At 38.4% G+C, this 106295-nt stretch overlaps 2 protein-coding genes across 2 annotated transcripts in view; both read left to right on the top strand.

Moving 5' to 3' along the window:
- The first annotated feature begins 8990 nt into the window (after window positions 1–8990).
- Window positions 8991–96864, top strand: nlk2 (nemo-like kinase, type 2). Its single transcript, XM_067450489.1, has 11 exons — window positions 8991–10703; window positions 46576–46705; window positions 46930–46985; window positions 63260–63366; window positions 63881–63966; window positions 67923–68132; window positions 70546–70647; window positions 88976–89062; window positions 89496–89694; window positions 91392–91485; window positions 93959–96864. Exons 1-11 carry the CDS (start codon window positions 10228–10230, stop codon window positions 94011–94013), a joined length of 1602 nt encoding a protein of 533 aa, XP_067306590.1. The 5' UTR covers window positions 8991–10227; the 3' UTR covers window positions 94014–96864.
- An 8948-nt stretch (window positions 96865–105812) lies between these two features.
- The window catches only part of lyrm9 (LYR motif containing 9), a 1097-nt gene continuing 614 nt past the window's right edge, over window positions 105813–106295 (top strand). The window contains exons 1-2 of the mRNA XM_067451707.1: window positions 105813–106138; window positions 106263–106295. The exon at window positions 106263–106295 is cut by the window's right edge and continues 60 nt beyond it. Of these exons, the coding sequence (XP_067307808.1) occupies window positions 106010–106138; window positions 106263–106295 (162 nt within the window). The 5' untranslated portion in view covers window positions 105813–106009. The remainder of the gene's footprint in view (window positions 106139–106262) is intronic.

The following is a 106295-nucleotide window of genomic DNA, read 5'->3' as shown; positions in this document are numbered from 1 at the left end:
AAATACATTTGCTAATTAACAGATGTGTTTTATTAACGCCTACACTTACCCCAACCCTAAACCTACCGTTACAAAAATGAAAAAATATCGGATTCATGCTTCCAAAACGCCGGATCTGTGTGGACAAAACGCTGATATGGTACAATATGTATACGTATACTAAACGCGCCAGCAGGCCCCGTCCATACAGAGACGTGTTTAGCTGTATATGTATAGATTTTGTACCGTATCAGCTTTTCATCCACACGGATCCGGCGTTTTGGAAGCATGAATCCGATATTTTCTGAAACAGTGATGTCATCACACTACATCCAGCATGGTGAAACAGTTAAGGGATACAACTATGGGCACTGGACTTGCGCACATCAATATAGCGTAATTCAATTACCGTATTTGCATTATTGTAAGGGTAGGTTTAGAGTTGGGGTAGGTGTAGACATTAATAAACACATCTGTTAAGTAGCAAATGTATTGTAAAACTACATCGTTTTTATTCGGTTTAGGTGATCTCGTATGGACGCAGATATTTCTTGAAACAAGAGTTTCAAGAAAGAAAGAAAATCGGATTGGGAAAGCTCTGGCTTCGTGGACCAGTGTGGACTTCATGGACTTCCACTGATTTTATAGCAGGTTAATGCTATTTTCTATTAGCCTGCCTAAGGCCTGGTCCACACGAAGCCAGCACTTTCCCAATCCGATCTTTTTTTTTCCTCGTTTCAAGAAATATCTGCATCCACACGAGATTACAAAAACGGACTGAAAACGATGTAGTTTGCATGCCAGGCCAGTGTTTGGCGCTGTAATTCTGCCACAGAAATACACTAAAAACCAGGAGAAGAAGAGTTGTGGCTATAAGGGGTATAGCAGTGGTCGGAGGTGAGGCAAAATCTCACAATAAAATAACAATAAATACATTTGCTACTTAACAGATGTGTTTTATTAATGTCTACACCTACCCTAACCCAAAACATACCCTTACAACAATGCAGATACGTTAATTAAATGACGCGATATTGATGTGCGCAAGTCCAGTGCCCGTAGTTGTATCCCTTACCTCTTTCACCGTGCTGGATGTCGTGTGATGACATCACCGTTTCAGAAAATATACGGATTCGCTTTACACACGAAAACGGAAGATGATCGTTTTCAGATTTATCCGCTTTGGGACCCGGTTCCAGAAAATATCGGATTCATGCTTCTAAAATGCCGGATCCGTGTGGACGAAACGCTGATACGGTACAAAATGTATACGTATACAGCTAAACGCGTCTCCGTGTGGACGGGGCCTAAATCAACCTCTATCCCAAACCTACCCATTACAGAAAAAAAAAAAAAGATTTAAATAAGAACATGGTTTGGCTGGTTTGTAAGCTATTTTATCTATAGTGAGGTAAAATAGTAAAATATCCGTGTTGGTCGTCATAATATTTCACTATATAAATGAGGGCATTTGGCTCTCACACACACATTCTTTAATATGTGGTTTTCGAAGACTCCATAATGGTTTTATAATGTATAAACTGCATACTCTATCCCACTACACTAACTCTATACCCTTAAAACTACCCATCACACAAAACCTTCTGCAAAGTTTAGTATGTTTTTAAGCCATTTGGTTTACAAGAACACAGGAAGTGTCCTCATAAACCATGTTAATGTTGTAATACGGATACCCATGTCATTATATACATTGGTGTCCTCATAAACCATTCACAGCTTACAACTAACCATGAGACATAAATTAGTAGCTGGTTGTTATTTATGACAACATGTAGTTAAAGATGCGCATTATGAGATTTGAATGAATGAAATATGTTACTACATATTTAGTTTGTTTTGTTGATAGTTAAAGGGATCCCCTGGTGTTGAGACTTGTATGGCTTAATATAACATAAATGATGTCTCTTACTGAATTATGTAGTAGAAAACCCATGAAAGATCTACGTTATTTTAAAAATCGATTTTATATTTGGACCATGGGCGGCGCCATTTTGTTTGCGTTCTAGGTTGATGACGTAGAGTGGTTGAACTCCTCAATCAGCTGGCATTACCCGTAGCTATTTTTACCACAACGCAACTCGAAAATTGTTTCAGAGTTAAACAAAACCAATGAATTCCTTTGTAATTATACTTAAAACACACTCAAACATACATGTGCACACAAACTCACCTACACAAGTCACAAACAGATCGGCGGGCGCGCACACGACAGGCTCTGTCTCAATCGAGATGTTGGGCTGCTCAGTCTCCACGACAGGGGCTGAATCTGAAATCGACCCTATACCCTTAAATAGGGCATTATTTGAAGGGACGGACATTTGTAGTGTTGTCCGACACCATAGTGGACATGTTCGAGTGCAGTCATTCAGTCTCACGTTCCACCGCAATAACGAGTGTAAAGCCGATTTACAAACAGCTGTCCGACTTCACGCACTCAAACATACATGTGCACACAAACTCTCTCTCTCAGACTCACACACACCCCAACAGATCGGCGCGAACACACACACACACACCCCAACAGATCGGCGCGAACACACACACACACCCCAACAGATCGGCGCGAACACACACACTACATAACCCTCAATCTATTCCCGTGTTGATATCCTGTTCAACACATCCTGTTCCCTAGATAGACTGTTGATAGTAGATTAACTATAATGCCTAATGTGACCAGCAGAGGGAAATATCTAGGTAGGACGATGGGATAAAGTAACGTGAGGAAGAGAGGCAGGATGTTTTGGTGATGATGCATGCGATTGAGACAGAGCAGTCTGTCAGAGGTGTTTGTGTGCGCGCCCGCCGATCTGTTTGTGACTTGTGTAGGTGAGTTTGTGTGCACATGTATGTTTGAGTGTGTTTTAAGTACAATTACAAAGCAATTCATTTGTTTTGTTTAACTCTGAAACAATTTTCGAGTTGCGTTGTGGTAAAAATAGCTACGGGTAACGCCAGCTGATTGAGGAGTTCAACCACTCTACGTCATCAACCTAGAACGCAAACAAAATGGCGCCGCCCATGGTCCAAATATAAAATCGATTTTTTAAATAACTTTCATGGGTTTTCTACCACATAATTCAGTAAGAGACATCATTTATGTTATATTAAGCCATACAAGTCTCAACACCATGGGATCCCTTTAAAATCGATTATTAGATTGCATTCATGCTACCTGACAGGATGTGGTTCCAATGCTGTATTCACATGGTTTTAAGGTTAGTAGTATAGGGTAGGTTTGTGGCTTAATAAAGACTGATGGGTTATTATTTCCCTGACAAGATGTGCTATCTTTGTGATATGTGCTATTTCACACAGCGATAGTTCTGTTTTAACTGCACAAGACTGTAAAAAAGCCAGTTTAAACCAATTTCGCAAGAACTCAATGTTATTAAAATAAAGAAATTGACAAACAAATCACCCTCCCAAAATAGTTATTCTTTACAAGTAGGCCTACTAAAAATAATGATCATGGAATTGTGAAAGGAACTAGAACTGTTAAGAGGAAATGGAAAACCAAAACCATTATTTTCTTTGCGATTTCCATCTTTAATAACGATGCACCATCGCTACAGACGGTTATATCTACTTGGTTTCTCTGTGTTTTCTTTTGCAAGCTCAGGACCATCTGTTTTCTGCTCCACTTACATACTATGGTCTGCCTGGAGTTAATTCAGCACTACATTTTTGCAGCTTCCCCTCCGCAGTGCCCCAAGCAGTGCTCACTGTCAATGCCAGGGCCTAATTAGGACACAGATTCTCTGTGCAGATCGCCACGTCTGGGTTATCCTCAACCATTCAGTAAATCCTGGTAGCAAGAGAATAATTCTAGATCAGTGTCCACCACTAGATTTATGGGTACAAGTCTAATACAGCATATGGTCAAACATGCAGTGATGTTTTTACTTTATATCCTGTGTTCTTTCATCAGTGATTTGAAAGCCTCTTTGTGTCTGAGAAGCTGGTCAAACAGAACGAACAATGAAATGTTATTGAGTTATTGATCATGCATGGTGTAGCAAATTATGGGCCAGATTGATGACATCCTCAGCCAATGTTTTGCACTCTTGTGGTATATCTCAGTCAATATTTCAAACCTTGCACTCAGTTACTACATTTTTTAAAAATGTTATTATGCAGATTAAAGGATTCATGCACCCAAAAATATGCCTATCAACTAAATATCTCAACAATGGCATCGGAAAACTTTGCATCCATGCCAGTAGATGTCAGTAATGTCCTCAGATGTACCAGTAAAACATAAGCTGAACTGATAAGCATACTCATCTTTGAATTGATAGTATATAATTACAAAATGCATACACCTTATACATGTTTGTTTTTTGGACAAAATGTAAAAAATAAAATTTAAATCATAACAATGAAAAAGCTTATCTATATGGGTGATTCTGTTTGTTCCATTGACTTGCAAAGTGCAAACACACGCTCAAGTGTGCTTGAAGACATTTTCTTGGCATGTGCAAACATCAAACAGATATCTTATGCATACAGAATGTCCAAAATGCGTTGTGAACCTCTTATCAAAATGACACGAAAGCCTGCTTTTTGCAGTTTAATTTAGGCAGTTTAATGCATGTTTTAAACATGGTGCGTACATAATGAGGTTTATTTAAACCACAATAAATACCAAATGAAAAGCATAATACAAGATGTCTGTTAGTGCATCATTATAAAGCAAATTCACATATCATAAATGTCTTAAAGGCATCCGCTGAATGTCCTTACAAGAACGTTTTACAAACATTGCAGAAAAACGTTTAAATAATGTATCCGTCAGCATATTTCTGCTATCAGCAAATGCCATGTTAAACTATTGTCTCAATACATTATATTTTGTAATACATTCCAATACAAGAACACTTTACACATTAATATTTGAAATCACTCATATTGAAATGATTCAGAATTTATATTTGGTTTGAGCTACTTTTGAATTTTACAGCACCATATATGGATGCTGGGTAATATCACTCCTGCTGATGTGACAAAACGCTTCTTACCTCCCTCCTTCATTACTTCATTAATAACCTGCCAGCCTAAAAGTTATTTCAGGCTGAGATGCGTTCACTTAGGAACAACCATGCCTTGATCTCCAAGTTTATACTCATGAAGTTTATTACATTTGATAAAGGACAAAAGAACTCTATCAGGAAAAGCTTTTTTTTTTGCTGTGAAAGCTTAATAAGGGGAGGCTGGACGCGTCTCATTTATCAATGTAGCCGATAACTGAGTTGACTTGATGTTAGTAGCAGCATGCAGCCTAAGAAATTGCTGTATCTTCATCTATACATTAATAATCAGCAGGGTTCCATATGTCCTTTAATTCAGTTAATCAGCGCTCAGATGCTGCACTCTCAACCATAAATATTCACCACAATCCAATGGTTAAGACTGGGTTATTTAAAACCACCTAGTTTCAGGAAGCTAAGAACAGACTCTTTCTTTTGTTAGCAGCATGTGATATTATGAAATGTATTTCAGTTTCTTGCTCAGCCCTGTGTTTGCATTGACAATAAAGTCTGATTTTACAGCGATAAAAGGGTACAAATAAATTTATTTGAAAATGAGTTGAATTCATGCAGTTAATTAACAAGTATATTGTACTATAAAACTTTTGGGGTCATGGATGAATTGTTAAACAGACAAAGAGTTAATTAATTCCTGCACGTTGTGGGCGAGAATGATCGGAATCTCTGGAAGATTTCATGTGCCAGATGCTGCCTGATGGAAAGATGAAGAGCTGAGAAGTGACAAAGATAAGATGCAGAATATGGGCATCCTCATAATAGATTATAATTTAACTCTTGCATTAATTAAATTCAAATCTCCATTAAATTTGAACAACTCTGCTACGTTTTCAGGATTCGAGACCAATGCCAATTGGGTGATTTATTTTTGTAGATTACATGTGTGTGCAAGTGCAAATTCAGCAGAGTAATTTCAAATGAAAAGATGTGAAGTCATTGTAGATGATGCCTTGCCATTATTGATTAAGGCATTGCAGCTGCTACATTCGATTTTCAGAGAGGAAAATGTCCAAATCAATGGGGCCTGATTCAGTCCTGGGAATGTTAGCATCCTTCCTCTGGTGATATACGTACAGGCGGACTCGATGTAGAGCACGTCCCACTCATCCATAAGAACTAGGCCTACACTTAAAGGAGGCCACCAGTTTATTTTGGACCTGGGCAGGAGATGAATTATTCGGTTTAAATATTTCCAGTGGTTAATTAGACACGTAGCACTACTGCATTCACTCTGGAATATTCTACAGCTGATCACTTTGGTTAAGTTTCAGACGTTAATGTCCTGGTGGTTCAATTCCAGGAAATTGCAACAACATACACTGATCAGGCAGGCATAACATTATGACCTGTCAGTACACCTGTCAGTACATGGGCGGCCAAGGCTCTTTGATGCATGTGGAGAGTGACGGCTGACCTGTGTGGCCCGATCAAACAGATGAGCTACTATAGCTCAAATTGCTCAAGAAGTTAATTCTGGTTCTGAATACACAGTACATTAGAGTTTGTTGTGCATGAGGACCAGTAGGGTACCCATACTGACCCCTGTACCCAGGCAAACCCGCCAACAGTAGCATCAGAACTGAACCACGGAGCAAAGAAGGCCTGGTCTTATGAATCACGTCGTCTTTTACATCTCATGGATGGCCGGGTGCATGTGTGTCACTTACCTGGGGATAACATGGCACCATGATACACTATGGGAAGAAGGCATGCCGGGGGAAGCAGTGTAATGCTTTAGGCAATGTTCTGCTGGGAAACCTTGGGTCTTGCCATCCATGTAGATGTTACGCTGTGTTCCAGGCAACCAGTAACCAGTTTTTTCAACCTTCTACCCGTGAAAGTGCAATGGAACTGCAGGCAAACCTGTGACTTCCCACCGGGAACTCGCACCAGATCGATGTACTCCCAGTTACGAGCTCTGACGTCACATAGCCCGCAAAACAACAATGGCAGGCTCTACAGATGCGGTGTTTATGAAAGTCATTCATTAAAAACCAAATTGTTTATTAAAACAAGGTATTGCTCTAACGTTATTTATCCACAAATGTTATGCATTATTAGCAGCTTTTCTAGTGTTATCTAGTTCCCAGTTCATTGAATGCAAGAATTAATACCAAATACATTTCCAAATATACAAATAATGTAAAATAAAAGGTATAACAGCTTCTCTTGCCTTATGCGCCATTTTCGCCAAAATTTCCCTCAAATGATTGTAAATGAACATAGATTCAGGTACGGTTCCCTATGCTTTGTTTACATCTAGCTACCACAATTCCTTGCGCTCAGGCAGTTGGGCGTGACTTTGCCTGGAACGCTACAAAGTCGTGAGATGGATTGAAGTCGTAACTTAAGGGCTCAAAAACCTGCCTGAAACGCAGCATTACTTTGACACATACCAACTACCTAAGCATTGTTGCAGACCATACAACCTTTCATGGAAACGGTATTCTCTACTGTCTGTTGCTTCTTTCAGCAGAGTACACCCTGCAACAAAGCAAAAAATTGTTCAGGAATGGTTTGAGGAGCACAACAAGTTTGAGGTGTTGACTTGGCCTCCAAATTCCCCACCTCGCACTTAAAGGATCTGCTTCTAACATCTTGGTGCCAGATAACAAAGTGACAGCACACCTTCAGGGGTCTAGTTGAGTCCATGCCTCAATTGGTCAGGGCTGTTTTGGCAGCAAAAAAGGGACCAATATAATATTATGATATAATGTTATGCCTCATCGGTGTGCATCACAGTGTAACATTAAATTAACAAAACATTTTAAAAGGCCATAAAAGCAGATTAAACAAGGTCTATACCTTATTTCACCACCATGTTATCAAATAATTGTTGAAAATGAGTTTCAGGGGACCCATGCAGTTAATGCTTAAACAGAGCATATATCACTAATAAACACATAACCCTCACGCTTCAGTACACACTGCCAGTGCTGTGAGTGTGAGAGCCTGCTGAGATGAAGCATTATCCTTATGCAAACACATAAGACTGGAGGTCAAAGGTGTGGAATGTACAGCTGTAGACTCTAAACTGCTCGAGTTAACTTGATTAAGTTTTCCAGTCTCACAAACAAATTTACTCCAAAAAAATAGAAAGGAAAAATGCATGTAAAATGTACATGTGTGCTGTATATTAATTATTTTGAGCACATTAAATTATGTTACCTAATGTTTTAATAATAGAGGAGATCGGGGCTAGATGTCAAACGTGACCATGAATATTTTGCAGAATGTTAATTCTATTAATACCTTTACATCTGCAAAATAATCTGTTGGCTATAAAAAAGAAAGAAAGAAAAAAGAACACATTGAAATGTTTGGCCAACAGAAACTGAAATGAATAAATTATAACATTTTAAACACATGACCTCACCTGCTCTAACATTTAGGTTAAATACAATTGTTCTTAAAACAAACAAAAAAACATTCCTACAGATTTATTGCTAGGTGTTGAACTTAATGGTGATCGATTTCGTGACAGAGAATTCAAAACAAAAACTAAAAATAACACAGAAATTAATAAAATAGCAAAGCATTCTGAATCATTATGGGAAAAATATTTCTATATTACTATGCTTCTTCTCATTATAGGTTAAACGAATGCAAAATTAAACTTTACACTGTATCTTTCAAAGTAAAACTTATTTTAATGCACTGTAACAACAAACTATGAACTGTGTAAACTGTATAATATATTTCTATACTATACTGTATAATGTTTGACCGTCCTTGTTACTGTGCATTTTTCTTCGATTTGAAAAACGATTGGACAGCGAATCATGGCTCTCCTTTCAGGCAAGGGACTCACTTCAATGGCAGGTGCTAATTGGATGGCATGTCTCGCGTAATGGCTCTGGGTAAGTGGGGCCCCTCGCTCTCCATTTCGGCTCAAGAGCTCCGTAGACTGTCACTGTCTTTTACAGTACCGCGTAGCCGTAATGGCGCTAGCTTCCACATGCAACAAGGGCCTGTTTATTATGGTTGGACCTCCGTCTCTTCCTCTCGTCCGCTGATTGGCCGCGCTACTTCAGAAGCGCAACGCGATTGGTTCAGAGACCTGTCATCGGACGAGGAATAGACGGGTACCCAAGACGGCAGGGTTGCGCGTGTGCCTTCCCAGGTCCTGGCAGCACCATCCGGCGAGGGGGTGAGGACGCTGGCCGCCTGTTTTGTGACTGCAAGAAACACTGGATGTTTTATTTTGATTTCTCTTCACTGGATATACATGCCCGCGATACCGAGAGCAAGACAGCGGAACGCCGGTGAACGAGCACATCGTTATCGATGGGGAAAATAAGTTGAAAGCTTCGGAAGAATGTTTTCCTTGTTCCAGGAAAACGGATTGCTCTGTTGATCAGCGTGATGGGTGCTTCGAGGGGATTTTGACATTTGGAGAGGATCTGGAGCTATCCATCTACAGCTTAGAGCTCGAGCGCAACAGAAAGCGGCAACAGAGCGCCATACTGCAAAACAAGCTTTCCGGATCGATACAGTAGAGCAACCTTTTCACGCGGGGGGAATTGTGCGTTTTAATGCAAATGTAAACAAGTAAGCTGGCGAGCAAGTACCAAGTCAGCAACGGTGGCCTGATTGAGATCCACGTAACTTCTGCAAACTGCATGCAGCCCTGGCGGTGGAAACAGGGCTGGATGAGCCCAAAAATGGCAAATATGAGGAAATCTAAAAGATGAATGTTGCATTCCCCACTTAACTTGTACTATTCACCTAATTTCCCTTTTCCATACAAGCCCGAGTTTAGAGCAAAGCAAGGTGCTCCTCGTGCCTCCAACATGAGGGAGATTTAAGGCCGTGCGGAATTGATTTATTATGGGGGGAGCGCATTATTTTGATTTAATCCCTCTCTCCTTTTTTAGTTTTCTTTTGTTTATCCTCCGAGATAGGATTCTTGGATGTCCGCGACTGTCATTTTGCTAGTCTAGAACGTATAACGCAAAAGATCCTCCGAAGTAGGTCAGATCAAAGCTGGAGAGTTGTTAGTATGACACCTTTTCACACTCATCTTAATGTATGCCGGACATTTATGCTTTGATTTTACCCGTCGTTTGGCTCTATGACAGCCAAATGAGAGTTTGACATCTCGGCAGCCTCCCTCTCCATCTCGTTCGCCTCTTTGTTTTGTTTTTCCACCTCTCATTTCGGGCTGTTGAGTGAGTGAATGGCTCTGTGCGGAACGACGGCTTCCAATGCCGCGAAAATGATGGCTGCGTACAACGGCGGAACCGCGGCAGTGGCAGCGCATCACCCGCACCATCACCACCAGCTGCCCCATCTCCCGCCACCCGCCCACCTCCACCACCATCACCACCCGGGCCAGCATCACCTCCAGCACCCCGGCTCGGCCGCTGCTGTGCACCCCGTACAGCAGCACGCTTCCACGGCCGCAGCCGCTGCTGCTGCCGCCGCGGCGGCGGTGATGCTGAACCCGAGCCAGCAGCAGCCGTACTTCCCCTCGCCCGCTCCTGGTCAAGCTCCGGGGCCGGCGGCCGCTGCAGCCCCAGCGCAAGTGCAAGCCGCCGCCGCGGCCGCTGTGAAGGCGCATCACCATCACCACCACCACTCGCATCACTTACAACAACAGCTGGATATAGAGCCGGACAGACCCATCGGATACGGAGCTTTCGGTGTTGTTTGGTAAGTGATCAAATAACCTTGTAACAACTTCTGTAAGTGAACATTGTAAATGCTGCTGACGACTTCAAAAGTGCACTTTAAAAAGTAGGCTAAGTGTGCAAATGAAAAGTTACACACAAAGGATGCATCTTTGGGAGTATAATTAAAAAGATGTACGTTCATGAGATGAAGACTCGAGATAACCCAGTCTAATAGAAAATAAGCCATGTTATTAAACAAAAAAAACTGGTCTCCCCCACATGGGTGCCGCCATGTTGCTGTCACATGACCCAGCTGTGGGATGCAATCAGCCAATTTACACTAATACTCCACTATTGACATTATTTAAATGTTTAGACAACTTAATCCCATGAGAAAAATAGCTATTTTACGAAATTACGATTTCATATGAAATTTGTATGGAAATTGGTGATTTTTAGACAAAACGGGTAGCATAACGATCCACCCATACCCCTAAAAAATGTGAATATAGGCTATGAAAATGTATGAATTATTCACCAATTTGCGAAAACATAAAATAGTTGCCATGAAAGTGTGTTGGTTTACTTTATGAAGTGCTTTACGACAAATAATAATAAAAACCAAACAATATAAAAGCAAAAAAGGGGTGGTAAGAATCTAAATGTTTACAATCCATCAAACAGAATGAGTGGACAAATAGCATATCAACGGGCAAAATGGCCATTTATATGCTATTTGTCCACTCATTCTGTTTGACAAGAATTGACTAAACCTAAACCATCACTTACAGAGTGCACCTTTAAAGTGTTTTATATGTCAGGTTTGTTGGGAATGGGATGGAGAGGTACTGTATTTTTAGATTCCTGTGTGACAGTTCAAGGGGAATGAGGAACAGCTTTTGGCAAAGAATTTAAGATGTACACTAAGGGAACATTGCTCTGCTTAAGGGATAAGCTGACTTAAATGCTCAAGATTTAATTCATGTCAGTTTGAGTGTCTTGTTGAGAATAGTGCCTAACCCAGGTGTTTACTTCATTCCATGTATAAACCTATAGGCACATAAACCTATATAATGCAAAGTAAAGTAATAGTTCACACAAAATTAGTAATTCTGTCAGCCTTTACTCCCCCTCAAGTTTTTCTCAACCTATGAGTTTCTTTGTTCTGTTAAACACAAGATAAAATATTTTGAAGACTGTGGGTAACTAAACAGTTGCTTGTCCCCATTGACTTGAAACCATGAAAAGAAATGCAGAGGAAGTCAATGGGGGCCAAAAACTGTTTGGTGCCAATTGAACTTATGAATTTCTTCCAGTCACAACAAAATCGTTTCACATGGATATACAGACCAAAGATGAAAAGTTGAGTAATATGAGTAATGCTTAAAGGAAGGAGAGTGCAGGTTCTCAGAATGAGTAACTACAAGGAAATGCAATATCCTTTTTAAGCACACACCCTTCTGTCTTGTAGAAGATTTAGCCACAGCTTCTGTTCGGAAGTTAATTTTAGAGTTAATTCCTGGGACGAGCAATGTATAAGCACAAAAAGACCAAATTAAATTAATGCATTCGACTATTTCTGTTACATATAGGCTCTCCGTGTGTTTATCCAAAGGAATCACCTGTAACTGGTGCCTGCAGAGGGGCCTCAAAACTAGGGAAGCTCTCACCAGCAGCCTCCCTCCCTGCCTCCACCCATGCAATCTTAGCCTGACCTTTCCTCAAAATCGCTTCCTGTTGCTCATTGTCTGCTTTTAATCTGCACTGTTGCCTGCTGGTATATTTATAGCTGTCCTCCAGAGGCATGGCCATAGAGGAAAAGCATTTAGGGTTTTGCACCCTCTGAAAGGGGGTGGCCAGAACCATGAGATATTTTTTTTTTTTTTTTTTTGGTTGTTTGTTTGTAGTATTCTATATGTTTACATGTTATTCATTTTTTGTTATTCCCCCCCCACCCCTTTGTTGCACTTTGAGATTCTTCGGAATGAAAAGTGCATTATAAATAAAATCTATTATTATTATTATTAATTAAAGGTATAATTCACCCAAAAAGTTAAATATTGACAATTCTCTCATCATTTAATACCCCTCATATCGTTTCAAACATACATGATGTACTTACTTCTTTGGAATGCAACAAGATATTTTGAAGAAATTGCGCTGATTGCTCTTAATTACAATCAGTGGAAACTGAAGCTTCATGCATTAAAAATGATGCAAAAGCACGAATTTCAGAGCATAATAACTTTAGTTTCAGTTTTTTTTTTTCACACAAAGCTATTGTTCTGCTTCAGAAGGGTAAAAATAATGTCATATGCTCTTATTTGTTGACAATTAAAATGCAACTACTATGATTACGGTTATTTAAACGTTTCAATTCATATTTCAGTTATAGCTAAGGTCAGGGCTCCAGACTTACTAACAGTGTCTCTGTGTGAAGGAATGCTCTGAGAGTCACTTCATGAGAATTTTACCATTTCATTTGAGAGAAAAAACTATTCCCATGTCATATGTCATACACCACAGAATCTCAAAGGTCTTCATTGCAATCCGTCAAAATTGTTCGGTTTAACTTCAAGAATTTGACAGAAATATATTAGGCTACTGTTGTAGAGTGGATTTGGCTACGCCTCAGTGTAATACTAATATAAACACTAATAATAATTATTCATTTTATTATTATTACTATTATTATTATTATTATTAGGTGCAGAGGTGGACAGTACCAAGTATTTTTACTTTCCAAGTATTTTTATTTTTCAAGTATATGTACTTCATCAGTGTTCTTCTTTGGAAAAATACTCCACTTCTGCCAGCCTCTGATTAGGTGTGATCTTTTTTATATAAAAAAAAGGTAGCCTTTAAATGTTTATATGATTTAATCATAATGATTACCATCATAAATAATAAACTCATTGAACTGAATTAAATATTTTTATAAAATAGGTAAATAAAGTAGTTCCAAATGATTTAGCTGTGGTACCGAAATTGGTACCGTAACTGGTTCCGAGAGTGTATGGAAGTGTATGCATTGCACACTTTACTGTCCATGTCCAGAAAGGGAATAAAAACATCATCAAAGTAGTCCATATGTGACATCAGTTAGTTAATTAGAATCTATAAATTAGAAACAGTTATGAATCAGCGTATTGAGTCATGATTCGGATAGAACTGCTGAAATCACGTGACACTGGCGATCTGAATCATTGATCGATTCACTGATTCATAACCGTTTGAATCTTTATTTGAGGATTGAACACAAAGAAGGAAGAGAAGACAATGCTGAATAAAGTCATAGTTTTTGTGATATTTGGACCGAAATGTATTTTCGATGCTTCAAGAGATTCTAACTAACTAACTGATGTCACATATGGACTACTTTGATGATGTTTTTATTCCCTTTCTGGACATGGACAGTATAGTGTGCATACACTTAGATACGCTTTCGGACTAAATATAAAATATCTTAAACTGTGTTCTGAAGATGAATAGAGGTCTTATGGTGGGGAACGACATTAGGGTGAGTCATTAATTACATACATTTCATTTTTAGGTGAACTAACCCTTGTGGGGTCTAAAATGTTTTGAGTTTGTCCACTTCCAGAGATAGTCGAAAACTCATTTGACCGGATTGCCTTCGTAGTGTAAACCCTCATGTGGTTTAATGTGTTCGAACGACCACAAAAAACGCCAACTGACTCAATGCGTAAACACTATGGGAAGCATGCTAGCTAGGCGAAGCCTTGCTTTTTAGATGAAAAACGCACCAAACACAATGTTCTCTCACCATTCCTAATTTCTAACACACATTCACAGCGTTCAGCGAGGTCTTACAGCTATTAGAGCAGAAACGAAAGCTGATGCTCTCCGTATTCGTATTTTCTGTAATCTCCGGGTGCATTCTTAAGTAAATTGCGTGAGCTTATTTATTACAATATATTGAATAATAAAAAATAAAACATGTAGAATAACAATAAAACGATAGAACAACGATAGCCCTCGAAGAAATCAGGACGGAAGTGGTTGAATGTGGACAAAAATCAGGTGTAAACAAGGATGTATACCTCATATACAGGGCCAAAGACTTTGTAAGGATCCTGTCAATTAGAACTTAGATCCTATGCTGGAATAAATGAGTTAAAACAGAAAAAGGAAAGCATGAGCTTGGTCCTTGTGTTATCTGTAGAGGGCTGTTTTGGGTGGTGTTATATGTTGTAGTTAGTGTCCTTTCATTCGGGCAGCTGCAAAAGTTTAGATAAATTGGTTTTGGCCGTGCCACAAAGTGTGTGCGTCACATACTGGTTCTCATGCAGATGCGGTTGGATTTAATTCTCTTATATTCTAACTATACATAATCTTTTTGCATCTGCTTAATTGCAGGAAATAATGCTTTATTAAAGTGAGCATATTGTGCAGTGAATGTGCAAAAAGGTTTAGATTACATCCTGTCTTCAGAATGAAAATGAAAGCAAATTGAAATGGAATATAATTGATAGTTTATGCTAAAGGGACTTGGTGTGTGCTAACCGTTACTCGATCATATTCTAGTCTGCAGGAAATGAAGTGCAAACTGCTGGGTCTGATGCTTTCTGGGGAAAAAACATATCGGTCATTAATAATATCCTTAAAATAGTCACTCTAGTATGATTTTAATAGTGTGGAGTGCTTATGTGGAGGACATAACGGCATAACTCTCTCTTGATGCTCAGTCAAAACGTTTATTTTAAAACCCCTTGACCTGCATTTACTGTTTACGCTTGTAGTTTGAGATTGACTCATAGTGTACATGAACAAAGTTACGGGAAACAGGAGCGCTAAATGCTAAACTGTTGTAATTTTAGAAGGCTTCAGTTGACTGTGATGCCTCATTTGTGGCTTATGGGAATTCCATGTGTCCTGTATTATGTTTTGTGTGCCTTAATGTGACATGTTGTAAACCAGCCAGGTTTAGGATGCCTCTAATGACTTTACATTACATTTACATACTCTTTAAATTTACATATATGAAGTTGCCTGACAATTTTAACCAAAGTGACTCGCTTTGCTTTCAAGGTCATTTTATTTGTTTTCCATAGTCATGACCTTGGTGTTTTTAGTGCCATGATCTACTGTTTTGATCTAATTTAATTTTACATTATAGTGGTAACAGTCACATGTATTTTGTGCATACATTTTTGTCTTAGTATTCTTAGTAGTGGTGGGAATCTTTTGGTACCTCACTATTCGATTCAAATCAATTCTTGAGGTCACAACTCAAAAATATAAAAATATAAAAAATATATTCTCGATCTGAAATACAATTTCGATTTGATATACAGTATGCATAGATTTGATACTAATTTACTGACGTTTTAAAAAACCCACTGAATTAAATGTGAACGTTCCCAATATTATTAAGCTTACTGCAATTATTACACACATGACTGACAGTTTTCTGTAATAAAGCAAGACTGGCTATTTTTTATTTTTATATTAAAAATAGGAAATGACAAACAAAAGGAGAAAATAAAATGATCAACTTTTTTAGGGACAGTAGCCTAGTTTTGTTTAACATGTAGTTAGTAATAAATACTTAAGAAATTAAATAATTAAATGTAAAAAATAAAACACTGTATAGTTTTCACTATCTGAATTAAATATGAATTGATTCATATTAAAGATACAAAAGTAATTCAGTCAAAAGCATTGAGTAATTAAAAAAAGAAATTAATGAAACCGATGGCAATAGTTTATGAATGCACGGATCTAATTATACTATAATACACATCAGTTTTTCTCTTTATAAATGTTCATGTTTGTGTAGAAAAAAGACTTACAGACTAATGGATGAGTACTAGAGTGCGGATCGGGCTGCATTTTTCTGTCCGAGCCCGACCCGCGTCCGACAGAGCAGTAGGCCTAACCGAACCCGACCCGAGCCCGACAGGCATTCAAATATTTATGTCCGAGCCCGACAGTTAAAATCAATTTTTTCCCCTCATATACTAATGACACGCACTTTTGTTTGTGTGGAAATCCCGCTTTTATTAAGCAACTGTAAGGAAGCCATTCTGAAATGTTTACAGACGAGCGCATCAGCGCGCACACGGGGCATCAAACGTTACACAGAGCCCAATCAAATAGCCAACTGAAATTAAATGAACAAAGGTCTGCTAAAAATGGCCCAAGCTAACAGAACAAAACATTAACGTAACACAATTTAAATGCTTATTGAAATGAAAGTCATCTTACCAATTTTCTCAAACTGTGGTTCCTAAACGGCAACATGGGATCTATTTACATAATCTATCCATCAAAGTTTAGGCTAATCGAGGTTTTATGTAGAAAAAGGATTGCATCAACTGCGGATGGCTTCAAGGCTGTCCTGCTGCCAGCAGCGCTGAAGTTGCGCTCACTGGAATGACAGGGATGCCGCGGGCAATATGCACGCACGTGTTGCGAGTTGTTGTCACGGCGACATAAACAAATTTCCGCATGCAGGAAGACGGATGTTAGGGTAATATTATGCATGTATTTTAATCACAAAAACAAACCATTGCATCAAGTTAAACAGGCCCATTGGCTACTTGCATAATAAGCAGTTTTAAATTTAAAAGGTTCAATGCCTTTTCGCGCTGACGTGACCGAGCCCGACCCGAACCCGAACGTCATTTCTAAATATCTGTCCGAACCCGGCCCGACCCGTCGGGTACCGTCGGAACCCGTCGGGCTCGGGTCGGGTATCCATCCACTAATGAGTACTCCACATAATAGCCATTTTGACATAACTGTGTGTGTATTTGACCACTCAAGAGCAATAAGCTGTGAAAGAGAACGATTTGGGAATTGCATACGGGCTTGCACTTTGCTTATGTGTTTGTCATCACGAGCACCACATTGAGTCTTTTTTTGTTGCGACTTATTGTGATTAATAAAATGTGTCAATAACTTTAAGAACCCGATTTTAATTATCTGTGTGCAGGGTCTGAAGCGCATGGTGCAGGTACACCTAGGGCATGTCCAAAATCCACTTTTCATAGTTTAACGATGGAAAAATAATAAATGATAAAATGATCATGCGTTTCTCAGTTGTTTACAAGTTATCAGAGGATATAATTGTTTTAGTGTGTGTATATATAATATAATAATATATATATAGTGTGTAGATGGTTCACACCGGTGAACCGGCGACAGGGTCATGGGATCCGATCAAACAGACGAGCTACTGTAGCTCAAATTGCTCAAGAAGTTAATGCTGGTTCTGATGAAAAGGTGTCACAATACACAGTGCATCACAGTTTAATGGCATCTTTTTATGAATGTAAGCCGGTATCAGTGATATTTTAGCCATTAATTATAGCCATTCAACATGTAACCATTATTTTCCTGTTTATTTCCTAATACCTGTTTTGCTAAGTAAAATGCAGGGAAGTACATTTTTCATATTGACATACTTGTTAACAAATACATTGAATATTTGCCATTTATACACCAATGTAGTTGATATACCAGCTATATGAATGACCTTGCAGTTGTGTTGCAGGTAATTGTGTCATCAGTGTCTTAATGTTTTGTGAATCAAGGCCCTTGCTAGTGCCTAAAAGATGTACTGTTTCATGACAAGGACAACTTGGGAGGTGAGCGGAATGACACAGACAGCAAGTCTGTTGCCAACAGTTTGCTCATATTTATATTAACAATGCAAAATCATAAAAACAGATTTGGCCTGTTCAACCTGCATCCCACAGGCCTCCTGCTGCTCAAACCAGATCCAAAAACAGAGACCTACTAGATAACAATATCTCTGTCTCCATCTTAATCACAGCCCTCATGACTTGCTTGTATTTACACGTGCAGCCTCCATCCGTGAGCTGTTAGAGCCAGTGCTGATAAAGATGAAATGCCAGACACATGCATTTGAATGTCATGTGTCCCGTATAATAGGCTGTTGTTTATTTGCCACTGGGTTCAGTTGATTTTCAAAATGTATAGTTTTGCAAAAAGAAAATCTTTAATATTTAATACAGCTATAGCTAGGGGCATTGGGTTGAACTGTGCTTCTCCCCTATGTCCCCATTGACCCCTGTCTCTCAGGGAAGAGGCTTGCCTCTGCACAGGAATGTATTGGAGTCTTCACTGTCCATTAAAACGTCAGCCGGTCTCTGTTGCGCTCATGGTTTGATCTGTGCAGGGAATACTAGCATGGTCACGGCCAGCTTGAATTAGCCCTAATGTTCTCGTCTGGCAGATTGATGCACCAAAAATAAGTCTCGTTCTTGTCGTGGCTTGGTGAAACTTCTCTGGATCCTTCTTTGTTGATCAGTATCACTTAACATGAGACTTGTCCAGTAATTATCTAAACAGTTAGTCAAATACAGTACATATACACAGATACACACAGATCAGGCATAACATTATGACCTCTGACAGGTCAAGTGGATAACACTGATTATCTTTTCATCACGGCACCTGTTAGTGGGTGGGATATATTAAGCAGCAAGTGAACATGGTGTTCTCAAAGTTAATGTGTTAGAAGCAGGAAAAATAGGCAAGTGTAAAGATTTGAGAGAGTTTGACAAGGGCCAAATTGTGATTGCTAGATGACTGGTTCAGTACATCTGCAAAACTGCAGCTCTTGTGGGATTTTCCTGGTCTGCAGTGGTGAACCGGCGACGGGGTCGTGTGTGGCCAAGGCTCATTGATGCACGTGGGGAGTGAAGGCTGGCCTGTGTGGTCCTATTAAACAGACATACTACTGTAGCTCAAATTGCTCAAGAAGTTAATGCTGGTTCTGACAGAAAGGTGTCACAATACACAGTGATTCGCAATTTGTTGCGTAGCGTATGGGGCTGCATAGCCGTAGACCAGTCAGGGTGCTCATGCTGACCCCTGTCCACTGTCCACTTTACACAGGATAATATGCCCTGCCACAAACAGAATGGTTCTGGAATAGTTTGAGGAGGTCCAAATTTCCCAGATCTCAACCCAGTCGAGCATCTGCGGGATGTGCTGAAACAAACAAAACTGTTGGCAGCAAAGGGGGGACCAATATTACAATACTATGATGGTGGTCATAATGTTATACCTGATCGGTGTATAATACACACACACACACACACACGTAGTGTTTTCATGTTTTATGGGGACTTTCCATAGGCGTAATGGTTTTTATACTGTACAAACCGTATTTTCTATCCCCCTACACTGCCCCTGCCCCTAAACCTACCCATCACAGGAAACACCCCCCCCCCCTCCACACACACACAACACACACACACACACACTCTCTCTCTCTCTCTCTCTCTCTCTCTCTCTCTCTCTCTCTCTCTCTCTCTCTTTTCTATTTTCTATAGATAGAAAACAATACATTTATTTGAACTATAAATCTTTTGTAACATTATACATGTTTTTACAATTCATTTAATGCATACTTGTGGAATAAAAGTAACTGAATGGTAGTATATGTAGAGTAAGGCTTAGAAATAAAAGATTATGCAATTTAAGGCTTGAGTTTTAAAGTATGGCCAGTTTGCCTAGAGTCCAAATCTCTGAAGATCACTGAATTTTTTTTTTTAGAAGTACATATGAAGTTGAGTTTTGGGAGAACTACAGGAAAATGAGCACTAGCCGTAGCTGATATTGATGTAATGATTAATTTATTCCCTTCTCCATTGTAAATGTACAATTTAAATGAAATGTGAATGATTAAAGTTTGATGTGTTTTCTTTTTTTTTAGAGAGGAACTGCATATCCTCCTCGAATGTCTCCCTTAGATGAACCAAGTCATTTAGTTGCTGATCAAACATGCTTAAACAACATTAGAATATTAAATATGATTTGTCATGCAGTGTGTGTTTTTTCTCGGTGAGATGAACAGCACGATTGAACCCGAAACTCTCTGAGTGTTCCTCGTCATCTATTATCTAAAATCTAATAATGTCTTAGTTAGTCAGATGTGATCATTTATCAATATGACTGCCGTAATTGAAAGAGTCATTAAATGATTGTAGAGTAGATTTTAACTTTCTCTTTCCAACCCGTGGTTTGCTGCAGCTTTGTGTGTGTGTGTGTGTGTGTGTGTGTGTGTGTGTGTGTGTGTGTGTGTGTGTGTGTGTTTAGGTGAATTATAATGGCAGGCGGCCTGGTGCTTTTATACTCTGAACTTGAAAGGCTCACAGACGGGACAAGTTTTTTTTTTTTACAACCACAACAGTAAGAAGCAGCTCTTAAGAGGCTCTGGGTTTGGCAGATGCACAGACTGAGCAGAGAAACAGCTTACCTTTGAAGTGTTGGGGGTGAAAGAGTGCAGGAGTGTGTACGTTAACCCTTCACTCACCTGCATCTGTCAACCTATTCTGGGCTTCACTCATGTAGGGATCTTGACAGCACTGCTAAGAATGAGTCTGTTATTTCCCCTTGTTGTTTGGATGAATGCCACAAAGAAATCGGGTAATTTTACCCCTAAATCAAGAGAAAAAGTAAGAAATTCCATTTTCATTCATTCATTTGTTCGTTCCTCTGTTCATTCATTCTCAGAACAAGTTCTGTCATCATGATTCATGATACATGCAATTATATGCAAATGTATTTTCCAGTTTGACCTGCTTAAAAAATCAAAGCAAATATTTATCCAAGGTGTGTTCCAAATTTGATATCACAAACATTGAGCCCACTAAAAGCATTTAAAGGGTTAGTTCACCCCAAAATGAAAATTCTGTCATTAATTACTCACCCTCATGCTATTCGACACCCATAAGATCTGCGTTCATCTTCAGAGCCCAAATGAAGATATTTTTGTTGAAATCCGATGGCTCAGACAGGCCTTCATTGACACCAATGTCATTTCCTCTCTCCATAAAAGGCACTAAAGACGTCATTACAAAGCCCATCTTACTACACTATCTTACTTACTTACATGATTCTACAATCATTTTATGAAGCAACGAGAATAATTTTTGTGTGCAAAAAAAACCCTAAATAGTGACTTTATTTGACAAGTTCTTGTCTTCCGTCTGGCGTGAATTCACGAAGCAGCTTCTTCTTCTTTTCCTTTCGGCTGTTCCCTTCAGGGGTCGCCACAGCGAATCATCTGCCTACATCTAACCTTATCACCTGCATCCTTTTCGTCCACCGGAGGCGCTAAGTGGTAATATTTTTTAGACTGCTCTCATGAAATGGCGTATGTATGACACGCCAATTCGTATGCCATTTTGGCGTGCTATCAAGACGCATGATCGCTTTTTAGCGTGTTTATCAACGCCGTTACATTCTATCCCCCTACACTGCCCCTACCCCTAAACCTACCCATCACACACACAGCCCCTAAACCTACCCATCACACACACAGCCCCTAAACCTACCCATCACACACACAGCCCCTAAACCTACCCATCACACACACAGCCCCTAAACCTACCCATCACACACACAGCCGCTAAACCTACCCATCACACACACAGCCCCTAAACCTACCCATCACACACACAGCCCCTAAACCTACCCATCACACACACAGCCCCTAAACCTACCCATCACACACACAGCCCCTAAACCTACCCATCACACACACAGCCCCTAAACCTACCCATCACACACACAGCCCCTAAACCTACCCATCACACACACAGCCGCTAAACCTACCCATCACACACACAGCCCCTAAACCTACCCATCACACACACAGCCCCTAAACCTACCCATCACACACACAGCCCCTAAACCTACCCATCACACACACAGCCCCTAAACCTACCCATCACACACACAGCCCCTAAACCTACCCATCACACACACAGCCCCTAAAACTACCCATCACACACACAGCCGCTAAACCTACCCATCACACACACAGCCCCTAAACCTACCCATCACAAGAAACATTCTGCATTTTTACATTTTCAAAAAAACAATTTAGTATGTTTATAAATCCATTTACCTTGTGGACACACACATATATTCAGACACATTTTGAAAACGTTACTCAAACTCTTCCCTAAACCTAACCTACCCATTTGTGTATTATAAAAAACAGGATATAACAGGCAGATACGACTGCATGCATAATTTATTCAGAGAGTACAAATATCCCAAGTGTTCCGAGGCCAAACGATTGATTTCAGTGAAGAAAATCCCCAAAAGCGATCAGTAACATCGAGTCCATCTGTCAAAGATTAATAATACATTTCAAATATTGCCGCCGGAAGAAACGTCACGTCAGCTTTGACAGCATTGGCTGTCATGTGTCTCGTGACCGATCGCGTCATTACGTCAGCTTTGATTGTAAAATGCCATTGGCTATCGTGTCACTTGCCGTGTGTATCATTTGAATTAGAAATATGAATGAACGAGTGCGTGTGTGTGTGTTCTATTCGCAAAGGAGCGCGATCATCATTTCAACGACTAAAACATTAAGATCAACTCTTATTATTATTCAACTCTTATTAACTCTTAGTATGACTTCAGAAGACTTGGAATGCAACATGAGTTAATACTTTTATACAGTTTTTTGTTCAGTTTTTGCAATAAATACATGTGACTGTACATTCATTTGCCTGTTAAGTTTTTTATATTGTTGAGAGTTGGTAGGTTTAGGGTAGGAGTGGAGTTAGTTGCTCCAAAATATAAAATTAGACTATACATATATTCAATCTGTGAGATCAGGTTGGCGCGTGTATGTTTACACGAATCATGATGTCATGTTGTGCATCTGGAATGGAGAAAAAGTATTACCACTTAGCGCCTCCGGGGGACGTTTCACCCAAAAAGTGGAGGTAAACCTGGAGGTACATATTTCGGGTGTTGCAAAAATGTAGGCAGAGTCACGTATTTCCAATGAGCCTGGGTTGGATGTATATTTACTCTCCCTCCTCTGAACATGTCCAAACCATCTCAACCTGGCCTCTCTAACTTTGTCTCCAAAACATCTCACATGTGCTGTCCCTCTGATGTACTCATCCCTGATCCCATCCATCCTCATCACTCCCAAAGAAAACCTCAACATCTTCAGCTCTGCTACCTCTAGCTCTTCCTCCTGTCTTTCCCTCAGTGCATCTGTCTTCAAACCATAGAAACATCGCAAAGAAGACGCGCCTTATCTAAGCTGTTGAATTCTACGTTGGGCTTTAGGTCTTGGCGTAGTGCTTAAAATGGTGCTAAAACATGCTTTTCCTGGATGCCCGAACCGTGTGAAACGAATAAGTGCACATAAAAGTGCCTAATGAAAGCTAATCAATATCAATAATTTGCAGTTCATCTTTTGTATTTTTGTAAATGATGTAGTAGTAACACTTTATGTGATTATGGTACAATTTAAGTTGCATGAATATTTTTTGCAAAATGTCATACTTTTCACTATACAAAGAGTGCAAATGACTTTAATTTAACTAAACATCCCATTTGGGTGTGATATAGATAAATTGTGACAAAACTGTCACATTCGTTCAGGTCTTGTGTAAATTTATGGTACTTTAGTGCTATTATATACATGAAAATATTGTCAGTGCATAAAATAAATAATACAGATATGGTGCAAAACAAACTTAATGGTCTAAATATAGTCTTGATTTATTTGAAGCCTACTTGAAGCTATTGTTTCTTTTGATCTCGGGTGAATATGAATATTTCTTAATTGGTTTGTGAGATTCTGCCATTTCCGTTTCGTCCTCTATTGGTCCTCTTTGACTCATTTTCGGTTCCCACCTCTGTTTCTCTATGCTTATTAAAGTGCAAGTGTTGTTGTATTTGAATAATGATGGATATTTCACCACTAGTGTTCCATAGTCAAAACAGGGGAAATGCATGAGAATTTCAGAGAGGATGTGGCTGTGTATTGTGTCTGGTGTGGAGCAGAGGTCCAAATGCTTTAGCTTTAATACTGTGAAGACCATCTCTTCACCCAGAGAGCAGAACTGTTAATTAAAAAGCCCTCTGCTCAGACTGAACCGTTCCATTTAGAGCTCTGACACCTCCTTGTGCTTATTTATAGCTGTCCTATTAGCTGCCCGATCTCAATTCTGCCTAAAAGCTACCTGGATTTCTTCTGAAATGTACTATGGACAAGTGTTATAGATGCGGTTTGGATCTCCCTCTGTCAGATTTGAATATAGAAACAATGTCCACAGACAGGATGTCTTTAAAACAGAAATTTGAATATATCCCTGGCCATCTGTCTGGCTTGTTCGCCATCCATTCAAAACAGACTTGTGAAACACACCCTGAGCAAAACCAACCCTGTTAATGTACCCTTCAAAATGTGCTTTTTTGGTTTGAAAGGAATTTTTTAAATACTAGGCAGTAAGGCTGCACAATATTGGAAACAACTAACATTACGATATATTGTTTTTCTTTAAAACATATTGCAATATAAATATATATATATATATATATATATATATATATACTTAGAGCTATAGTTGTAAAGAATTAATCATTTGTTTGGGAGTGCATCTGCATACACCATTAAAAACAAATCTTGCCTTTTTAAATGTTAGATTGATAGATTGATACTTTATTGATCCTTTACAGGAAATTATATATTTCTTATTTTGCTTATTTTTAAACAATAATTACAATAGAAATATTTTATTGTCATACTGAATAGGTCAACATATTTTTTCTAGCTACTATGTTTTTTGCTACTACTACTTAAAAAATGTTGCCTACATTTTTAAGGACAATCAACTTAAATTACATGAAACAATTACAATTAATACAATTATTTAAATTAGTTGAATCTTGTATAACTTATAAAAATACTTTAAATTTAAATTTAAGTTATTTTGATGAGTTAAAGCAATGTAAAACATATGAAATGTATATCTCTACACGGATGGTTTGCTTTTCAGCTTTTTTAAAAATTATTATTATTTTCTACACGTAATAATATGATCTATATATATATATATATAGTCATAACTTATTGATCATATTATTTTTTTAAAGTATCCTTGTACCATCCTTTTATGAGTTTTTACCATCCTTGTAGAGTTGAGTGATTTTGGAGAAAATGTCGTTGTTTGCACTTGGGTTTACTCGTTATAAAAAGCAACAAGTAGTTAAAAAAACTTTTGACCTATTCATAGACCTATGACTATAAGGTCAATTTTTTTTATTGTAATTATTGTTTAAAAAATAAGCAAAATAAGAAATATATTGAAGTCATACTATTTCTATAGAATAAAAAAGCTGAGGATCAATTAAATAATATTAATTTAATTTAGTAATGCTTTTTTTGTTTGTTTTTTTCTAGAGTGTGCAGATTTAACAAAACTACAAACAGGGCTCTTTTATTATGAATTGAGAAGGTAATAACAGTAAACATGATAGTGCATCATCTAGATCCCTGTGGATCATTAATAGAAAGGTTAGTAGATCTCTCTCAAATACTATTAAAATATGCTCTTTTCAAGTATGGGTGGGTTGGTACACTTTTCATGTCAGGTGGTACATCTTAACTATTTGGTTGTACTGCCTGACATTAAAACTGTAAAAAAAAAAAAAAGAAAAAACGAAAAAGCACATTACATCAGTTTTGAAAAGATAAAAAAATATATTTAGAAAAAACTTTTTTGAAGGTGTTTTTTTCATAAGTACACACGCACACACACACACACACACACACACACACACACACACACACACACACAATTATGTAAGGAAATAGCTCAGGGCGTATAATGCGTTCTTTTATTAGGAAGACATCGTTGCGCATATCAATTTATTGGTAAAAGGCCAATTAAATGGAAACTGGTTGAAGACACTTTTTATATGAATATTTATTTTGTCAATAACAAAACGGCACAAAAACTGGATGGACACTTGGCTAATGATAGTAAAATAACACCGCTGCATATGTGTAAATGAACATAGTGTCATTCTTCACTGTGAAACTGGCAGCACATATATTTATTTAAATTGCAGTCTTTGTGATCATATGAAGCAATATTCCGATGTTTCATGCACCCCTTCCAAGGAGTTTGGAAGCAACAGTGGCTGATTTACATAAGGGTCATCCCAGTAAGGTTTTAGGTTACAGGCTCTCACCTGTAAACTAGCTTTTAGCTTGCTACTCTGAGGTCCGCTGATGACATGGAGCGCAGGCAAACGGTTGCATGACTCAGACTTGAGTAAGTCAGTGTTTGCCTTAACACTCTTTCTGAGTGTGGTGGCGAGAGGCCAGGGATGCCCCACGCTGTGTGTAGTGGGCCGCTCAAGCATGACTGTCCTCAGGGCATCACCAACGTGTTTTTCGTGATCCTCAGGCTTGTTCTAGAGTCCTCCTAACAGAGAAAAAACGAATATCCGGGAGTGTGATTGCTGATGGGGAGTGATGAGGGACTGTAGGAAGTCGGGGAATGTATGGGTGGGAGTGGCTCTTTTGTCGTAATTATCTCTTCAGCCATTTCCTCAGCACAACAAACACCACCCTGTTTTTGGCTCTGACAGTATACAGTTTGATTAGGAGCTTTTCTCAAGCTGCTTCTAGCTGGACTGAGCGTGATGGGTTTTTGGCGAAAGTGGGAGGAAGTGGCCGCGGCATCTGCCATTACTGGAACCGTCCTCAATAGGAGAGCTCCCTGGATAATAGCATCCATTTGTCTAGAGCATGTTTTGGCCTTCCTAAGTGGCTTTAAAGGGTGATTGAGAGGATTGTTGTTATCTGGACTGATTTGTTTTTTTCTTCATCTCCTAAAATTAAATTAACCAAACCTCACTTCCACACATTACTGCATTTTTAGACTAAATCTAGAACTGGTATGTGACGTTATATACGGTAGAGATTTTTTTTTTATTATACCGCAGTGTTCAATTGACTGTCAGTGTGTTTGTGGTTGCCAAGGTGTGGTTGCATGTACAGAATTTGAGATTGGAATTTTTACTGTTGGTGTTTTATTTGTTTTGGATGTTATATAATGTGATAATTACTTTTTGAAACCACTAATAATAATAATAATAATCTATTACAAATCAAACCTCAAAATTAATATCTATTTAAAAAGCCATATTCACTTAGCATTTAAAGGATTAAACAATTGATTTGAATTTATGTAGACAAAATAATGTTGCTTTTTAATGTCTGCTTTTTATTGGTTATCAGGCATAACAAGAAATAATTATTGGTTTATAGTGTCAGCAAAATGTTTCATATTGGTACATATTTATATACACTTTTACCTGTCATACGGTACTCTGTGGTTCAAAGGTTGGGGGTCAGTACTTTTTTTAATGTTTTTGAATAAAACCTGTAATGCTCACTAAGCCTGCATTTAGTCGATTATAAATACAGTAAAAAAGTAATATTGCTAAATAAATTGGCTGAATTTTCAACTTCTTTTCCAACAGTTAGCTTTCACAGCTAAATGGTTTGGGTAACAGATACGTATGCACAAGTTTTAGCCAGATCCTGCTGTGAATCCTGTTTTTAGGATTGCCATGTAATCTAACCCAGTTAAATACTGTTTTATCAGTTTATAATTGTCTCTGACTGTCCTTGAACTATGTCCTTTTAGTGGGATCTGGGTTTCTCTCACAGAGTGACCCTCAACGTTGTGATCATGAAAGAGTGTGAGCGAGCTAAAGTGCCCGGGACTCTCCACCTTAGGGCGTGAGCCTGTGCTAGCTTTGCCACAGATATCAGTGTTCAACACATTCTCCTTCTTCGTCATTCACAGGCAAACACACACCCACTCCAGAGCGTGGACAGATCTAGTAGCAGAGCCCAAGTCTTTGCTGGCACTGGGTCTAACGAGTGCTTGGGGGCCTCTGTGAGGAAATTAACCATGCAGTTTCACAGCCAAAAAAGCCACAATCAGCCTCCAATGATAACTCATCTTTTAGTCTCCTTGCTTTCCCATGATGCACTAAAATATCCCAGCAGTGCAGACTGTGCCTGGTCCCTGTATGCGTTCTCTTTTCTTTCCCAAGCATCATTGGCAATTTGGCACAGCATGGTGCCAAATTCTTCTTCTTTTCTTCTTCTTCTTCTTCTTCTTCTTCTTCTTCTTCTTTTCTTCTTCTTCTTCTTCTTCTTCTTCTCTTCTTCTTCTTCTTCTTCTTCTTCTTCTTCTTCTTCTTCTTCTTCTTCTTCTTCTTCTTCTTCTTCTTCTCCTTCTTCTTCTTCTTCTCCTCCTCCTCCTCCTCCTCCTCCTCCTCCTCCTCCTCCTCCTCCTCCTCCTCCTCCTTCTCCTTCTTCATTAAAGGGTTAGTTCACCCACAAATTAAATTGATGTCATTAATGACTCACCCTAATGTCGTTCCACACCGTAAGACCTCCGTTCATCTTCAGAACACAGTTTAAGATATTTTATATTTAGTCCGAGAGTTTTTCTGTTCCTTCATGAAACTGTATGCACACTATACTAGGTCTTACGGGTGTGGAACGACATTAGGGTGAGTCATTAATTACATTAATTTAATTTTTGGGTCAACTAACCCTTTAATAACAATATAATAATAATGATAATAATAATAATAGCATTTTGTCTTACTGTTAAATAAAAATACTAATAATTACAGAAACATATAAAGTCTGTTATTACTATTAATTAACTTTATATTAATTTCTTTATATACCTAATTTTTATTATTATTAGTAGTAGTTGTAGTAGTATTTATTAGAAGCACCCTTTTGATCTAATACAGCCATGAGTCTTTTTGGGAAAGATGCAGTAAGTTTTTCACACCTGGATTTGGGGATCCTCTGCCATTCCTCCTGCAGATCCTCTCCAGTTCTGTCAGTTTGAATGGTAAACGTTAGTGGACAGCCATTTTCAGGTCTCTCCAGAGATGCTCAATGGGGTTTAAGTCAAGGCTCTGGCTGGGCCATTTAAGAACAGTCACTGAGTTGTTGTGAAGCCACTCCTTCGTTATTTTTGCTGTGTGCTTAGGGTCATTGTCTTGTTGGAATGTGAACCTTCGGCCCAGTCTGAGGTCTTGAGCACTCTGGAGAAGATTTTTGTCCGGGATATCCCTGTACTTGGCCACATTGATCTTTCCCTCGATCGAACCAGCCATTCTGTTGCTGCAGCTGAAAAACACCCCACAGCATGATGCTGCCACCACCATGCTTCACTGTTGGGACCATATTGGGCGTGATGAGCAGTGCCTGGTTTTCTCCACAAATACCGCTTAGAATTAAGGGCAAAAAGTTATATCTTGGTCTCATCAGACCAGAGAATCTTATTTTTCACCATCCTGTTTTTTTTTATCAAACTCCATGCAGGTTTTCATGTGTCTTGCGCTGAGGAAAGGCTTATGTCAGCCACTGTGCCAAATCTGTTCCTTGCCACAATTCTGTCTCCGAGCTCTTCAGGCAGTTCCTTCGACCTCATGATTCTCATTTGCTCTGACATGTAATTTAAGGTCTTATATAGACAGGTGTGTGGCTTTCCTAATAGAAGTCCAGTCAGTATACCAAATATATCAAACACAGCGGGACTCAAATGAAGGTGTAGAACCATCTCAAGGATGATCAGAAGAAATGGACAGCACCCGAGTTAAATATATGAGTGCCACAGCAAAGGGACTGAATATTTAGGACCATGTGATATTTCAGTTTTTCTTTTTCTTTTTTAAATCTGCAAAAATGTCAACAATTCTGTGTTTTTCTGTCAATATGTGTGTACATTAATAAAAGAAAAAATGAACTTAAATGATTTTAGCAAATGGCTGCATGAGTGAAACATGTAAGGGGGTCTGAATACTTTCCGTGCACACTGTATTAATATTATATATTTATTATTAGTAGTAGTAGTAGTAGTAATAGTAGTAGTAGTAGTAGTGTTAAAGGGATTTTGAAAAGAATTAGCCAAATATATTTGATATATTTAAAAATGTGCTTTTAATTTTTTTTTTTTTTTATAAGCCTAAAGTAAAATTAATTTGAAATAAAATTAAAATGATTTTGATTTGATTTCAGTGTAGATAAAGGTTTTCTGTTTGAGACTTGTTAAATTAACACTTGAAGTGACATGAACAAAATAGGCCTCATACTCCAGCGTGTACTTTTCTCTGCTAGTGTAGTCTATGCTTTGCTTCGCCTCCCCCCGCCACCTTCTTTCAGCCCGAAAATCCTTCGATCCAAATTACTGCTGTTGTTAGGCTACCATATGTTTGTCTCGCTGATCCTATTTGAATGGGTTTACCTGAGGGCTTGAGTGGGGTTGGGGGCAGGGTGGTGTGTGGAATGTAAGCTGCAGGAGGGACACATGCAGGACTTGCCCTGGGCCTGGCACGCTGGTGTCCCTCCCATCGTAGGCATGTGAGTCCCGCAGCACACAACACATCACAGCAGAGCCGCTGGTTACTGCAGCTTGACCGTGGCCCATTGGATGATCTTCTACACACACACACACACACACACACACACACACATACACAGGCACACTTAATGTATGTAGTATAGCCAGAGGGGCCTGTTATTCAGAATCTGTCTAGTTCCACTAATGGGCTCGTGGAGGTTTCAAGCTTCCGGCTGACTGGAGGAAATGTCTAGATTGCTGGAGAACATTTTCTGATGATAAAAATAGAATAATAAGTCCATTATTATGGCAAACCATTTAGGAGTCAGTTAAAGTGATAATTCACCTGAAATTGACAAATGAAAAACCCTTCAAACTCTCTTTTGTAGGAGAAAGGAGATGTTAGGTGTAATGTTCATGCCACTGCTTTTCTTTAATTGAACAGGAATCAGGACGAACGCTGTCCAAATGACAAGCCCTCTTAAGCCATACAACCTTTCATTTTCTTTCATTGTATTGAATAAAGTGTGCATTTGTTTAAGGGGTCAGTTTAAAAAATATTTTTAAATTCAATTAGTACAGCAATGAGGCATTGAATTGATCAAACTAGACAGTAAAGACATTTGTTGTTACAGATTTTTTAATCAAATAAATGCTTTAAAACTTTATGGAAAAAAAATCATTATGGTTTCCACAAAAAATATTAAGAAGCACAACTGTTTTCATCATGGATAAAAATAATAAATTCTTCTTTAGCAGCAAATCAGCATATTAGAATGATTTCTGAAGGACCATGTGACACTGAAGACTGGAGTAATAATTTGCCATTACATTTAAAAATATGTTAAAAGTTATTTTAAATTGTGATTATCAACATAATGTTGGTCATCAGCCATGCTGAGCATTTGAGACTTCTTTCAAAAGCATTTCAAAAATCTTCCCCCAAAATAAACCTCACCCTTTTGGAACGGAAGTAGATTCCTGTAAGTTTTCTGCAGATGTAAACATTTGTGTGAAGACATAGGCCTATTTTTAGGCTAAATGTTTTGTCAATGTGCACAGCAGTACAACATATCAAACAGGCTGTACTTTTCACGTGGAATTAAATACAACCTCAATTCGATTCAAGTTTATGAGCAAACTAAGATTGCACGATGGGGAAAATTTCATTTCCTAGTCATGTTTTGCTAGTTTGTTGTGCTGTAGCGAACAGCACATGCTATAAGCTCAGCCATTGCGCATTAAGAGCTTTGAGAGATGATGGGAAGATGGTTAAGTCGTTCAATGTAAAACGGCACCAGTCATACTACAGGGAGAGCCTAACATGTAAGACTTTGTATTTAGTGTATTTAATATGCTCACTCACTCTGCCTCCCTCCACATGAGCTTTGTTTTCTCATCCTCTGGAGTGCTTTGAAGAGAGATGAAATAAAATATTTGATTCTGGTTGGAAGGAACAAAACAAATAACGAGTATGGATTAGAGAAGCACTTTCATGTCTCCCTTACTGTTAATGGCCCCCCTTAAATGAATACTTCCCCAAAAAAATTGAATGGCAGCGAGCCCTCCCATTGTCTTGCTGTGTATTTCAGCTGCCAAGCCGGAGGGAACACAAAAGAGTTGGACTATAATTCATTATCTGCCATCTTCCCCTTGGGCCTCCACCGTCTCCCTCTGATCGATTCTGACAGTGCCACTGTCATGTGGACGTGTGTGTGTGGCTGTGTGTTTGTCTGGGTGTTTTGTGTGTTCTGTCACTATACGTTCGTTTACTGTTCATCCTCCTTGTAAAAGTTTTAGCGTTAAATATAAGTGATACACCAGTTGGGGATGCATGCATACCAGTACCATATCAATTACTGGCTTTAATTTGATTAATTCGTAATATTACAAAAAGTTAATTTATTAGTACCAGACAATTTTGGATGTTCTGTAAATCTATATTGGACATTTAATTGTGCATGCTTAGCCTATTTTTACGTTAGCTTGACTTTGCCATTATCTAATACTCACTAAAAGGTGCACTGTGTATATTTGAGCTGCATGTTGCGGTGAGGTTGGGAATTGTAACTGCTTGCTCCTCTCTTTCAACTCACATAGAGAATCTACTGTGGCCGACACAAAGATGTCGTCGTCTTAGACAGCATAGAGTAGCTAGAGCAGTTTGTCCATTTAGGGCTACTGTTGAAACATGCCTATGCAAAATGGTGACTTCACTGTAAGGGGACCCGCAGTGTATGTGTACAGAAATGGCTAAAACATAACGGTTCATTATGTAAGGTCTTTATACATAGTTATGTATATTATATTGCATTTCTCTCAGTGTTTATTAAAAGTGGTTCTTGGCTTGTAATCATTGGGCAATCTCTTTTGGTGCAATTTAGCACCATATCTTTAAAGGTGTTCTACAGCACCTTTGTCAAATGGTGCTATGTAGAACCCATAAGGGGCCATATCACATTTTATTTCTTTAACCAAAAATGGTAGCCTAGAAATCTAGACGCACCCTAGCGGCAGCAAATCTAATCTGCCTGCGAATGTCGTCTAGCAACTCTCAATAACCTTTTGAGCTGTAAACGGCAAACTCTTGACTCTTGACCAAACTCTTTCACGGGTAGAAGGCTGTAAAAACATGGGTTGCCTGGAACACTGCATAAGACTCATAGAAGACATAAGCCACGTTTACATGCACACTTTTTTGTCATTCCGATTAAAATTTAAGATTTAGTGGACTGTTTACATGAGACGTTATCTAAACCGATCTGGTGTTTACATGTGTTGACTTTCAATCGCAATCATTTTGTGACATGCAGTTTGCCTGCCGTATCAAGGGGGTCGCACACCGGACGCGAAGCGGAGCGCTGCGCCACGTCTCTAAAATTCAAACATTCGCTGCGTCCCAATTCACCTACTTATACTACATCCTAAAAGTATGTACTCTTTTTGTGAAGAAAAAGTATACTTTTGAGTGTGTAGCAGAAAAGTATGCAAGCTTCGGGACATACTACTCCGCCATCTTTAACGGACTCTGTCGCTTAGTTGCGTGCATCCCGTCACCGTTTAACTGCCCTGTCAATCATCGTCAAATTCGTCACAACTTAATTCCTCCACATACAGATTAATCTCCTACCGTATCAGAGAGAAACGTTGATCTGCCATTTGTGGGTCTTTAATGCAGAGACTCTCCTCATGTGTTTCTCCTTATGTCAATGCACTTAAAAGTTAATGGCCAAATGTGTTATTACAAAAGTTCACAATGCTGCTGCAGGTGAAATATAATGTGGACAACACTGAATAAATATATTTTTGTCAGGTTAAATATTGATAGTTGGTCACTCAAACCCCGTTATCTAAACTTGCACATCCGTCATGTTTGTAGTTTTTTAACGCTTTTTATCCGTGTTTGTAGTTCTAATCGAATCCCCGTACACCTCATAGTGGGTTGTGGGCAATATCTGCCGTTTGAGTGCCCATTGGTTCATACTTCGAATTTGGACAGGAAATAGTAAACCATCCGGGTATCTTTGGAATACTCTTTTCAACATACTACGATTTGGGATATACTAATTCTGTTTTCGAGTACTATTTAGTATGGATAGTACGCGAATTGGGACGCAGGGATTGTTTTCAACTGAGTGTAAGCACACCGGCGGCGGCATTCGGTGCCTGTCCGCGGCGACTCAGGAAGTTGTTCAAAATCCTGCCACGCCACAGAGCGCCATTTCAAGATTTTATATTCAATTTATATTATATTTCCCTCAAATATTATTTAATCTGATCAAATCTGATCAAGACGGTTTTGACCCTGTGCGTTTCCGGATGCAATAGCAACTCTCAACAACCACCAGGACTTATACGGTTTTATAAAAGCTATTTTTTTGTTGTAAATTGTAATAATCATCTCAGAAAAATAAATTCTTCTGTCAGGCGCAGTTGAAGTAAAAAGTGCCTGGGACAAACGTTAAGATGAGAGGGTGTAGCCAGGCTATGTCTGTGTCATTATGCCAACATTATCTTCATAACTTATATATAACTTAATAAATAGTTTAACATTACCCCTCAAAAAAGTGAACTTTCCTCTCTTGTCAGCATTATAGCCTGCGTGTGAGCGCGGCACGCGGTCTTCAGTGGTGAAGGCGTGCTGTGTATCACGTCATATAGGGACGCACACTCAAAACTAATCGGGTCAGGTCAAACATTTTCTTTTGATTGGTTCATGAAAAGGTTTATCCCACCCCTCTCAAACCGATTAAAATTTAATTCGGGTTGGGCATTTTTAGACATAGAAGTTAGACATAGAAGTTAGACATAGAAGTTAGACATAGAAGTTAGACATAGAAGTTAGACATAGACGTCGAAGACATAAACGTAGAAGACAGATGTTTTTAAGCTAAATTAGGAGCTTTCTGAGATGATTCTTAGACTTTTTAAAGAGAGTACGGGCCCAGATGTTGAGTAACTAAAATTGTCATTTAGCAGGTGGCATGGTTGAAGCCTTATATCATTTTAAAACATTTTCCCTTGCAACTTCCAATTCATTTAAACATATTCTGAAGAGAACGAGAATGAGACAAGAAAGACAGTCAATGGTATCATTTAGCTGATTGCAGTTTACAAATGAACAAAAACAATAGAACAAAGATGCAAATTAATTGAACATTGCTTGAAGTTTTTCATGTGTCTAACAACGGAATCATGTAAATTTTCTGAAAAGTTTTTCAAAAAACACAACAAAAGTAATTAAATGTACAATAAAACCACCTAAATAACTGCTGTAGTTTCCACTGCATGATTATTTCGTATAATGCTTTGCTGATTTGAAACTCTTTGATTGTGAAGCAGGTCTATAATTAACATTACCAGTTTCTTGTTTTGTCGTCGTCGTGCAACCCCCCCCCCCCTTTTTTTTTCTTCTTTTTTTTCTTTCTTTCTTTCTTTGGGCCTAACTTTGTTATTAAATCTATAAATCTACAGCAGTAGAGCAGTGAGCAGTTTTTTTTTTTTTTTTTTGGGGGGGGGGGGGGGGTCAGTACTGTTGTTTTGATTAATACATCAAAATTCAAAATATATACACTCTAAAAAATGCTGGGTTAAAAACAACCCAAGTTGGGTTGAAACTGCACCGACCCAACAATTGGGTTGTTTTAACCCAATGGTTGAGTTGTTCTTACCCAGCAATTGGGTTGTCTTAAGCAACATTTAACCCAACCACTGGGTTAAAACAACTCAACCATTGGGTTAAAACAACCCAATTGTTGGGTCGGTGCAGTTTCAACCCAACTTGGGTTGTTTTTAACCCAGCATTTTTTAGAGTGTAGTGACAGTATATAGTGTATATCTATTAGGCTGCATTAACACCAAATGTACAGATCCAATCATTAACACGTGTTTTTGTCCCATCTGTTTACATTCACTTAAGACTGACTGCATTTACACGGTTTTTCCTGGGTCGAAAATTGTCCTTAGTGGTGGTAGACAAATATGGCCACCCACACACACACAGTACAAAACACTCTAGCCATGTGAATTGCGAGCCCATTATTGACAATAAAAGCAAATAAAATGAACAACAAAGTAACACATTACATGAAGTAAAACATCTGATCTTGCGTATTTAAATACTGTTGTCAATCCAAAATGTAGTTAGCAACATTAAAAATATAATAATATATAGCAAGCAAAGATTGCTGGCTGCTATCATAATCAATAAAGCTCTCTACGCTCTGCAATAAATCTCTCTTGACGTTGTGTTTGTATTTTGTTGGTTAAAATAAAAATATTTACAGGCTTTCTGAGCTCATGCTGAACAAAAACTCTGAGCAACTTGAAGGCATCTGATTGGCCATTGATACAACAGATACAATATGTCGGTGATTGGCTACATACTGTAGCTCAACGCGGCAGAAACGCATTGTAAATAGAATAGATGCATGTTTTAAAGCAGCCGCTTTCAGCGGATACCGATACCGCAGAATGGCAGGTATCGTTGCATTAAATTATCAAATAAATATTTGGTGGGACAAAGATTCATTTTGGCAGCCACCAAAATATTTTAAATGCAGGAAAAACCCTGATTTACATTAATATTTTTGATTACATTTGTTTTGTGATTAACTTTAACTGTAGGGCAAAAACACTCTTGGGGCCAGATTTACTAACAGCTTGTGCCAGCGCAAACCTAGTTAAATAACTAACTAGTTATTTGTACAGCTGACCTTATTGCATACATTTTAAGGAATTTCCCTTTCAGAACACAACATTTATAGGAGGAAAGTATTTAAGTCAATTAAGGTGATTTACTAAGGTTTGTGCAAGTCAGTGTACTGGTATTTGTGGCATTATTTACTGCCCAAACAAAGGCATGTCTTAAACCAGCCGCTAATTTGCACTGCTCTTGGTCGTTGGTCATTATGGAAATGATCCAGCGGTGTCTGTGCCCTTTAATTTGTGTGTCATCAGCAGATCACTTGTTCTCTTGCAGAACCTTTCATTTCTATCTGTGCTTTTTTGAAAAGCTTATCTTATTTTTTTTCACATTATTTTCACACATATACAATCGTGGTATTGTTTCATTAATACACTGTATCTCTTATTTCTCTCCAAAGAAAGTATGGAAGTGAAATGGGACAACATGCCCCATAGGTGGGGCGAATTGTAACTTCACCATATGACTGATCTAATCAAAAAATGTACAAGACAAGAATTTTATAAGAAATTCTACACACTTTAATCTTTAATAAGAATTAAAAGAATCATTAAGAATAAACTTTTTTGAGTTTGACAATGAACACGCCACAAAACAGCTATACAGCATGGTTCAAAACAATGGCTGCAAATAGATGAAAAAACACAATCGGACATTCAGAAATCCACAGAGCTGACCACAACACCCCACCCCACCCCACCCCCATACACAGCTTTCACATAACAGGAAACAAATAGATGAGTCAGAATGCTCTACATTTCTTGAAATAATACTTTCTGAAAATTGAACATTGACCCTGAGTCTTTATTCACTTATGTTCTCTAATGTCATAGAACCACGCAGTTTTAATGGCGGGGCATATTTGTCTCTTTTTAACACTAAACACTGAGATGAAAACTTGCATAAGAAATTTACTTGTCAGCGATATCTACCAATGATTTTTTTTTTCGATGCATTTTTTTATTTTTATAAATAGTATTCATGTGGCAACTAAATACATAGTTTGCTAGCATGTGTGGAAATGTTTAAAGCAGTTGTGTTACAACTAGCCCCAGTCACCCCTACGTCATGTTTGACTCCAAGCAGGTGAGGAGGCTTTTTTAATGGAAAGGCAGCTCTAGAAGTGGGATGGGGCGGCTGGCAGTGTCTCATTCTGTGAGAGGGGCTGGTGGACTACATGCGAGGCTAAAGTACCTACAATTCTCCCTGGGTGAAAACATCTGCTTTAAATTTCTTTATTTTAATTGTAAAATCTAGACCAAAGCCATCGCAAACCACCAGTTCCTCGCAAAATAGACAGCGTTAATCAGAATACATCCATCCTTCAACCCACTTGACATTTTGTCGCTCTGTGGTGAAATTAAAGCTGAAAAGGGTAAATGTACTGAGCATGGCTTGTGAATGAGTGCGATGTGAGTCTGTCATGGCCTAGCGGTTAGTTCACAAGCTGCAATGTTGAGCAGTAGTTCTCATGTAGGAAACACAGGCTTGAATCATTTTTTCTACTGTAAAGTAAAAAATGAACATAAAGGTGAATTAGGATGTAATATTGGAAAGCTGTTACCTACAAATAATTTATACTTATTTTTAGCGCATTTGATTTGAGTTTGTTTCAGAAGCCTGCGAGAGAGAATAAATTATGTGACTCTTCAATAATCCCTTCTTCTCATTTCTGCTTTGATATCACTCGGTTCTTTTTAATATTCTTTATCTGTCAGCTAAATTACCTCTTTAATCTGATTTATGGCCAGATTAGATTTGAGAAAGTGAGTCTGTGAGCACGGATGAATGTTTTTTTTTTTCATTCCTCCACCCTCGCCCCCCGTTCTGTTCTATTGGGCATGCTCAAATCGTTACTTCTCTAACACTTTTAATTTCCCAAATAACTAGGTCATTGACCTAAATCTACTGCCAGCCAGCAAACGATTTGTCAAAGCCACTATCTGCATTCTAAACCCCATATTTAAATAGTGGAGGATTGTGGGACAGATGCACTGATGTGTGTGCGCGATTTGGTTATCACACATCTGTGTGTGGGTCCTCGGCTCATTCAGATCCTCAGCAATTCTGTTTCTCTTAGAGTCGAAATGACATTTGGAAGTCTGGTATTATATAAAGATTTTGGTTTATTCAGATTGTGTAATTGGGTAGTTAGTGACAGTGACATCCTATGCTTCTAAAAGTATTTTAAACAGTTTTTATTTTCTTTTAATAATTATTGGTCATGCAGTTTCCAAATTTCAAATGTATGTCTGAAATTTTGCAAGATTACAAGACATGTAGACTTGTCCCACTATTCACCTTAGATTTTTTTGTTTTGTGAATAAAGACGTTTGTGTATATTACACACAATAAACGTAATATTATAAAATATATATTTATCTTGTGTACATTTTTGAAAGAGGCCACAGTCACCAGGGAATACCATTTCTATGAAGGGTATACTGCAACTGCTTAGGTTGGTGGTACATATCAAAGTAAAATTCACATGGATGGCAGGATGCAAGGTTTCCCAGCAGAAAATTGCCGGCTTGCCTTCTTCCCATAGCGCATCCTGGTGCCATGCGTTCCCCATGTAAGCAATGCACACGCACCCGGCCATCCATGTGATGTAAAAGAAAACATGATTCATCAGACCAGGCCATCTTCTTTGACTGCTCTGCGGTTCAGTTCTGATGTTAACATACCCATTGTTGCCGCTTTCGGAGGTGGACAGGGGTTAGCATGGGCACCCTGACTGCCCTGCAGCTGTGCAGCCCCATTCGCAACAAACTGCGATGCACTGTGTATTGTGACACCTTTCTGTCAGAACCAGCATTAACTTCTTGAGCAATTTGAGCTACAGTAGCTCGTCTGTTTGATCGGATCACACAGGCCAGCCTTCTCTCCCCACGTGCATCAGTGAGCCTTGGCCGCCCATGACCATGTCGCCGGTTCACCACTGTTTCTTCCTTGGACCGCTTTTAGGATAAATACTGACCACTGCAGACCGGAAACACCCCACATGAGCTGCAGAGATGGACATATAATTTGTCAAACTTCACATTCTGTATTCATTTCAGTATACAAATATACATTTGAGCTCTGTAACGTTTCGTCTCATCAGATTGCAACTCTCCCCATGGGAGTTTGACAATACGGGTCTTTATGTACTCACATTTAGAGCTAAAAGAAAGTTTTACCTCCTTTTTTTCAGTAAAACCAAAAGTTGCTTTTGTTGCAGTGTGAGGAAGGTGATGTTTCACACTGCCTCCTTCTCATTCTGAGCACTGGTGTAAGTGTGTCACTTGAATTGTGCGAGGGACTTCAGATCGTCTGACACGATGTGCTGCCTTTTTGATTCATTATGCAGGCATATGCTAATCCTTGCTAGGCTAATTTAAACATAACCTTCAGACCCAACACACACACACACACACACCTCCAGGGGACTGGCGTGTTAAACAGTCAGCGTGCGTAACGACTCTGACGCAAACACTGACTGACGTGCTGGTTTGAGCTCAGGCCCTCCGCTCCCCTCGTCACCCCCTCTGACAGGAAGTGTACATCAGTGGATCAGACACTGTGTTATTTGAGTTTGAGGGGGAAGAATCTGCGCAGAGGGCTGGAAAAGAGGCCGGGCTCTGTAGATTAATTAGGAAAATCAAAGTGGCTGGGGACGGAGAGCTGTGTGGCCCTGCCAAAAACCCTACAATCACTCTATCCTCCCAGGGCTCAAAATGAAAAAGCCAGATTCTCTTAGCGCTTTTCCTCTGTGACTGCAAAAAAGCCAATGTATCATAAATCAACAATGTCTAGTTCCTCATCAAAATGTTGCCCATAAAGTATTCAGTCTGTGATTTCCTGAGTGTGTGCAGAGCGCCTGCCATCTCTCGACATGTAAAGAAGCAATTATTTATTAACGCAGTTAAGTAGTTAATTGTCAAGCGTCTCTGTATATGTTTTATCCCTGCCTGCTTTTAGCCCTAAGGCACAACATCCTGGTCCTATTTTGACGAATTGGTCCTATGCCTTATGACCACTGTGAGAGGATTTCAGACCAGCAGATTGAAAGGTCGCTATCCATCCAGTGCTAGTCATCCTGTCTTGCATTTGTTGATCATGTACATGTTTTAACTTGGATCATCTTAATTATTTGGTTTTCATTTGGTCTTGAGAAATTCAGTGAAGTTAAAGCTGTGGAACGTGAAAGTTTGTGCAGTGATCCATTAAATCTTTTTGTAACGCTTTCATTTTGGTGCTTAAAAGTATGTACTTTCTGTTCATACATGTTTATGTATTTTTTATGTAAACTCTTTTTTTTATTGAGTTTTGGGATTGGTAAGATTTTTTTTATATTTTTGAAAAAACTCTCTTTTCCTCACCAATGCTTCAGTTATTTGATAAAAAATATTGTAACATTTTTTTCTCTGTAAAATTTAATTTATTCCACTGATTTTTCAGTGGAAAGTTGAATTTTCAGCATCATTACTCCAGTCTTCAATGGCATATAATCCTTCAGAAATCAGTCTAATATGCTGATTTGATGCATTTTATTAATGAAACATTTATTATTACTAGCAATATTGAAAACAGTTGTGCTTTTTAAAGGTTTTTTAACGTTTTTTTTCAGGGCCTCAACATTATATTCCCATAAAACAAGGGAATATAAAAAAGTTAATCAATTCCCCTTCCTATACTACTTTGAGTTATCATGACTCTTGGGTAACAACATTTCAAGTGTTTGTTTAAAATAAGACTAGATTTATGAATATAGACCACAGGGTTTAAGAGCTGCAGACATTTTTATTTGGGTATGTTGTTTACAGAAAATTCTCAAAAATAGGGGCACAGGTTAAGAGGTAAAATAAATCTTACTGACCACAAAGTTTTGTTTGACATAGTACTATACTCTTTTGTCTGTTGACAGGCCTATTTGGACCTATTTTCACATTCGAGAGATTTGTTGCCCAAGCTTTTGATTAAAGGAAGTGTATGTAAAATTGTGGCCAAAACTGGTACTGCAACCACTATCCCCCCTCCCCCTGACTCAAGGTCACCAGATTGGCTGCAGGATCAGTAGGAACGTTTGTATCTGCAGCTGTGGTAACTAGAGCAGATCTGGTAACTCGGATGCAGAAACACTACTGACTTCATGATTGGTCGATAGGTAGAGGGTGGAGCTTCAGGCCAAAACACAGCATGGGCTGCAACAACAACTTTTAAATGACAATATCCTGGCCGGACTACTGTTGTCAGTGATATAAGTATTTGAAATGAACATGATTTCTTAATGTCTAGTGACATATCAGGGCCATTTTATGATTAATTGAAATACATTTCTTACATACAGTTCCTTTAAGTACGGAAACCGAAATCCAGATGGTATTATACCAAAACCAAAATTTTGGTTTCGGCGATCAATTCAGCGTCACAGTCATCCCTCCTTCATCCTAAGGAAGGTGTTTTAAGATCCACGGCTGACTTCAATCAATGCCGATTTCTGCCATAGCCAGAACAACAATTTCAGTTCTGCATGGTTTGTGGCTTGAAATGAGATTTTACTGTTGATGACTTCTGTAAAGTTATTAGGAAGTGAATGCACAGAACATACAGCTTTATTTTTCTCAAGAGTTATGTTTTGTGAGCAATTTCTGTGACTGTTTGCAGTGTGAGCTTTTATTCTTACCAAGCACTGTGCAATTTACCAAACACTTAAGGATAGTTCCTTTAGTGACAGTATAAACAAAGTTTTCTCGTCTGGTCTGTATTTGTTGTGTGTTAAATAAGCCTTTTGGGGAAAAATACATCCTCTCGCCAGCAGCCTGGAATCTTGTTGGGTTTCTAAAAATACAGATGTGTTTTTATTTTTATTTTTTATAAACATGCCATTGTCCCTCAGTACTTGATGTGAATGGGAATATGGTAATAGAACAAACCTTCGAGGAGTGAGACTCTGCTACGGCTACGCAAAGTGGATTCGGCTCTTGTAGTATTCATGAGATGATCTGCTTTTTTTGTCTCATGGATTTTTCTCTGGCTTTGAGGAAATGCAGAATTCACCTTGAGTTGGGCTCTGCACCAAAAAAAAAAATCTTCTAGATTTCTTAGACCATCTTTGCAAGGCTTTCTTATCTCTATGTAAACCACATAATTGTTTAATTAATTACAGAGTACAACGAGATTACATGTTATTATGTTTGTCAATGGAAGTGTTGAAAGTTGACTTCTACCTGTATTCTGTTTATATTAAGTTTATATTCAGGTCAGGTTTGTACAATGAATAGTTCTAGCATAAGGGCTGTACCTAGGCTGAGTTTAGTTTAAATCTGAATTTAAATCTACCGGCAATTTAATTTCACCCTGCATCTCAGGCTGGAAACCTGTACATTTTTTTCTCCTGCTTCCGTTACAAATCTGGGGACCAATCACAAATTGTCTCATCCACCTGGCACGCTATTGGCGGGTTTAAACCCGATGATGGATAGAGAAGCAATAGATTGTTGGTCTGAATGGTTGTAGGACTATCAAATTTTGTACAGAGTCATTTGAACTATGCTCATTGATCACACCTCTTGTGCAGTAGAATATCCAGAGGAGACTCCCCAGATCAATATTAAAAGATTGAGCTTGATCTGGTGATAGCCAGACAACTTTAATGTGTCAATTTAAAAGCATTACACTCACAGCAAAAAAATAAATAAATAAATAAATTGAATAGACTGTGAAGGAGAACCATTTTGTAGTTCCAAATTGATCTAACTACAACTTTAGTCCCAAAGGGTTTGTTCACTTGTAGACAGCTTGACCTTAAATCGACCTCTAGCTTACTTTTTAGAACGTCAAACAAGATGTTAAAGGACATGTTCATGTGCTCTTAGAGAGAGAAAAACCGTGTTTAAAGTACTTGGATAATATTTTTCCCTTTCAGAAAGGCTTTTCATCTTTGAATAGCCAGTGATTAAAAGTGGATGGGGAGAGAGAGTTTGAAAGAGATGAAGCGATAGACGGAGAGTGAGAGTGCGGCATATCTTTCTATTTTAAACGTTTCGCTCCGTTATCTCCAGGAAGTAGGTCCTGTGTGTGAGTCCTGAAGAGCGTTCGGGGAGCTTGAGTCCAGGCGTCAGTCGGGCTCACGTGGCCTTGTGTTGTCGTTTTCTTTGGCACCTGGAGACGGAAAGGCTGCTGACATGGCTTTAATGACTTAAATTAGACAACTCCCCCTCGTGCACGTCTGTGAAATTAAGCCTAGAAAGAAAACAGAACTAACAGTCAGGTTTTATGATAGCCAGGCCAGCAATTTACGTCACAAATATTCATATTTATTTTTAGCAATATACTTTTAAATGCAAAAAGCTGAAAGTGTTTCCACTAGCACCATCAAACTGAATAGCAAAAATGATTATTTTCAAACAGGTTTGAAACACTTCCCGATCTGCCATTCATTGGTCAGACATACAGATAGTCCCGCCCCTAAACCCACACTATAGGTCAAGTCAGTGTTGCTGTGACGAGCTGGTCCGGATGTGCAAAAAAACTCCATCCTTGTTAGCCCTGATAACTTCCTGTGCAAATCTATTGTTCTGCCTGTTCCATGTCCATTCAATGTGTATATCTATACTAAGTCTGTCTTTCTTTATTGCTCTAATTTACATAAAACTTGTCTTCATTTTCTTGCTGTAGTGTTTGTTTTGATACTGAGGAGAGATGGCAGTGCTGTAGCGATTGCCTTTTTATCAAAGAAACGTCTTTCCCTTTCTCTCTCAATCTCCTCCCCCTCTCCCTCATGCTGTTGTCTAATCCAGCTTGTGAATCACATGCCGTGACCAGGAACGTGTGTGTGCGGAAAAGTGTTTGTGCGTGTCATTGTGCCGACCTAAGAGACTCTTTTCTCTGTTAATCATTCATTTTACAGATCAATGTTCCCTCATACCCTGAGTAAACATTTGTTTTTTAATCCCTAAAATATCTGTCATAAATCTGTTCCAGTTTGTTCTACTTTCCTCCCATATATACAGTACATTGTTTTAATAAACTTAACAAGCACATTGTGTGATATTGTTTGAACGTATTGTGATTTATATATGCAATCGGGGAATATTTCTGGTTCCTGCTAATGCCAAATATTAATTTCCATCCCCATCAGCAGTGCATTTTTTGTTAACCTTTTACCATATGTCTTGGAGTATCGCATATATAGCGATAATATCGTATCGTGAGTTCAGTACCGGGATTTGTATGGAATCGTGAGGGTATCTAGTAATTATATTTCACAGCATTACAATTTTTACTTTGTTTTTGATTAAGTAAATACAATCTTGGCTATAAGAGAATCTAATCAAAATCATTAAAAACATCCAACCCTGAACTTTAGAACTATTTGTATGATTGGTACTTTAATAGCACCTTTAAATGGACTGCTTCCCTGAAAATGACAGATCTGTGAGACTTTTCTCTCCCTTTATTCATCCAAACTTTCCCTCTTATGGAACACCAAAGAATATATTTTGAAGAATGCTTCCCACCCATAAAAGTCAATGACTTTGTATGGACAAAATGTAAATCAAATAACTTATTTTGTGTTGCTCTATCAGGGCTACATGTTGTGTGAATGTTTCCGTGAGAATGAATTGTTTTTCAGTCAGATTGTTCCATTCTGTTTCAGGTGAGGTGTACAGGGACACACTTGCTTGTGCACAGTGATTACACCTCTGAGGTTTACGAGCTGCATTTGAGACAATTATAATAAGACAAAAACAGCTATATATATGATGTCCCTTAACATTTTGTGTTGTAAAAAGCCTTTACTGTACATACATTTTATGACACATCTGTGTATTGGGTTGGGACTTATTGTGCACTGTAGTTTGCATAAATATACACAAGATGCCTTTCAGAATCATTAACATAATAGAAGACATTTTCCCTCTTGAATTGATATAGTCAATACATAAAAATGAACAGGCAAACAAGCATAGTGTTGCACAGCGGCAAGTTGAAATGACACTGTATGACGAGAAAATGATAGTTGCATTTGTGTAATGTGTTTAACATTGCTGTAGAAATTGTGTTACTGTTCAGGAAAGAAGGAGAGACACTTATACCAATTGGCATCACTCAGTAAGGTCACGTAGAGCTGCTCATAGCAGAGTGACGACAAAAGATGTTCACAAACCGGCAAACGTTCAAGGCCATTACTGAGGACCCTTTTTAAAAGAGCATGCCTTTTTAGCAACAAATCATCTCTTGCTTGCCCTTGTCTTCTTTTTGTCAAAATTCAACTAAATATATCATTAAATTGCAGATTAGTTTTAGGAGATATATTAAATATTCACACCGTGATCTTTCCATATCATGAAACTAATTTTGCAGTCCCTTCTTGTATGAGTTGATAGATTCATTTTCATGAATCACTTCATTTCAGTGAACTGATTTAAAACAGGCATTTAATGATGTTTAAAAAAATAACGTAATAAAAAATCACTTATTGTTATCTTTACTTTTCTCCTCAGGTCAGTGACAGACCCCAGAGATGGCAAACGTGTGGCCCTTAAAAAGATGCCCAATGTCTTCCAAAACCTCGTCTCCTGCAAGAGGGTTTTCCGTGAACTGAAGATGCTTTGTTTCTTCAAACACGACAATGTAAGCTCCCCACCATCCTCTTTTTTTTTTATCACTTAGTGTTACCTAACTTCGCTATCTATGTGCCATCCCCATGGTGCCATTAGCGAGAGCCTGGCTAGCTCTCGCTGTCCCTGGGCTGCTGGTGCCTGGGAAACGAATGTCATGTGAAGGCTGGTGTCAGTGCCCACGTTCTCTGGCGTCAAAGCTGACCTCTGGCGCGCTCTGTCTTTGTTTCTCCACAGGTGCTGTCAGCTCTGGATATTCTACAGCCTCCACACATCGACTACTTTGAAGAAATGTATCCTAAACAGAAAGCTTCTCTACCAGCTGCTGTCTAAACAAGTGATTATGATCCAAAATGTTTGGATTCCAAAGAAATGAATCAGATTCCAAAGAATCAAATCAAAAAAAAAATCTCTCTCTCTCTCTCTCTCTCTCTCTCTCTCTCTCTCTCTCTCTCTCTCTCTCTCTCTCTCTCTCTCTCTCTCTCTCTCTCTCTCTCTCTCATCAATTGTAAATGTATCTTTAATTTAGATTAGGTTTTTAATACTCTAATCAAGGGTATATGGACAAATATGCATTCTTTATGCAAATGTACGTTTATTATTAGTGAAGGAATGTGAGCAGAGAATGTGCTCAGTGTACAAATGCACTTTTCTTTCGACCTGGAGTCTAATAAAATTTAAACAGAAAATATAGTAGCTTGTAGGTAATAACTGCACTTTTGGTTTAGAATAGTAATATTAATGTTAACCCTTTTCTTTCCCTATCAATGTTTGCTCCTGCGTCCATGGCTGCTCTTAATTTCTCCAAATACGGGCTATGCCACGAATCAAACAGAAAATGCACGTTGCGTTAATCACGCATTAATAAAATGAGTGCCGTTAAAATGAATTTGCGTTAATGCGTTATTAACATGTTCATTTTGACAGCCCTAATATTGTAATATTTCTCTGAAAAATAATTACAATCTTATAATTATAATACAACTGTACAAGTACAATAATATTTATGGCAGCCTTATTTTTTTCTTTTTTAAACATTAAACCATCAAACTTTTATTTTGACGGAATATACCAGGGAGATATTAAAGTGATAGTTCTGCCAAAAATTACATTTCTGTCATCATTTACTCATGAGCCCCATTGACTTCCACTGTTTTTTTTTCCTCCATACTATGGAAGTCAATGGGGCCCTTCAACTCTTTGGTTACACATATTCTGATAAAATATCATCTTTTGTATCGAGGGTGAGTAAATTATGACAGAATTCAAATTTATCTCTTTAAGCTTCTCTTTTGTTGACAACATTCGTATTATAAGTGCTTCTCATTACAAGAAGATGTTGCCGTATGGTTGTGTTCCCAAATGCGTGTTATAAAAGACCCAAACTCACAGCACTTGCAGAGATGAGTTCATGTCGAGGGGCATTTGCTGAGAACCAATCCGCTCTAAGGCTGCTTGTATGTAAAAGAACACGATGCTATGATTCACTCAGAAACACAAAGTTGCATTTATTTATTTAACTAAATCGCAGCATTTGCTATTTGGCAATCACACACTAAGCCATATCACATTTTTATTTCGATGAATCATGCAGCCCTATTTCTTTCTTTTTTCCAGAATCATCAAGCTTTCTGTTTATTTACGGATTTAAATGACGTTTTAAATCCCAGATTTTCTTTGTGGTTTTTAGACCTTGAAAGTGTGGAGCTTGAAAACAATTTTAAAATTGTGAGCAGCTGAATGAAACAATAGCTTGTAGATTACAGAGCTCTGGTGTGGAAAGGGCATCTGAGGTCTTGTTTTAAAGTCTTAAATTGGGCATATGCTTTTTTTGCCTTTTGTGGTTGCTAAAGTGGGTTCAAGTTGAACATTATGTTTAGAGAGGTGATGGCTTGTCTCACTCTGTGCTTGTGTGTTTTTGATGGAAAGAGATCCAGTGTACTTGTGAGAATTAGTATGCCATTTACATTATAGGCAAAACAGGTCTGATTATCGCAGGTTTAGTGCTCTTTTTTCCTCCTCATTCCTTTGCATAATGGTTTTGTTTCAATGGAATGTGGATGGCGTTTCATATGGATTTCAGAAAAGGCTGACATGTTATTTTTAAGGGATTTTTCCCCCCTTGAACTACACAATGATATTTCCTAGATGTGGTCTGCAGGACGCTAAAGGCAACCCCCAGGTTCTTAATTTGGTATATAATTTAATAAGAGGAATTACACGCTTTCCCCGTTTACCGCTCTTGCCCCGTCACCCGATATGCACTCTGTAAGCCACTTTTCTAAGAGTATTTTTTTCTTTCAAATACCAAGAGGCTTTCTATGATTCCAGCTGGAGAGTCTTCCTCTTAAATTAGCTGGAATTTTAGCTTTTCAAAATCAGAACAAAAAAGGCTTTTGTGTTAATTTGCCGGCAGATTTATCCTGTGCTTTTGTATTTTTAGACGTTTCTCATACAGCGTGACGCTGTGACCGATGGCTGTGGTTTGGATTGGGCTTCGTTTCAGAGTGTTTGGGACCATAAAAGATAAATAACATGAGTAAATAATGTTGTGTGTGTGTACATCCACTAAAGAATGGGTGAAAATGCCAAGCAACATACATTTTGAGCTCTCTACAATGATTGATTTTTTTTGGATTTGAGAGTGCTTCGAGATGTAATGCACACTCAATCATATTGCATGCATTTCTTCATTTCGGTACCAAGATTAATAGAAAACTGAATTTATTTTTTAAATAAAAGAGTTTAATGTTATAGAAAAATAGCATGAAGTAGCCAAAACTAAGCTTCAAAACTGGTGTATATGTAATCATGGATATGACATCTCAGCCATGAACATATTAACATATGGTTAGCAAAATGAATGTTAATGTAAACTACACCATACACAGAGGTTAGCCAATCATAATAAGGGGTCATTTACAAATAGAAATGCAAATGATGTTTAATTTTAAGGCTCAGGGAAGGAGTACAATTATGAATATTTGGTATATAGATAATATAAAATAAAACCTATAACCAGGCCCACAGTGAGTCTACAAATCTACTTTAACATTTTTTAATGTATTCTTCTCGTTTTAAATCTATTTGACAGAATTCCATACATTTTCACTGGGGGGAAAAACAGTGTAGAAAATATGAAAAAGATGTCTTGTGACTCTTTAATATTGGCTGTTGTACACAAAATAACATGATTACAAAAGTGCAATATGTCCTATATAAAGTAATAAAGAGGAGATACCGTGTTTCTGAAAATGTTTTGGTTTGTAAAATGATCGTCATCCTTTACGGTTTGGTGAAGGCTGCAGCGTTCATGTTTTCCATTATGGACTTCTACAGAAGCAGCATAATAAGATATTGAAAACGCGTATAAACACACACGCACGCACGCACACACACGCGCGCACACATACACGCACAGGTGCAGAGGAACATTCATATTCTGTGATAATGTTCCCCCTCAGTGCCGCTATCTTTGTTCTGCTTAATGTATTTATTTACTCAACGAATTAAACAAAGCCTCGTATCCTTCTGCTTTCGTTCAGCACTGTAGAACCTTTGTGCGCTCGTTTGAATGGATTAAGAAACAAAAACATCAATGCGGTCGGCTCCTTAGCGTCTTGAGCCGTATATATGGGAAACCGCTTGGTTAGACATGGAAAAATGTGTGATCCTTAACATGTACATGTACCATTCACGTCACATCCAAAGTTAATAATAAAACATTTTTCTTGAGCCTGGCAATCTCGCTGGCCCTCGGAAGACCTGTTTGGAAAGGTTATTTCAAACAACACTGCCACTGTGTATTCCAGGCTAATTATGTCTTTTGCTGAATAGCGTCTTTCTGAGTGACTGATGTGTGAATTGTGCTCTGCTCCTGGTCATAATGGCTGTTATTTCTTCATCTGACTGCTCAACTGCCGCTTCATATACGTTGCAGTTTTACCAGACGCCTGTGGTGAAAGCGTTTCGGTTAATCAGTCAATGTTTGTGCTATAAACATTTCCTTTCGTTGCTGGAAAGTGCTTTTGCCTGTTGTTCTTTTTCAAAATCTAGTGTGCTGCCTGCGTAGGGAGGAATCATTGGTGCACTTTAGTCAAAATTTGCTGTTTGGCCGAGTCAGTGCTAGTTGCTGAAAGTCTGCAGATTTTCTACTGTCCAAGTTGACAGCTTTTTTTTAGCTTCAAACTATTTGTTTCTGCTATAATTCATTGTGTTATGAACAAGGCGAAAGTCTGGTAGTGTATGAACCTCGTTTAGTCCATGAAGCGCAGTTTTTCTTTAACAAACAAAAAGTGAATGATGCCTAGTGTTTTAAAACCTGCTCAGATTTGAAAGGTCATGGAGTGTATTCCAGCCTTAAGGAAACAATATATTTCTCCTTTGTAAAGAAGAAAATCCATAATGCTCATTTGGACAAGATGAGAGGAATGTCAAATCTAAATGAGCTTGTGTCAGTGAATGCTTAAAATATCCAAAAAAAGCTTGGTGTAATAAAAATAGCTATTTTACTCAATATTTGTGAGTGCACTATTGAAATCAGTTGGGATTAGTAGATCACTAGATTTGGGAAATGCACCGCTCATGTTTATGGGGTTTTATGATGCTTTCTGAAGGTTGTTTTTATTTATTTTTATTTGTGGTACTTCTTACAGTTAAACTCTGTCAGTGGTTTAGCTACATAAACAGGGTTTCACACTCTAATGTGCTTCGTATGTATATGAGAGTATAGTTTCCTATATTTCATTTTTTGTATGCAGTATGCTTTATAAGTAGGCGCTTTTTTGCCACAGTTCATGTGTGGGTACACGTGTTCTCATGTTCTTGTGTCATAACAGAATCCCCAGGGATGGGATGTGCTGGCTCTCCTCCATTGGAGCCTGCGCTCGCTTTTCTGGAACACAGTCCTGCAGGACGCGGTTTAACACACACACAAATGCATTAGGGATGCGCAATTTGGACGACTCCAGAACTAAACGGATAAATCAGCAGAGTACTCTGGGCGGGACTGGCGGGGGGTGTGTGGAGAGAGTTCCATCTGCGCTTATTTTAATTGTTCATGTGTTAGACAAACATCTTTTGTTTTTGCATCGTGACTTTTTTTCAGAATCTCACACCAAGAGAATCACTATTTAGAGTCTATTGTTGAGGAAACCCGTTGCCTTAAAATAAATTACTGTATTGTTCCGAATATAAGACAATGTTTTTTCTTAAAAAGAAATCTGAAAAAATGGGTTTGTGTTATGTTCAGGGTCTAGACATTTACGTCAATAGTACACACGCAACAATCGGTGGCGGCAAATATGAGTGTGCCAAGAAATATGGTGAAAATACGGAGAGTAATGTTAGAATATGGGGCGGCAGTGGCTCAGTGGTTCATGTAGATTGTCTACAAACCAGAAGGTTGGTGGTTCAATCCCCGGTTCCACCTGACCAAGTGTCGAAGTGTCCATGAGCAAGACACCTAACCCCAGCTGCTCCCGACGAGCTGGATGGTGCCTTACATGGCTGACATCGCCGTCGGTGTATGAATGGGTAAATGTGAGGCAAAAATGTAAAGCGCTTTGGGTAAAAGCGCTATATAAATGCAGTCCATTTACAGAATATAAAGACCTTAAAAACAGTAAAAGTCAAAGACAAGCTTACTGTCTAAGAGACATGTGACTGTCATGTTTGCATGCCTCACTGACAGGACCAAAATTCCCCTGTGCTTTGAAGGTAGGTTTCAGGGTTTTCACTATGAGATGGATAGCCTAATTGTTATATAATTCAGATGGACTACAGGTCATTTTTTAATATGCCAAAAATAGCCTAGATTAAATGTGATCGTTGTTGCATTTTACCAGTATTTACCATACTTTCAATATAAAAATAAAAAATATGCAGTAGGAAAATTATTTTCTAAAAAGTACATCTTGAAAAAGGGAATTTGTCAAGTTCACATAACAACATTTTTTCAATTACGCATTAAGTTTATTACTCAATAAATTTAAGGCAACAGGTTTCCTCACTTTTTTAAGTCGTCAACTGATCACCGTTGAACCCTGGTATTTTAGGAACACTATATATATATATATATATATATATATATATATATATATATATATATATATATATATATATATATATATATATATAGTGTACTATGTATATATAGATTCCTCATTAGTGTATGCACGGATTGGTCGAATGAGACATCTATGTACACATTTCTATGATCGTGTCAGTTTTTGATTTTGCATTATACACTCATTATAGTTTGAACCCAGTAAATGGACCCATTCAAACCACCCAATTTCTGGGTTTGTTCATTTTCAACCCAACTTGGGTTGTTTTTAACCCAGCACTTTTTAGGGTGTATGGCAACGGTTGGAGGTAAAAATCTTCATTTCTGTTCTACTGAAGAAAAAAAGACGCCTACATGTTGGATGCACTGGGGCTAAGCAGATAATTTTTGGGTGAACTAACCCTTTAACAGTTAAAAAATATATATGTATTTTTCTCCCACATATGAAAATGGTGCTAAACATAAAATGTAACTTTTTGTGGTAAAGCCAGTGGTAGTGTTGGCTGGACAGGTAGTCTTCTCAGTTTGATGCTATGATCTGCAAAATATCCAGACTTCAAGCAGTGTTCCGCACAACCTCTTTAATGCTGAGGGCGAGTGGACCCCAATGCTGTCTTTGCAGGCTATTTATAGCAAGAACAGTTACGCCAGGCTTCTGTCAGTACCTGCCAAGCTACTCGTTGCCCTATCTTGCATCTATTATTGAATATATTGAGAATGTCAAGAGAAGCAACCTTCCAAGTTGTGTGCTGAACACAAAGCAAGCTTTTTTTAATCTGCAACGTTCTAGTTTCATCTTCCACGTCTTTGATACAGTTGTCACAAAGTTGCTAGTTTAAGAGGATGTGGATTCTCTGTGGTATGTAATAGTGTTTTAACCAGTGTCAATGCCACACAAGGCTGTTTCTAATTTTTATCACCCCATAAACTCTAAAAAATTGGGTTGAAAATGGACAAACACAGAAATTGGGTTGTTTGAATGGGTCCATTCACTCAACCCAGTTTCTGGGTATGTCCATTTTCAACCAAACCTGGGTTGTTTTTAACCCAGCATTTTTTAGAGTGTAGTCTTCACTTGTGTGACAGCAGTTAGATAAGGGCATTCGGAGTTCTGTAGTTTTGGTGCAGGTGAGACAGGTATGTTATTAAAGGATTATTTCACCCCAAATGAGGTTTCAGTATTTATTTTTTTGCGTTTGTGTGGTATGATCTGAAATTGTTTGGCTGGGCATGCTGCGGGTGTTTTTTTCTGGGCACACGTGCAGAAGGTGTGAGAAGTCTCAAAAAATACAGATTGCTTTCATGATTACAGAATGAGTCATGTGTGCTTTAAGGACAAAGACATCAATGATTTATTTTTACTGCCAGCGACTGAACTCGCATGGCTGCTTGTTATACACCTTTAAAGTGCATTTCGCATGTGTCTGCTTTGTCGCTATACAGGTATTCTCTTTTGACGTCTTTATAGTCCTCTATGTTTTGTTCTGCCGTTCTGCAATGACTCTTTAGAAGCTTAAAATGTGACTTCACCTGCAGAACCAGTCCTGTTTCTCTGTGACTGTTGCTGAGGCAGGAAGTTCAGGATGTGGAAGATAAAAGGCTACAATGGCCAATGGGCTGACAGAAGCAAGGTGCGCTGGGTTTAATTACCGAAAAGACTGTAGCAGCAGAATTAGCAGATTCCCCCCTCCAGGTCTCCGAGCAGGTCAATTAACACCCAGCAAAGCTGTGAAATACGCCTCCCTCCATCTGCATCTGGCAACGATTACACCTTGCTATTATGCGAGAGGACTTTGTGAAAGCCGTGTTCTGTCTCACACTTTCTGTGTGTGCGTTGTGTGTTTGTACGAATTCACAAAGCTAAGAGTGTGTAGGCTAAGTGTGAGCTGTGTTTGTGAGTGTGTGTGGATGTGCAGCATGTTTGTGGGTGGGCTTGTGTGTGTGTGTGTGTGTGTGTGTGTGTGTGTGTGTGTGTGTGTGTGTGTGTGTGTGTGTGTGTGTGTGTGTGTGTGTGTGTGTGTGTGTGTGTGTGTGTGTGTGTGTGTGTGTGTGTGTGTGTACTTGTTTATATTATAATATAAACCTTAGATCACATACATTGTGTAACCTACAATGTGAATGGATTTATAAACATACTAAATGAAAGTTTTTGGGGTTTTTTGTTTTGTTTTGTTTTTTTTATGTAAAATATGCAGAATGTTTCCTGTGATGGGTAGGTTTAGGGGCAGGGGCAGTGTAGGGGGATAGAAAATACAGTTTGTAGAGTATAAAAACCATTGCGCCTATGGAATGTCCCCACAATTTACAAAACAACAACAACAACAAAAAAAGTGTGTGAGAGAGAGAGAGAGAGAGAGAGAGAGAGAGAGAGAGAGAGAGAGAGAGAGAGAGAGAGAGAGAGAGAGAGAGAGAGAGAGAGATTGTAAACTTTTATCTTGTTTTCCTCCAAGTTCACTGACCTGCAGAACTGGCTGTTTGCCTTAAGACATCTTAGTGTAAATTATTTAAAACACAAGACAATATTTGTAGCTATAGTTACGGTTCAATACAAGTTCTTTACAACAGGAAAAAGCAACAAATCCCAATGCTAGGTTTCTTTTTATATTTATTTTGAACAGACAGTAGTGCAAATTACAGTTTGTTCCACCTAGCGCCATTTAGTCCCCCCTGAGGAAGTCGTGCTTTGTACATTTGACTGAATTGTTTGCTTGTCTTTATTTCTTATTGTATAGCTTCTTATACTTTTGTAATGGATCATTAAAACTGAGAATGATACTGAAACAAAACATATTTTAAAAATAAAAACAAAAAGAGACAGGGTTGTGTTTTATATTTAGCGTTGTTATAAATATAAATGCAGTGAAGATAATCAATGTATGCTGGGGGTGTGAGTCATCAATGGTCTCACGATTCAATTCAATTATGATTATCATGTTAACGATTTGATTTTGATTGATTGATTGGCTGTGTTTTCGTCAGTGAATACAAACAGTCAGATATATGCTTTTTACTTTATCTGCTCTAAGAAAGTACACTTCCTCAATGTAGCAAACATTAACACAATTTAAGTCTGAACACACTGAACGAGTGGAGCATTTGGAACTAATAAAAACTAGTTAATATGCTACTAAAAAGCGCATGAAACTGTCAAGTAGTGTACTTGAGTTACAATAACGCTTACTCACACAAGCACGCACGCTGTGCAATGAGCCAGGAGGGTGTACATATTTAGTTTTATTGTAAATAGACAGATAACCGGAGTAGCCAAGGTGAGTTTAGTGACGATACAAGAACACTGCTGCAACATTTACAGAATCAAAACTGTTTGTATACCCGAGTTGAATTTGGCAAGTCAGAACTATACCAAGGACGCAAGACCGAACTTTGCATAGCCTACTTGGTATTGCGAAACGCCCTTTTTTTGGATTGGTGCATAGAGCGTCTCTTCTTCTTCTGCTCTTTTTCCTGTTGTGGTGGTTAGTAAAACAGCATTGCATTGCTGTGTGTGCCTCCTTTGGATTGGAGTGTGGATCGCCAGTGCCTGACTGTAATCGTCATCAGACTGTAGCACTGAACAGCGACGTCCGTACTGCGACGGTTTGGGATAAATATGTACCGTTACATCCCTATTGCACATATCGCATAGTGACAACTTGGGAATTGTGTTATTGTGCATTCATTTTGTATGATTTCAGGTGTTTATATGTTACTCTACAGACCTTAGGTAGCAACCCCTTTTGAGCGCTGCGCTCTGTGTTCTGTCTTTCCACAGCATGAAGGTAAGATGTTGGGGATTTATGAATAAACCGCTGGATTTAAAATCTTCCCTGCCTAGCTGACATTTGTCATTACATCCGCTTCAAGCACCACGATGCTCATGATAACTTTTGTTAACTCTACAATATGTAATTCCACTTCGCCAGCTAATTGCACGCTTGTTTCTCTGGTGCATAAGGTCTATAAATGCAGGTGTATTCTTGTTTTCTGCTGCTTGTCAAAATGGAAGTCATTTAGTAGAATCCCTCCACTTTCTTCTGTAACTCTCAACTGTCAGTTAGTCATTCTGGAGGGAAGCTCCAGACCACAGGTGCCTCTCCACCTCTACCCACAGTCAAGCTGTGCTAGCTGGCATAGTGATCCTGGATCAGTGCTAATTTAGTGGGGGAGAGAGAAAACGTCACGGGCCACAGAGAACCGGCGAAGTGCCACAGACTTCACTCCCAGTAGTCCCCATTCAGCTCTTCAGTATGTGTGTGTTTTTTGTGTCAGCGCTAACGCTCTGTGGAGAACCGAGCTCGGAGGATGTGTAATTTGCATTTCAGCGAAGCAATCAAGCATAGCCGTCATTTGCATGAGGCTAATTAGGCACGTGACAAAAGCCCTCTGTTCTCAGGCGATTATCGAAAAATCGTGTGGAGGTCTGCCTGGAGCGCTCCACTAGTCTGCTTTTGGAACACCCTGCATGGTTAAACTCTTAAAGGTATTGTTCACCCAAACATGAACAGTTGGGCGTTCATTTTCTAAAACTTGTGTCGTTTTAAACCTGTATGACTTCGTTTTGCATGTATTCCTCTGGGAAAACTGTCAGGGTTCGTATAAACTTGACACTTTTTTGGCTGTTGTCCTTTTTAAAGGGGGGGTGAAATGCTGTTTCATGCATACTGAGCTTTTTACACTGTTAAAGACTTGGATTCCCATCCTAAACATAGACAAAGTTTCAAAAACTAATGTTGGATGTTTGATGGAGTATTTCTGTGTCAAAAATACTCCTTCCGGTTTCTCACAAGTTTCGGAGAGTTTTTTTCGAATATGGGTCGGCTTGACGTCGATAGAGCGGAAGGTCCTTGTATGGGCCGTACAGTCTCTTCTCCCGGTAGGGTGCGCACGTGCACGCGTCGACCAGAGCGAGAGAGCAAATGCACGCCCATAAACTCTGCTCTCAGGTGCAGATCCACTCGTCTAAGCAACACTTCTGTGGCGCCGCACTCCACTTTATTACTATGGGTGACATCAAGCGACTTCAACGCTTCAGCACAGCATTCCGGGAAGGCAGCGCTGCATTTGAACCGATTTGAATGCAGAAATGACGGGAAGTGTCACAACATCACGCTTCAGTCGCGTCGAAAAAATGGATCTCCACGGTCACTGCTGTCACAGAACTTCACGAAATCAACAGTTACCAACAGTAAGCGGTCCCAACGATAAAGGTTCACGGTCGTGTGCGGTGAGTAAAACTGCTTCAAATGTCTGTGTTGTTGGCTATCATCGCATAAGTAAACATCAGTAAACAACACGATCGTGTATAACGTTAGTTAATTTATCAATGGAGCATGCGATCTATGGTGTGTGTTTAAATACATTTGTTTAGCTGACCACTATAGGTGTCAGTTTGTTTATTGTAAAACCACCCAAACATAAACCTAGGTGAGGTTCTTACCAAGCGTGCTTCGTCATTCAAATGCGCTAACGGTTACTCCATTGTTGTTCTATGTATAACGTTACACTAGTCTGACGTGCAAAACCGTTTTGCTTGCTACTTCTAAGGTCTAGTCGCATACAATAGTCCATAAACCGAATCATGTCCTCATAAACTGCGAGTAAACACACACAAATGTTGATAGGCCACTAAATACAGTACATACCACAGAGACGGACGTCCTGCTGTTGCTGCTTCTCCTGATTCTGGATCATATCTGTATTAGTTGAATCTGGGTAGTGTTTTCTTCTCCACGCTTGAGGACGCCACTGATTTGTGTGCGCTCGTGATTCTTTAGCTCCGCCCACACGAAACGCCTCCAGCCGCTCGTTTTTTTTCCGGAAAGACTCGGTACAGCCTATATTTCTTTTATAAATATAATAAAACTAAAGACTTTTCGGAGATATGAAGGATGCAATACTACTCTATAGGTACTCAAGATTGACATGAGATTGACTGAAACTGAGTGTTTCAACCCCCCCCTTTTAAGCCCAGTCCTCATTCACTGTTTTCATAATATTGAAAAGAGCAGCTAATATATTCTTTTAAAAAAATCACCTTTTGTGAAACCACCACAAAAGTAATATATATTTAATTTTCGACATTGAATTCTATTTTACCCTGCTGTAGAAAAAGTAACTAATTTTGAGCATGATATTACTGAGTTGTTAACCTTTAGTAAATGTTGTGGTTGATAAGTTACACCAGGTCTAGCGAGTTACTAAATAAGTTACTAAATTCTCCAGCAATCCAGTTTGTGTAGCATTAACAGCAAAGCTCTATTGCCCTTTTGCATTGTAGTAATGTTTTATAACCCCACAAAGAGCTATAAAACAAATACTGCTTTTGTTTCAAAATCCCAGATAGGAAAAGGGGAGAGAATTGGCTATTTATAGTCTGTAAGCATCGAATTGTAGGGCCAAAAGAGATTTTGCAAGATTCTCTGCCGAAAAGGTGCCTTTACAATGCAAGTGTTCTAGGGGGTTTTCTGGGACTTGCTATATGGTTGCTTAAGTATTCTATTGATTTTAGGGGGTCTGGGTGGTCACATTAGTGAAATGTTGGCACAATTTCATGAGCAAAAAAGTTTAATTGTCCAGTGTTAATAGTGTACACTGTAAAAAAAATTAAAAAAATCAGGTCTCCAATTGAAAATGTTCTACTGACTGATGACATCTACATTTTTTAGTTGGCCAAATTGATTTTTCTAGAAAATTCCTGAAAATGTTAAATTGGAGACCTGATTTTTTCTTTTACAGTGTAGTGATGTATAAAGCACAGCTCCCAAAGAAGTCACTTTCAAGTTTTAGTGAATTTTGTCATACAAGAATTCCATGTTTTTAAGCTTAGTTTCTGTTTTTCCAAGTTATGTGGTTAAAAGTTATGTGCTTTAAAACACTACGACCTGGTTTCACAAACAAGGTTTAGATTAAGCTAGGATTGGGCCTTAGTTAAATTAGGATATTTAAGTAGCTTTTATAAATGTGCCTTGAAAAAAATTAAAAAAATTATGAGACAAAACAGTGGCACTGACTTATGTTAAGATAAATCAGTGCAGTTAAAACAGCTCAAGCATGCATTTTAGTCTAGTCCTAGTCTGTGAAACCGGGTATAAATATGTAGAGAGAGCTATTAAAAAACCTGCCTAAGAGACACAAAAAAAAAGGAAAAGAGATGTGTCCAAGGCTGCGAAAAGAAGCCGTGTCAATTTGCAGCGACACTGTGAAAGATGGCATGAAAATACTTGTGACACTCTTGTAGCTGAGAAACTTGAGGGAAAACCGAGGGGTGGGTAGAAGATCAGCTTGTCCCAGCAGACAGTCAATCAAGCAGTCCTGCATGCTCAGCTGTAGTTAACACACACACACACACACACACACACACAGGAGAGTTGCCTCTGCTGACTCGGCCACAGTGCAGATGACTGGATGGGCTTTTTTGAACCACAGATCTGCATCTGTCAAACCTTGTGTAGCTTTGTGAGCGTGCCTTCCTGCCAGCGAGAGCGAACGCTCGACTGGACCGAGTGGCAGAGAGCAGCTTCTGTGAGCATCTTTATGTGTTTATAAAAGGAAGATCACAAGCGGTTTGTCTTTGCCAGGAAGTCCTCCTACGCTTTCTCCATCGCTCGTATTTACTGACAGCTGACGTGTTGAGTCTGCACTCATATGTGTTGATTGCTGAAGTTAGTGTTTGTTTTGAGAGACTAGTAGCGCTGAAGCAGATAATTGCTCCTTGTTCATTCTTTAGCACATGAATGAGTCATAATGTGTGTCTCCAGGTGAAGATTATTCAACATAATATTCTTCTCAACATAAAGGTCAGACCTAGATACTCAGAAGTGTCGGTTCTCCGGTTTGGGTTAATTAGCTGGACCGTATGGCAAAGAGCAGCTCATATTTGTGTATTGTATATTCTGGGAATTGTAAAAGAGGCTTAATATGTTCTTCTGCCCTTAGACGTGGGAATGCCACGTTTCTTTGAGTCCTGATGGTCAAGCGTCATGAAGTGAATTATAGTCATTGTAGTTGTGTTGATTATATTCCATTCCCTCTTCAGCTCACTCAGTGACTGCTGTAACACTTTCTATGTGTGTTTTCAACATCTTCATTCATCACTGTGTAATAGCCACATCATCACACTCTGATGTTTCTGCGAAGCCTCCCAGTGCCATGTGTTTGGCAGAACAGGTGTTAGACCTGCTATCCATCTAAAGCAGAATGTAATGCCACTTTCTTTTTTCTGCAGGCGTGGAATTACGACCATTTTGGTCACATATTATCCCAAAATTTTGGCCGTGTGACCTCAAAATATATTTTTGGAGCATTTGTGGGAGTGCAAATAATTCTTGTGGTTCAACCTGTTTTCTGTTTTCTAATGAACTGTAATGAACTGTTGTAATCGCATGATTGTCAGGTAACTCGTGATTAATCGCAACTTATTCACACATTTTTATGAATTGTAAATGTATCTTAAATTAATATGTTTCAGGTTTTTAATACTCTAATCAACATGGGTATGGATGAATATGCATGCTTTATGCAAATGTACATTTATTATTAGTGAAACTATACTCAACAGAGCCTGAAGACTAGACATGTATCAAAGGTTATAGATGTTTATCAAAGAACTAGTTCATGTTAGCCTAGAAATCTAGAAACACCCTAGCGGCAGCAAATTTAATTTGCCCGCAAGTGTCGTCTAGGAACTCTCAATACCCTTCTGAGCTGTATTCCTCACAATCTGGACGGCCCAATCACGTCGTGTATAGAGTCGGCGGGCGGGGCCATAGTGACGACGGCCGAGTTGCGTTTGCGTGCTTCTAATTAACACAGAAACTTGCGAACGACGGCGGTCTTTCGAATCAGCTTTGACCGCGATTCTGGAAGACTTGGAGTTAAGCTTTTCTCTGAGAAAAGAACAAAGAACGGCACTGAAGTCATTCTTAAAAAGGGAAGATGTGTTCTGAGTATAGCCGACCGGATACGTTGAATGTTTAATCTGTCAGCGAGCTCTGTTTCACCTTCGTTGATCTGGTTGGTGTAGCGCTATCCTATCGCGTGCAGAGAGGTTTGAAAGACAACCGTTTATCCCGCCCCTCGGATTGAGTCCTGTCTATGGTGAGTTTCCAGACCAAACATCTTGATGTGGGTCTGGCTTGTCAGGCTAAGTTCATGTCTCTTAAGCCTAAATTTAAAAATTCTGAATAAGCAGTGATTTCTCTCATTTGAAGAATATAAATAAAATAAAAATTTCACTGGCAGTTTAATTCAGAGTAGGGCACAGTTTGTATGAAAAATTGGTTCGGGAGCGCTCTTGTTCAGAAAAGTAACCTCCTTATTCGTTTTAGCTGATTATAATGTATAGTTCAATAAAACTCATGTGCTCTAAGTGGTTATGGTGTTAATGATTTACCTCGAACATGAACCTGAGCGAGAGTGAGCTTGCAGTGTATTCGCATTGCGCTCCAACTTGATATAATGTGCTCAGTGTAAAAATGCACTTTTCTTTCGAACTGGAGTCTAATAAAATTTAAACAGAAAATATAGTAGCTTGTAGGTAATAACTGCACTTTTGGTTTAGAATAGTAATATTAATGTTAACCCTTTTTTTCCCTATCTATGTTTGCTACTGCATCCTTTACGTCTATGGCTGATCTCAATTCTTCTAACTATGGGCTATGCCATGGATCAAACGGCATGGTTAATCACGCGTTAATTTTGACATATATTACGGCTGTCAAAATTAACACGTAATTTAGTAAATAACATAATAGCAATAAAGAAAGTAATTTTCAGATATATACACATATGTAGATTTATTAAAAGAATCTATCTGAATCAGATGCAATCCAATATGTTGTCAGATGAACCACAAATTGCCACAAATCACAAACTCAAAAAAAAGAAAATAAATAAATAACAGAAACGGTCATTTATTATTCACTGTTTATCACTGAACTTTCCTGCAAAAAATGTAACTGACCTTACCAGAACACTAATTTACACGTGACATCAACCAACAAGCTAATGACAGTATGTTTTTAACATATTAATGTAAAAAAAAAAAATACTACTGTGAGGCCAGATCTATTCTGAGAACAATGTAGTTTGGAACAGAATATCATTCAGATTAGATTTCACTGCTGGTTACTCCACAAATCTACTAAAGTCTACTAAATCTTCACAAGTCTACTAAACAGCTCTAATGAAGATAAAAAAATGGGGTAGGAGTATAACATATGGCCAATCATCATATTTTGCATCTTTAAAATCTGTGATTAAAAAAAATAGCAATGTGTGACTAATACTCTTGACTTTGTGCTCCAGTTTAGTAGTGGCGCTTTAGACAAATGCTAGTCCTCTTCACATTCACCCTCTCCACTTCCCCATGACCTCCCTATCCATTGGCTCTGTTTTTAGATGAGTGCTAATACTGCCCGTCATTCGTAGCGCTGCTGTACTGTATGTGTGAACTTCCTGCTGTTATTTTTAGCTTGGTTGTTTCCCTTGACGTAACCGCAGTTATGTGGTGACGGAGCTGATGCAGAGTGACCTCCATAAGATCATCGTGTCTCCACAGCCCCTGAGCTCTGACCACGTCAAAGTCTTTCTCTACCAGATCCTCAGAGGTGAGGCACTCACACAAACACACACACACAACACCTTTATTTCAAATCTTCCACCTTCAGCGATCAGACACGCACATTCTTCATCCCAAATCTTCTTTCACCAAGATCTCATGAGTAGAGAAAACACTCAGGCAATCACACACACTTCTCTACTTCATGTTTCTCACCAGAGACGTTGAGGAGGAAGAGTGTAAGAATACGTATGGCAACGGGAGAACCTATCACCTTTTTGATATTGTGTTTACTGTAGGACAACTGACATGTTTTAAAGGGACCAGTAACCTTATTCCTAATGAATCACACGAAACACGCATAACTTCAGTGTTTTCAAGTGAAACACAAGGCTCGATTACATCCTAAAAGGAAGATGCCACTAAAGGGAACAAGTCTGTTTACATGTCAACTGGATTCGATTTCAAACCAAACAAGAAACCTTAACAGCATGTGCTTCATATCAATACAGTTTGTGTCCACAAAATGTCTTTATTGACTGATGTTTATGTTGTGTCCACAGGATTGAAGTATCTACACTCAGCTGGCATTTTGCATAGAGACATTAAACCCGGTAACCTGCTGGTCAACAGCAATTGTGTGCTTAAGGTTGGTGAAATACTTGTCAAAGTGTTGATGCTTTGATTATTTTACTATGTTTAAATGTAGTCTTTTCAGAAAGTTCAGCTTGGATTGAATTAATTTATTTTTTCTGTAAATGTACTTATAATGACCCTGAAAATAGTTGGACTCAGATAATCATTTATATTAGTTCTGTCAATCTATTTAAACAAATTCAAGCAATTCATTAAAAAAAAAAGTATATATATATATATATATATATATATATATATATATATATATATATATATATATATATTAATAATATTAATATTTAAATAATACATTATTTGTCTGTAATTAACTACAATTAATCACACCTAACATACAAATTTGTAATATATTTTTTATATTTTAATACATATTTTCACACTGAATCTCCAAGTTAATTTAGAAACAACTTAAAGAGATAGTGTCACCCAAAAATGAAAATTATCCCATGATTTATCCTCAAGCCATCCTAGGTGTATATGACATTCTTTTTTAAGATGAATACAAATCAGAGTTATATTAAAAAATGTCCTGGCTTTTCCAAGCTTTATAATGGCAATGAATGGGAGCCCAAAAAGTCCATCCATCCATCCATCATAAAAGTGCTCCACACGGCTCCAGGGGGTTAATAAAGGCCTTCTGAAATGAGCCTGAAGTGTTTTTTTGGTAAGAAAAATATCCATGTTATCCACATTAACATGTTGTAAAGTAAAATATCTAGCTTCCGGCATGCCCACCTTCCATATTCAACTTACAGAAAAAGCGTAACTGGCAATGACGTCGGACGTAGCGTAAGCGTTTTGACCTGCGAGAGGCGTCACACTTTCTTAGTAAGTTGAATACGGAAGGCGGTCACACCGGAAGCAGATATTTTACTTTATAAAGTTTTAAATATGTATATTTTTCTTTAAAAACTCATCAATTCACTTCATAAGGCCTTTATTAAACCCTCAAATTTTGGGCCGCCATTCAAAAGCTTAGAAGAGCCAGGACATTTTTTAATAAAACTCAGATTGTATTCGTCTGAAAAAAGAACGTCATTTATACCTAGGATGGCTTGAGGGTGAGTAAATTGTGGGATCATTTTTATTTTTGGGTGAGCTATCCCTTTAAAGATAAAAGGAACGATCTACCAATACTGCTAATAATGTCTCTATTAAATTGATTATTTTCTCAGTTTCTGAGGATGAGGATTGAAAGCCATCATTTAAAAAATATATATTTGGCTTAAAAAAAATTATACTTTTTAATATAAGTGAACTTAAAACAATCTTCACATAAAGCATTATAATAAATGCCACAAGTATCTTTTCTTTTAATGTACTTTTTGTTGGACAAATATGAGAGATTTTGACTGCTGTTGATTTGAAATGGCTTCTTTTATCTCTGTGCTCTCCTGCTATTTTAGCATTATACACTCTAGCCTATGGGCCTTGAATTCTGTCTTTATAATTCCTTTTTTCCGAGGACGTTTCATATCTATCTGGCCAGGCCAGGTCTACAGCGCCAGCGTACACACACTAACACACAATCTCTGGCTCCAGGGGGTCAGGGTCCCCTTGGGATTGATTTGATCTGCTCAGTTCCTGACATAAATCTTCATTTTGGATCCCATAGCTAGAGCCCAGCTGCAAAAGAGAAAGCAAGGGTGATATGGGAGATATATAAAGAGAGAGATAAAGAAAGAGATAAAGAAAGAGAGAAATTCTCAATGTATGTGCGTGCTGACTTCACCCAGCAGCGTGAGAAATGCGCTTGAGGGGAGAGCGGGAATAGATTATGCTATTGGACCACAGAAAGGGAATCATTTAGCATGCACTGCTTCATTTAGTCCTTAATTCACATTTCCGAAAAGGAAGAATGCTTCTCTCATTTAGGTCTGACGTGCCAGACCTTTTCTTTTGGTCTTGTCCGGCAATCAAACACACTCGAGTCTGATTTAGGTTCAACACAGCTTTGAATTTGAGTCATTCAAATTTGCTTCATTTTTTTATATCCATGACATCTTTTCTTTTATTAGCGTGTGCTCTGTGACACTTTAATATGCAGCTAAATGAACACATTTCTAATCCTAAGCAGTACATTTAAATATGTATCTAGTGGATGAATAAGAAAAAATGTAATGGCCTTACTATCTGTATTCCATATAAATTACAAATTTTAAATTATGTAAAAAATCCATATATCAACGTGTTCATGCGACTAAAGTTGACACTTCTGGTAGCCAATCATACGAGCAAATTATTCAGTCACATGACTTTTCAGTGTTGTTATTAGGCTTGTTCGACTTCACCTAGCCATGCGCAGACCGATCGGCGGCTGACTTAAAGCAGTGCATGCCGGTTAGAAATTTTGTCTGACTTGAGACAGCGCCGACGGCACGTGACGTATGTCAACAGTACCGCGAGAGCTATTCGAGAGCAGCCGGCTGATGCAGCCGCTGCAGATTCTCAAGGGGGAATGCAGGAGGCTGCTCGAGCTCTGATGACGACACAGCTGATCCACGATTGGCCGATTCGCCGTATGACAGCGATCAAGGGTGTTTCGTGTTTATTCTAAAACCTTACGTTATGCTAATTCTCACAAATCATTTATTTATAACAGTAAAACCTCTTTTCATGTAGCCGCGATGTTATATCATCATGTTTATCAAACTAAAACTGATAAAAACCGTTGACATCACTTCATTGATAGTGTAGGTTTATATATTGAACATTAATCTTGTCCAAATAGACGCTTTATTAAACAGTACATAAAATATTGAATGAAAATGTCATTTGAAACATCTGTGTATTTGAGAAATATTTCGTTTATTTAACTTCAGCTGTGATAAAGTTTGCAAACACAGTGCAAGTGTCACCACGGGAAGCAGAAAGTGTCCGACTTCACGTCTCCGTTTGCAGCTCCTCCCCGTCTGCACTCGGCTACTCTCGCTGATCGCATGCATCCAGCCGCAGCCGATGTCGAACACACCTATTGTTTACTAAAACTATTCAAACTTTTGATAATTCCAGAAAAAAGCTGCAAATAATTATTGGACAAGAAACATAAATGCAAATTAAAAATGAAATAGGCTGAAATGCCAAAATTACTAAAACTGATATAAATCATAATAGATATTTAAAATAAATCACAAGCAAAATCCCATAAAAAAATATTAAAACCTAACAAAAGTAAAATTAAAACAGAGAATATAAAAATAAAAGCTGATTCAAAATATTAATAAATCAAAATAATATAAAAGCAAAATAATAATACAAACTTTTGAGTGCACATCTACGAATATATTTGATAAATGTATTTCTCTCATAGTTTATTTGTATACCTTATTAAGGATATTTAGAAATGCTATCGTTCTTTATGCAATTTCAATAAAGAAACTTTGATATACCTGACTATAAAAACATATACATGTTTTTTTGTTTACTTAACCACCTAGCAACCACTTAAAACGCCCTAGCAACCAGATAGCAACACCTTGGCACCTTTTCACTCATTCTGTGGAAAGAACAAAGAAAAGACAAGAAATCATTTCAATAAACTGCATGTTTTAGCGTTACTTGCAGGATCTGAATTTGTCTTGTGGGAACGCATAAAATTAGGCTGCTGGGATGTATTCTGGGTGGAGCTGCTTGGGTAAATTGTTAGTAATGCATGTTAGGCTCTTTTGTGCCTTCTTTCTGATCGAGGGTGGAGAGAAGAGGCAGAGATATTTTTCTCATTTATTTATTTCCCAGGAGCACTCGAACAGCTCAGGATGATTGAAAATTGGGTCTTGTGTTTATAACGCTTTTAGTGTTTATCTCTTTGGTTAAAACGTGAATGAGCCTCTCCACCTAATTTAGTTTTATTGCTTGATTTATTAAAGAAAAAAACATTTTTCAAGATCTTCTTCATCCCTATCAATGCATGCACACTTCAACCTAATGCATGTGCAAAAAATATGTACACAGATTTGTGACTTTGGCCTGGCGAGAGTGGAGGAGCTGGACGAGTCGCGTCACATGACCCAGGAGGTGGTGACGCAGTACTACAGAGCGCCAGAGATCCTGATGGGGAGCAGGCACTATTCCAACGCCATCGACATCTGGTCTGTGGGCTGCATCTTTGCTGAGCTGCTTGGCCGACGCATCCTGTTCCAGGCCCAGAGTCCCATCCAACAGGTATTCACCTACGCTCACCTTCAGCATACGATCTGTCTGCAGAACCTGGGCCTTTCACACAGCTCAATACAAGAAGAACATGTTTCTGTCAACGTTATTTATTGTATTTGGAAAAGCTTTCTTAACAACCAATCAGAGCACTCTGATTTTTGGAGTAGGCGTAGAACAGCTAAGGACGTTGATCCAGGAACAAATCCTACTCGCGTTGTGTCTTTCATATTGACCTTTTCCTATTACATGTTGTCAGGGAAACTTCTAACTGCTCTCATTGCAGTAGGATTGCGCGTCATTGGTCCTCTCGGATGTGTTAATAGAGAGGGGTTCAGCTGCTTTAGCAGGGTCCAGAATTAACACTCTCCAAGCACCAAATGCGAGTCAAAGTTGACTGTGAAGTGTAAACAAAACTTTTGGCAAAATGTTTCCAACAGGTTTGGCGGGGAACAACAACATATTGGATTGGATTAAATTGCATGAACTGAAGTCTGACCCTTTTTAACAGGCATAATTTGATTCAAAGGAAATTTAAAGTACTATTAGGAAAAAAAGTACTATTTATGATGATGCCTATACCTTTATGGTATTACATTTATATATTTAATTCTCAATACACTTGCCATTATTTTTGGATCTGGTATTGCTTTTCAAAGGACTTTCTTTTCTTTCTTAGTTTTTAGATTCCAAAAAAAAAAAAAAAAAAGGAATTTTATGATATTTTAAGATACATGAAAAGTTACTTTAGTAGTGTTATTTATAGATCCCCTGCCAGCATTATTAATGAAAACAGAAAATCCTAGAGACTGATGTTAAACTTGTGGCCTTAACATACAGTTTTTTTGGCAAATGATGTACAGCCATGCTAATGAGAGCTCAAGGCTCTGTTGTACTGAAGCCCCAGTGTGGCCGTGACCCAGAAGCCCTTGGTCCTCGAAGGCTGTGTGTTTGTAGCAGGCAGAAGCAACACCATCTCGGCTCACTCAGACAGCATGTCTCTAGCTTTCAGAAATACACAGAGGCCTCTACTATTATTTTGTTCAGAATCTCATAAACATGACATATGATGGAGTAACCTGTAAAAAAAAAGTCTTGAGAAGTATGACTGTAGAAACACGTTTTAGTTTTATGAATTTCACACAGAAGATTTGAAACCATATATGAATCACATTCTAATAATACTGGCCCAGAGACCGTGCATGAACAATATCTTTAGTCCTTGTTCGTGTGGGGACATTTTTTGGCCCCCATGAGGAAAACGGCTTATAAATAAAACTAAATTATGAATTATGAATTAAATTATGAAATGCAGAATGTTTTCTGTGATGAGTAGATTTAGGGCTATGGCCAGTTTAGGGATAGAATTTACAGTTTGTACCATATCAAATCATTATGTCTATGGAAAGTCCCCATAAATCATGGGAGCTGTGTGTGTGTGTCCTTGTTTATATTAGATTGTGGGAACCCCATAAGGATAGTAGACCTGTGATTACCTACACTGTGGGGACCAGCCAGCTGTCCCCACAATGTAAATGAACATAAACATATTAAATGATGTTTTTTTGAGAAAGTAAAAATGCAGAATGTTTCCTGTGATGGGTAGGTTTAGGGGCAGGGGCAGTGTAGGTGGATAGAATGTACAGTTTATATGGTATAAAAACCATTATGTTTCAAAAATAGTTTCCCACGAAAATAGTAAACTAGACGTGTGTGAGTATGCGTGTGCATGTGTTTGCGTGCGTGCGTGTGTGTGCGTGCGCTCAGCTCCCATCCCCACAGCCCTGAATGTGCACATCAACATCCCCTTTAAGGCTCATTAAATTCTCTCCAGTAAAGAATTTCATTTACTTGAACACGGTTCTGCTCTAGTTTGTATATTTACAGATCATCAACATGTACCTAGTGTATCTATTTTCCCTTTGTCCTCCTCCTTCTCTTTTATTATATTCAGTTATTTTATGTTTTAAATCTCTCTAAATTTGAGTTTTTGTGCACCTGCATTATAATTTTTTTTCATATTTTGGTGGTATTGTTCATGAAACAGAACAAAAGATGTACATTGCAAGACGTTTTTTTAAACAGTTATATATTAATGTAACTTGTATTTTTTATGTTATTGTCATATTATATTGCTGTAATTAATATTTTTTATTAAAATTATACAACACTGTATTATTAATATTATTTTAATATTTATAACTATTATATTATTTATTTCATTGTAATTATTAAAATATTTTGTTAATAAATAATTTTTTCAATTATTATCATATACTTATATAAGCGAGTACTTAAAACAGTCACTTTAAAAGTAACAAAATACTACAGTAGCTAAAACTGAAGCTTGCATCATGTTCCCAACTTTTACAGATCATTGTATATAGAACACTTATCTACTCTTCTTTTTCTTGTTATATACTAGCTGGACTTAATCACAGATCTGCTGGGGACTCCGTCTCTGGAGGCCATGAGGACGGCGTGTGAGGGGGCCAGAGCTCACATCCTGAGAGGACCACATAAACAGGTGAGTCTGACATCGAACAATGTTCCAAAAATTAGGCCCATAGTGTTCGAAGCAGCGTCATGAAAGACAATAACTCATTAGTGAATTATATGCTGTGCAAATGCTCCCTTGCACTGATATTTTCGGTCCCGGGAAGCCCGATTATAAACTGGCCCTGTGGTGCTGCCATGGTGACTCGCTGTTCCCGGTGTGTCACGGAATCTACTGACCGATCCTGCACCTTGTTTATGGAATGAGAAATTTCCCGTCAGCCTTTGCTGCAGGATTCCCGGCGTTCCACTCGCTCTGGGCCTCTCTCGGTCCGGCTCCCTCCCGCAGCCTCTCCATTTCCTGCCCTGCCCTGCATCATATCCACTGACAGTCTGATTGATCAGTTGATGAGAGCAGGGAGAGAGAGAGGAAGGAAGGAGGGTGGGAGAGAGAGAGAGAGAGAGAGAGAGAGAGAGAGAGAGAGAGAGAGAGAGCCATGACAACTATTATTGAAATATTTACACAGCTATTTATTTAATAGTTAAATATTAAAACAGAAATACTATTGATGAATGATAAATATGATCCATATTCCATATTGGTTATCAGCTGACATTACAATTTTTTTAACAGTATTGGTCCGTATTGGAAATTCCATTGTGCATGTTCATTTCCTCTACTTACTTATTTATTTATATTACATTTGCCATTAATCTGTAAAAACACAAATAATTTAACACTGTTAAATGTCATTTTTAGTAAATCCCAAAATTAATATAGTGCTGGTCAAAACTTTGAAAACATTAAAGGGGGGGTGAAACACTCAGTTTCAGTCAATCTCATGTCAATCTTGAGTACCTATAGAGTAGTATTGCATCCTTCATATCTCCAAAAAGTCTTTAGTTTTATCATATTTATAAAAGAAATATGGGCTGTACCGAGTCTTTCCGGAAAAAACCGAGCGCCTGGAGGCGTATCGTGTGGGCGGAGCTAAAGAATGACAAGCGCGCAAAGCGGTGACGTCCTCAAGCGTGGAGAAACCCATCTATCTCAGCTAATACAGATAATGATCCACAATCAAATCTGAGGCTGAAATAAATTGAACAGGAGAAACGGCAACATCAGGACGTCCGTCTCTGTGGTATGTACTGTATTTAGGGGCCTTTGTGTGCAGTTTATGAGGACATTCGGTTTATGGACTATTGTATGTGACTAGACCCAGGGTGCGAACTACGGGGGAGCTAGGGGGAGCTCGGCTCCCCTATATAAGACATGGGCTCCCCTGAAAACGTGATTTGAAAATTTTTGGGGGGTCTCAAAAATATTGACACTGTTATTTTGAGGTGCAATTTCAGTTTTCTGTAATGTGATCATCGTGGATTATTATATGTATAATATTATTATATTATATATACGTGGATTAATTTCTAAAAATATATAATTAATTCATGAATGACGGCCATTTAAATCTAATTCACTTCAATAAAGATAAATATACATGCTGTTCTTGTCATGACCATCAAGGTGTGGTGGCGCTGCGGTGCTAATTCCACTCATGTTTAGTACATGTCAACGCAAAGATTCGTAGAAAAAACAAAAACGAATATCCACTTCTTGATCTTGGAATTCTGGAGGAACAGCAAAGGAAGCTGACCCCAAGCCTCTGTGGTCGATTCTGTGTTAAGGCATGTTATCCCCAATTATGTGTTGCGGCTGGGTTGATATAGGTCTGCGCGACTATCAATGTCCTAGTAAGACTAACGTTAGCTGAATGGAGGAATTATGGTTTTCTTCTGTAGCCTGACGAGTAACTTCAACCGTTCATGTGAACTCAAAGACAGCCGGATTTGTTTATAGACTATTTGTGGGCTTTTTGACCTATCAATTCTTGTTTTTTTTCTTCCTTCATTAAAATCAAAGATGTTCTTCAATGATTGTAAATTGTATATTAAGAGTCTCCGCAATGCATTAAGCAATAGATTGACCCGTTTGTCTGTGTGTGAAGGAATATACACGTCCTCTCTTCCACACGCACCCCCCACACCCCGAAAAGTGGGCTCCCCCAAAGGCCACGGTATAGTTCGAACACTGACTAGACCTTAGAGGTAGCAAGCAAAACGGTTTTGCACGTCAGAGTCAGAATAGTGTAACGTTATACAGAACAACAATGGAGTAACCGTTAGCGCATTTGAATGACGAAGCACGCGATCGTATCGTTTACTGATGTTTACTCATGCGACGGTAGCCAATAGCAGAGACATTTGAAGTTGATTTACTCACCGGCATCTTCCAAAGCAGGACCGCTCTGTCAAAAACACACTTCTTTGGTATGATTTGGTGAAGTCCTGTGACAGCAGTGACCGTGGAAATCCACTTTGCGACGCGACTGAAGCGATGCCTTGAAGCTTCCCGTCATTTCTGCGTTCAAATCGGTTTAAATGCAGCGCTGCCTTCCCGGAATGCTGTGCTGAAGCGTTGAAGTCGCTCGACGTCACCCATAGGAATAAAGTGGAGCGCGGCGCGACATAAGTGTTCACAGACGACTGGATCTGCACCTGAGAGACTGTTTACAGCGTGCATTTCCTCTCTCTCCCTCTACTCACGCGCGCGCGCACCCTTCCGGGAGAAGAGCCCGTACGGCCCATACAAGGACCTTCCGCTCTATTTAACGTCAAGTAGACCCATACTCGAAAAAAACTCGCCGAAACTTGTGAGAAACCGGAAGGAGTATTTTTAACACAGAAATACTCCATCAAACGTCCAACATTAGTTTTTGAAACTTTGTCTATGTTTAGTATGGGAATCCAAGTCTTTAAAGGTGTAAAAAGCTCAGTATGCATGAAACAGCATTTCACCCCCCCTTTAAGGTTTTTTTATGTTTTTGAAAGTCTCTTAATCTTTATAAAAACAGTAATACTGTGAAATAATAATGCAATTCAAATTAACTGATTTCTGTTGTAATATATTTTAAAATGCAATTTATTCCTGTGAGGGTCAAAAAAAAACTTTTGTCACATTTGTTTATTTCATAATGTTTTTACTGTCTTTTTTGATCAATTTAATGTACCTTAGCTAAATAAATGTATTATTATTTTTTTAAAATCTTACTTACCCCAAACTTTTGAATGGCAATGCATCATGATTTCCAAATAAATAAATAAATAATCAAAAATAAACAGCTGTTTTCAAAATTGATGTTGAAACATTTGACACTGAAGACTAAAGCTTCAGCTTTGCCATCACAGGAATAAATGACATTTAAAATATATCACGAGAGAAACCAGTTAATTTGAATTTTAATAATATTTCTGTTTTTACTATATTTCTGATTAAATAAATGCAGCCTTGGTGAGATTAAAAGACTACTTTCAAAAACATTTTTAAAAAAGGTCAATGTTTCCAAACTTTTGACTGTTAGTGTATATTATAATGTTATGATTTCTAAATTCACATGTAGCATTTACATCAATTGATTTTAGAGTTTTATTTTTAATGAATTTATTTAAAATAAAATAAAAATAGTATATCATTTTAATATCAGACAGTTGTTGGTTTTTTGGTTATAACATCATTATCAAAATAATTATTGGCAAGTCTGGGGCTTTTTAAGTGTTAAAATACTTTCTCCTATCCCAGAGACACTAGGGGCTTGTTCTGCAGTTTAAAAAAAACCTCAATATTTTTGCAATTGCTAGTGGCTCAGAAGTCACACTCTTCAGATTTTATCTTCTGCTGTATTCCTTTAATATGTATTTATTAATTTTTGAAAGAATATAAAAAAAAATAGTAGTTGTTCCATCTCTTTGGTCATTTGCTAAACTGAAAGGCTCATGGTTTTCAGTATATTGAAAGTGTGAGTGTGAATATGTGCGTGTTTGTGAGTGTGTATCAGTGATTTGGCGCTGGGTGTTGGCTCTGTGGCTCTAGACAGCTACGCTGAGAAGGCGATACCCTGCAGAGAACAGGAACTGCAGCGCAAGGGCTGTGGACCTCTGCTTCCTGCTTTGCATCGACCTGATGCCTGGCTGCTCACCAAGAAGCCCGCCCCCTTTGCACACACACATAAAGACATGCACCTGCTAGACTAGTGAAAGCCTTTACCATTTAGCTCTATATGTGAAGAGGCACTTGTTTCTCTAGTCAACATTCACCCGTCTTAATCTCAGCCAGCTACCCACACACACACACTCATGCTGACATTTGGCTGACCTTGTCACTCGACGCTGCCTCCTGTGTGGGGTCGACAGGCCCTAGAGCAGGATGTTTTAATCATGTTAATCAGCTGAGCTTCCCGTTACATGCAACAGGCTTTGGAGACTGAAAGAACAGGGGTCTCTGATGGGTCTGGGGGGTATTGTGATGACACCCCTCTTCATGTGTCTGAGTCTTTTTCCAAAAAGTTCTGTTTTTAGGTAGTTGGCACAAAACATTAATAATAACAATAAGAAAAAAAAATATTATCGTTATTATATTTTAATAAAATAGTATATCTATAGTATACATACTACTATATTACAATAATATTACTGTGTTAGTAAAATATATATATTAGGGGTGGGAATCTTTTACCATCTCACGATTCAAAACGATTTGATTTTGAAAACATCAAAATTAAATCCGCACCCGCCCAGACCCATTAATATTTGGCCCATTACCCTACCCGTGCCAGCGATAAATCACACACGCTAAAATCATTCAAATTAAAATTCAAATAAAATCATTTAAATTAAAATACTTTATTTTTTATCTTGCACCTCTCTCAACATCAGCAGCGTCGTGAATGGGCTAATGAAACAGGCTCTGCCTTTAAAGACTGGTTGTCAACAATTTCATATACTCCACTCACCAACTTAACTTTTACTTCATCCACCCCTAATATATATATATATATTTACTATTTAAAAAAATCTCATGCTATGTAGCATCATTTTTTATATTATATTTCTTTTTTTTATATATATATTAATTTTATTATTGCAGTGTCTATATCTTTTACAACTTAATGGCATCTAAACATTCTGTCATTAAGTGAGGCAAATGTTTACGACTAATTTGTTTGATTGAAACCGTTGTACACGTGAAACTGTTTTGCTAATTCAAAGAAACTGCATGTAAGAATCACCTGTTTGTGAACTGGACTGTGGTCAAGTGTTACCTGTTTAGACTGCAAACTGTTGTCAAAAGTACCGACTTTGGTAATGAAATGTAAAAAATCAGACGCTTTGAGTGCTGTTGAGGGAAATCGCAAATGCCTCTGATTGGCCATTGTGTTCACGCACTCATCAGATATGTCTGTGATTGGCTACAATGACTGGTCCACGGATAGACGCCTGTTTTCTAAAGCTCCCGTGTGTATCTGTGTAAGCGCTCGGTGAAGAGCATTATTTATGTATATTTACATGTTTTTGAAGCACTGATCATTGTAGCTAATCACAGAGGTATTTGATGAGCATGTGAAAACAATGGCCAATCAGAGGCGTTTACGATTCCGCTCAACAACTCTCAAAACGTCACATTTTTTACTTTTCAGTACTGACTTGGTACAGAAGTGTAGCCTGACGTGCTCATACTCAATTGTAGTCAGACTATGAGTCTGATACTGCTCCATTCGACTGTATTTATGGGGCGTGTTTCAACCGGACCAGGAAAGACCTCAGTTGGACAGATAACAACCAATCAGAGCAATGGAGCAACCCATAACGTTAATTGTCAAATGTCAAAAGACCTCAACTGCACTGTGCTGCCAAGTCTGCGGTTTTCCCACGGGTTGTTTTCCATGTCCGCTTGTTGAAGCGACCCAATTATGTGATATATAGACCCAGGAATGCGAATTTTAGCAGGCAACCTTGCCAAAATAAAACACATTTTACCCCCCAAAGTCATTTTTTTCCGGAGAACCGGAAACAAGTTCTCAACAAATTCGAACAACTACGAACAAGTTCTCCATTTAGGATTAGAACAAATTCAACCCAAGCGCCTTTGATAACGTGGATGATTGCGTTTCTGTTTATCATCTGTCCATCATCGTCTAAAGCCCACCCTGATAATTGCATTGCTCTGAAAAGTCTTCCGAACAGTTCGGCCATAATTAGTCCTCTATGGATCGAGTTCAGACCAAACTGTCCAAGCTCAAATGTTGTGGGCGGGGCTAAGTTCAGCTGGCATCCAGGCTAACCCAGAGCCATAGAAAATTGCGACACTCTTTGATTTCGCCGCCACAGTGTCACGTGGTTCATACGTGGTTCATTTTATTCTGGGGAGAGATAAAGAAGAGACAAAAAATCACTTTTTTTGAGTGATCTGGTTATTTAATTTGGGTCACGAGAGTAGATACATCATGATTTTACAGTTTTGAGTGTTGTAGCCAATCACAGGCAATTCTATTGAAAATAATAACCAATCAAATGTTTAATTTACCGTGAAGAGAATCCTCTCAGTATATCGATCAAAACAAGTTTTATACGGTCTCAAAACGCTGAATGAATTTTAGTGCAAGTTTACGTCTTCTCATCACCTAAATTCTCTCATAAACAAAGCACGATTTTAAAAAAGATTTATTGTGAATTTTAGTCAGATGTTTTTGATTTCATTAGACTTTGTGATGTTAATTAGCCTATATTTAACACTTCGGTACAAATAAGGTGATAAGGCAAAAAAATAGATAAAAAAATAGTGTTATATTATTGATATGATCATCTATAGCTAAAATTCATTTAAAAGAAGAGACAAGGCTAATGAGCCAAAAAGTGTTCCTCTTCCGCCATTGGCGAGTTGTAATTTCTTTTATCATTTTAATGTTGTTAACGCCCCAATGTTATTTTTTGATTCTCGAAGCATACACAACAGGTGAATATACATAAATGATGCTAGCATGTACAGGATTTACTTTTAAAGAAGCTTTAAATAGTGTTTCAAAACAAAACAGGGCAACCAATTTAATTCAACTCGATCTTTATATCAGGTGCTAGATACGTTCTTCCTAGGCTAATTGTTCCCTAAATGGGCTGACTTCATAGAAACACCTTCTACAGAAAGATCTCACCGACTAAAAACTGTTCAAATATGACAGATAACATCTGGATATAGTAGTTTTAGCAGTGCCGCTCACATTATCTAACTGCAGTTAGCATCTAACGATCTATTATATAACAATAAACATAAACTCTAACGTGCTTCATAAAATACATCTTTCATCAATATTCCCGAGAGGTCAATAATGCCATAAAATCTCAAAATATGCAGTAATTCCATCAATTTGCCAGTGAGTGTGGTTGAGATACACTGAAATGACACGCTATACTTCCGCATTCCTCAGTTCCTATGGAAGTCTATGGGAGTGTCGTAACTCTGTTATTCAACTCTGTACAATACAATACAATACTATCTGTCTGTCTGTCTGTCCTAGTTCTCTACAGTATATATATAATGTTTTAGTCACCATTTAATGGGTGAAGAGAGAAGTCAAGGCAGTGAAGTACGTTTAGATGAATGAGGTGGCTCTACGATCAGAGTCAGTGCTGGAGTCTTAATGATTGGTGAACATAGCACACCAGACCTCCACCTCCTCTGTTGTTAAGGTGAATTGCTTATCAAAAAGGCTTCTGAGTGAAAAAGATGGCAGAAAGAGGAAGCCAGGTCTCCAGAGAGTCTGGCAGAGGGATTTCAAGAGGCATTTCTGCGTAGTTCTCAACATCGGTGTTGGGAGATGCAGTATGCTTCAATGCCCATGCTCAAGATAGAGACAGTCGCTCAGGATTTGGCTGAGTGGATAGGTGGAGGAAGAAAGAGTCAAGATCCGTCCAAGGGAAAGGAGGACTTGAGAGATCTAAAAAGAGGTCTGACTCTTAAGATCAACTTGGCTGCCTCCACAGGGGACCTCATTACTTCTATTAATTTTGCAAGGCTCTTACCGTCACTAGAAAGAAAGAAAGCTTTTAGCCTCTGCTGGAGTGGGAGAATGTAAAGAGACCGATTCCTTAGATGTCATTTAAAGACATAAAGGAAAGGAAGTGAGAGGTGGTGAATATTGAAAGTTTGGCATATGTTGTGTTTTTGGATGCTAGTGTGTTTGTGTCCTTACCAGACTTCTTAACTAGCTTAACCAGCGAGAGTGCCTTGGTCAACCAATTTTAATGAAAGACTAAATTTGTTGATAGTTCCTCCTTGGCAAGAATTAACACAATTTTGAGATTAAATGCAGTCTTTTGTAGCCTGACAAGCCAGACCCACATCACAGGGAGTGGGGGGGCATGGGGAGGGATAAACGGTTGTCTTTCAAACTTCCTCTGCACGGCATGCATGCAATTGGATATCGCTATAACAAACCAGATCAACGAAGCAGAGCTAGTTAACAGATTAAACATTTGCCATATCCGTTCGGCAAAACTCAGAACACATCTCCCCTTTTTAAGAATGACTTCAGTGCCGTTCTTTGTTCTTTTCTCAGAGAAAAGCTCAACTCCAAGTCTTCCAGAGTCGCGGTCAGAGCTGATTCGAAAGACCACCGTTCGGCAGTTTCTGTGTTTACTAGAAGCACACAAGCGCAACTCGGCCGTCATTGTTAAGCCCCGCCCACCGACTCTATACACAATGTGATTGGCCTGACCAGAGTTTGGCGTTTACAGCTCAGAAGGGTATTGAGAGTTGCTAGACGACACTCGCGGGCAGATTAGATTTGCTGCCGCTAGGGTGCCTTTAGATTTCTAGGCTAAGTCTTTTGTATATCACAATTTTTTATTTGGCCAAATTGAATTTCTGTTAATTAAATTGCATCAATTCAAAGCAATTCAATTTGGCCAACTGAAAAAGTCACAAAAAAATCAGGCCCCAATTGAAAATTTTCTAGTGACTGATATAATTTTTTTAATTTTTTTTACAGTGTAAGTGAAGTGTGTCAAATGTTAATTCAATAAATGCTATGACAGATTTATGAATGAATGATTATCAAACTGATGATTTGTGAATCTTTTAGGCGATTCATTGAAAGAAACTGTCGTTTTGCGTGTCATTTGTCATTTGCTCGTGCTGCGAATTGAACTGCACTGTTCATGCCGTATGTTTGTTATGTGTGCATTTGGGCGAAGACTGCACAATAGAAACACGTTGTCTATTTAGATCACTAACCTGGTAGAAGAAACATCTTGGACAAAATTGATTATGCAAATGCCACCTCTGCTCATTAAAACTTCCCTCTGCTTTGTAGTTGTAAGTCACCACCTGTGTGCTGTGTATGTAAAAGCCGGCAGGGAGCTCTTGGAAACAGATGTATGCTCGGGCCCATGCTGATTTTTCCGCCTTAGCAGAGAGGCAACATGATCAGATCAGATTTCCGCCTACATGCTTTCTCTCACAGGACACTCACACACACTCAGGTCAGAAAGTGATGACCCCAGTGTTGGGTGGGCTTACAGTAAGGGCTTTTAAAAAGCAGGAAGAATGAGCAGAGGAGGTGTTGTTTAATGGCTTTAGGGGGTCTTGCATGCTGACCGCGTGCAGAGCAGGAGCAGATGTGGCCCCTCCCACGTCGCCAAGGGCTGCGAGTCCTGATGTCTGCCCCAAACTGAACTCCATGGCACCTGCTAACAGATGGCGAACGTTTTATTTTCCCCTCTCTGTGCGACAACAGCACCGCGTAATAACCAGTGTTATTGAGGCAGGCACAGGGGTTTTAGCAAATTCATGCTGTTCAGCTGATGAATCATTGGCTGTTTCCTGTGCACTAAATAAATACAACGGGAATGGAAAGTACACTGCTAATATATATATATATACACACACTTAAATAAGTATTTTGTCACTTATTTAAGTTAGAAGTGAGTTTTCTTTTTTTACAGTAAAAATCTAAAAATGCTTACTAAAATTAAGAATATATGAGGCATGTACATGTATAATAATATGCACTTTTTTATTGTTTAAAATACCCTCGGAGAAAAAGGAATATTGATGACTGTTATAAGATTAAGCAAATAAATACATTTGTTAATAAATACATTTAAATATTTAGTTATTTATTTTAGGATGCAGTGCAGGATGCAACTTCAGTGTCTTGTTTTCAAATAAAAAATCTAAATTAATATTAGGATTATATTATAGTATTAGGATTATATTATATCATCTAGTTTGTAATATAATGATATTCTTATTTACATTAATATTCATATAAAAAAATGTAAATTTAATGTTGCACTCATAAATGGAGTCTCTTTAGAGCGTCGCTACAGCTGTAATGTTCCTCTTCTGTTGAAGCCTCTGAAGCTCAGCTCTCTTGCTGAAGATACAGACAGTTTGACAACGTGGTGACACTTTCACAGCTCCCAATTAACATTTCAAAGACCAGAATAAGTCATTAATGTGTTCATCTTGATGTTCGCATCTACGTGGAAGGCCTCAGACACTTGTCCTGTTCTTGTGCTATAAATAGAGAAGATCTGATTTGGGCTGTTTTGAAATGAGATCCTCCAGGGGCTTCAGGGATCTTCATCCTCACCATATCGGCTCTAACACTTAGCCAGATTAGTTTGGGCATCTGAGTGCATCTGAGAGATACGTTGTTCAACAATGTCTCCATTCCCGCTCGCAAAACCAGCGCTAAGTGCTACCATTCAAACTGAAACCGGAAACAAAAATGCTTTCACACCGCCTGATTGTGTGTTTTAAGAGGTGGAAGAGTCACACCCCTGCCCTGCATGAATGTTATTCTATCTCAAAGCACCACTCTGTTTTAAAAATGCCACTTCTCTGTGTTGTTTTCTTTGTCTCTTTCACCTTTCTGTTTGTTTTTTGTTTTTTGCTCTGTTTTTCTTACAATGGGTCTCATTTACATTACATTTTAGTTCAAGTGTACAGAATAAGTTCTTACACAAAATTGTATGGTGTGTATTGCTGTCAGTCGATTAACAATAACTCATTAGTCATTCATTTTTCTGTAATTAATCGCAATTAATAGCACCTAACATTTATTATATTATATTGTTATATAATATTATTATATAGGCATGCAGTGAAAAATTAAAATGGGCATAGTTATTTTTGCAGCTGACCGTATATGCATATGCATTTGTAGGAGTTTCCTTTTCAGACACAAAATGTATGGGAGGAGAGTGTTTAAATGAATCATGCAAGGGGATTTACTTAGGTTTGTGCAAGTCAATTTACTGGTATTTGCGCCATTATTTACCGGCCTTAAACCAGACGCTAACTAGTAGATTGCGTTGGTCTTTATGGAAGTGATCCAGCTGCGTCTGTTCTTTACTTTGTGCATCATCAGTAGATCCCACGCAGAACTTTACACTCCCATCTGCCATTTTTGGAATTGCGATCTTGTGCTAATGTGCCCTGTTTAGTAAATCTGCAGTCTAATCTCCAAATGAATCTATAAACAAAATAAAGACAGTATATTTTAAATGTCAACCAAAATCAATACGGCTTCTGATGTCTGTATGAAAGGTTTTTCTTCTTAATTTTCACCATTGATTATAGCATTCAAAATTACATTATAATTGAAAGCTATCAATGTTAACATTTGTTAGTTTAAAAAAAAAAAATTAACAACTTTTCAGGTAGTTCTAACTGGTAGGAAATTTACAGAGGTTGAATTAATGTTATCAAACACTTCAGTTTTCACTACATAAATGATATGCTAAATATAGATTAATCTTTATTAAAGCTCTAAAAGTTCCATCAAGAACAGCGACTGATTTCCGTTCCTTGATTAAAGGGTTAGTTCACCCAAAAATAAAAATTCTGTCATTATTTAATCTATTTACTATTTACCCTCATGCCGTTCGACACCCAAAAGACCTTTGTTCATCTTCGATATCTTCGACAATGAAGACATTTCTGTTGAAATCCGATGGCTCAGAAAGGCCTCCATTGGCCACAATGTAATTTCCTCTGTCAAGAGGAAATTACAACTTTACCATAAAAGGCACTAAAGACGTCGTTACAAAGCCCATCTCACTACAAGTGGTTCTACAATCATTTTATGAAGCGACGAGAATAATTTTAATGCGCAAAAACTAATGAAATCATTGGCTGTCACTACATTGGCTGTCACTAATCACTATACAAGTCGTTATTTAGGTGGGGGGGGTTTTGAGCACAGAAACTATTCTCGTCGCTACATAGAATTATTGTAGAACCACTGAAGTGAGATGGGCTTTGTAACAGTGTTTGTATGGGTCTTGAGAGAGGAAAGGACATTGTGGCCAATGGAGGCCTTTTCTGAGCAATTGAATTCAACAAAAATATCTTCATTTATGTTCCGAAGATGAATGAAGATCTTATGGGTCTGGAACGGCATGAGGGTAAGTAATTAATGACAGAATTTTCATTTTTGGGTGAACTAACCCTTTAACGTTACAGACTGCTGTTAATTTAAGACCTGTTGCACATAACACGGATTCCATTTTCTCACAACTCAACAAAAACGCATTTTGGTGTAATTGTTGTTGCCACTGTCTGAAGCGTGTTTCTGTGAGCATGGCCCGTGTGTGTGTCACACAGACAGGAGATTCACTGATGCGCACCATTACCACACTGAGTTCTCTCTCGTGTTTTGTAACTCTTAAATGGTTTAGAAGCATTTGTATGAATAAGAGTGTGTTCATATAATGTAATGCTGGCCAAAGGATATTGAAAAAACTGATGCTGTGTTAATTTTAAATATATAATGTGTTAAACTAGAAAAAAATGTAACCCCTAAATTAACACGTTCTTTTTGACTGCCCCAATATATTACAAATATGTATAGAACATTTCTTCTAAACACATTTTGCATGCATGTGGTTTAATTTGTGCAAATCAAACCTTTCTACCATGTTGTTTGTTGACATGTTATCAAAAATACATATTTCTGTTGCAGTTTGTGTGAGAATTAATCTGGGGAGGTGAATTATGTTGATTTGATGTCAAGATACATGGCAAATGTAAGAAACTGTGAGTCTTTAAATTTGTCCAGGGTGACAAGCTTCAGTCTTGTGGTGTGGGCTTGGCATTAGTGAATGAGACCCAATATCTATTACACACACACACACCCTGTTCAGATTCTGCCTGTCGAAGTATACAGAAGGCAGTCTGTTAACTGCTCTACTGCTCAGCGTTCTCTGGAATCACTGTTGTCTCTGTCAGCGTTCGCCCGTTTAATGCCCTGCTTCTATATGAGCTCCCCCTCTCGTGCCCGTAGGAAATGCTCCCTGCTTTTTTTTAACATGTTAACTGCAAAAATAAACAAACAGACAAGTCCTGTCCACCTGTATGTCCTCGCTTGGCCCTCTCCCAGGTGCGGCAGGGTCTGCTCTCTCTGCACTTGTGGGCCTGAAGGGCTTTGTGTTGTTTTGCTGCCAGGATGATCAATGGCTTGTTTGTGATACTGGGGAGAGATGGCCCGGACCACACAGCCGCAATGAGCGGGGGGAGATTATGGAGGAACGCTGAGCCGGTTGGGAACGCTGCAGCCCGCACCTGTTGCTGAGTGTAGCTGAGGGTTTAGTTGGGCCAGAGGGGCGGTCGGACGTCACGTGGACACTGCTTCACAGGAAGCCGGGGCTCGTTTCTCAACATTCTCATGACACGCACCTCCTCCTCCTTCCACCCAGAACTGCGGCCTGGGCTTGTGACACCAGCCAGGAGGAAGAGGGTGAACTTAGCTGTTTTTGTGACAACTATTTAGATTTTTTAAAGTAATTTACCACTTTCATTCAGCAAGAATGCATTCAATTGATCACAACATTATAAATGTCACTTGATCAATTTAATGCATTCTTGTTAAATGAAAGAGGCAAATACCTTTAAAAAAAATCTAAATAGTAAATAATTTTTTCCATAATGTAATGATAAAAATTAAACTTTCATATATTTTAGAGTCATTGCACACCAACTGAAATATTTCAGGTCTTTTTTTGTTTTAATACTGATGATTTTGGCATACAGCTCATGAAAACCCAAAACTAAGACTGCCGACCCGACCCTGTCCAGAAGGCCATCATTGTCACCCTCAAGTGAGAGGGTGAGACACAGAAAGAAATTTCTGAACGAATAGGCTGTTCCCAGAGTGCTGTATCAAGGCACCTCAGTGGGAAGTCTGTGGCAAGGAAAAAGTGTGGCAAAAAACGCTGCACAACGAGAAGAGGTGACCGGACACTGAGGAAGATTGTGGAGAAGGACCGTTTCCAGACCTTGGGGGACCTGCGGAAGCAGTGGACTGAGTCTGGAGTAGAAACATCCAGAGCCACCGTGCTCAGGCGTGTGCAGGAAATGGGCTACAGGTGCCGCATTCCCCAGGTAAAGCCACTTTTGGGCTACAGAGAAGCAGCACTGGACTGCTGCTAAGTGGTCCAAAGTACTTTTTTCGGATGAAAGCAAATTTTGCATGTCATTCGGAAATCAAGGTGCCAGAGTCTGGAGGAAGACTGGGGAGAAGGAAATGCCAAAATGCCTGAAGTCCAGTGTCAAGTACCCACAGTCAGTGATGGTCTGGGGTGCCATGTCAGCTGCTGTTGTTGGTCCACTGTGTTTTATCAAGGGCAGGGTCAATGCAGATAGCTATCAGGAGATTTTTGAGCACTTAATGCTTCCATCTGCTGAAAAGCTTTATGGAGACTTTGAAGATTTGGTTTTTCAGCACGACCTGGCACCTGCTCACAGTGCCAAAACCACTGGTAAATGGTTTACTGACCATGGTATTACTGTGCTCAATTGGCCTGCCAACTCTCCTGACCTGAACCCCATAGAGAATCTGTGGGATATTGTGAAGAGAAAGTTGAGAGACGCAAGACCCAACACTCTGGATGAGCTTAAGGTCGCTATCGAAGCATCCTGGGCCTCCATAACACCTCAGCAGTGCCTTAGGCTGATCGCCTCCATGCCACGCCGCATTGAAGCAGTCATTTCTGCAAAAGGATTCCCGGCCAAGTATTGAGTGCATAACTGAACATAATTATTTGAAGGTTGACTTTTTTTGTATTAAAAACACTTTTCTTTTATTGGTCGGATGAAATATGCACAAAAAAAATTGGGTTTTCATAAGCTGTATGCCAAAATCATCAGTATTAAAACAATAAAAGACCTGAAATATTTCAGTTGGTGTGCAATGAATCTAAAATATATGAAAGTTTAAGGGTTTGTTTCATTAGAGAAGTTTTGTGTATTTCTCATTTGTTATTATAATTCATCCATCATACAATTTATTATATATTTCTATCATGTCAAACATTGCTCACCCTGATCTTTAGATATCATTACAGTACCTGCCATTGAAAAACCTTTATTTGGTGACCACTAGGCCATTATGTCCTAGTCTCAGCCTCAGATGGCACGCCCATGGACTGTTGGCTGAACGGCTGATGCATATGGCACACTTATCTGGAAACACTTCAAGTTGTCTTCAAAGCCGTGATCTGATTGGTTGAATTCTAAATTATGTCAGCGAGACGCGTGTTTTGCGTACTTTAACCCTTCGCCTCGAAACAAATGCTGTGATGCCAAACTCCCTCATTGAAGAAGAATGTGCATAGTGTTCTTGAATCATTTATAGACGCATGGTGGTCTGTTATTGCAGGGAGATTTGCTTCACATGTTCACGCCACTAAACATGACGCGAAACAAAACGAACTGTGATTGGTTGCGTTACATGTGTCAAATCAGTCAAACGTCCTCTTGGCCGGTCCTTTACCAATGAAAGCTGTGATTGAGTCCAAACCTTCTGCCGTTAGTCTGAAGGTCTGGCTACATGAGACTTATTATGTCCTAATCAGTGTGACATGGTAAGGAGTAATAAACTCATGTAAACCTTTTTTCTTATAAATTTTGCTTATTCCGTCTGCACTGAGTGACATGACTTTTTCTTGTTCTCTCTGATGTGGCGCCGATTGTCCACAGTGAAATCTCATTGTTCCCGAATTCTTCTCTTTAACTGTACATGGAACAAAATATATTAATTGGCTCCTATTGTGTCATCATGCAGCATTTTTGCTTTCGGTGTGAATTGGCAAATTACTTGTCACCTAAAACTTGGGTCGTCTCTGGTAAGGACACTGCATTCAAGGTAAAATCACTGATATACTGAGGCTCTAACCACTGATTTTGACTCAAGTTCAGTCAAGTTCTTTGTGTAAGGTCTAAAAGTGTGACCTGTCTGACTCCCAAAGCTTGTCAAGCGTGTAAAGTAGCAAATTTGCTCAGTCTACTCCCACTATCAGAAATGTGAGGGCAGAACATGAGCTGCCTGCATGCTTGGGATGACTGAAAGCCTGGGCAGATGATGTCATGTGTCAACCTTCCTGACTCATCATTTATCCAATTGAGCTTTGAATCATGGGACAGGGAGAGGCCCTTTCCCTCCCTTAACTGTCTGATTCCACATTCCACTGTAATCCTTAACTAATACTGCCTAATTCTCCAGCACACGATCACACCACCCCAGAGGGCATAATCGTACACACACCATCAGATAAATAGCTTGCACGCGGTGCGCTACTGCCAACTTCTAACCATAAACTTGCCCACTATGGTTCCTTATTCACAAGCACTCACACAACCTCACCACGCTGGTACATCACTGCACCCTGCATGTTTCTTGACTCATAATCGCACAGACATGATTTCAGCTCGGCCCACACAGAATCTGACCCACTGGGTTCAAACGCCCATCATTTGATAATCTTTGAGATTTATCAGAGGAGCCTAGCGGTTGGCACACATGCTTTAACACAAATATGGAGCAGCTTCTTTTAGTGTTATAGAAACATAAAGCATTCCAGAATGAATGGATGTTTCTCTATTTTAGTGTATCAAATCTGGACCGATTCTCAAAGAACTTACTCTTACGAACACTACCGTTATGAAGTTTGGGGTCTGTTTTTTTAATATATATATATATAATCAAACTTCATATCAGTGAATATTGCATTTTGAAATATGTCTCTTGTGCATCAAATCAGCACATTAGAATGATTTCTGAAGGATCATGTGACACTAAGACTGGAGTAATGATGCTGAAAATTCAGCTTTGCAATCACAGGAATTCATTACATTTTAAAATATATTTAAATAATATTTGTAAAAATATTTCAGTTTTTTTTTAAATAAGAGAGAGTAAAAGCAACTTTTAAACGTGGAACTTTTAAAATCTTCAAATTAACTGAAATTTAAATCAGTGTAGCTACTGACTAGCTGTATGTGACATTATGTATTTATAGATGGAAACCATTTTTTGAAGTTTTAATTTTATAAACATTTATTATTTTCTTTTATATTTTTCTTTATTTTTATATAATTTTCAGTTGTATTAGCATTGTATTACATTTATTATATTATTAGTAGTATTTATTGAAAATATAGTCTGGCATTGGAAAAAATGCATTAGCTTTTTGAATGTGTATTAATATTTGTATTTTTTTAATGAAATATATCACTTTAGTTTCTTTGGGCAGCTGCCGTAACTTTTCCATTCAGTTGCTAAAGTGTTCTGCATGCTGGGATGTTCTGAGTTGTTGCCAACCTTCAAGTCTACATGGTATTCTGGTCCCTAGATATGACTCAGATTCGTCCTTCAATGAAGGCCTGATCAGTAATAGCACACTTCGTTTCCGCTTGGCTCTAGTTATGGCTAAAAGCATTCATTCCTTTCCCATCCTCTTCCTCCATCTCTCGCCCAACACCTTCACCTCCATCAGCTATACAGTCAGCCCTGGCAATACGTCATCCCTTTTTAAAGGGTGAATCACCAGCCATAGTTCACATCTGTTCTCGGCTCAAAGAACCTAACCAGGGAAAACAAGCAATTACCGGTGGGCTTTTTCAATCAACTCTTTGGTGAGTCGGCTGGGGGGCTTGGGATGGAGGGAAGGTGGGTGGAGGAGATAATTAGACACGGTTAAAAATATCCCAGCTCATTGTCTCCGCTGTCCCACATCCTCAGATAAGTATGCGGCTATTGGCGCAAGGATCATGTGCTACTGGGAGGAATGTTTTGAATGCTTGAGACAGTTATGTGCAGCTGAACGGCCGCTGAGGCTCACATGACGGGGAAGAAGCTGTTTGTATGTTTTGACTGCTTCTCCAAACAAGATGAAAATGTTAAGAGCAATCCACGTTTCTAAATCATGTTCATTCACACACTTTACACATCATTTTCACATTTGTTTAACCATTTGGATGGACCACAAGTAACATTTTGAGAGAGAAAAAAGGCATTTATATACACACACACAATGTTTCTTATTTTCTCTCTCAAAATGTTTCTTGTGGTCCTCCAAATATTGAATCATTTATTAAATACTGCAGTAGTTTGTTTCTGCCTATATCTGAATATGGCTGGTAAAAGAACACAAACTGATCATACCATTTCCTGTTTCTGCAGCCTTCACTTCCTGTCCTGTATACTCTGTCCAGTCAAGCAACCCATGAGGCTGTTCACCTCCTCTGCAGGATGTTGGTCTTTGACCCAGTAAGTGTTCTTGATACTCTGGAACATTACAAACTAAAGTACATAATTCAATTTAATTTTATTTTATTTCTTAAATATATTTTTATACATTTTTATATATATATGAATTTTTAATAATATAATATAATTTTATTTGTATAATATACAACTTTATATGTTTGTTCTTTTATTGTATAAATAATTTAGCATATATAATACCTGTATACTTGAATTTTATATATATATAAATATTACATTTATTATTTAGTTTAATAATATAATAATCTAATGTTAAGAGCAAATTATATATATATAATGTTTCAATCATTTAATATATACATTTATACAAATGATATATATTTGTAATCTACATTTCATTTTCAATTTATAGCATATCTGTAAAATAGATAATTTTATAGCATTTTTAAAAGGAAAGTTCTGTCCCCCAATACAGTCGAAGCGGATCTCTGCGAAGGATGCCCTGGCACACCCGTATCTGGACGAGGGCCGTCTGCGGTACCACACCTGCATGTGCAAATGCTGCTACACCACATCCTCTGGCCGCGTCTACACCAGTGACTTCGAGCCTGTCACCAACCCCAAGTTTGACGACGGCTTTGAAAAGAACCTGACGTCAGTTCGGCAGGTCAAAGGTTAGCGTGACGCTCTCACCTGTTGATGATGGTTCATTCAGTTCTGTTATGCGTTGTGCTGATTACAGTGCACATTATACAACGTGTGAGCCAAACATTGTTGGCCTATTCATTTGAACCTTTTGTCCTGATCCTGTTTATAAACGACTTGTATATGAGCTAAAGGTCTTAATTGATTTGACCCTCTTTGAGAGCATGGGCCCATCATGCCACTGCGTGTTAATCAGAAGTCTTGCTGGGCATCTCCTGCTCCAGATCCCCTGCTGCTCCTGTTGTTTTCGTCCCTTGTTTTCACCCTTCATTCGGGGCCCCTGGATCTGTGCTTGCCTTCCACTGTCAGCGGGTATTAGTGAGAGTCTGTCGCTAAAAGCAGGCTTGCTGTGCTGTCGGCTCAAAATAACTCTGCCCTTCACCCTCCCTCCTCTTCCTCCATCCTGTGTGCAACGTGTTTCCACTGGAGGATTAATCAGTGCGGATGGAGCCGACCGCCTAGAGACTTAAACCGCTTTAGGGTAGGCAGCCGTGTTTGGAATGCGAGGGGAACCCCTTTTGGATCGACACACGAGGAGTTTCCACGTTGCCTGAGTTGGTTTAAAGCTTAACAGCTTGTCTACAAAATTAAAGAGTATTAGAAGATATTACAGATATTACAGTCTGCCTGCAGAATATTCCTTCAGAATCAACTCTTTGACCTGTAATGTTACTGCTAAAATAGATCTTCACTTAATTAGTAGTTTAGATATGGTGTTGTAGTTTAGAAGAAGTACCATCTAAGCCAGTTACATCCCTCCACCTTTTTTGTTACAAGAAGCAATGACAAAATTGTCATTTTTGTGTAAACTGTGCCTTTAACATAATAATAATAATAATTCATTACATTTATATAGCGATTTTTCTAGACACCCAAAGTGGTGTCTATATGCTTTACATATAGAAGGGGGAATCTCCTCAGCCATCACCAATGTGCAGCATCCACCTGGATGATGCGACGGCAGCCATATTGCATCAGAACACTCACCACACACCAGCTGATTGGTGGAGAGGAGACCGAGTGATTAAGCCAATCATTATAAGGGATTATTTGGAGGTCATGATGGACAGGGGCCAACGGGCAAATTTGGCCAGGATGAAGGGGTTGCACCCCTACTCTTTTATCGAAGGACATCCTGGGATTTTTAACGACCACGGAGACCTCGGTTTAACGTCTCATCCGAAAGACGGTGCTCTTTGACAGTATAGTGTCCCCATCACTACACTGGGGGGTGTTAGGACCCACACAGACCACAGGGTGAGCGCCCCCTGCTGGCCTCACTAACACCTTTACCAGCAGCTCCTGGTTTTCCCAGTTGGTCTCCCATCCAGGCACTGACCAGGCTCAGCCCTGCTTAGCTTCAGTGGGAAACCAGTCTTGGGCTACAGGGTGATATGACTGCTGCCTGCTGGCAGGGTAAACAGGTTAAGCTTGCGGTTTACTTGTTAACCTTAAAAGGAAAATAGTCATGAAGACTCACCCTCATGTTATTCCAAACCCATATATTCTTCAACATTAGCACAAGAGAATTGTTTACATTTTTTGAGAAATATTCTGCTTGTAATATGATTGCATGTAACTTTTAAACGTTTATTATTTATAACTGCAAACTGTTATTATTGCTTACTTCTCACCACCCCGTTCTTATCTTTATTTCCCCACATAGAGATCATTCATCAGTTCATCCTGGAGCAGCAGAAGGGGAATCGGGTACCACTCTGTATCAACCCCCAATCAGCTGCCTTCAAAAGCTTTATCAGGTGAGTCCGCTCTTCTCTGTACTTTTTAATTTTATGGGGGAATCTCATGATCAAATGTCCAGGTCACAGTTAAAAAGAAATAGCATAAAGAAAGCCTATGTTTAGAAGATTTTTGCTGTGTGACTTTTTTTTTTTTTCACAAACATTCGTATTACTGTAATGTGAAATATCTTATTATCGTTACTGTTATATATTAGAGGTGTAACGGTACATGTATTCGGTCACGGTTCGGTGCACACTAGTCTCATATTGGAAGACCATTCAGACTGACGGCAGGAGGTCTGGACTCTATCACAGCATTCATTGGTCAAGGGTTGCCCAAGAGGACGTTTGACTGACATGTAACGTAACCAATCACAGTTTGCTTTGTTCTGCGTCATATTTATTGCCGTAAAAATGTAAAGTAGATATCACTGCAATAACAGACCAAGCGGCAACCTCCCGCGATCTCTCTGAAGCCAATATGGAAGTAATGTAAACTGCAATTCACTGATTGGCCGCTAGAGACAGGCTCCAGAAGGGAGCAGAATCTCATTGAGCCCCATGTTAAAATTCCCAACTTTACAGCAGAAAAAAACATGTTACAGCCTGGTACAAATTGTGGTTTTGGCCTATAAGGCTCATTTTAAAATAAGGCTAATCATGACAACTGTGAGAGGGGTAAATGTTTTAACTAATTTGTTTACATTATATAAAGCCTTAAACTTCTGCATAACTAAGGGTTACTTTTAGTGACAAGTGGATAACCATTTATCCGCCGTCTATAGTCATTGTGTCACATAAGCTCCGCCCACATCCCGCCACTTTGACCATTTTCTGTTATCTGGGAGTGACACACGATGACACGCTCACAAGATGGCGATGCCCAGCTTGTCTCTACTTTACGCTTCAGAACGGCTTATCGGAATCCTATAGGTGACGTCACGCACTAGGTCCATACAGTCAGATGATGAATACAGTCAGTCCAAAACAACACTTTGCTAGACGCAAGAGCTTGCTAGTAGCCCTATATACTAAGTTTTGATACATTTTTGGGACACGCTGCACTAACTTCACGGAAAGTTAACCGGAGTGGCAGAAAGCCATCTATTTTCTCTCTATTTTACAAAAGCACAGTTTTGTTTTTTATTGTGAATGGGAATCTTACTCTTATCTGTATGACTGTAAATGACAGAATATTTTAAGTTGTTTTTGCTGTTATAATGAGACAAAATCATTTGTCATGTGCCTATTTGTGCTGTGAGAGTGCGTCTCATTATGAAACGTGTGTCCTGGTAATGGGAGGCCTCAGGTGCCGCTTCACTCGCCGTCTCTTTGTGAAAGGTGAAGTGGGCTCAGATGTAGATGACACTTTTTCTCCTTCTCACTCATCATTCCATGATTTCTTGAAAAAGCATAATATTGATCTCTGTGCATCCGCCTCTGTCATTGCATATTAATGAACTCTGCACAAAGTTTTATTTTTCATTATTCTATTTATTTTGTAATATTATAACACAAGTGATGATTTTTAGTTTTATAGCTGATTGTGAACAAATACCTTTTGTTTTTTAATAGCACTACAAAAAATATGACCTATGCAAGAGTGCAGAATACATTAAAGGAGACTGTACTGTACCATACCTCAGGGGGGACTAAATGCCACTAGGTGGAATAAACTGTAATTTGCACTACTGTCTGTTCAAAATTAAAAGAAACTAGCATTGAGGATTTTTTGTTTTTTCCTGTTGTGTTGGACCGTGACCCCAAAACCGAGATCTCTACCAAACCATGACTTCTGTGTACAGTTACACCCCTATTATATACAGTATACACAACTATATACTGTATATATAACTGTTATGTATACATATAGATTTTCTTTACAGAAGTACTTTAAACTGTATATTATTATTTAATTTGTATTTAAATAATTTGTATTTTTTTATTTTATAACTGTTATTTTACATTTCAGAAATGAGAATGAGATTTCACATTACAAGAGATGCTGATAATTGTGGCCGTGATCAGGTTTATGAAAAAAAATATCCAGTACAATGAATTGAATAGACCTGAAAATAAGCTTCATTTTCTTTATGCAAAATATTATTTTTATAATAAACAGTTCATGATAAGTAATAACAAGTTCATGATTTGTTAGTTCAACCATGTTTTTGCTTTGGGTTGCTGTTTCCAACATGCCATTATTTCATATTTAGGCAAACTTTTAACATAAAAGAGTGTTTAAAGTCTGTTCAAACTATTATTGGTAACAACTAATGCAACTTTTGGTGTCCTGACAAATCTACTGCTTTTCAAGCTTATCTTGTTTCCCAGTGTCTCAACACTAGATGGAGACATCACCATATCCTTATAGCAAGACATAACAATCCTTTCTTTCTTTCTTTCTTTCTTTCTTTCTTTCTTTCTTTCTTTCTTTCTTTCTTTCTTTCTTTCTTTCTTTCTTTCTTTCTTTCTTTCTTTCTTTCTACAGCTCGACAGTAGCTCAGCCTTCTGAGATGCCTCCATCTCCTCTAGTTTGGGAGTAGCTGAGGATGGCGGAGAAGATGGCGTTTGATAACAGTGGCGGAGGACGTCCCTCCCGTGGCCCGTCCCGCGTCCAACCTCGCCCCCCACGGACTACTGACCCCCAGGCTTCCCCAAACCTGCGTAGCATTTCACTGGAGTATAGGACTAGCCATGTCACTGACGTGTATGTGTGTGTACTGTAATACTTACTAAATGGGAGTTTTATAGAAGCAACCACTGCTGATGAGTTCAACCGGGACATGGGAAGGGTGGGCCTGGTCACGGGGGGTCCGTTCGTACATACCCACTGCTCTGTAGTAGTATACTGAAGGTTCGCGCTCGCGAACCCGTACTTTTGGCAGACGAAGTCGACCCCTGTGGACTTGAATGTATTTTGAACAGCAGGGCAACAGAATCTGCGCAGTATCCCTGAAGGAAATCTCTTCATGACTATGTGTGCAAGTAATCATGCTTTATTTATTCTTGGAAACAGGAAGTGCAGTGCTTCATGTAGTTTGGAAAGAAGGCAAGTTTTTTTTTGCTCACGCTTGCACCTTACTATGAACCAGGGCCATCGTCTAGGGTGGAAAATCACTGTCCTGGCCCTCAAAGGTCCTTTGTAGTAGCCTATTCATTAGGCCAACCCATATAAATTTGTTCCGGGCCTTGTCGATTTTAGCAACGGCCCTCGTAAGAACTGTGACCACTCGTTTGGCTAGAGTGAGCTGCTCATTGCATTTATTATCTTCAACGGCATTTTTATGACTTTCATCCATTTTTGCTTTCATCTGCGCTTTCTTTCTCTATCGATCTATCTTTGTTCGTATATCACTTTCCATCTCATATTCTATTTTCATTAGTTAAAAAAATTCAGTATTCTTTAGTGCAGTACTTGGCAGAGATACTGATTCATAGGCTTCTCTTACTCCTGAATGTGGATGTGTTGTCAGTATTTAGTACTTTGGGTGGGTGAGAGACTGAACGGCACAGCGGTTGAGGATCCAAAGCATGCGAGATTGGCTCGAAACAAAATGCTTGTACCTATAGGGTTTATTTGAAGAAAAGGAGACTTTGTGTCCAGGTAGAGGTGCTTATCTCCTACCGAGACTAAAAAAAAACAACTAGCATGTAGCGACATAATATAGTGAGGTTGTTCTCAGATGACCTTCGAACCCTGCTATCCCTGATGGAATATCTAGAATAGCATGAAAACCAAATTAAAAGCCTAAAAACAAAAAAAATAAGAAAGAAATTAGATAAATAATAGGTTGAAGTGTTGGTCAACCAAACCATTCCACAGTTGCAATGGTTTATTACCGATCCTTGTTCCTAAAGACAAGTGGCGAACACCATTGCGAGTGCATGTTTGGACCCGTGCATGTTTATAACTGACTGTGGCATCACACTAGTGAGCCTGTGTATGTCAGTTCAGTGTCGTCTTCTTTGACAACCCCAACCCCCCACCCCCCAAAAGCCCTTTTTCTGTTGAAGGACTTGTGGAGAGGACAGATCTGAAAAGGGTGCCTGGGAATGGCATATGTTGTGGGTCTGGAAAGCAATTGGTAGTAGTTTTCACTCACTGTACCATGGTTCAATTTCCCATAATTCTTTCTGCACTCTCTCAGACTAAAAGAAAACAAATGGAAAATATTTAATATATTTTTAGATAATTATTTTTATTTCTTCCTCAATGTTCTATGGCATGCTTTCCCATGATCCACTGAGTATGGTATGTAAATAAGTGAGTAGCAGGTAGATTTCAATAGAAACGCAAAATCTACAACAAAAAAACTACGTATAAAAAAAAGAAATCGGCAAACGAAACAAAAAAAAAATGTAATACTGCTGTATAGAAGTTGAATTAGCCTGCACATTTTTTAGGGCTGTGAAATTGTATTTTATTTTTGAGACTTGCAAATAATTGTACATATTTTTGTTTTCTCTTTTCTTCTTTTTATTTCCCCCCCTGCACTAGAAAGTGTAGACAAAGAAATAATCCAAAACAGTATAAGTACAAAAACAAACAAAAAACACATAACCAATTATGTTAATTGTGTCTTGTGTGCTGCAGAGCTGTGGATATGAGTATTGAAGTAGAGCCCTTTTTTAATTATTATTATTATTATTATAAATTTCCTTTAAAGAAACACTGAACTGTTTGTGTATATGTATATAATGGATTCACATTGTTGGTCTCTACCTCTCGAGCTCAATGACTTGGTTGTTTACCTCCACGCTTTTATTTTTATGTGGAGATTTAAAACTTGAATGTCCCTTCCAACTTTTATATTCCTATCAAACCCTGTATAAAGAAATCAAAGTCATTAAAATTGCAATTGGTGGTTCCCATCATCATATCCTTGTACAAAGTACCATGTTCTCACCCCAGTGTTCTCTGACTGTTATATCACACAGCATACTTGTCCTGCGAGACAACCTACGATAATTAACATGGCATTCTTCACCGAGAGTCATCGGATGAGATAAACGTACAAAATATGTGGCAATTATAGAACGTACAAGTAGCGGGAGTACCTGAGATAATGTGCGGATTCAAACAGAGCCTGTGAGAAGAGTCTAACACGCAAGCTCGATCGGGCCAAATGGGGAAGGTACTGCACTTGCTGTCATGTTTTATAAGGAAGTTTGAAGTTTATACTCAGAGTTAATGGTATTTGAATACATTTTACGACATATATGACTATAATATAAAATTTGCATTCGATACCCTGAAAGTGGAGGAGGTGATTCTTAGGGACCGGAAGGACTCCGTGGATGTGTTCTGTGTTTTGAAAAATCACCGGTCTCTTTTCAGAGTGTAGATTTGAAGTACAGTGGTGAAGCTCATTAAATGTTGACATTTAAAACGCCGAGCTGTGTTTCTGTCCTTATTTTACATGTGTTGTTTCAGGCATGTTTTTTGGGAAAAAAAATGACGGCCAAGTTAAATTAAGCAGCAAATGGCTATAAATCTTTTATAAATGTACTGGTGTGAATCTTAAAACAAAACAGTGGCAGGCCTCTGACATATTTTAAGGTAACGGTTATTTTAAGATATATATATATATATATATATATATATATATATATATATTAACATGAATTTTATTCTTGTCTCTTGTCTGTGTTAAAAATTGTGCTATGGAGAAGCTCAGGCACTTTATGTTTTTTGTTTAACTTTTATATGATTATATGCTTATGTACACAATGGCAAATAAAAGGAGATATCCCAGTTAGAATGGAAATAAAAAGCTGATGGTGTTAGCTAGGGGTGTGCATTGGCACTGCCTTCACGATTCGATTCGATTACGATTCACCAGGTAACGATTCGATTCAATTCGATTCTACGATGCATTGTGATGCATCAAAATTCTACTGCACACAAAGCAAATTTTTCATCAGTCATGAGGCAATACAAGCAGATATTAAACAACAGGTTGTATTGGCTGCTATGTGTCTCCTGTATCTTTGACATAAAAGTTATTAAATAAAATAAAATGTAATTAAATAAAATGCAATTAACCCTTAAATGCATGACTGTTTCACCAAACATTCTTACATATTCAGGTCGTTAGCGACCCGGATCTATATTTAACATGGATAGACCTCTACCTGTCAATATATAAAACTCCTGATTTTAGAGTAGCAGCTACAGAAGAATAAAATAAAACCTATTTCGTTACCTTTTGGAGCTTGGAAGGATTCAGTTTGAGCAGATGTTTAATACCATCATCATATGACCTCGTCAGAGTTTACCAGTAGATTCAGCATCTGCGTCATATTCGCGATCTCGAGCATATTCTCCAAACTCATTTTCAATGTCTTCAAAATCAATATTTTGATCACTGACAGCTTCTTGACCACATCCATCATCAAGAGACAGTGACACTAACATATGATTGTGTTTAGTACTTGCTCTCTGAAGTAAATCACTAACCCATTTCAAGTTTTGCAGATTATAATTATTGTTTCGTTTTCTGTCAGAGGTAACTATGAGTGAAACGTCACTTCATCATTGGGTATCAGACATTGCCACCTTGTGGAATAAAGGGGAATTGCACATAATCGCTTATGGCACTTTGCCGCATCGATGCTGAATCGTTCATGCCCCGCATCGCGATGCATCGCCGAATCGATTATTGTTGACACCCCTAGTGTTAGCTTAGATGAGGGTGACAACTTGAAGTTTATTTTGATATTAACCATCTTTTGACATTTCGATAATATCATACCATAAAAAGAGAGTCTTTTAGAGAGAAAAAAAAACAAATAATCTATTGTTAAAGGCACAATATGTAAGATTTTGAATTACAATTTCTAAAAACCACTAGAACAATGTTATTTGTTTTGTTGACTTGTGTACTTACATTATCCCAAATGTTTCCAAGAAAGTTTAAATCAAGAGCCATTTTAACCAGGACATGGACAGTGCCCATGCTTTAATACATTAGCTCATCCATGAATATGATTTCTGCCCAAATCTCATCAGATTCTTTTCCACCGGCTGTAGAAGTGAAGACTTCAACCCCCACAATTCCTTGACATCAAGGTGTCATCAAGCTATAACTGTTCTGGATGAGCGACATCTAGTGGTGAAAATTACATATTGTGCCTTTAATACTTTGTCCTGTGGTCTTCCTCTGAAATTATCTCAGGATTGTATGAAAGACAAACAGGATGGACCATGAAATTAAGTGCACAGCAAGCCTCAAGAATAACTTTAAAATAAGACAAAACAAGTAATAAACTGATTCAAATCAAAATATTTCTCATTAGAATTCAACCCCTCAACATCTGCTTTTCTTGTCTTTGAAAAACCAGGGACAGTACAGAAACATTTAAAATACACTGAATGATAGGAAGGACTTTTTTTACATTCAAACAAACAAAAGCAAGAATTTAAGTTCATGTAACATTCTTGTAACATGGAATTTTGGTGAGGTACGTAAGAAACATTCCTCTACGTTGCTGCAAATGAGCGCTAAGATCTAATCAAGACTTCTAAATGTGACCAATGGAAATGTACAAACAAATTAGGACATATGACAAATCATGCCAACTGGGGGATTGTACCAGAAAGTTTTAGCTGCACTATAAAAAAATTAAAAAAATGTCTCCAAATGAACATTTTCTAGTGACTGATCACATCTACATTTTTCAGTTGGCCAGTTGATGCAATTTATTTCACAGAAATTCAATTTGGCCAACTGAATATGTGGCCATTTTTATGTGATCAGTCACTAGAAAATGTTCAGTTGGGGCCTGAATTTTATTTTTTTGTTTGTTTGTTTACAGTGTGGGCTTTACACCTCTTTCATCTTTGTTTGAAATAAATAATCTTTCAAACTATTTCTGCAGCTTATCTTTAAAGGTGCACTATGTAGTATTTTTTGCAGTAAAATATCCAAAAACCACTAGGCCGGTGTTATATATTTTGTTCAGTTGAGTACCTACTATATCCCAGATGTTTCCAACTATTTGTAAATTGTGAGAAATTTGCTATTTTAACTAAGGACAGGGACGGTTCAACATTGCATTTGAGGGAGTCGCCTGTCAATTGCGTCATATCTGCGCTACCCTCGGTTTGGGCTTTTATTTGGCAGGAGCCCTTTTCTCTTAGCAGTGTGAACAAGTGAACGCACGGAGTAAAGTCATAACATCGTTTTACACACTTAAATGTAACACACTTAAATGTATCTAATATGATAAACAGAGCTGCATTACCTCAAAATCATAACCGGAAGAGCGGATCTGTGCAGGCGCCCGGCGACTGTCTCCCGTCCCTTCATAATAAAAGTCCCGGTATTCGCGAGGCGGGTATTTGTTTAACAATCGCTCGAGCAGCTGTGCTCAGGTCCACAACACTCGGTCATGCTCTGCTTTACACTACAGTAACGTTAATAACCGCATGCATGAACGTGATTTCTGCCTGAGTCCTATTTTCCACCGGCTGTGAGGTGAAGACCACATCTCCCAAGATGCTGCGCTCACACTTTGCGTCATCAAACTACACATTTGTTTTGAATAGTCGCCCTCCAGTGGACGGAAAGTTGCATAGTGCACCTTTAACCTGCACTGGTGTGTCAAAGAAATCATGAAAGATGAGTGTAATTTCTTATAGGCACAACAGTCAATACCCATTATGTCATATTCCCTTACCAAGGATTTTGTGATAAAAGTAGGGCAGCTCAGTGAAAATTTGCCCCAGGTTTAGACTAAGACTTAAAGGGGTACTTCAGCGCTGGGAAGATGAATCTGTATTTAAACTGGGTCATCAATGTAGTAGAAATGTGAAATTATTTTTGAATTTGGTGCCTTCTAGACTGAAAATGTATTTTTATTTAATGGGGATGAAAGACTACAATTCCCAGAATGCTTCGCTGCCCTGTGAGGCCATTCCCAAAGCCACCGCTACTGGATTACTGTGACTGAGTTAGAGAAGACACTACAATTAAAAAACTGAATATGTCTGTTCAATATGATGAGTGAGTCACCGCGCGAGTATCACAGCACTGAGCACTAACTGCAGAAGTCAGATAAATGAGCTGATGAGCTCTCATGATGAGAGCTGAGGTAATCGTGACTACACTCGTGACTCGCGGCATACATTCACAACGCGAGTTCAGTCTGGCGCGTTTCAGTTCACGCCTTTGCAAGCTTAACTTTCATAGAAATTAATCTGAGAAGTTAAAAGACTTACATTGCTCACCATAGCTCCGTTTAAATGAGTGCCTGTAGCTGAGCTGAGCTCTGAGTGTGATCTCCATCCCCCTTGCGCGGGTTCAAAACATGCGGAAATGGCTCCCTCTGCTGGCTGTAGTCTTTAGCCTTTGGTCAAACATTCCTCCTATGATGCAAATAACGTCAATTTAAAATGCAAAAATAAAATGCATAAATCTCTTGTCTCAGGGGGATATGAGGGGGAAAGCACAATCATTTGAATATACTTCAAGGTTTCTACTGATACAAAGCCATATGCTAATCGCTGAAGTAACACTTTAAGCCTAGTCCCAGACGGTACAATGCTTATTTGAGCTGTTTTAACTGAAAGTAACTTGCACTGACATATCTTAAAATCACTACCATTGTTGTTTTGTCTCAAGATGGACACCATAATGTACAGCTATGATATGAGAAGATAAATTTACATGGTATAAAGGCACAGTGTAAAGATGTGTGGATTCATAAACAATGACTACTATTAATCACTTGTTGTTTATAAAAAAAAATTGGAAAGTTTGTTGGGTATCAAAAACAACATTCTATCACTATCAGCCAAGGCAGCATGACAAAAGAAGTCTAACAGAGCTGTCTTTTGTTATAAGGTCAGGAGTATAGACAATAATGTCTTATTATGAGATGTATGTGTTTGACTTTTTGGTTTAATATCTTGAAAGCCCAGAAAATGTTATCGCTGATGCATGGGGAATTCTTCACGTGTGCACGTACACACACACACACACTACTTTGATGCTGCTGGGGCTTTTCTTTCTTAAACAATAGGCGCTTTCACTGGCATCTCCAGGTGAAATGAGGGGATTGTGGGCCGCCATCTGGACGCTGTAGTGACTCGATGTGCAGACAACAGGACAACAGGTTCTCAGCACCTTTCATTTCATTCAAAGTTCAAATACACTGGATAAATACACTATACGTTTTTTTTTTTTTTCAAAGTGTTTCAGCAATAGCTATTGAACTTACAAGAAAAAAATATTTTTAATGAAAAAAAAGAAATATAGCTGCACTGTAAAAAAGTATTTTGAAAAAAAGTTACCTGTTAATTTAAATTTAAATTTTGAGTTAGTACAATTTTAAAAAAATTGAGATTCGACAACCTTTATTAAAATATTATTAAAAGATTTTGTAAGCATATTGTGTAATTGTGTGTGTTTTATTTCTGATGATTCAGTGAAACATGCCAAATTGTGCTATTTTCATGATTTATCAAATTTTTAATGTGGTTCAGATACAAAAATATTTTGAGTTTCTATTTATTAAACAAATTTCCTTCATTGTATCAACTCAAATTTTTAATTTCAGTGAACTCAAAATTTTAAGGCAACTAGGTTACTTACTTTTTTGAGTTAAACCAACAAAAACCACAGTGTGCTAGCATCAATTGTCAGGGTTCAAGCGCTTATGGCCTGTAAGCACATGCATAAAAATAAATTATGTTTCATTTAGCAAGCATGTGACCACATATCATGGAAAATACCATTTACAGCCAATACAGGCAATTTACTAAGGAAAATTTCGTTTTTTTTGACAGCTCTTGCCCGATCTCCACCCCTTTTTAGGTGTCCTCAGAGTGTGCCCATACATATGTGTGTAAGTGTTTGTGTAAATATCTCATTTAGTTTTAAAGTCATAGACACTTATAAAAAACTGCAAAAAAATGACCCATGGGTGACATTGATTGGCTTTTTTTATTTTTTTATTTTTTTGCCACTTCCTATCAAAATGTTGTTATTCGAGCATTATTGTTTCGCTATCGACCTATGTTTTGTCATTTTCTGTGGTGGTTTTGTCTTGATTGGACAAATGGTTTTGAATATATTCGCAAACGTTTTTTAAGTGTTAAACAGCGTTGCACAAACTATAAGGCGAAACCTGGCATATTTGGTATCACTGGACTTGGCAAGAATTCAGGAGTAAAAGGAGGTGAATTCTGTGAAAAGTGCTGGCTCGAAACTTCTCAGGCTCCTTCAGGGGTTTGTGCCAATGACACATACCGAGTTTCTTTCTGATCAGCCACTGTTAACCTTGGCTAATAGATGCTCAAATTTAATTGGCCGATGGTGTTAATGTTTTATGAGATACACCAATGTCCTCATAGACAAACATGGTACCCTGGACAAAAACACTGTATGCAGATTTCCAAGTCAGTCGAACTAACAGTGAAGTAGTTATTGACATTTTCCTGTTTTTTTTCCTGTTATAGCGCCACCAAGTGGCCAGTTTCTGCATCCACATAATGAGCTCTTGCATAGGTGTGCTGAGTTTGGTGAAAATATCTCATTCAATTAACGAGTTATATAGGGGCGGCAGTGGCTCAGTGGTTCATGTAGATTGTCTACAAACCGAAAGGTTGGTGGTTCGATCCCCGGTTCCACCTGACCAAGTGTCGAAGTGTCCATGAGCAAGACACCTAACCCCAGCATGCTCCCGATGAGCTGGATGGCGCCTTGCATGGCTGACATCGCCGTCGGTGTATGAATGGGTGAATGTGAGGCAAAAATGTAAAGCGCTTTGGATAAAGGCGCTATATAAATGCAGTCCATTTACCATCCATAGCCAATTTAGTAAAAGTAGCTTCTCCTACTTTCAAATGTTTGGCGGCCTTAAAGGACCATGAACTAAAATGTTGACGAGTCTCTTGCTGCACAGGTTTGGTTCTGATCAAGACAAAAACGTAGGGGAAAAAAGTAAACTTTTTTAAAACTCTAAAATGATGCACTGATAAAATCCAACAATATAATTCTTGATACCTATGTTCAACGGTTCGAGAGTTATGAGACATTTTGTACTTTTGACGGCTGTAGCGCCCCCGTCAGGCCGATCAGGGCGAGCCTTGGAGAAGTTATAGGCAGTGTGAGAAGGCCTACTACCAATCCCTAAAGTTTCAGGTCTCTACGACTTACGGTTTGGTCTGCCCGATCCCTTTTACGGGAGAATGCTAATCCTTGGAAAATCTTACAATTACAATTACAAATAGAGTTTCAGCGCTATGGGCTAGATCCCCTTATAAGGGAGTGCCGTGTATAAAATGTATTTTGAATGCTAGATGTAGTATGCTTGTTGGTCTCATGTCATGACTCAAGAGTCACAGAAAGAGTATCAAAGAGGAACCTCAAGATCTATTTTTATTAATTTTAAGTGTAGTTATATTGAATTGTCACACCTTGCACAAATTTTAAGGCTCTGTACTTAACCTAAACTAAAATTATACACAAAGTTCTATCATCTGTTTATTTTTAAATAAATGTAATTTAAAAAAATTGACCTACCTTTTTTATCACGTTGAATTGAATAGGACACACTATTAATAGATCTCTCTCTCTCTCTCTCTCTCTCTCTCTCTCTCTCTCTCTCTCTCTCTCTCTCTCTCTCTCTCTCTCTCTCTCTCTCTCTCTCTCTCTCTCTCTCTCTCTCTCTCTCTCTCTCTCTCTCTCTCTCTCTCTCTCTCTCTCTCTCTCTCTCTCTCTCTCTCTCTCTCTTGTCAACTTTTAAATTTCATTATAGGTGAAGCAAAAATGGCGATATATTTAAGCAGGAAGAACGAAATTGAAGGGTTAGAAGGATGTGAAGTTGTGTCTATTTTAAAAACAAGATAAAATCAAGAGTGTGGATTGATTTTAATTTTTATAAGATGATGAAGAATTTGACGTTTTTTTCAAATCAGTGGTGTTACAATGATGCAGTTTGTTTGGTTGTAGATGATGTTTTAACTTTTTCTTTTGTGTTACAATAGGTATCACTAATGTGATGTGTATTGTTGTTGGAAATGTGTTGTAATTAATAGGAATTGTAAAATAAATGTTTTTGTTAAAATTCAAAAATTCTCTCTCTCTCTCTCTCTCTCTCTCTCTCTCTCTCTCTCTCTCTCTCTCTCTCTCTCTCTCTCTCTCTCTCTCTCTCTCTCTCTATATATATATATATACAGCTGAACTGCAATTTCACTAAACTTCACAAAACTGTATAAGAGATATAGTGGGGGGGAAATGTCCCCGTTGACTATAATTTTTTCTGTAAAACAAAACTTAAATTGTGTAGCCTAGTTATTCTAGTTTCCAGTAAAAATTACATAAATTATACACCTAGTATGACAAATTTCCAGAGTTTTCATATTATTGGTTTTTAATTATAAATGTGAACAAAGGGGGCATTTTGCCCCCCAGGTCAGGTAAAATGCCCCCACTATGACAAAGCAATTTTCTTTATACATTAACACCAATATCAGAGTTTTAGCATAAAATTACAAAGACAAGCTAAAACAACAGTAGATAATAAATATGAATTTCTGTTAATGAAAATCAACCTATTTGAAAAATATATAGCCAATGCTAACTAGATAGCTGGTGGTAACTTGAGGTCATTTTTAAATATAAAGTCCATATTTTTATTCAAACACCTTGTTAAATTACGTATTACGGAAGAGGATTACGACTTTAGTCGAATTTATTCTCAAGATTTTATTTCGACTTTTTTCTCGAAACAGAAAGACTTTATTCTCGATATTTAATCTCGACTTTTAATCTCGAAATTTAACGAGTTTATTCTCGCATTATAATGACTTTAATCTCGAGATGCTTTTTTTTTTTTTTTTTTTTTTTCTTGGCCCTAATCCTCTTCCGTAATATTTAATGTTAATAAATCATGTGTTTTTAATTAATATACATTATCATTTTTTGATAAGTCAGGAATGGCCCACTTTACCTCCAAAAAATTGCATGACCTTAAATTGTTAAATAATAACTGCAAATAACTATGGAGGCTCTAAAAAGACGGATTATTAAAATGGATTATCAACTGTATTCAAATTGAAAGATTATAGCTAGACAAGTCAACAAAAGTAATAAAGAAAAAAACATTTAGATTTAGGTATAAATTAAACGTTTAAAAAAAAGTACCCCACTTTACCTGCATTTACACTATAATCTACAGTGGGCCTACTTAAAATGTGGAATCTGATTATGAAATCCAGATTACGTAATCAGTTTGGCTATTACCCAGACATGGGGGTGGGGGGTCATCAGTATTTCATTGATACTCTTCAACAGAAGAGCGATGACTTTTATTATGAAATAAAAACTGGTTAGTTAATGAGGAAGTGGTTCCTGTATCCTTCACCTTATTTCAAACTATGTGCATGTGACGCATGTTATTCGTCTTATAATATAGTTACAACTCGAAATAGGCCAGATATACTCAATATTATTGTAGTGCTAGACTTTGCAATCAAACTTAGAAAAATAGTGAAAGTGACAGCACTGCAGGACATAGTCAGACCCTCCTCATGCCTCCAGCGGTGGCGGGCGCTGATCTGGTCCGCACGCCGGTTCAGCTGTACCGCTATCTGCTCCGCTGCTGCAAACTCCTGCCATCAGCAGCCATGCAGAAACACTACCAACACGCCATCAGACAGGTAGGGGGCTACTCTTAAATAAGTGCAGTCTGACAGCTCATTTTAAAGGCACTTTCAGTGATTGTGAAGAAACGGTCTGTAGATTCACCTGTTCCGCTGTCCGCTGATTTTTCTTCCCTTTCAGAGCTACAACAGTCATGCAGATGAGGATGATCCA

The sequence above is a fragment of the Pseudorasbora parva genome, chromosome 8 (assembly GCF_024679245.1).
Source record: "Pseudorasbora parva isolate DD20220531a chromosome 8, ASM2467924v1, whole genome shotgun sequence".
Taxonomy (NCBI): domain Eukaryota; kingdom Metazoa; phylum Chordata; class Actinopteri; order Cypriniformes; family Gobionidae; genus Pseudorasbora; species Pseudorasbora parva.
The sequence above is the reverse complement of the archived record's forward strand: the minus strand, read 5'-3'. Positions and strand labels throughout refer to the sequence as shown.

What these genes read in the sequence shown, in the direction of transcription:
- nlk2 (XM_067450489.1), top strand. Translation starts at nt 10,228, where the DNA reads ATGGCTCTGTGCGGAACGACGGCTTCCAATGCCGCGAAAATGATGGCT. An exon ending in CCCAGAGTCCCATCCAACAG is followed by an intron (nt 68,133 to 70,545) that starts GTATTCACCTAC and finishes GTTATATACTAG; the next exon opens with CTGGACTTAATCACAGATCT. An exon ending in GTCAGTTCGGCAGGTCAAAG is followed by an intron (nt 89,695 to 91,391) that starts GTTAGCGTGACG and finishes TTCCCCACATAG; the next exon opens with AGATCATTCATCAGTTCATC.